Genomic DNA, 106,407 nt, shown 5'->3' with positions numbered 1-106,407 from the left:
CCTCCTGGTGTTGAAGATGGCCACTTTGGTCAGAGTCAGGAGGAGGTTGACAAGGAGATCTCGTGCCTTGGTGGGGCCACGGACAGGGTGTGTAAATATAAACAGGTGTGGGGAAAAGTGCAGCCAGAATAGGGGCTGCAACTTGGTGCATTCGAGATAGGCATGCGCCAGGTTCTCTCTCACGCCGCAAAAGGGGCAGGCGTCGGGGATGGTGGTGAACCATGCCAGGTACACGCCTGTGCTCACAGCTCCATGGAGGAGCCACCAACCGATATCCTGGCGGGCTGTGGGACCAGGGTGGAATAGAGGCTGGCCCACTGGGGTTCCTCACCCTCCACAGGTAGTAGATAGTCTCGCCACAAGGGTGAGGAAGTGAAACGTGTCGAGCACAAACGTGTATAGTTGTTTCCTTGGTGTGGTCCGGAAGCAAACCAGCTGCAGGGCACGCAGACAGCTCGGATTGTGGACGAGAGGAGGCCGAGAGGGCTTGCGGGACAGCGGCCTGGTGAAAAGGTCCGGAAGGCCTGGGGTGAGGGGCGGGCGGGGAGCACCCTCTCGCAGTACCCACTCAAGGAAAACCCAAGAGGTGGGCGATAAGGCTGCCCCCACCTCCTGGAGTACGCGCAGGGGGGTCAGGAGGGTGGATACCCCATGCACCGACCGAGCGCTTGGGGATCCACCCAGTCCCCCCAGTCATAGTCCAGGAGGTCTCCAATTCTGGTGGTTTCTGCAGGACCGACCTCTGGCACACCGAGGGGGACTCCTCCACCTGCACATGAAGGTTGGGATTGTGTAGCAGTGGCTCCACGAGGAGGTCCACCCCCTCAGTGGCCACAACAGACCTTGTCACTGAGAACAGCTTCCAGGTCTGGAGGAGGTCCTGGTAGAAGACCGGCAGCTCGGAGAGTTCTCGTGAAAGACTCTTTGGGTGGAGAAAAAAGAGCTGCTGGTCGTATCGGAGGTGGCAGAGGCAGGCGTGCGCCAACGTGCTCAATGCCGGACTACCTGTACCATAAAGGAGTCTCTGCAGGGCCTTGAGGCAGCAGACATTGACCTGGCTGTGGAGGCAGACCAGGCCCTATCCTCCCTCCTCCAAGGGAAGACTCAGGACTTCTGCAGAGACCCAGTGCAGTCCTGGCCAGAAGAACTCCAGAGCTACCTTCTGGAGCTGGGCTAGGATCCCCGGGGCTGGGTTCAGGGTGTTGAGCCAGTGCCAAAGCATGAACAGGACTAGTTGATTCAGTACCAGTGCCCTCCCCTGCAGAGAGAGGCAGCGAAGGAGTCCTGTCCATCTCTGCAGCTGCTCACCCACCCTGGCCTCCAAATCCTGCCAGTTCTCCTGTGGAGAAGGATGCGTGGCGGAAAGGTAACCGCCAAGATAGAGCAGTGGACCCACATTCCACTGAATGGCTTGAAGCACAGGTGGGAAGGAGCTCATTTGCCACCCTGCCCCGACCATCAGGCCAGAGCTCTTGACCCAGTTGACCCGAGTGGAGGAGGCCATCGAGTAGATCATCTGGCAGGCCTCCACCTGCACCAGGTCGCCCAGCAGCTGGATCATGAGCACATTGTTGGAGTACGCTAACAGCCGCAACTCCGGCTCCCAGAGCACCAACCCCGTCAACCTCAGACGGAGACAGAGGAAGGGCTTGCTTGCCAGAGTATACAACTGGCCCAACAGTGGACACCCCTGTCAGGGTCCAGTTGAGCCTGATCAAGTTATCAAAGATGGTGTGGATGAGGACGAGGTAGGTCTGGTCGGTATGGACCAAGTCGGCCAGCACAGACCCCAGCCACAGTGAGATGGCCTTCGCTATGACCTTGTAGTCCATGCTGAGGAGCGAGACAGGATGCCAGTTCCGAAGGTCGCAGAGGTCCCCCTTCTTGGGTAACAAGGCGAGCATGGCTCACTTGTACAACAGAGGGAGGACCCGCTCTCCAAGGATGTGGCCCAGACGGTGACGAGGTCCAGGCCAAGGACATCCCAGAACATGCGGTAGAACTCCACAGTCAGCCCATCCATGCCCAGAGATTTATTGGTGAGCATGAGACGGAGGGCTTCCGAGAACTCGGCCAGAGTGAGAGGCAGCTCCAGCCGGTCCTGGTTGTCCACGCTGACCATTGGGAGTTAGTTCCAGAGCACCCTTCAAGTATCGAAGTCCATCAGATCTGGGGAGAAGAGGCTGGCGTAGAAGGCCCTGGCCCTTCCACACATCTCCTCCAGATCCGTGAGGGGAGTGCCATCCTCCGCCAAGAGGCAGGCGACATGCTTTTTTGCCTCCCTCTTTTTCTCCAGGGTATAGAAGCAGCGGGAGCAGCAATCCATTTCCCAAAGGAGACGGATGCGGGATTGAACTAACGCGATGGTCCTCCAGGGCCCGGAGCTCCTCCCACTTCTCCCGGCATGCTCCGCAGAGGGATGGATCCCCGGTGCTGGCGGCCAGATGCCTCTCCAGCTTCAAGACCTCCTGCTCCAACTGCCCTATCACCGCATCCCTCCACCAGTTGGCGTCCCAGGTATAGTCTCAGCAGAAAAGCTGGGCGTGCACCTTCCCCCCATCCCACCACCACTGTGCCAAGGGAAAGGCCAGCTGCCCCCACCAGGCCAGCCAGAATTCCCGGAAGGACACCACGAAGCCCACATCCTCCAGCAAGCTATTATTAGAGTGCCAATAGGCCACCCCCGGCCTCTTCGAGCTGAGAGAGGCAGTCACCATCACCAAGTGGTGATCCGAGAACGAGGCCAGCCGAACGTTGGAGGAGTGGGCCCATGCCAGATGGAAACGTGATAAATAAACGCAGTCCAACTGGGAGTGGCGTGACCAATCACCCTCCAACCGGACGTAGGTGAAGGTGGTATCATCATCCAGGTGGTGATTGTGCCAGACATCCACAAGGGAGTGATGCTCAATGATCTCCCTGAGGATGACTGCGGTGGCCTGGCTGCTCTCTCACCCCGAGTGATCCCAGTCCTCAAGGATGGTATTGAAATCCCCACCCAGAACCAGGCACTAGTGAGGATCCAAGGTGCCGAGGAAGGCGGACGCCTGCTGATAAAAACGCACTCGCTCCAGATCTGTGTTTGGGGCATAGACGTTGACTAGATTCAACGTCAGCCCCTCCATACCGGCACGGATATGGAGCAGGCAACTGGGCATGACCTTGACGACCCCCAACACCTCGGGCCGTAGGTCAGGAGAAAACAGAATGGGCACCCCAGCCAAATGGGTGCTGAGGTGGCTAAAGAACACACCGTCCTCCGACTCCAGCCGCCAGCTAGCCTCGGCAGCTGCAGCCATGTGGGTCTCCTGCAGGAAAATCAGAGTACCCCCCGATCCCAAAGGAAGGAGAGCACCTGACTCCTGTGGAGACCCATCCTACAGCTGCGGGTGTTCAAGGTGGGAAAGATGGTCAGTTTCATAGTGAGGGCTGGGGAGGATCCTCATGGGCAGGGGTGTCGGCAGCCCCCAGTGGGCCTCACAACAATCCGTGCCCGACCCCAAAAGCCAGCAGGAAGTCATGGAAGTTGTGGGCCCACCGGTAGGCCTCAATGTCCCGCCTCTTGGTCAGCCTCCCCTCCTGCAAAATAACCCTCACGGCCTGGAGGATGAGATGGAAGTCCCCCCAGTCCTGGGGAGTGAGCTGCACCTTATCCTTAAAGCCACAGATTTCCACCAGGAAGAGGCGCAGCTTGTCCTGCAGTGCAGCAGGGGATGGGGTCACAGACCCGCTGCCGTCCTCCGGCTGTGTCCCAGTGATAGTTCTGTGGCCCACGGAGACAGGCAAACAGGGGGCAGACCCCCAGTGCGGCGCCTGTAGTGGTGGCACTGTGTGACCGGCCTTCGGTACTGGTGGGGGAGGGAGCAGTGAGGGAACAGAGCAGCCCCTAGAGGGTCAGGAATGGGGGACATGAAAACCGCCCCCCTGAGAGTTGTCCAAGGACAGGGGAAACGAGTCAACCCAGGGGGCAGCAGCAATATGGGGAGTGGAGGGGAAGTAGGCAGGTGACGCTTCACTGGGGTCAGGGGCAGGAACAGGGGCAAAATTGGTAGCAGTATTCCCAGCAGTCATGTCACCGGGGTGCAGCACCTCTCAACCGGGTTCAGGGGCCAAAGGGGCAAGGACGGGAAGGGGGCCCTCACCGACGCCAGGCCCAGGTGTTTCAACAGGCTCAGCACCCTCAACCACGGTGTCGGGCATGGTGGCATCAGTGGCAGGGCCCCCCCGCCATGAGGGAAGGCATCCACCTTGCCTCAGAAAGGGGCGCACCCAAGGGCTCGGGGCCCAGCCACTCAGCACCGGCCGTTGCCACCAGGGACTTGGCAGTCATGGGCAGGGTGCTGTCTGCGGTCAGGCAGATGGATGAACTGAGGGGTGCCCCAAGGTCAAGAGCAGGAGCAGCAGCCTGGTGCAAGGGAGAAAGAGGAGGAGGGGGTGGCGTGACCAAGCCGCCACCCAGGTCAAGGCCTGCTGGCAAAGGGTCGTCCTCCCCCTGTGTGATCGGGGTCAGACCCAGTGGATGGGTCAAAGATGGAGGTAAAGTCTCCCTGCACTGCCCCAGAGTCCTCCCTGTTTGCAACTGAGGCAGCAATTGCCTCGGAGCTGACGGGGGGCACAGGTGACAGGGGGCTCCATCTGAGGCCTCCTCAGGGAGAGACTCCGAGAGAGGCGCGGTCCCACCCTGCTCTGCTACCATGGCATTCCCGGCCGGCTCCACCTGCTGGGCTCTATCAGGGGGCATGGCGGAAGGCTCAGCAGCGGCAGCCTCCCCATGGTCTTGCGGTGGGCCTCTCCCCCATCTGCATCAAGGGGTAGGTTCTGAGCCTGAGCCTTCCTTTTGCTGCACTTCCCCTGCATGAGCACCCAGCCCTCCAAGGTGGACGCAGAGGATCGGCCAGCAGGGGCAGGGCCAGGGGACAAAGGCGATGATGTCATGGGTCGGGGTGGCACAGCAGGAGGAAGGGAAACCTCCCCCTGGGGTGGGCCCTCTCCCCTGCCCGGCAATGGCTCTGCCGCCCTCTCCTTATTGGGCCCTGCCGGCCTGCCCATGATTGAGGTGGGGCCCACCTGCTGATCTGGGCACATTGGGGTGGGGGGCTACCCCCAGGGCCCAAGCAATAGCAGAAGGAAAAGGGGCAACTATGGGAGCTGGGTCACAAGGGTCACCGGTGATGGCATGGCTGGCACCCTCCCGAGTCTCAGGGGTCCCAGGCGCCCCTCTGGACGTGCCCCATCGTCCAGTAGCGGTAACACCAGGCCTCCCTGAAGAAGTAGTGCACCTGGTAGTGGGCCCCCTGGTAGGGCACCAAAAAGGACCCCCTCGCGCACCACCCCATCATGCACCACCGGCGGCAGTTGGAGCTGGACCTGCTGGCGGTGGACAGGTGGGCCTCTCCCCCCTCCACATGGACAGGACATGATGGAAGATGGGGTCCTTGCAGCCACGTGGGAGAGGGCTGATGACAGAAATGGGCTTCCCCTGGGTGGAGAGGAAGGGTAAAAGGGCAGGGTTGGGCAGGAAGGGCGGGACGGAGGTAAAAACCACCCGTATGCCCAGGACCTCAAGAGGCTCAATAGGTACACCAGGCCCTTCTCCACTGCCTCCTGGGTGGCGGCCTCTGATGCTAGGAAGAAGACGACCTTCCTGTACATCTTAGAGGCCGCCACCATGGCCATGGGTCCCACCACCCACACCAACATCCATGTGAGGCAAGGCAGGCACCAGGAAGCCACGGATGCCATGCTTCCTGGTCAGGTGGCAAAGGAACCCCAGATGCCAGGGATGGAGCTGGAGGTGGCGGTCGGGGCAGATGATGTGGCGGCATCCATAGGGGCTGCTGAGTACCCTCTGGGGGCGAAAGGTGGAACGCTCACAGAGCTGGTGGAGGGAACAGGAGGAGCCGTGGCAGATGACGGGGTCATGGAGGGGTGGGCGGCCCCAACCGCAGTGGGTTGTGTCTTCCAGGCAGGGCCCTTGCCCTTTTTATTCCCCTGGCCCTTTTTCCCAGCTGAGGGGGCTCCCCCCTGAAGCGGAGGGGGTAGTGGCAATGGCAGCGGCGGAGTCTGGACCGGTGGTCAAGAGGTTGGCCACTGGGAGAGACGGGGGAGTTGGCGGAGGGGGGGGTCCCAGAGTTGGCGGGAGGGGCTCCACCCAGTTTCCCCCACCATCATAGCAATGGGTGGGAGACAACACCAGAGGGAGAGGGGGAAGGGAGGCAAAGGCCTACCACTCTTCCCCACTAGGCTGCGAGCAGGGGAGGAGGTGTCAATGGAAGCGCCGGGGGGAAAGGAAAAGGCCAACCACTCCTCTCTCTTAGGCTGCAGGAAGAGGAGGAGGGCGCCAATGGGGTGGGGGCATGAGGGGGGCTGAATGAAGAAGGGAAGGGGGGGCGTGAGTACTGGCATGGGGTGGGGATACCGGCTCCTCTGGCAGCACTGGGAAGAGGAGGAACTACAGCATTATCGGGAGGGCTGTGAACAATGTGGGGGCAACTGAAAAGGGGCACAAGTGTTTAGGGAGGGAGCGTGGACACACAAGTGAGATGGGCTGAGCTAGAGAGGGCAAGGCAAGGTAGGGGGAAAAGGGGAGCAGGCTGGGAATGGGCCAGGGGCGGGGCAGGCAAATCACAGGAGAGAACTGCAAGTGTGAGAGTGGGGCAAGCAACCAAACCAAAACCCAGAGTTTGGGGTGGGGCAGGGCAGGCAAACTAATGGAAAGAAACATGCCCAGGAGAACAAGGTGAAAATGGCAGGGGCAGGGACAAATGGCCTGCAAGGGGCAAAGTACCGCAGGGAGGCTAGGAGGCACAGCAAAGTGGGGGACCCCACCAGCCAAATGCAGCTGGGGAGGGGAGGATAAGTCCAAAGTGGTGGGGTCACGTGGGCCAAGTGCGCCTGTGGAAGTCAGTCTATTGTGTTGCTCATGTGCATTCCAATGTAGATGTGCAGGTATCGTGTACACCTTTCCTGGAAGTTTTTCCCCTAGTGGTATCCATTGGATTGACTGCGGTGCCCCCTGGAGTGGTGCCCTCATGGCGCGGTATATAGACACCTGGTGTCCTGCTGCCCCCTCAGTTCCTTCTTGCCAGAAACTCCCATAAAGGGGTAGGCGGGCGGGTTTTGAAACAGACATGAGCAACACATCTCTAAGAACAAGAGTTACTGAAAGTTTAGTAACTGTTTTTTTCTTCAAGTGCTTGCTCACAGGGGTGGCAGGTTTGTATAATTTTTAGTGGTGCCCAGGACGGGTCCAAGTCCCCACCCCCACCCCTGCCTTGTAAGCCTATATATTTTTAAATAATGTAAAAATATGAGGGCTTTGGAGATGAAGGGTTTGGGGGTCTAGGAGGGGCTCGCGCAGAGGGTTGGGGTACGGGGATGAGGCCTGCAGGGTGGGGCTGGGGATGAGGGGTTCATGGTGCAGGAGGGGGCTCGGGTAGAGAGTTGGGGTGTGGGGGGATGAGGGCTCTGAGTAGGGGTGTGAGCTCTGGGGTGAGGCAGGGCCGGGGATGAGGAGTTTGGGGTGCAGGAAGGCTGCCCCCAACTGGGGCCAGAGAGGAGGACTCCTCCCAGCCCTCTCCCTGCTGGCCTCCCCTACTGTCCCCCGGCAGCACACTCACCACGCACCACTGTCAGTGCACATGCTCCTAGGGCCCCTCTCAGGTCCCGGAAGCCCCCTCACCTCCCTATGGTGGGTGCTGGAGGGGGGTCTGCCATCACATGTACACCTCCTCCCCTGTTGCTGCCCCTCACTGTAGCCTCACTTGGGGTGGGGGATGGGGCTGCCCCTTGCCCAGCATGGGGCAGGAGCGGTGACCGTGGGCAGGGGGGCCCCCTGTGCTGGTTGAGGGTCCTGCCAGAAAAGGGAAGGGTCCATCCATCCATCCGAGGCAGGGACAAGGGCAGCGGCAGCCTGGGGCACCATGCCCTGGCACTAGTGGTTGGGGGGTGCTAGGACCCTGCAGCAGCAGTTGATGCCAGAAGCCAGCAGAGTGGAGCGCAGCACAGAGCTGCAGGGGGCAGCCGCCTGCTGCCCAGGACGCAGGTAGGGATGCTCGAGGGAGGAATGCAGGGGTGGTAGGCAGGGCCGGGGGAGAGACCAGGCCCCGAACATTGGTGGAGCCGGGCCCCCGGGCCCTGAATATTGGTGGCACATGGGTACCATGGGCCCATGTAACTCGCTGCCCCTGCTTGCTCATGTCCATTCCAATCAGCCAGGTGGTGGGATCGGAATTTCGCTGAGACATAGACTGGAGAACCACTCTACCGAAGGTTGCATCACTTCTGGCTCATTGTGTGATGGCATAGTGTGTGGTGACTGTGTGGATAAATGACCAGGTCACCACCCTGCAGATGTCCAGGATTGGGACTTGAGCCATGAACTCCACTGATGAAGCTTGTCTCGTGGAGTGCACCGTCAAGCAAGGAGCTGAGACCTTTGCCAGGTCATAGCGGATGCAGGATGTGATCCAAGAAGAGATCCTCTGGGCCAAGACAGGGTTTCCTTTCCTCCTGTCCGTGATAGCGACAAAGAGTTGAGTGGTCTTCTGAAATGGCTTGGTCCTTTTGATATAGAAAGCCAATGCCTGTCTAATGTCCAGAGAGTGGAGTCTCTGCTCCTGCTTATTAGCATGAGGCTTTGGATAGAAGAAAATGTGAGACCACCTTAAGAAAGAAGGATGAATGTGGTCAAAGTCGTACCTTGTCCTTGAAGAAGGCCATATATGGCAGTTCAGAGGTGAGGGTCTGGATCTCTTTTGGCTGAAGTAACAGCTACCAGGAAGACTGTCTTCCAGGACAGACAGAGCAAGGGACACATTACCATTGGTTTGAACGGGGGCCCTGTCAACTTGGTTTTGTCAAGGCTAAAGTCCCACGGAGATAGAGGTTGATGCACCTATGGGTAGAGATGCTCTAAGCCCTTCAAGGACTGGGCGCAAATTGGGCTTGAGAATGCCAACCAGCCATTCACCCGTGGGTGGAAAGCAGAGATTGCGGCTATGTGAACTCTAATGGATGATACCGCAAAACCTTTCTTCTTCAAGTAAAGCAGATAATCTAGGATAAGGGGGCAGTGGAGATTCCAAAGGTGAGACCCCTTTCTATATTGACCATCGTGCAAACCTTTTCCACTTCGCCAAATAGGCAGTGCTAGTTGACAGCTTTCTGCTGTCCATAAGGACAGCTTGCACCGGTGCAGAGCAGTCCCATTCCACCTTGCTCAGCCACAGAGTTTCCAAGCCATCAAGTGGAGGAACTTGAGGTTTGGGTACAGCATGCGGCCGTGTTCCTGGGAGATAAAGTCCAGTACCAGAGGAAGGCTGATTGACATATCTATTGAAAGGTCCATCAAGGTTGTGAACCAATATTGGTGCGGCCACGCCGGAGCTATAAGGATCATCCGTGCCTTGTCCCTCCTGATCTTGAGCAATACCTTGTGTATAAGAGGCATGGGAGGAAAGGCATAAAGAAGTCTTCTTCCCCAGGGAAGGAGGAAGGCGTCCGAGAGTGAACCCTGGCTGTACCCCAGGTACAAGCAAAACAGGGGCATTTCCTGTTCAGCCTGGTTGCAAACAGGTCCCCACTTCCAGAAAACAGCATTCAAGATGTCCAGTTGAATGGACCACTTGTGGTGATTTGTGAAGGATCTGCTTAGGTGATCTGCCAGCTTGTTCTGAGAGCTTGGTAGATGGAAGGCCTCCAAGTGAATGGAGTGGGCTATACAGTAATCCCATAATCTCAACACTTCCTGGCACAAGGGAGGAATGAGCTCCCCTTATTGTTGTACTGTCCGTAAGTAGTGATACGCACTTGCCCTGTAGGGTGGATTGAAATTCTTGGCAGGCTAGATGCACCGCTCTGTGTTCTCGGATATCGATATGTAGGGTTAACTCCTCTGGTGTTAACTCTGGTGCCCATGGTCCCTGCATTCTGATGGGTCCCACGTGAGCTCCCCATCCCATGTCCAAAGTGTCGGTGACCAGCATCATCGAAGAGGCTGCCTTGCAAAGGGAACGCCATTGCACATTTTGTCTTGGTCCAGCCACCACTGGAGAACAAAAATCACTACTGGTGGAAGTGTTACCACCTTGTCCAGTGGGTGACGTCCTGGAATATATACCGACACCACCCAGGACTGGAAAGGCCGCAGTCTGCACTGCGCATGCTGCACCACATAGGTACAAGTGGTCACGTGCCCCAGGAGCTTCAAGCAGCTCCTTGCTGTGGTGATGGGGAATTCTCTCAGGTCATTTATGATCACTTCAATGGCCCTGAAATGGCTTTCTGGAAGGGAGGCCCTGGCATGGTTTGAGTCGGGGACCGCTGCTATGAATTTTATCCTCTGAATTGGTGATAAAGTTGACTTTTGTTCATTTATCAGGAGCCCCAAGCTCCTGAAAGTGGACTGTACAAGATTCATGTGCCCCTCCACCACGTCTCTGGACTGAACCTTGATCAGCCAGTCATCCAGGTACAGGTAAATCTGCACTCTTCGCCTCCTAAGGAAGGCCACCACCACTGCCATGCATTTTGTGAAGACTCATGGAGCTGCCGACAGGCTTAAGGGTAGCACCATGAACTGATAATGTTCATGGCCTACTACGAACCAAAGGTATTTCCTGTGCTCTCGGAAAATGGCTATATGAAAGTACACGTCCTTCAAGTTGAGGGCGGCATACCGGCCCCTGGATCTAGGGAAGGGATAAGTGAGGCTAGGGAGACCACGCAGAACTTCAGCTTCGTCATGACCTTGTTGAGGTTCCACAGGTCTAGGATTGGTCTGAGAGGCCTGTTGGCCTTTGGGATCAGGAAGTAGCGTGAGTAAAACCCTTTGCCTCAACTCCATAGGAACCTCCTCCACAGCTCCCACCTTTAGGAGCAACTGCACCTCCTAGGCCAGAAGTCTCTTGTGAGAAGGGTCCCTGAAGAGGGACTGGGAAGGGGAGTGGGGAGGAGGGAAAGAAATTAACTGTAGGGTATATCCCACTTCTACCATGTGGAGCACCCAGCGATTCAAAGTGGTGTTGATCCAGGCCCAGTAAAACTGGGACAAATGGTCCACAAACGTAGGGGCAAGATCCAGGTTCTCATCTGGTGTGCTGTCGTTGGTCCTACTCACAAAATGTCTGTTTAGAACCCATTGGATGTTTTACGGGCACAGACGTAGAGGTCGATGAGGTGTATGCTGCCTCCTAAAGCCCTTGTTCCTTCGTCGGCCAAAGTCCTATCTTTGCTGGTGTTGCAATGAGTAAAACTAGCTCATAGGCTGTGGCTTTTAATGGTTGTGTGCCGGAGTGTGAAAGCCCAATGACGTTAGAGTGCTCCTGGAATCTTTTAGGCTATGAAGCCAGGTATCCATCAGGTCCAAGAGGAGGGAATTTCCCTCAAATGGCACGTCCTGTATTGTTTGCTGGACCTCATGGGACAGACTGGAGGCAAAACCTCCATCTCATCACTACAGCTGTGGCCATGGCATGGGCTGCTGTATCTGCAGCATCCAAGGCCCCCTGGAGAGATGCCTTGGCTACAGCCTCGCCCTCTTCTGCTAGGGCCGCAAACTCGTATCTGGTCTCTGATAGCAAGAATTCCATGAATTTTAGCATGGTGGACCAGGAATTAAAGTCGTACCACCTTAGAAGTGCCTCCTCAACTGGAGGCTTCCCCTGGAGTATACTTTCCTCCCCAACATGTCCAGTTTCCCAGCCTCTTTCACCTTATGTAAGGGTCCTTGCTGCCCTTGTCTTTCCCGGTCGTTCACAGCGGCCATGACCAGGAATCCTGGCAGGGGGTGGGTGTACAAATACTCATACCCCTTCAGGGGCACAAAGTACTTCCTCTCCACCTGCTTTGCTGTAGGGTGGAGGGATGCAGGGGTTTGGCACAAGGTCCTAATGGACTGTAAGATGGCCTCATTCAATGGCAAGGCCACCCTTGCCAGTCCTGAGGGTCTCAATATGTCCGCCAGGGCTGACTCCACTATCTCTTCCACTTGGCTACCAATTGAAACTTATTAAATATTTTCACTTCTCTGCTCCTCACCTTCTCCTCCCATGCTGTGTCTGTTGAGACTGTAAGCACTGCAAGGTAGGTACTTTCCCTTCCTATGTGTTTGTACAGTGCCTTATACAATAGGGCCTCTTATTGCTACTGAAATAAACTAGACAATGTAGCTGTAAAAACACCTGCACCTTGCCTACCCTATAGTTTCCAGCACTAATGCATTACAGCTATGAAGTTCACTAGTATAGAAAAGGTAGAAACTCTTCACTATTTTACTGAACATTTTTCCATTCCCTTTTCTATATAAACCAATGCATTTAATCAGGTTACAAATAAATACTTCAGACTTAGTACAGATTATCTCTGGTTGAGTTCTGCTGTACTAGATGTTTTAACACCAGTCCCATTACCAGCTACAGTGCTGTCTCAATTTGGAGCCATTGGAATTATGAAAGATTTTGAGGAATTAGCAAAAATGAGGGCGGTCTATTAATCGCAGTTAACTCACCTCATTTACTAAACAAAGTTAATCATAATTAATCAGTTTTAATCAGACTATTAAACAATGGAATACCAATTGAAACTTATTAAATATTTTGAATGTTTTTCTACATTTTTATATATTGTATAGTGTTGTAACTGAAACCAAAGTGTATAGTACTTTTGACGACAAATATTTGCACTGCAAAAACGATAAACAAAAGAAATAGTATTTTTCAATTCACCTCATACAAGTACTGTAGTGCAATCGGTTTGTCGTGAAAGTGTAATTTACAAATGGAGATTTTTTTTGTTACATAACTGCACTCAAAAACAAAAATTTAAAACTTTAGAGCCTACAAGTCCACTCAGTCCTACTTCTTGTTCAGCCAACCGCTAAGAAACAAGTGTGTGTACATTTACAGGCGATAAGAAGAGGGCAGCATTATCTACAATGTCACCAGAAAGTTAGAACTGGCATTTGCATGGCACATTTGTAGCCAGAACTGCAAAGTATTTATGTACCAGATATGCTAAACATTTGTATGCCCCTTCATGCTTTTATTTCATGTTATAGCAGTCTTGGATGATGACTAGCACATGTTCCTTTTAAGAACAGTTTCACTGCAGATTTCATAAAACGCAAAGAAAAGTACCAATGTGAGATTTTTAAAGACAGCTACAGTACTCAACCTCACGTTTAAGAATCTGAAGTGCATTCCAAAATCTGAGAGGGACGAGGTGTGGAGCATGCTTTCAGAACTCTTAAAAGAGCAACACTCCAATGCAGAAACTACAGAACCCAAACCACCAAAAAAAGAAAATCAACCTTCTGCTGGTGGCATCTGACTCAGATGATGAAAATGAACATGCGTCGGTCTGTAGGGCTTTGGATTGTTATCGAGCAGAACCCGTCATCAGCATGGACGCATGTCCCCTGGCATGGTGATTGAAGCACAAAGGGACATATGAATCTTTAGTGCTACTGGCACGTAAATATTTTGCGAAGCCGGCTACAACAGTGCTACGAGAATGCCTGTTCTCACTTTCAGGTGACCTTGTAAACAAGAAGTAGGACTGAGTGGACTTGCAGACTCTAAAATTCCACATTGTTTAAGTTTTTAATGCAGTTCTTTTGTACATAATTCTGTATTTGAAAGTTCAACTTTCATGATAAAGTGAGTACTGTACACTTTTTACTGTGTTGTAATTGAAATCAAAATATTTGAAAATGTAGAAAACATCCAAAACATTTAAGTAAATGTTATGATTTTTTTTAAATCGTGCGACTAGGTTATTTTTAATCACGAGACAGCCCTAGCAAAAAAATATATTATAAACTCAAGTTAGGTAATAGGTTTAAGGTTTATACTTTGATTTAAATCAAGTAGTCAGATGGCATGCAATTATTTTATTTGAGGACTGGTGAACATACCTCACCATAGCGTCTGATGATTCAGTCTCTGCCTCAAAAAAAAAAGCTTAAAATTTAATCTTGCAGGCAGGTAATCCTCTCTGAGTCTACTGCTCTAAGTTTTTAAACTGTTTTAAAATAGCCAAGATATTTAATCATTATTTGGAACTTTAATGATACAAACTTCACTCAGGTAATTAAAAAAAAAATCATGAGGGAGTAATTTCTTAAAAGATAACATCCTATTTTTTTTTAAAGTAAATGCTGGACTATAGCCACTCAACTGGAAAATATTTGCATTGAAAGCATGAAATAGTGACTGTATTTGCTGTTTTCTAAATGCAAGTACATGAAGCATTTCAGAACTGTCCCAAAACACTAGAACAGTGCTCTTAACACAAAAACAATCTCTTGCAAACTTGTAGTACTTTTAAAGCACAAAACCAGTCTCTTGCAACATACCATTATGTTAAGTGCACATCTGTCAAGACCTGACATGGCCAGTTTTAGATTTCTGTGATTTCAATTAACTATAAACACACTTATATGTAAGGCAGGACTTGTATTGTATACCCCTAACTAAATCTTGGGTACTTTGGGGCAGGAGGCGGCCTGGGGCACTGCGGGTGCTCTGGGAGGGGGCCTGCCCAGAGGCACCGCGGATGTCTGGGGGGACGGCGACACAGCCCAGGCGCCCCATGCTGCTGGGGGCTGCACATGGTCTGGGACTCCCACTGCTGCTGGGGAGAGGGGGTGTGGTGGCAGCCCGAGACTGCCGCTGCTGTTGCGGAGGGCAGGAGGGCATGGCCACCCAAGACTTCTGCTGCTCCGGGGTGGGACACGGTGGCCAGAGACTGCCCCAGGAGCAGCTGGTACAGGGGTTGCCCAAGCTGCTGGGGCGGTCCCTGAGCCAGCTGCACTGACCACTGCAGAAGTCACGGAGGTCCCAGAAAGTCACAGAAGCAGTGTCTTCTATGACAAACTCGCAGCCTTACTTGTATGTAATACACTGTGTAATGCATATTAGGAGGCTCTGAGGACACTATGAATCACAATCCATTCAGATCAGGCAATATCCTAAATCTGAATAAGTACAGTATATCACACAATAGAACATTTAGTACTGATGGAACCAAAAACATTTTCTATTGGTACTAAATGAGTATTAGGGAAGAAGGATTTTTTTAAAAGCCTATCTTAAACTATAAAGTGCTCCCAGGACTTATCTTACTGATTGTAAATTGATAGTCTGGCAGTAGATTTTATTTAACTTTGAATAGTTGGGAACTGCATTCACCTTTTCTGAACATTAATAATGGCTCGAAAACAGTGGTCCCCAAACTGTGGGGCACGCCACCCAGCCCCACTCTGCCCCTAGCTCCACCTCCAGCCTGGGCCTGGCCTCAGCCCCCACTTCCCACCGTGGCTGTGCTCCCGGCGCTAGCCCTGCTCCTGACCGCTGTTCTTGGGGGTGGGGTGGGACAGGACAGATTCCATTACAGTTAAGGGGCGTGCGATGGGACCACTGCTCTGAAATAAATTAACATGAAAACTATTTCTGTTCCCTAATAATTTCTTTCCCAATACTATGCACAGACTGACTGTGCTTTATGTTCGCCCAATAATTTTCCAGAAGTATACCAGGATTTTAAACCCTCTGCTGCAAGTCTGTTTCAAAGACGGAGATTTCCTTCAACCATGTATTAGCATAGCACTGTGGAAATACAAGTTAGACAGTTATTTTACTTTTTGAAGTCCGCTGTTTGAGATGTTCAAATGGTGAGTGAGGGCTGGTAAATACGGCTGCATGTGTTAGTATAGTTCGGATCTTTTATTCTGTGCAGCTATCTCCACTGGTTACCCACAGCTTCTCAATCCCAAATTCAATCAATACTTGGCTTTGTCTCCATGTAGTCACCAGAAGCAGTACACAGTACATTTCAAAACATCGAGACAACTGCTAGCATTTCCTGCTTTATTGTAATCAATTCTCAAACACAGTACTCCTTGCTCTGCTTTATGGCTCTATTACACCTCCCAGAACTTTACATCTGGCTTACATAACCTCTTTATCATATCAAATCCCAGCCCTGGACCTGGTCCTTGGAATACCACTCCCCAGAACGTTTTTGCTATTCTTATATTGTGGAGCCTAGCTCACTCATGACTCTGTTGCCAGTTTATGGCAGTCTGGGAATCATGTAGAATATTTTCCTGAAAATATGCAAGGCTTGAGTGCTCAAAATTTGCCTGCCCATCTTAAAAAATTTCTTCAGAAGGTTATTTTCCTTCTTAGAGTTTGTCTGCACTGAAGCTTAAGTGCTACAATCTCATTCATAGTTCCATTCTACTATCTAGTTATTCCTTTGTGCAATACTCAGACCACTCCTGGTTTTGATTGTATGCTTAGCATTTAATTCACTCAACCAAATTCCTTTGTCAGGCTGCATATTAATAGAGTTGGAGGCAGCCCGATAGAATAAAGACAATAGTTTTCTTAAGAGGCAGCGTCAGGGCTTCCTATAATCAAAGTCCAGACATCACCTGGTAAGTGGGGAGACTTGTATCTTAGCTTTGCCATGATTTTAAGGGTTTGAGGGAATGGGATATATGATGCAGCTCTATTGCTTCTCAGAAAAACATCTTCCAGAACATAACTAACCAGGTAACCATACCATTTCAGCTTGTATAATGGAGTGTTACTGCATACAAACCTAAAATTTATGGAGCAGAGATGATCCAAACCCCCAATCTCATATCTCAACACTGCCACAGCTTGAGATGTTCAAAATACAGAGCTGATTTTTGCAGCTTAGGCTCATTACTAATGAAATATAACTGCTGTGTAAGCTCCTACTTGAACAGTATCAGCAATGGAATGGATTTCTTTCCAAAAAAGTAAAAAAATCATGCACCAAAATTATTACCTCCCTCAACTCCTTGCTTTATGAAAATGAACAGACTGAAGACTCCTTTCCAACAGAATAGGAGTCAAAACGTCATTGAAATCTTGTCAGAAGGAGATGATTTTTTTAAAGACACTTCATCTCTCCCCAGCTCTTCTTGCAGTTAAATGTTCACCAGCATGAATACACACATTAAATACACCCCAACCCCTTATCCCTTCCCCACACCATGGGATGAGCTTGTAGCATATCTGGCAGGATAATAAATCCAAGCTCTGACAGATTGACAGGAGCAGCGTTCCAATGTTAAGGAACCGTGGTAGAAAGATCATGCCAGCAGCTCCCTCCTATTGAGAGAGAGGCAATTTCAGTCCAAGCACCTCAAGAGACAGCTAATACACTATGGCACAGAAGGCTGGCTCTCAGGTAACTAGGTCCCAAACCACTGGAAGACAGCAAAGATCCTGGATAGATAAAAGACTTACCTTTTGTAACTGTTGTTCTTTGAGATGTGTTGCTCATTTCCATTCCATTGTAGGCAGGGGTGAAAGTAACTTAAAGGACTTACTGGTACGCTGGAGTCCTAAGCGGGGGCATGGCCTCAATTGGAAGAGCTGTGGCTGGGAGCCCCAGGGCCTTTAAAATCACCCCAGAGCTACCAGCTGCAGAGGATCAGGGGCGAATTAAAGGGCCTGGGGCTCCAGCCACCGCAGAGCTCTGGGCCCTTTAAATCACCACGGAAGCCCTGCCACCACTACCCTGGGGCAGCAAGGCTCGGGCGGGGATTTAAAGGGCCTGGGGCTCCAGCCCCTGCAGGGAGCCCCGAGCCCTTTAAAGTGCTGCCCGAGCCCCACTGCCAGAGCTCCAGCGGTGTTTTAAAGGGCCCAGGGCTCCCCGCAGCGGCTGGAGCCCTGGGCCCTTTAAACCACCACCACCAGATAAGCCGGTCCAGTCCGGCACAGCATACCGGCTTACTTTCACTACTGATTATAGGTGTGTGTGTGTGTGTGTGTGTTCACCACATGCACTGGTGCCAGAAACTTTTCCCTCAGTGGTATCCGTAGGGAACCAGCTTTGGTGCCCTCTGGAGTGGTGTGCATATGTGCCGGCTCCCCCCTCTCTCAGTTCCTTCTTGCCAGAACTCCGACAGAGGGGAAGGAGGGTGGGTCATGGAATGGACATGAGCAACACATCTTGAAGAACAATTAGTTATGAAAGGTAACCATCTTTTCTTCTTCTTCTTCTTCTTCAAGTGCTTGCTCATGTCCATTCCATTGTAGATGTCTCCCAAGCAGTACCACTGGAGGCGGGTGAGAGTTCATTGACGTGTCGATTGCAACACAGCTCTGCCAAAGCCAGCATCGTCTCTGGCTTGCTGGGTGATGGCATAATGCGTCAAGAAAGTGTGTACTGGAGACCACGTTGCAGCCCTGCAGATGTCCTGGATAGGGACATGCTCCAGGAAGGCAGCCAAAGATGCCTGAGCCCTAGTCGAGTGGGCCTTCGCTATAGGCGGAGGCACATCATGTGCAAACTCATAACAAGTACGGATGCAGGTGGTTATCCAATTCGAAATCCTCTGAGAGGACAACGGAAGGCCCTTCATCCTGTCAGCTATTGTTACAAAGAGCTGGGCCGATCTGCAAAAGGGCTTGGTGCGCTCCAGGTAGAAAGCCAGGGCACACTTGACATCTAGAGTGTGCAGCCACCTCTCTTCATTGGTCATGTGAGGCTTTGGACAGAACACTGTGAGGAAGATATCCTAGCTGTCATGGAAGGGTGACACCACCTTTGACAGGAAGGCCTGATGGGGCCGCCGCTGGACCTTGTCCTTGTAGAATACTGTGTACGAGGGCTCTGAAGTGAGGGCTTTAATCTCAGAGAAGTGTCTTGTGAGGTAATAGCTACAAGGAATGCAACCTTCCATGACAGGTGGGAAATGGAACAAGAAGCCATAGGCTCAAAGGGCAGACCTGTGAGCCTGGAGCGGACCAGGTTGAGCTCCCATTGGGGAACTGGGTCCCGGATCACTGGAAAGAGGCTTTCAAGGACTTTCAGGAACCTGATCATCATCTCATGCAAGGATACCGATCTACCCTGGATGCGAGGATAGAAGGCCGATATGGCTGCCAGGTGCACCTTGATCGAAGAGAAGGCGAGGCCCTGGAGCTTTAAGTGAAGCAGGTAATCCAGGATGGACTGCAGAGACAACTGGGTCAGGGAGATACTCCACTCTGACGCCCAGCTGGGAAGTGACCACAGTGCTGCTATGGCCAGGTCCATGAGCATGCCAAACCAATGCTGGCGAGGCCATGCTGGGGTGATCATAATGAGCTGTGCCTTGTCCCTCTTGATTTTTGAGAGGACTTTGCTGATGAGTGGAATTGGCAGGAAGGCATACATCAGGTCTCTTGACCATGATAGGAGAAAGGCACTGGAAAGTGAGCCTCTGTTGAGGTCTTGCAGAGAGCAGAACTGAGGACACTTCCTGTTGTGTCTGGTGGAGAACAGATCCACTCAGAGAGCACCCCACTTTTGGGAGAGCATTCTGACAACCTCCAAGTGAAGGGACCACACGTGGTGAGAGAAGAAGGACCTGCTCAGGCGATCTGCCAGTGTGTTCCAGACACTGGGGAGGTGTGAGGCTTCCAGGTGGATTGCATGCTGAATGCAGAAGCCCCATAGACTGAAGGCCTCCTTGCACAGAGCCAACTAAAGAGCTACTCCCGCCTGTTGAACATGGAGGCAGTGTTGTCCGTCAACACCTGCACCACCAAACTGGACAGTTGGGGAAGGAAGACACCGCAAGTCAAATAGATGACTCTGAGCTCCCTGATGTTTATATGTAACGTGAGCTCCTCTCAAGACCATAACCCCTGAGTCCACAGCGTATCGAGATGCACTCCCCAACTGAGGTCGGACCACATCTGAAATCAGGGAGGTCGCGGGCTCGCAAACGGCACACCTTCCAACACCAGAATCGGGTTGGGGGACCACCACTGTAAAGAAGCAAGTACCCGCGGTGGGATCATGATGACCTTGCCTAGGTGATGTCTGGCCGGGGAGTAGACTGACGCCAGCTACATCTGGAGGGGACGCAGCCTGAGTCTCACATGTCAGACAACATATGTGCATGCTGCCATGTGCCCCAGTAGTCTGAGAAAGATCTGGGCAGTGGTGAGCGGATGGGCAGTGATGCTGGCAATCAGATCTGACATTGCCCTGAACCTGGCGTCTGGCAGGAATGCTCTGTCTCAGGTAGAGTCGAGTACCACTCTGATTATCCCGGTCCAAAGGATAGAGTTTAACATTGATTTTTGTTCATTTATCAACAGGCCCAGAACTTGACAAGTGGCATGCAAGACGCTGCGCTGGACCTGGAGCAGCCTTTGGTGAGCCAGTCGTTGAGGTACGGGTAGATCTGGATACCCCGCCACCAGCGACATGCACTTCGTAAACACCCTTGGCACCATCGCTAGGCCAAAAGGAAGCACTGTGAATTGGTAGTGGACAGTCCCAACTACGAAACGTAGGAAATGTCTGTGTCCATGAAATATTGATATGTAAAAGTAAGCATCTTTCAGGTTGCAGGCAGTGTACGAGCCTCCCGGATCCAGGGAAGGAATGATGGGGGCCAGAAAAACAATGTGGAACTTCGATTTCTAGAGATACTTATTGAGACTCAGCAGGTCGAGGATGGGGCATAGATAAAAAAAATAGCGGGAGTAAAACCCTTTCCCCTTCAAGTGCAGAGGAACTTCCTCCACGGCTCCCATCCACAGAAGGCCCTGCACCTCCTGAGCGAGCAGATGCTCATGAGAAGGGTCCCTGAAAAGAGATGGGGAGGGAGAGGGGACAGAAATAAACTGGAGGGTATACCCCTCTGTTACTGTGCTGAGGACCCACTGGTCCGATGTTATAGAGGCCCAGGCAGGGAGGGAAGAAGGGAGACAAGCAATTGGAAAAAAGCAGGGGTGCTTGATCCAAGACATAGGTTGGAAGGTCACCCTCAGGCACACCCTCAAAATGCCTGCTTATTACCCGGTTGGTTGTGGGTAGAGCTCGAGTGAGCTGGGGGACCAGCTGTTGGCCTTATCGGTGCTTGAGCCCTTGCCCTTTCTGTGGAAGGGCTCTGTTCGGGAATGGCCCCCAAACCTGTGGGACTGCTGCGGCTTGAACCGCTTTCTCATGGGCGCTGGCGTGTAAAGGCCCAGCAAGCGCAAGGTAGCCCTAGAGTCTTTCAGGCCTGTAACTTGCTTTCTGTCAACAGTGCCAGGCCCTGGATAGACTGCTGAACCTCCACTGACAGGCCAGACAACTGCAACCAGGTGCCTCATAGAAATGGCCGAGGCTATGGTCCAGGCTATGGAGTCTGCCACATCTGCTCCTTGGAGGGCTGCCCTGGCCATAGCTCTGCCCTCATCCAGAATAGCCAGGAACTCCTTCCTGGGCTCCTCTGGTAGTGAGTCTGCAATCTTGACCATGGACTGTCAAATGTTAAAGTCATAACAGCCAAGAAGGGCCTGATGGTTGGCCACTCTTAACTGGAGGTTTGCCATAGAATACATTTTTCTGACAAAGAGAGCGAGCCTCTTCGCCTCCTTATTCTTAGGGGTCAATCCCTGCTGGCCCTGTCTATTGTGCAAATTGGCCGCTGATACCACCAATGAGCTTGGAGCAGGGGTGTATATAGGTATTCAAATCCGTTAGCAGGGACAAAATACTTCCTCTCCGCCCACTTGGAGATGGGGGGGAGGGAGTTTGCCACAAGGCATTGATCAGCTTTACACTCCCTCATGGACTGGCAATGCCACCTTGGAGGGGGCTTTCTGCTTAAAACATCAACCATGGAGTGTGAGGGTTCTGCTAACTCCTCAGCCACCAACTGCAGGTTAGATGCCACCCTCTTTAGAAGCTCCTGGTGAGCCTTTACATTGTCCTGGGGAACTGTGTGGGATGGTCCCGCTATTGCCTCATCAGGCGAAGAGGATGAGGAAGCGAGAAACGGCGCATCTGCCAACTTCATAGCCTCCACCAGGGGAGCCTCAGCTGAGGCTGGCTGACCCTAGGGGCCTTGCTCTGACTCTGCTTCCGAGACTGGGGGCAGGAGGGAGACTATTGCCGACTGTTTCTCAGATGCCCCTGAGAGTGATCGGTGCCCCTGCGACAGTTGGGGAAACCCCCGGGACTCCATAGCTGCCAGAGACGCAACCATTGGCCCTGGTACCATGCAACCACTGGTAGTCCTGATGGGAATGTCAATGCCTCTGGTGGATGGCCTTGGCCTGCAGGCAGATCTTCCTCCTCACTCTCTGAGCCGGAGGAGGGAGAGACTCGTCTGGGGGACCAGGCTGGTACCAAAGCTGCCTATCTACCCCATTCCCATCACCCCTTTTTCTCCAGGGGTCTCCACCTGTGACCTGTACACCTGTGACAGAAGACTGCTCTCAGTGCCGCACCTCCCGGGACCAACAGCAGTGTTCAGTGGATCGGCGGCGGTATCCTAGCAATCGACGCCATATGGTTTGAGAGTGGTGCCGCTCTGTGGACCAGGAGCGAGAGAATCGAAGTCTTAGCTCAGGAGAACATCAACATGCCCATGGGGATCCATAGGGGCAAACTGGAAACCGGCATCTTTACCCTCTAGAGTGGTACCCCAAATTTGGAGATAGACTCGAACGCTCCGGGGACTGGTGATGCGCCTCCACAGGTCTGCACCAGACAGCTGGCAATCGGCACTGGGATTCTGGGGAACGCTGCCTAGAATGTGGAGAACAACGCCAGACACTCTGATAGGTAAGCCAACCTGTATCTGGGATCTGGCGGCACTGCTCAGGCGAGTGGTGGTAGGACATCCCCTGCGTCGGGGAGTGGTGCCTCACCGATGGAGGCTGCTGGAAAGGTCCCAGGGCAGGATTGCCCCTCGAATGGGGCACCTCGCTAGCCAGCATGGGGGACAACACAAGGGACAATATGTCCTTAGCAGCCTGAAAGGCCTCTGGTGTGGATTGCACCGCTAGGTGCCACGTGCCTCTGCTGCTTCCTGGGCGGATGTTGAAGGGGGCTCGACAGCTCAACGGGTGCTGGAGCCTGGCCTCTATCCGGAGGGGAGGAGCTGCCCCATGTGGGTCTTTGCTCTCCTCTGGCTCTCTCCTTCTCTTTACGGGACATAGGATAATGCCCTCTTCCGGCCTTTCTTTGGTTTTTAGCCAGTACCAGGGATGGGCCAGTCAGAGGCCAGTGCCGGCAGCGTGCAGAGCACTGATGTCTCGGTGCTTGGAGCAGAGTCTGATCTGGCCAGCTCTGAGGCCAGCATGAGGGTCAACTCCACAAGGAACGCTCTAAGTTGAATGCCCCGCTCCTTTATGGTTTGTGGCTTGAAACTTTTACAAATGTGAGACTTATTGGTCACATGGGTCTCCCTCAAACACTTCAGACAGCTTTGATAGGGATCACTGACTGGCATACGTTTTTTGCAGCATCACAAGGCTTGAAGCCCAGGGATTGGGGCATGCCCCATCCCTAGGCTAAGTCCCATAGGGGACTAAGTATTTCTAACTTATGCACTAAGGGAACTAATAAACTATACAAAACTTTCTAAGAACAACATACAGAGAATCACAACTAGACAGTTGAGAAGGAAAGGTTGCCAAGGCAAGGAGACATTCCAGCACCATCACTGGCAGTAAGAAGGAACTAAGGGAGGGAAGAGCCGGCGGAAAAATTTCCAGCACCGATGCACGTGGCAAGCACACACATCTATAATGCAATGGACACGAGCAAGCACTCAAAGAAGAATGGACATGCTCCTGGCATGAAACTCTGCTTATTGCACTGGCTGTCACCTCCAGCATTAACTTCAGTTTCAAAGTTGTCACCCCAGAGAGTGTATTACAGCAATTAAATAGAGGTGACAAAAATATGCCTTTGTCACTCAGATTATTTGATCACAAATAAAAAGTTTGGGTGGCTTTTAGGCAGTTTTTTATTAACCTTAATCTTCAATGCACCTTTTGATTAAACTTTCCAAAAACATCACCTTCTGGCAGAGATTAAGCTTAGGAAAGTTCAAAGGATCTTTTCACAAAGTTTTAAGAAAGTAGAAAGGATGTTTGAGTGCGACTACATGTGCAACCTCCGTTAAACACGTAAGTGATAGTAAACACTATAAAACGTAAATTTAATAATTTGATTTGGAGATGCAAAACAGGGGAACTAAGGTGTGTCTCACTGCAAGACAGAAGCCTCCTGCACAGGTCACTTCAAGGGAGGAGAAGAGAAGCATAAGTTGACTCACAGTTCTACTCTGTTTACAACATAAAAGGAGGAACAATTCAGAGCCAAGACAACATTGTATTTTTAGAAGTAATCTTGGTGAAACATAGCTCTTCCTATGTGCTTGTCCCTGAGGACTTTGCTATACTTAAAACAGCTGCTGGTAAGAGGCAGTACACAGTCTAGACAGGTACACTCAAAAAAGGCACCTCAGCAATATTAAATTTGTGACTTGGATTTCTTTTATTATGGACTCAATACACATTGACTTGGCTAACATTACAGAGTAAATCTTGCATTTAGGACAGATAAATGCCATATTATCCATTATGGAATAGAAGTTCAATGTAAAACATTTAGCAACACTGATTTTTGTCAGACACTATGCTGTGGAAACCTATGGTTAGAGCTGGTCGGGAATTTGACAATGTTTTTTCACTGGGAAATGCCAATTCATCAAAACAGTTCATTGCTATTCTGGGTTTAGAAGGTCTCAATCTTTCCTGTTCCACTTGGCATAAATAAATATTCATTAGAGCAGGTACTTGAACCTGATTCTCCCACTTGCCAAGTGGGAGCCATAATCACTGAGCTAGAGAGTCAGTGTCACTTTCTCTGGCCCAATGTTTATTCAAAGTGGAAAAGCTCCAACAGGAGAGAGTTCAACCACATTCTAAAATAGCCAACTGCATGGTGGGTTGGGAACTCATCTGGGATGTGGGAGACCCAGGTCCAAATCCTTGCTGTGCCTGATTTGGAGCAGAAACTTGAACCCAGGTCTTCCCCTGCTCACATGAATGCACTAACAACCGGGTTGTTCTAGGGTGTGGCTGGCCTCTCATTTATCAAAAGATCTCAGCTTCGTCTCAATGCTAACTCATGAAAACAGTTAAGGGATGGGAAAATCGTTTCATGCCCACCTCTATCTGTGGTATTAGACTGTGCTGAAAATCTTATGAGAGAGAGATTTACAGGCTTCCTAAATAAATTATAATTACGAGTAAACAATAAACAGATTTTTTTTAAAAGTCAGTCCATTAGGGAAACTTCATAATACCATAAAATGTTTTAACTGCTTTACAAATTCAGTGTTTAAGTCATCTATGAATTCATAACTTCTAGAGAGTAGTAGATCAGCCTACCCTGTGTGCTGTTACACTTCTGAGACACAGGACTTTACAAAAAATATCTTTGTTCCTTTTCAACATTTTATGCTCACTTTTTGCTCTAGATTTTATGAGCAAATTTTTATACCAGCACATTTTAAAATACAAACAAAATTCCCCAACAAGTCTTTAATGCAATTTCATGAGCATTTCTTGATTGAGCTACTTGTCCTCTTGAGTTCAAAACCGAAGCCCCTACGTACGAGAAACTGACGTTTCCAATATTGAATATACCCCAAACAAGACTGAGCCAGTTCACTTTAAGTTTGAATTTATTGACATCAGGTTCCCTAAACAACCATCCCAACTAATTCAGAAGATCTGAGAGCAGGAGGAAACAATAAATGTACACAAAAATGCACAGCTTGCATGGCCAAAAACGTTACATTTTCAAATGAATCTGGAGACACTTTTTTTTTTTTTTTTTTTTTTAAAAAGAACAGCAAAGAATGGAATGTATGAATGTTGACAGTTTAAACATTTTATCCAGAAACACACTATCGCACGGATACCAAGTTTAACCCATACTTGAATTTGAAAATATACATAATCTTAATTAGATTACATTAAAATCTAATTTCAAAAAGTGTACAGTAAAAACAACCTAAGGGAATTCCGATGCAAGTTAACCATGAGTGAAAATTGTTTGTTTTAACTGCCAACATTAAATTCTGTCTGTTTTACTGATTACAAGTTTTAAATGTGTCAAATTCATATACAGCACCAAATGACTTATTACTAGGCCAAACCCACCTCTGTTTCCTTTTAAGAACTAGCCAAGAGGGTGACATTGAATTTTCAGCATCTGCAATTCTGTGTAGCAGTAGCAACATCTGAAAGACAGTTGATTGGCCGTAAACTATCGACTTTTGTTCTTTCTGGAATTTCCCTGTAGTGAAAAATAAACAATGCACGGAAGAACATAATTCATATGAAAATAACTTGTACGAACCACAAACAGGAACAAATCTGATGTCTATACAGAGAAAACATTACAAAAGAAAATGCAGCGTAGGAGAAAAAAGTCATTAAATTTCCAAGTAAGAAAGAAGAAAAGAAAGCTTCTGTATTTAAAATCTTGTGTCTACTCTATAAATTCCCATTACACTTGTTATAACTGAGGGAAGAAAGGATTACAGCTTTCATAGTCATCAAAACCACAAATATTTTATTCTAATTAAAATCTAGAAGAAAGGCACTGGAATTCTGTCCACGTTCTCAGGATTACACCATCATTCAAATGCTGTGAAGGCAAGTGAGATTTTATCAGTAAATGGTACTTGTTTCTAATAAAACCCTTACAGGATAATTGCCCAAAGGAATAAATACTGGGAATTATTTTGCATCATTTTTTCTTAAGAAAACAGTGACTGTATCATATTTTAGCTTGTTTTAAACAGGATAATAACAGCACAGTCTGGAGAAGAGTTCTAAATTTATCATTTTCCATTAATAGGATGTCAGTAATTCAAAAATGCACGTCTATTTGCAGGAGTTCATCGTTTAATTGTTTTAAGCAGAACTGGTTAAATGTTGGCAGTGTTTGATACTTTGTTATTTCTTGCTGTTTTGACTTGGAAACAAAACCCTCCCCAAATTTGAAACTTTCACTTTGTCATGCTTCCATATTTAAAAGGGCCTCATTTTAAGTGAAATTGTGAAGTTACTGCTTGAGTACCTAAGGTTATGGGGGGAGAGGGAGGGTTTTCTTTACTTTTCACATGTTTCAGACATTGTTATTTTGATAAGCAACTTACACCATTTGTGCAGTGATTATTTTCCAGAGGGATTTTTTAACATTATAATATGGCACAAATAGTCTCCACCCCAGAGAGACAACCAAAAGGGCATCCTTGCGATTCGGTATTATGATTTCAGATCCTGATAAAGTAACATTGTTAAAGGGACACTATTGTTACAATCAGGGCCGGCTCCAGGGTTTTTGCCACCCTAAGCAGCGCCAAAAAAAAAAAAAAAGCTACAATTGCGATCAGTTCTACTGCTGCCGCTTCAGTCTTCGGCGGCAATTCGGCGGCAGGTCCTTCGCTCTGAGAGGGACCCACCACCGAATTGCCACCGAAGAGCCGGACATGCCGCCTCTCTCCGTTGGCCGCCCCAAGCACCTGCTTGCTGGGCTGGTACCTAGAGCCGGCCCTGGTTACAATTTATATTTATAACAGATTTACCTGTATTAATAGTGAGATCTTGGATAAATTAAAATAGCTTAAGTCCATTTTAGATCTGTTTTGTACTTTTTGCTCAGCAGACTAGTTAATTTTATGAAACTAATTACATTTCACTTTCTGGTATTTAGACTACAGACCGGTCAGCCTCACCTCAGTCCCTGGAAAAATCATGGAGCAGGTCCCCAAGGAATCCATTTTGAAGCACTTGGCGGAGAGGAAGGTAATCAGAAACAGTCTACATGGATTCACCAAGGGCAAGTCATGCCTGACCAACCTGATTTTCTCCTATGATAACTGGCTCTGTGAATATGGGGAAAGCAGTGGACATGCTATACCTTGACTTTAGCAAAGCTTTTGATAAGTCTCCCACAGTATTCTTGCCAGCAAGTTAAAGTAGTATGGATTGGATGAATGGACTATAAGCTGGATCGAAAGTTGGCTAGCTCATCGGGCTCTATGGGCAGTGATCAATGGCTCGATGTCTACTTGCCAGCCAGTATCATGAGGAGTACCCCAGGGGTCGGTCCTAGGGCCAGTTTTGTTCAACATCATCATTAATGACACTGGTCTACAATTTTTGAGAAGTTGTCTGCTTCAGAGATAAAATGTGCTATTTATTATGTATTTTGATGTGCTGAATTCAAATATGACAAAACAACTGATAGACATAAAATGTAACTTAAATATCTTAGAAACAGTAGTCAATGTATATTGTGTAGAGAGAGTTTTAATCATAAATTGTAAACCTAGGTCTTTCCATGTGTTTATGGTTGCTTTACATGATAATATTTCATCTGTCCTGTTTATGTAACACTTTAAAAATCAGCAAAAGGGTTATATAAATAAAATTTATTATGAAACAAAAGGTAAAAAACTATTATGTACATAGTTTAGTCCTATTCAGTGTCTACTCAGCGCTTCTTGGCTTGTCTCTTGTTTTCATTAAATGGAGCATCTCTTGTCACTGTCCAGCAATAGTCTACAAGTATTGATGGGCTCCATTTGCCCTGATAGTGTTTCTCCATTGTTGCAATGTCCTGGTGAAATCGCTCGCCGTGCTCGTCGCTCACTGCTCCGCAGTTCGGTGGAAAAAAATCTAGATGAGAGTGCAAAAAATGTATCTTTAGTGACATGTTGCAACCAAGGCTTTTGTATGCCTTGAGGAGGTTTTCCACCAACAACCTGTAGTTGTCTGCCTTGTTGTTTCCAAGAAAACGTATTGCCACTAACTAGAAGGCTTTCCATGCCGTCTTTTCCTTGCCACGCAGTGCATGGTCAAATGCATCACCTTGAAGAAGTTCACGAATCTGAGGACCAACAAAGACACCTTCCTTTATCTTAGCTTGACTTAACCTTGGAAATTTTCCACGGAGGTACTTGAAAGCTGCTTGTGTTTTGTCAATGGCCTTGACAAAGTTCTTCATCAGACCCAGCTTGATGTGTAAGGGTGGTAACAAAATCTTCCTTGATTCAACAAGTGGTGGATGCTGAATACTTTTCCTCCCAGGCTCCAATGGCTGTCGGAGTGGCCAGTCTTTCTTGATGTAGTGGGAATCTCTTGCACGACTATCCCATTCGCAGAGAAAACAGCAGTACTTTGTGTATCCAGTCTGCAGACCAAGCAAGAGAGCAGCAACCTTCAAATCGCCACAAAGCTGCCACTGATGTAAAGTTGTTTCATGTTGTCATAGGTTTCCTTCATATGGACTGCATGACCAACTGGAATTGATGGCAAAACATTGCCATTATGCAGTAAAACAGCTTTAAGACTCGTCTTCGATGAATCAATGAACAGTCTCCACTCATCTGGATTGTGAATGATGTTGAGGGCTGCCATTACACCATCGATGTTGTTGCAGGCTACAAGATCACCTTCCAGGAAGAAGAATGGGACAAGATCCTTTTGACGGTCACGGAACATAGAAACCCTAACATCACCTGCCAGGAGATTCCACTGCTGTAGTCTGGAGCCCAACAGCTCTGCCTTAATCTTGGGTAGTTCCAAATCCCTGACAAGGTCATTCAGTTCACCTTGTGTTATGAGATCTGGTTCAGAGGAGGAGGATGGGAGAAAATGTGAGAGTCCTGTGACATTGATGGTTCAGGACCAGAAGTTTCATCCTCTTCCTGGTCTGACTCAAGTGAGAATGATTCTGGTGCATCAGGAACCGGCAGTCCTTCTCTGTGGGGTACTGGGCATATAGCTGATGGAATGTTTGGATAATGCACAGTCCATTTTTTCTTCTTTGACACACACCTTTCCCAACTGGAGGCACCATGCAGAAGTAACAATTGCTGGTATGATCTGTTGGCTCTCTCCAAATCATTGGCACTGCAAAAAGCATAGATTTCCTTTTCCTGTTCAACCACTGGGGAAGATTTGTTGCACAAGTGTTGTAGCATATGTGTGGGGCCCACCTCTTGTCCTGATCTCCAATTTTGCAGCCAAAATAAAGGTGATAGGCTTTCTTAACCATAGTGGTTATACTGCGCTTTTGTGATGCAAAAGTCACTTCACCACAAACATAGCAGAAGTTATCTGCATTGTTCACACAAGTACGAGGCATCTCTGCTCACTTTGGCTAAACAGAAATGTGTCCCTTTGCAAAATCAAACACTGACAAATAAGAGAGCATGACACTGTATGATTTCTAGAGCTGATATAGGACAATTTGTTCAGCAGAGTGATGTAAGCTTCGTTATGATTGCATCATCCATGACTTCTAGGAATAACATGATGCAATTCATATCATGCAAAACGCAATACCAGCTTCAGATTGCATCATTCATTGTTTTGCCTAAAAAGCAAGTACTGTCCAAACCCGTCATAGATTTATTCATAGATCCAGTCAAAGATGTATTTTAGTCATTTCTAGTTTAAATTGAGATCCCTTCCCTTTATAACTCACTTATCCTCCGCCATTCCCAAGTCAAGGGTCGTATATACTGACCCAATAGCATATCTTGAAAACTAGAGCCAACCAACAATTTTAAGCATCATTTTCGTTCAGTGACCCAGAATTAGTAAAGTTTGATCACATTTATTTCAGAAGCATTTTGGCTGTAGAGCAGTGTGATCTGGATGATAGGATGAATTGCACCCTCAGCAAGTTCGCAGATGACATTAAGATGGAGGGGAAAGGTAGATATGGACAAATTGGAGAGAGTCCAGCGGAGGGCAACAAAAATTATTAGGGGGCTGAAGCACATGACTTACTAGGAGAGGCTGAGGGAACTGGGTTTACTTAGTCTGCAGAAGAGAAAAGTGAGGGGGTATTTGATAGCAGCCTTCAACTACTTGAAGGGGGGTTCCAAGGAGGATGGAGCTAGGCTGTTCTCAGTGGTGGCAGATGACAGAACAAGAAGCAATGGTCTCAAGTTGCACTGGGAGATGTCTAAGATGGATATTAGGGAAAACTATTTCACTAGGGGGGTGGTGAAGCACTGGAATGGGTTACCTAGGGAGGTGGTGGAATCTCCATCCTTAGAGGTTTTTAAGGCCCAGCTTGATAAAGCCCTGGCTGGGATGATTTAGTTGGGGTTGGTCCTGCTTTGAGCAGGGGGTTGGACTAGATGACCTCCTGAGGTCTCTTCCAACCCTAATCTTCTATGATTCTATGTGTGAAAACGAGAAATAAGAGCAGCTAACTTTTCAACTGGATCATTGGGATGACAGAAAGAACAGCAGCTTTGAACACAATATATTGTAACTATGAAGGAGTGACCATAAAGAATATCCATGAATGAATGCTTACAGTATGACTCTATCTCCTCCACCTTCCTGATCATCCTTCCATGTGCATTTTTAACAGTATGTTTTATTTTAAGGTATCTGAAAAATGGTACTTATAAGAGTAAGAAGTCCCCCTTTAAAGCCTAATCTGGTGTGGGGAGGATGTAATAAGCTCTCTACAGTTAAGAGTGCAGGGAAAGACATAGTTTATGACCACCAGTCATTTTCAGATTCCAAGTTAGATCCTAAAACTCTCATTCACTTGGATCAGTAGGGATAGGGCTTCAGATTTTCATGCCAAGTGGCTGAGAATTAAAACAAGCTAGTAACTTCACACTCTACTTGCTAACCCAGGCTACAGACCATGCGCAAAGTAAATACAACACTTGGTAACCTACCTTACTCATTTTCAGTGTATCGATTTCTTCCCTTTGTTTAGATAAGGTTTCATTCATGCTGCACAGATGGTCACTCATCATACTTAGCTGATCTTCATAGCTTCTTTTGGTGGTTGTCAACTCATCCTAAGGAGTGAATGAACAGTAGCTTTCAGCTTTGCCTAATATTACAGTAGCACATTGTTCATGCAGACATTCAAGTTGTCCAACAAAGCTGCTAGGTTGACCAAACGTGTGCACTTAAGCAATTTCATTATGGAGAAAAGCAACTATGCAAAAATTTAACTGAAAGAAAGTCTTGGTAGTTTTCTTATTTATCTTTAAAACTTCATCCCCCCCTTTCCCTCACTATCACCTCCCAAAACTTATTTTATTACACTATTTTATAAATCATCATCTAACTAAGGGTTTAACAACATGCAACAAAAATCACTGAGGCTAAAACCCAGTTTTCAGCCCAGATTGTTGCAATTGTTTTTATTTATTAAGTTCTGTTTAACATTCAGGATTATGTGTTTAAAAATAAGTGTTCCAGCCAGTATGCTTTTTTTTAAAAAAAGGAAAGAAAACAATTTGTTATATAATTTTAGATGAATCGTTTGAGAGAGGTTTTTTGGGGAGATATATGGATCTTTACAGATATATAAAGAGGGTGCACTGTTTTAGAAGGAATTCAATTTTATAATTATGCCTATTTGCCACCAGAGAAATTGTCAAATTTCATCATACAAGCACTTCACAATTAAAAGAGTTCAGAAAAACACTACATAAATCCTGGTCTTAAACTCAAATAGGTGATCCAAAACCTCCATTAAGAACATGGGTAGGCAGAACTGGGCCCAAAAAGACAGTACTATTAAATATCTGTACATACAAAGTCTTCAGTGTGGTATCTGAATACTTAAGAAAAGTAACAGCTAAAGATTAAGGGCTGCAGGATCAGATCCTTTCTCATGCTTAGTATGCTCACTGACTTCAAGGGAACTATTTGTATGGGAGTCTGGGCTGCACAATCATGTCACATCATTAATACCTTGAAATCATACAGGGATTCATTAAGTCACTGGAGAATTTGTGGATAATTTCGATCATGCTGGTCTTGTTTATGAAGGTTAGGCATAGTACTAGCAATTTAAAAAAAATTTGCATCAGAAGTCAAGTACTTTAAGAGCTACTAATAAAAGTCTACCATTGTAATCATTACTCCAAGGGATGGCAAAATGGCAGTCCACTAGCCATAAGTCAAAGAACACTAAATGGGCAGCTAGTTGACAATATCACCATATTGTTCTCCTTTTATGTGTGATGTGATCTTCAAGCAGTAGTGACTGCACTAAGTCAAACAGAATTTTATTTAAAAATCTTATCTTGTTGCAGTGAATGCCAAAGATCAATGTAAGGCCGTTTCAGATGTACATCATCAGTTTGACATCAATCTGAAATACACGAAAGATATTTTTATATTTCAGATGTGATAGCAAAGGCATATAAAGTGACATTATTCAAAAAGCTAAAGGAAGGTATTTTTTCATGGGCGTCACTATCATAAAACTTGTGCAAAGTCACCTTTGCAAGTTTGAGAAAATAAAATGTGCATTACCTATAGAACAAGGTGCATTAAAAAAAAAAATTTAGGCCATAGCAATATGACTTTAGGAATGTCAATATTAGGACTAGGAACAAGGTGGCAAGAAGTATTTCCCAGGGTAACCACAAATGTCTGAGTAGAAGAATAGACTCTCTAACTCAGCAATTTCCAGTACTGTCATCATTAACTGAAAGCCTCATAAATAGCCACATTGTGCTTATTAGTATTTTAAATCAGTTGCTCTCAATCTTTCCAAACTACTGAACCCCTTTCAGGAGTCTGAGTTGTCTTGTGGATCCCCAAGTTACACCCCACTTAAAAACTACTTGCTTACAAAAAATCAGACAAAAATACAAAAAAGCGTCACAGAACACATTGAAAAATTGCTTACTTTCTCATTTTTTAATAATGTAATTACAAAATAAATAAATTGGAATATAAATAGTGTACTTACAGTTCAGTGTATAGCACACAGAGCAGTATAAACAAGTCATTGTCTGTATGAAATGTTAGTTTGTACTGACTTTGCTAGTGATTTTTATGTAGCACGTTGTAAAACTAGGCAAATATCTAGATGAGATGATATAGTTCTTGGAAGACCTCTGCATACCCTCAGGAGTACGCATACTCCTGGTTGAGAACCACTGTTTTAAGTGATGGCTATTTACTGTGCCCTCAGTACAAATTCAATGGATGTAAAGAATTAAAATGTTTCATAGATAATTAATCTTTAATCCTTGTATTGAAAAGCAGGCCACGTGGTTACATTGTTCAATGCAAAGGCCTCACATTGCACTCCTGAATAGGTCCCGTCCATCTCTGAGTCATGAGTATGTGCTTTCTGTGTCTGGCAACCCTGACAAACTGTCACCCCCTTTCATGGTTCTGTATTACTACATGGACTCAATCTCAAAGCTGCTTTTTAGTAAGGTTGTGAGTTTACTGATGAAGAATCTAAAAAGGAAATTACGGGATTCATTTTACATTCCACTTCTCAATTAAGAAGCCTCCCACCTTACCCAATGATAAAGAGGACTATGATGATGTGAAGGAGAGATTACATGAGATGGTTCAAAACCAGAAGGAATACTATACTCTGGCAACTATAACTCATATGGAAAAATAGCTTCCTTCCTCTAAAACTTTTCCAAGCCAAAAATGTTAGTTTGTTTAAAAAGTGAAGAATCATCTGCTCATTAGAATTAGCACTGGTTTGAACTAACTGAATATAGAGGGGGGTCAGAAAGTTAAGCCTCTCTAAGTTCCTGAGTACTTATGTATTTACAATTTTCTCTTTTCTCATTCTCTTAATTATCTTGGAGCATAAGCTTTTGTGGGTGAATACCCACTTCATTAAGCGCATGACGAAGTGGGTATTCACCGATGAAAGCTTATGCTCCAATACATCTGTTAGTCTTAAAGGTGCCACAGGACTCTCTGTTGCTTTTTACAGATCCAGACTAACACGGCTACCCCTCTGATACTTAATTATCTTGGCTCAGTTCTCTGGATTTTAAGTGCAAATGGTGTGCTGTGCATTTTTGCAGAGCAGTTTTTCAAGGAACTAAAACTGACATGTCCACAGTTTGATAACTACAGTTAAAAATTACTTATTTTATTAAGTTGCCATGTGGTTTTTATAATAAAGCACCATCAGCCTTCCGGGGGGGGGAAAAAAGCAGAGGCTGAAATAGTCTTTAAAATCCCAGCGGCCAGGGAGGATGCCACAATGTACATTTATGATTCTGGGTTTTACTGGGAAAGTGAATATGTAAGTGCGTCTCAGTCTCTCTGCTTGCTAAGTTCTTGTATGAAGTGAAGTTGACTTTTCTATTTGAAAGTGCTCATTGAGCAAGAACCTTGTCAAATTCTCCTCTTCAGTCAGCCTATTAAAATGAAGTGTGGCAAGAGGAGAGAAGGGACATTAGATGCATATACATTATAATGTTTTGCACGCAGCTAAGCAGCTGGGATTTAATCATAGCTTTGGAAGCAAAAAACAAACAGGGATAATAAAGGGTAAAAGGGACAATATTTTCACAAGATATATGTTTACATCAAAATGGTATCTCCGTTACTGTAAGTATTTTCTCAATTTTTTAAAATAATACATATCCCATTCAATACTCAATCTTCGATAATTTTAAACATGTGCATTAGTGGGTTTGGTCTGAAATTCTACTCACATGCCATGACAGTTTTCAGACTTAGCATGGGACGTACACTGGGTTTTATGTTTTTCCACCCACAACTATCCCATGGAGTGTGTCCATCAAATTGCTTAGCTAACATTTCACTTGCCTGTAATCTACTGATGCTTTGACTAGCTAATTTCATCTCCTCCACTAGTGATTCCTTAGACTTCTCAGCTAATGATAATCTTTTGGCAAGCGCTCGACACTATCAACAAACAAACAAACAAAAAATCAGTTAGTGCTAGCAGAGTATTGTACATAGCAAATTATTTGAGGCAGAGGGTTTTTTTTTTTTTTTTTTAAATCAATGTTTGGGCCTTTCAAAATGCAAAGTTTTTGGTTTACAGAAAGTGTGTTACAGAAATAAAGCTTTTATACAGAACTTCACAAGCTAAACAGTGATTTAACATTATAAAACACTAAACTTTCAGGATTTATTTTATAGAAGAGCACCTTACATTTTAGACACTATTGCTAGAAAATAATATCTGGGATCAGAAGGATCTATTAATTTTGTTTAAAGAAAACATAAAAAGAAAAACAAATGAGATCTTAAGATGCCAGGCACATGCACATATTGCTTAAATGTCAGTGCGGAAGGATGGTTCTTTCACATTATCTCATTATCTGCCATACCAATAACAGTTGTGTACATTAAAGCTTACAAAGCAAATCTAACCAAATATGGCGCATGTTCTGCATGTGTTTCTGGCAAAATTGCTCATCCTACTGAGGAGCATTTATCGGATTCTAAAATTTAACACAACAAATTCTTGAAAACAGTTCTCAGCTTGCAAAGAAGTCAAGCAAGCCAAATTGTACAACATTCTCCAATTTCTAGGTGAGAGGTAAGTTCTAGTTCTTCATTATCAAATTGCTAAATTCTTTGAAATTACTGTAGTTTGTCACATTAAGCCAGGGCAGTGGATCAGCATGGAGGCTAGCACCCCTGCAATAGAAATATTGTGTTAACTCAGATATGCCAAGGAGGAGGGTGTGTCAAAGCAGGAACCAGAGGGACTAAAACTGTGAGGCCCAGGATTGGACTGGGGAGCAGCTGCTGCAGTGCAGGGATTGGGTTGGGGAGTGGGACACAGGGGGGCGGGATGAGGCCCAGGTAGGAAGCTCCTTTCCAGCCTGGAGCCAGCTTCTCTCCCCTCCTGCCCAAGTCTCAGTATCTCCCCCTGCCCCACCCTGCATTAAGCCAAGGACCTACATTCAATTCTATATAGTTTGGTAGCTAAAGCCAGCAATAAAATAGGTGTATAAGAATAACCTATATCTAGGCCACTTAAAACCAATGCAACTGGCTTTCTTATTACCAAATGCAACTGATTGATGAGGGAGGTTGAATATGCAATTATTCAAAATTAAGAAATTGATGCAACACACAGCAAGTACAGCCTTTTATGAATACTACCCCAAAACCAAGGAATAAACTGCAGGAACAAATTATCAGATAGATTGTCCATGGTGTTTTGGTAGGAGCCTGTTGTTCATAACATTGATCTATAGAAAGTTCAGAAAGGAGTTACTGTTTTCAGTACAGGAGATTGACTGGATGCTCACCTCAGCATGAAAATGTACTGACTTGCTGTCAGCCAGCTGTAGAAGAGACGTAAGTTCTACTATCCTTGCCATATAGTGATTTTTTATCAAGTCTTCACGGGACTTAGCCTCTGGAGCCTGAAGAGTGAGAGCTCATGTGATTAAACAATTAAAAAGACTATCTTTACGAGAACTAAAGCCATAACCTAGGTCTTTATAAAGGAAAAAGTTTTTTTTTTTTTTTTTTTAAAGTGGCAAGTTGTCCAAATGGGATGGACTATTTATATAGCATGTAAAATTTGATTGAGCTGGGCACTTCTTAGAGCAGACACATTTATAAAATAAAAGCAATCTTATCAGATATTATGCAACACTACTAACGTGAGTCTTCTGAAAAACAATGATAAAACTCAAGGTTATATTTTATGTAGAGACTTGAGTAAGTAGTAGTAGAATATAAAAACAGTCACAATTTACATTAAAGGATTTCTGGTGAGGATACAAATCCTTGAGAACGACCTACTGTCCCCTTCTCACAACACAATTGTTACCTTGGATTCTCCAGCAAAGACGGAATTCTCAAAGATGGCCAGAACATTAGGAGCCACACTTCAAAACTGCATGTGCATTTTCAGAAGATTGATTAAAGAAATCTGACTTTACATTTTTGCAGAAATGCCACACACTTTTCTGTAGACGACAATGAATTACCAACTTGGGGCAACTTTCATAATACATTTGCACCCTCTTAAATTTAAGTTTTGAGGTTCACACAAGACAGACTTTTATTTTAAAGAATTCTTATACAGCTAAGTCACATGGCTTAACATGTCTTTTATAAAGAAGCACTCAGTGCACTTAAACCCCATCTCATCTTCCAACAGCTTTTAGAATAACCTTACCATTCATGTCAACAGAACTGCTCTCTGCAGGATCACAGAGAGAGGAAAACATTGAATCTTAGCCCAATGTTCATGCTGTGATAAGAAATGCTAACTTTACTTCTTTAGTATCACTAAAACATAACATTTGGTGTGACTGCCAGCCATGTTTTATTTATTCTAATCACCTGTTTAAATAAAGAATAGTATATTTTTAGGGCACTTAAAATGCATACTAGAATAGTAAGGAAGAGGTTATCCAAGCAAATTCCCCATAAGTTGGAACTGAAAGACAAAGGAGATAGGAAAGGCCTATAAATATGTGTTTTTTGATGCTTCAGCCCTCCTTTGATTATTAATCAATCTGAGGTTTGGAATCCAGCTCATGTCACTGAAGTACAAATATAGAGCTACACTTTCTAAAGCTACAGAGAACTTGATAATTTAAGAGCGCGCAGCTCTTAAATCTTGTTAAATTCCTTAACTGAACACGTCTGTTGAAAAAAATATGCGAACCAGTACTATAAGCTATTGTCAGAGTTAGATTAAATTGGAGAATGAAGTATGGATTACCACCAATAGGTAAGGCTGTGAGACTGTCACAAAGGTCACGGATTCCGTGACTTTCTGGGAACTCCATGACTTCTGCAGCTTGCTGCTGTGCCTGACCGCAGGGCCGCCTGAGCAGCTTGGGGCCCCCCCAGTAACAGCAGTGGTCCTGGGCTGCCATCCCCCACCACCAGCGTGAATTTTTGTTTATTGTCCATGACTTTTTAGTAAAAATACCCATCACTAAATCTTAGCCTTACCAATAGGAAATGATGAGTTTCAGATATTCTTAGGGAAAAGTTATTGCGCAAGAATTCATTCTTATCACATTGTACTAAATTACTCCAGGGGTCTCCAAGTAACTGACAGAGTAACTTAGTCATGCACAAGTTTTAGCACTTTCTGAATTATACCTAGTATAAATCTTTATTACATATAACGATATGTATCAAATAGTCATAAAGTACCTCTTCGTTGTCAGTGGTCATGGTCAACATTCCAATCTAGAACAAGGGAGAAAAACTCAGAACTGTAAAACAAGACTCCACTCCAACAGGTCACTTTGACACCTACTTATAACGAAAAGCAATAAGGTGATTAAATTTTTTAAATTAAAAATCTCAGACAGTTACAAGTTATGAGGCTTTGCTCATACATGAGCTATTAGTGAGGGTGCAACACTAAACTAACTTTTTAATAAGTAAAATTTTCTAATTAAATTAGATCAGAGTACTAGAGGCACAGTGTTTACTAATATTTCACAGTGAGATTTTACAAATAGTTACAGTATCCAGGATACTTAAGGATTTTTCCCTTTCAGTATAGATAAAGGCTAAACCAAATACTTATGGAAACCTTGTGCAAAGTTATGAAGCTAGCTGCTGACTAGCCAAGGAACTAATGATTTTTTTTAAATTTTCCTTTACACAGACCAAGGGATCATGCAAAGAATGATCCCACCTAACATTAGCCAATACTTACTAGTCAGACTGATTATAGTATCTCTCTCAATTTATTGCAAGAAATAGACAAATTAAGTTCCACTATACTAAGATACTTCCTTAGCACCTTCTTTTGGTGCCAATGAAGTCCATCTTGAATTTCTTAGAACTCCTATTAAAATCTTTTTCTCTGTGATCTCTCTCATTCAAACAAACTGCCAATGCAATTTGTTGTATGCGGTGTAGCTGAAACTGTGTCGGAACCAGGATATTAGAGAGACAAGGTGGGTGAAGTAACATCTTTTATTGGACCAACATCTCGTTTCATAATTACTTCACCTTGGAAGTAGTTTCTCTTCTTCCTAGTCACTAAGTACTCCATCTACAACTATTTTTAAACAAACATTAAACCAGGTTTTCCTCTGCAGCGCCCAAAGTTCTAGGTTTCCTTTTTCACTTCAGTCTGCTTCTGTGTTGTATCCATGACTGAGTCTGTCCACAGACAAATTTCCGAAGTGGAAATTTGTTAAACATACTGTCACAGTTTGGACAAATGTATTTTGCTGTTAACAAGGCTGACACGCTGGATGAGACTGCTGTGGTAGGGTAGGTGGTAAAAATGAAATAAAGTACATTGATGAATATTTTCCAACCAACTATCCATTATCAATTATTTCAATTATCAGCTACTGTTTCCTAGTGATCAGAGTTAAACATTACAAATTATATTTCTAAACTGTTCCCCTTTGCTCACTGAGGGTATGTCTACACTACGAAATTAGGACGAATTTATAGAAGCCGGTTTTATAGAAATCGGTTTTATACAGTTGATTGTGTGTGTCCCCACATAAAATGCTCTAAGTGCATTAGGTCGGCGGACCGTGTCCACAGTACCAAGGCTAGCGTCGACTTCCGGAGCGTTGCACAGTGGGTAGCTATCCCACAGTTCCTGCAGTCTCCGCCACCCATTGGAATTCTGGGTTGAGATCCCAATGCCTGATGATGCAAAAACAGTGTCGCGGGCGGTTCTGGGTAAATGTCGTCAGGCCCCTCCACCTCCGTCGGAGCAAGGGCAGACAATCGATTCGTGCCTTTTTACCTGGGTTACCTGTGCAGACAGCACACCACGGCAAGCATGGAGCCCGCTCAGCTCAGCTCACCGTCACCATATGTCATCTGGGTGTCGGCAGATGTGGTACTGCATTGCTACACAGCAACAGCTAATTGCCTTTTGGCAGTAGACGGTGCAGTATGACTGGTAGTCGTCATCAGCTATCTGGGTACTGGCAGACGTGGGGCTGCATTGCTATACAGCAGCAGCTCCTTGTCTTTTGGCAGTAGATGGTGTATTACGATTGATATCCGTCATCGTCATATTCCTCAGTGAGTTCGATCAGAGGCACCTGGGCAGACATGTTTTGTCTCCTGGAGACTCAGTCCTGTCGGCAGTCCTACTGAACCGTCTTGACGATGATGGCTAGCAGTTGTAGTACAGCATCTTCTGCCAAGCACCCAGAAGATGCCGAGGGCTATCAGTCATGCTGCACCATCTGCTGCCAGCTTAAGATGTAAAAAATAGATGGACCAGATTTGTTCTGTATTCATTTGCTTCCCTCTCACTCCGTGAAATCAACTGCCTGCTAAACCCAGGGTTTTGAGTTCAATCTTTGCGGGGGGGCCCACTCTGTGTGACAGTTGGTTGTGTTTCTCCCTGATGCACAGCCACCTTTGTTGATTTTAATTCCCTGTAAGCCATGTCGTCACTCGCCCCTCCCTCCGTCAGACAATAGTTTTGCGCCTTTTTTCAGCCCAGACGCCATAGCATAGGGATCATGGAGCCCGTTCAGATCACCGCGGCAATTATGAGCACTATGAACACCACGCGCATTGTCCTGGAGAATATGCAGAGCCAGAACATGCCAAAGCAAAACCAGGCGAGGAGGCGACTGCAGTGCGGCGACGAGAGTGATGAGGAAATTGACATGGACATAGACCTCTCAGAAAGTACAGGCCCCAGCAATGTGCAAATCATGGTGTTACTGGGGCAGGTTCATGCCGTGGAACGCCGATTCTGGGCCTGGGAAACAAGCACAGACTGGTGGGACCACATCGTGTTGCAGATGTGGGACGATTCCCAGTGGCTGCGAAACTTTCGCATGCGTAAGGGCACTTTCATGGAACTTTGTGACTTGCTTTCCCCTGCCCTGAAGCGCCAGAATACCAGGATGAGAGCAGCCCTCACAGTTGAGAAGCGAGTGGCGATAGCCCTGTGGAAGCTTGCAACGCCAGACAGCTACCGGTCAGTCGGGAATCAATTTGGAGTGGGCAAATCTACTGTGGGGGCTGCTGTGATCCAAGTAGCCAACGCAATCAAAGACCTGCTGGTATCAAGGGTAGTGACTCTGGGAAACGTGCAGGTCATAGTGGATGGCTTTGCTGCAATGGGATTCCCAAACTGTGGTGGGGCGATAGATGGAATCCATATCCCTATCTTGGCACCGGAGCACCAAGCCACCGAGTACATAAACCACAAAGGGTACTTTTCAATGCTGCTGCAAGCCCTGGTGGATCACTAGGGACGTTTCACTAACATCAACGTGGGATGGCCGGGAAAGGTACATGATGCTCACGTCTTCAGGAACTCTGGTCTGTTTCAAAAGATGGAGGAAAGGACTTTCTTCCCAGACCAGAAAATAACCGTTGGGAATGTTGAAATGCCTATCGTTATCCTTGGGGACCCAGCCTAACCCTTAATGCCATGGCTCATGAAGCCGTACACAGGCAGCCTGGACAGGAGTCAGGACCTGTTCAACTATAGACTGAGCAAGTGACCAATGGTGGTGGAATGTGCATTTTGACGTTTAAAAGCGCGCTGGCGCAGTTTACTGACTCAGATAGACCTCAGCGAAGCCAATATTCCAATTGTTATTGCTGCTTGCTGTGTGCTCCACAATATCTGTGAGAGTAAGGGGGAAACATTTATGGCAGGTGGGAGGTTGAGGCAAATCGCCTGGCCGCTGATTACGCGCAGCCAGACACCAGGGCGGTTAGAAGAGTACAGCAGGGTGCAGTGCGCATCAAAGAAGCTTTGAAAACGAGTTTTGTGACTGGCCAGGCTACGGTGTGAAACTTCTGTTTGTTTCTCCTTGATGAACCCTCTCCCCCCGCCCGTTCACTCTACTTCCCTGTAAACTAACCACCCTCCCCTCCCCCCTTCGAGCACTGCTTGCAGAGGTAATAAAGTCATTGTTACTTCACATTCATGCATTCTTTATTAATTCATCACACAACTAGGGGGATAACTGCCAAGGTAGCCCAGGAGGGGTGGGGGGAGGAGGGAAGGAAAAGGACACACTGCAGTTTAAAACTTTAAAAAACTTTAACACTTACTGAAGGCCAGCCTTCTGATGCTCAGGCAATCATCTGGGGTGGAGTGACTGGGTGGCCGGAGGCCCCCCCACCGCATTCTTGGGCGTCTGGGTGAGGAGGCTATGTAATTTGGGGAGGAGGGCTGTTGGTTACACAGGGGCTGTAGCGGCGGTCTCTGCTCCTGCTGCTTTTCCTGCAGCTCAACCATACGCTGGACCATATCAGTTTGATGCTCCAGCAGCCGGACCATATCAGTTTGATGCTCCAGCAGCCGGACCATATCAGTTTGATGCTCCAGCAGCCGGAGCATCGACTCTTTCCTTCTGACAGCAAGCTGACACCACCTATCCTCTTCAGCCCGCCACTTGCTCTCTTCAGCCCACCACCTCTCCTCTCGTTCATATTGTGCTTTTTTGCACTCTGACATTGACTGCCTCCACGCATTCTGCTGTGCTCTGTCAGTGTGGGAGGACATTTGGAGCTCTGAGAACATATTCTGAGTCCACCGTTTTCTCCTTCTAATCTTCACTAGCCTCTGTGAAGGAGAAACATTTGCAGCTGGTGGAGGAGAAGGGAGAGGTGGTTAAAAAAGACACAATTTAGAGAACAATGGGTACCACTCTTTCACGTTAAATTTTGCTGTTCACGTTACACAGCACATGTGCTTTCGTTACAAGGTCGCATTTTTCCTCTTATATTGAGGGCCTGCCGGTTTGGTGTGAGAGATCACTCACGCAGTGCCAGGCAACAGATTTCGGCTTGCAGGCAGCCATGGTAAGCCACAGTCTTTTGGCTTTTTTAACCTTCTTAACATGTGGGAATGGTTTCAAACAGTAGCACCCTCATGTCCCATACCAAGCACCCGTTGGGTTGGCCATTTAAAATGGGTTTGCAATGTAAAAGGAGGGGCTGCGGTTTCCGGGCTAACATGCAACACAAACCCAATTATGCTCCCCCCCCCCCCCACACCCAATTCTCTGGGATGATCACTTCACCCCTCCCCCCTACCGCGTGGCTAACAGCAGGGAGCATTTCTGTTCAGCTGAGCAGGAACGGGCACCTCTAAATGTCCCCTTAATAAAATCACCCCATTTCAACCAGGTGACCGTGAATGATATCACTCTCCTGCGGATAACAAAGGGAGATAAGGAATGGATGTTGTCTGCATGCCAGCAAACACCGGGACCATACGCTGTCATGCTTTGTTATGCAATGATTCCAGACTACGTGCTACTGGCCTGGCGTGGTAAAGTGTCCCACCATGGCGGACAGGATAAGGCAGCCCTCCCCAGAAACCTTTTGCAAAGGCTTTGGGAGTACATGAAGGAGAGCTTTCTGGAGAAATCCCTGGAAGATTTTCACTCCATCCCCATACACGTTAACAGACTTTTCCAGTGGCTGTACTGGCCGCGATTGCCAGGGCAAATTAATCAATAAACACGCTTGCTTTTAAACCATGTGTAATATTTACAAAGGTACACTCACCAGAGGTCCCTTGTGTGCCCTCAGGGTCTGGGAGCACGCCTTGGGTGAGTTCAGGGGTTACCGGTTCCAGGTCCAGGGTGATAAACATATCCTGGCTGTTGGGGAAACCGGTTTCTCCACTTCCTTGTTGTGAGCTATCTTCACTGTCTTCATCATCATCTTCCTCGTACCCCGAACCCGCTTCCCTGTTGCGTGATTCTCCATTGATGGAGTCAAAGCACACGGTTGGGGTAGTGGTGGCTGCATCCCCTAGAATGGCATGCAGCTCTGCGTAGAAGCGGCATGTTTGTGGCTCTGCCCCGGACCTTCCGTTTGCCTCTCTGGCTTTGTGGTAGGCTTGCCTTAGCTCCTTAATTTTCATGCGGCACTGCTGTGCGTCCCTGTTATGGCCTCTGTCCTTCATGGCCTTTGAGACTTTCCAATATTTTGCCATTTCGTTTACTGCTACGGAGTTCAGCTAGCACTGATTCATCTCCCCATATGGCGAGCAGATCCCGTACCTCCCGTTCTGTCCACGCTGGAGCTCTTTTGCGATCCTGGGACTCCATCATGGTTACCTGTGCTGATGAGCTCTGCGTGGTCACCTGTGCGCTCCACGCTGGGCAAACAGGAAATGAAATTCAAAAGTTCGCGGGGCTTTTCCTGTCTACCTGGTCAGTGCATCTGAGTTGAGAGTGCTGTCCAGAGCGTTCACAATGAAGCACTGTGGCATAGCTCCCGAAGGCCAATAACGTTGAATTCCATCCACACTACCCCAAATCCGACCCACAAATGCCGATTTTAGCGCTAATCCCCTCGTCGGAGATGGAGTAAAGAAACCGGTTTAAAGGGTCCTTTAAGTCGAAAAAAAGGGCTTCGTCATGTGGACATGCCCAGGCTTAATTCGATTTAACGCTGCTAAATTCGACCTAAACTCGTAGTGTAGACCAGGCCTGAGCTAAGTGTTCAAAAGCTGGCATGAGCACAAATCTTTATAAGCTTATTCTAGGGTGCAAATGCAATTTAGGAACATACTTTACACAGATGAGGCTGAAGGACACGGAAAATCAGTGAAATTTGGAGTCAGCTATGGAAACGTAATGCAGAGCTTTTTCCCATTTGGGCACAACACAGAGCATGCATCTGCCTAACTTTTTTTAGAGTAACTTTTAAGCCTACTTGTTTGTCCTCTTCTATTTTGCAGAGCCCTAGCATCTTGGAGATTGTGCCCTTTTGGCTTTCCCCATAGTTCTGTCCCAACAAAGATGCACCAGGCCTCCATGTCAGATTCCAGAGGATGTTCCTAATTGTTACTTTCTGCTTTTAAACATCTTCTTTAACCCAGGCTAGCCCAGCTATGTAGGAAAGGTTCTTTCTGGCAAAGATAAAGATGGGACTTCTAGTTTCTTTAAAGGTGTGTAATTGGCTCTAGAAGGCTAACAGAAATGTTCCCAGAAGCTACAGGCCAAACAAAACTGTGCCTGGAATATATACACGTTTACTTATTTTGACATGTGATGTTGACAATGTGTGTTTTAAAGGTCATCAAGTTTTAACTTTGAACCTCAAACTCTGTTTTTAAATAATTATTTTCCATCCCATCATGGCACCCCTCAATTTCCCACTGTGAAAATTTAAATTGATTAAAAAGTTAAAAAAACAAAACAAAACTGATTTTATAAATATTAAAAAAAAACCCTGAATTCTGCCAAACCTACTTATCACACATGCTTTATGGGTCTTCATCTTCAAGTAATTTATCAGTAAAATGGTAGGGCGTCCCCCGGAAGCAGCATGCAGCCACTTTGCCCAACAGCTGTGGAAAATGGTAAACGGCTACTGCATTCTGGGCTCCTGCAGCTAAAGAAGCGAGTCCAAGATTTATATATGGCTTCTTTGGATGAGGGAAGAAGGAGCTGTGAAATCAAGAGAAGAAGCTGAGACACTGAAAAGAAGGAGAGTGCACATTGCTTGTATCCAAAAGACAAAATGGAGAGGGTCGAAAGGAAGAGTGACCAGCTAATAAAAGTTAGAATAAATATTTAATGTTATACTTGGATATGCGCCACAGGTTGGTTTTACGATTGAGGAGAAGGAGGAATTCCAGATCAAGCTGGACCAAATAAGTGAAATACCACAAGCTGAGTACTTGATTATCGGAGCAGATCTCAGACATGGAGGAGAACATAGAGAAGGGTATGACAACTGTCACAGAGGACAAGGCTTTGGAACCACAAACAAAGCTGGTGAGGATACCTTAGATTTAGCCAGAATCCATGGCCTGATTGTCAAGAGAGGGGGAGACTTAATTACATACAAAAGCGGTGCCAACAAATATCAGATCAATCACTTCCTGACCAGAGGAAGAAATCTAAAATAAAATAAAAAAAAGATTAAGTGATCAAGCTTTACAAGCTGGTAAAGAAAACATCAAAAACAGTGGATGCAGAAGTTAAAGGTCAGGCATCAAAAGCCTTATACACAGGACTACTAACAAAGGAAGTGGAAAAAGGATTAGCCAAGATTAAGCAAAGGTCTTAAACATAGGACTTGGGAGCCATGAAGCAAGTCAAAAATAAAATCAGAGTACTGGTGGAAGATGGTGAAATCATTAGGAGGTGACAGCGGTTTTATGTGAAATTACTCAATGAAAAGAATACAAAAAACCTGTAGAGGGAAGTATGAGCAAGCCACAACCTCTCAAGACCTATTACCATGGTGGAGACTCAGATATCGCGACAATGAAATATGGGAAGGCAGTGGGACTGGATAGTGTATCCACTGAAGCACTTAAAGCATTTGGTTGTGAGGGAGTTGTGGTGATGAACTTTTTCAACTTAATTCTCCATACTGGAAAAATACCTGATCAGTAGAGGAAGAGCACATTGTTCCCTATCTTCAAGCCTAAGGGAGATATGCAAGAATGTAGTAATTACTGACCCACCAAGATAATGAGTCACATGATTAAATGGCTGGAAAGAATTATTGGGAGGGACTGGAGCATAAAGTGACAACCAATTTGGGTTTATGCCAGGAAGGTAAATGATGGATGCAGTGTTTGCAGCCCAAATATTGCAGGAGATACAGAGGAAGAAAAGCAAGGAATTGCACTTAATGCTTGTGGATTTAGAGCAGGGGTAGGCAACCTATGGCACGCGTGCCGAAGGCGGCACGTGAGCTGATTTTCAGTGGCACTCACACTACCTGGGTCCTGGCCACTGGTCCGGGGACCTCTGCATTTTAATTTAATTTTAAATGAAGCTTCTTAAACATTTTAAAAACCTTATTTACTTTACATACAACAACAGTTTAGTTATATATTATAGACTTATAGAAAGAGACCATCTAAAAATGTTAAAATGTATTACTGGCACGCAAAACCTTAAATTAGAGTGAATAAATGAAGACTTGGCACACCATCTCTGAAAGGTTGCCGACCCCTGATTTAGAGACTGCTTATGACAGAGTTCCTATATAACTGTTATGGCGTTGCCTGCAATTGCATATTCTGCCAGAGATACATGTTCAGACTATCATAGACATATACTAGGATAGCACAATAGTAGCAAGAAGCTGCTGTGGCTACAGCAAGTCATTCACTGGGACGGTAGGTCTAAATCAAGTATCAGCCTTAAACCCATTCCTATGGCCTGGTCCACACTAACCCCCCACTTCGAACTAAGGTACGCAAATTCAGCTACGTTAATAACGTAGCTGAATTCGAAGTACCCTAATTCGAACTTACCGCGGGTCCAGACGCGGCAGGCAGGCTCCCCCGTTGATGCCGCGTACTCCTCTCGCCAAGCTGGAGTACCGACGTCGATGGCGAGCACTTCCAGGATCGATCCGGGATCTATTTATCGCGTCTAGACAAGACGCGATAAATCGATCCCAGAAGATCGATTGCTTACCGCCGGACCTGGAGGTAAGTGTAGACCTACCCTATGTGTGATTGTAATGGACACCTTAACGCAGGAGATTAGGGGAGAGGCTCCATGCAGTGTACTTTTCGCTGATGACATTATGTCACGGTCTGAAGATAAATATTAACTGAAAAGAGACCTAGAACTATTGAAGGTCACATTAAAAGAAAATGTCTTACAAATCAGCCGATACAAAATGGAACTCGTGCAATGCTTCCTTGAGAGGGACAACGAGAAGCCAGTAAAACTCGATGGTGTAGAGTTAAAGTCTGTGCAACAATTTAAATACCGCAGTTCAGTGTTGGGCCATGATGGGAATGTGGATGGAGATGTTGGAAACCACACGAAGAGTGCTCGGTATAAATGGACCAAGTTGACAGGAATTCTCTGCAGTAGGAATTGTGTAAGTAAATTAAAGACCAAAGTGTATAAGATTATGATTAGGCCAGCCCTGAAGTCAAGGTCAGAATGCTGGCCAATGAAGAAGAGAAAAACTACTTTACACTGCAAAAATGAGAATACTCAGATGGACGAAGAGTAAGACAAGAGCTGATAGGGTACGCAATAAAATGGTACAAGCAGTGATTCCTCCATTGTGGAAAAGGTGAGGGAGTATTGACTGAGATAGCTGCATCATGTGAGATGTTTGCCAGAGAGTACAAGAGCTAGTAGTCATGGGACAAAGACCACAAGGAAGAGACTTAGAAAAAGGTGGCTTAAGACACTGAAGAACAACACAAGGAAGGTTTCAGAGTGGTAGCCATGTTAGTCTGTATCAGCAAAAAGAATGAGGAGTACCTGTGGCACCTTAGAGACCAACAAATTTATTTGGGCATAAGCTTTCGTGGGTTAAAATCCACTTCATCGGATGCATGTAGTGGAAAATACAGTAGGAAGATATACACACACACACACACACACACACACAGAACATGAAAAAATGGGTGTTGCCATACCAACTATAACGAGACTAATCAATTAAGGTAGGCTATTATCAGGAGAAAAAAAACAGTAACAGTAGGGGGGAAAAAATTAGCAACCACACAACAAAACACTAACTAAGGAACCTGTCCTTGCAACAAAACCTGTTGCCAACTCTGTCCACATACCTATTCAAGGGACAACATCATAAGACCTAATCACATCAGCCACACAATCAGAGACTCATTCACCTGCACATCTACCAATGTGATATATGCCATCATGTGCCAGCAATGCCCCTCGGTTTGGCCAATGTACATGGCAGGACAGTCTCTATGCAAAAGAATAAATGGACACAAATCAGATGTCAAGAATTATAACATTCAAAACCAGTCGGAGAACACTTCAATCTCCCTGGACACTCAATTACAGACCTAAACGTCTCAATACTCCAACAAAAAACACTTCAAAAACAGACTCCAACGAGAAACTGTTGAATTGGAATTAATTTGCAAACTGGACACCATTAAATTAGGCTTGAATAAAGACTGGGAGTGGATGGGTCATTACACAAAGTAAAACTATTTCCCCATGTTTATTTTTCCCCCTACTGTTACTCACACCTTCTTGTCAACTTTTGGAAATGGGCCATCTTGATTATCACTACAAAAGTTTGTTTTCCTCCTTCTGATAATAGCCCACCTTAATTGATTACTCTCGTTATAGTTGGTATGGCAACACCCATTTTTTCCACATTGTGTGTGTGTGCGTGTGTGTGAGATATTATATATCTTCCTACTGTATTTTCCACTGCATACATCCGATGAAGTGGGTTTTAGCCCACGAAAGCTTATGCCCAAATAAATTTGTTAGTCTCAAAGGTGCTACAAGTACTCCTCATTCTTTTAACCTGAGGAAGCTTAGTTTCAGCTTGGAAGACACACTTGACAAGAATGCTTGGAGACAAAGAACATGAGTCACCAACACCGAACAACAGGACATGACAAAGGCAAAGAAGGTTAATTCTGTTATAAGCTATAACTGTTATAAGTAATCACAGGTCCACATTATTTTTTATAACAAATATACACTATCAGTTCAAGGAAGCTATCCTAGTTACAATTTATTAGCAGATCATGAATTTGATACATTACAGGTAAGCAGCATTTGTATCTTCCAACGATGCTTAAGTAGTCTAAAAATATTGTCTATAAGAGAAATGTAAATATTTTAGGCCAACTCTAAGTAAGTTACTTCTTGCAGGATACCAGCTCTCTGTATACTTTTGATTCTGATTTTTAAAGTCAGTTCTTTACATCTCCTACCAATGTGACTTTTGTGGACCTATAAGTAATATTAATGAAGTTGCAGAACAAGACAGGTGTCTCTAAAAAAACCAAAAATACAAAAAACAATCACTAAGGCCTGCATTCTGCAGGAGACATCAGCTGTCAACTTGATTTAGACTCAAAACTGCTTTAAATTTAATGTGGATGATGTCATAATTAAAACCTCAAATGATATTGTTCCATTGATCAAACAATATTACCGAAAAGTTGCTGTTTCCAAGTGTAAAAGATCTTTCCTCCAGCACACTGAGAAATAAAAGGATCTGAGGAAAAAAATCACTTACCAGACTCATTCTTTTAACAGGCTCCCTTGAAGTCTTTTTTATGGCTTCTTCTTTCTCTCGTTCGGCTGCATTCAGCAGAACAGAATTTTCTGGCATAGGCTCAATCAACTGTCCACTAAGTGAGCTCTTTAGCTTCTGGTTTTCTTTCTCTAACTTAATTTTGGCTAGCTGGGCCTCAAGCATCCAATGTTCCTTTTCCTGCTCCAGTTTTGCAATCTTCTCCAAACTTTGCTGGACCTTAAGAAGAAAAAGTTAACTGTGTTTGAATTGTAGAAAGAATGTGAAGTGTTGGGAATTAAATTAAGAATTACCCGAAGACATATGGTCTAAGTAAGTGAATGAGATTAGATGGTACAACAGGTTAATGCCTAAAGGCCCAAAGTTCTAGGTTTAATATGCTTAGGTCACAAGTAGAATGTGTTTAATGGTTTCAATTGGTCCCTACTGCATATCTGCACATCACAACAGTCAGCACAATTGGCAATCTTCCATTAAGGGGGATACAGGGCTAGAATATCAGAGTAGTTGTAGGTCAGGATTAGAAGAACTGTATGTGGAAATTTGAACTGCAGTATGCCTGGCTCCAGCCAGCCACTTCACAGCTTTAAGATTTGCGAGCTGATAACAAACATGTTGCAAAAATAAAGGAATAAACACAATACAAATTAAATTTATGGGCTGCAATTCCTCAAGAGCCATAGAAAAATATTTAATCTTGGAAAATTCCACATACATTTCATTTAAACTCCTCTTCCTTAGTACACTCTAAACAAGATATTTTCCATTTATTAAAAGCTCATTAACAACCCACTGATTTCTTTGCACTGATCAGGTAGTTAATATCCAGAACAAGTGTTCTCAAACTTCACTGCACTGCGACCCGCTTCGGACAACAAAAATTACTACAAGACCCCAGGAGGGGGACTGAAGCCGGAGCCCCGCCGAACCAGGCGGGGGGGAGAGGGGGGGGGAAGCTGAACCCCATGGGGTTCAGTCTTGGGGAAGGGGGACTGTAACCTGAGCCCTGCCCCCCAGGGCTGAAACCAAAGCCTGAGCCCTGCCCCCTGGCAGTGGGGCTCAGTCTTAGGCTTCAGCCCTGGCCCCAGCAAGTGTAACACCAGCCGTGGCGACCCCATTAAAATTGGGTTGCGACCCACTTTGGGGTCCCAACCCACAGTTTGAGAACCGCTGATCTAGAGCGGTTAGCCTCTGCTTTAGCTTGGCCCCAGTCTATCCAAACTAGCTACTACCTAATCCCTAAAGTTTGACATATACTCAGCATATGGATTCTCAAGAGAACAAATTAAACTTTATTTAGCTTCCTCTTGCCCCAAAGCTTCCAGAGAGCAACTCCAAAGCTTACAGATCCTCTATGACACTTCGTAATTCATTTTTTTCTGCCAGTGACCATTTAAGATTAATAGAATGCATATTTTAAATTCCAAGTAATCAAATAGATACATTTTAAATTAAAAATCCCTTCAGATAAATATACTTTTACATAATCTTACCTCCTGAGTGCAGGAATACAATAAGAATGGTAATGCCAGATCAAATATACCATATATCTGAGAATAAGATCTAAACACACATTTGTGAACTGAAGGAGGACACAGTTGACTGGAAAGTAAAGTTATGAGACATAGTACAAAGTCCAAGAGATCATTTCTTTAAAAAAACAGAGCAAGAAATGACCAAATCGAACAGGAAATGCTAAATAATGGATACTAGACTAAACTGCATATATTTTCCATTTCTTGCCAAATTAAGTATTCTGTAAAAAATAATCTGATCTCATGTTTTCAGTGGAAAATTAGCATAATGCTGCTGTTGAGGTGACCTATTCTAAAGTATTGTGTTATGGGAAAGCAAAACTCCACTGTTTCTGGATACTATTGTTTGGCCATAATACAGAAAGCTACTGTTCACTGTAAACTGAACAAATGGGAAATCTACAATCTAATCTGAAGTCTCAAATTGAGGAGGGCCATTTGTTTTATAAAGTTTTATAAAGTAACAACCCCTACACTTCTTGTGTAACAGTGCAACATATCTTTATGAGGAATAAGATACTCATCAGGAATCAAAGTATTGTACAGCCCTTTATTTGCTTTGTCAAACGGGTTTCAGTTTTTGGTGGTGCAATGATAACATTCTAATTAAAAATGTAACTTCAGATGGGTGATAATTAGGTTGTTATATCAGTTCTTCCTTCTCAAAAGTGCACGCAAACATCAGTTTTGTGACTGGACAGAAATTTCCATCTTTGTAGTTTGTGCTAGGCTCAAACCAAATCAAATTCCCTTCTCCATCCTACATCTATAATTCCAGAATTCTTTTTACTAAAAGGTTATGACTCTCTTCCTATTACAGAAATGTGAACTAGACATTCAAATGAAGAAGGCTCAAGACAAGTTCTCCCTAATCAGAACAGACTAACAGACATTATAGATCAGCTTGCAACTAATTATAGAAATTGTAAAGCAAGTATAATGTCAGAGTTTACAGATATAAATACATCTGTAATTTCAATTTTGTAACAGACTAACTCAAATTAATACGTGACCTTTAGACATAGCAAACTGTTTTTATTAGAAAAAAGTGTTAACACACATTTGTCAAAATATATACAAGAATACCTGTTGTGCAAGACCTTCTCTACTTTCTGTGGAACTCAGAAGAACTCTGCGATTGGCCAAAGCCTCTTCATAAGGCACTGAATCTGAATAGGGCTATAACCAAAGAAACAGCAAAGGCTTTCACAGTAAATCAAATTATATATTTTCCATGTTCTTTTCTTGATCTCCTCCTCCCCACTGTCCTTGCTAAAGCAATGTGAAGAGTTCTGCTTTGCATGTTTAAAATTTCTTTCATTTCGTTTCCCTATCTAGTAATACAAGCCAGTTGGGTCTCCAAGCAAGGCAAAATGATTAGTACAGTATACATGCCACTTAGGACATGTTTGAAGTCTGCTTAACTGGGACATCCCCCAAGGAATCAATGTAAGCTTTTTGGGGAGATTTAGTGGTGCTTGAATCTTTCGGTTTAGCAGGGTTCATTATTTGCAAAGTACTTTTTATATACAAATTTTGTGTTTCCACTTTATGCTGTTTTTGTCAATTTGCCTCGCTAACCGTTGCCAGTCCCTTCAAAAAAATACAGTAAATTTAACATTCCACATGTATGTTCCTGGCTATTCATATGGAAAGAACAAACTACATATACAGGTGGGGTACCTTTCTAGCAGCCTTGCAGCTGATCCTACTGGCGAAACTGGGGAAACAGTAAGATCAGAGCTTGCTCTCAACCCAGGGTGCTCTGCCACCCCCACCCCTCAGACAACAGCCTTACAGTAGAACCTCAGAGTTACGAACACCTTGGGAATGGAGGTTGTTCGTAACTCTGAAATGTTCGTAACTCTGAACAAAACACTATGGTGGTTCTTTCAAAAGTTTACAACCGAATATTGACTTAATACAGCTTTGACACTCTACTATGCAGAAGAAAAATGCTTTCCCTTTATTTTATTTTTTTTTAGCAGTTTACGTTTAACACGTACACTGTATACAGTATACTGTATTTGCTTTTTTATTATTTTTGGTCTCTGATGCTGCTCGATTGTGTACTTCCGGTTCCAAATGAGGTGTGTGGTTGGTCAGTCCGTAACACTGGAGTTTACAACTCTGAGGTTCTACTGTACTATTAAAATGGTTCTGATAACCAATAATTCTTGTTTCATGGGGGAGGAAAGTCCATTCAATATGGCATCCTGATTAAGAGGATTCTATTGTCTAAGGTAACTGAATTAGATACATTCAAGTAGAGAAGGCAAAGGATTGTAAATGTTAGCTGAACACACACCTTCTTTAAAGATTTCATGTAGGCAACTGCTTTCTTCTTGTACTGGAGCATACATTCAGCTGATAGAGGGCTGATGAACTCTGTCCCTCCCTTAGGCCCACAGCTCAATGAAGCCGTGAAGTGGTCTAAGTTGTTGCTAAAGAATGAGGCAATCTAGACAGGTCAAGAAAGATTTTTACTTTTTTCTATTTAAAGTGTCAGAAATAACAAAAGAGAAAGAATAGTCATGGAACTGAAGTTCATAGCAAAATTGCAAGTACAAATTTATTAGGGGCTTTACAAAACTCACATATTGCACAGGCATGAACTAAACAAAGATCATTCGCAATCATGCCTGCTCCCCTATTAAGCATGTATCTTTCGCAGTACTGCGATGTATCACAACAGTAGCAAACTAATTTGCAAATAGCTTTTTAAAAATGGATCTGGAAATCTTAGAATATAACAGATCTTTACTAGGGCTGTCAAGCAATTAAAAAAATTAATCGCGATTAATCGCACCATTAAATAGAATACGATTTATTTAAATATTTTTGGATGTTTTCTACATTTTCAAATATATTGATTTCAAATTACAACACAGAATACAAAGTGTACAGCACTCACTTTATATTTATTTTTGATTACAAGTATTTGCACCTTAAAAAACAAAAAGAAATAGTATTTTTCAATTCACCTAATACAAGTACTGTAATGCAATCTCTACCATGAAAGTTGAACTTACAAATGTAGAATTATGTACAAAAAACTGCATTCAAAAATAAAACAATGTAAAATTTTAGAGCCTGCAAGTTCACTCAGTCCTACTTATTGTTCAGCCAACTGCTCAGACAAACAAGTTTGTTTACATTTGCCGGAGATAATGTTGCCCGCTTCTTGTTTACAATGTCATCTGAAGGTGAGAACAGGCGTTCTTATGGCACTGTTGTAGCCGGCGTCGCAAGATATTTATGTGTCTCTTCATCTTCAACCACCAGTCCACAGGACATGCTGATGATGGATTCTACTTGATAACAATCCAAAGTTGTCATAACTATAAACAGCCCTCCTGTGTACAGTACTATAAAAAGCCCTCCTATGTACAGTACTATAAAAAGCCCTCCTGGCCAGAGACTCCAAAATCCTTTTACCTGTAAAAGGGTTAAGAAGCTCAGGTAACCTGGCTGACATCTGACCCAAAGGACCAATAAGAGGACAAGATACTTTCAAATCTTGGTTGGGGGGGGGGGGGGGGGAAGGCTTTTGTTTGTGCTCTTTGTTTTGGGGGTTGTTCGCTCTTGGGACTGAGAGGGACCAGACATCAATCCAGACTCGCCAAATCTTTCTGAACAAGTCTCTCATATTTCCAACTTGTAAACAAACAGCCAGGCAAGGTGTGTTAGTTTTTCATCTTTATTTTTTTAACTTGTAAATGTACCTTTTTGCTAGAGTGTTTATCTCTGTTTGCTGTAACTTTGAACCTAAGGCTAGAGGGGGTTCCTCTGGGCTCTTTAAGTTTGATTACCCTGTAAAGTTAGTTTCCATCCTGATTTTACAGAGATGATTTTTACCTTTTTCTTTAATTAAAAGCCTTCTTTTTAAGAACCTGAATGATTTTTCCTTGTTTTTAGATCCAAGGGGGTTGGATCTGTATTCACCAGGGAATTGGTGAAGAGTCCCTCAAGGCTACCTAGGGAAGGGAATTAGCACATTTGGGAGTGATGGCAGCAGACCATGGTAGTTAAGCTTAGAAGTTTTCATGCAGGCCCCCACATTTGTACCCTAAAGTTCAGAGTTGGGAAGCAGCCTTGACAAAAGTAATGTGGACCGACGTGTTCATTTTCATTATTTGAGTCAGATGCCACCAGCAGAAGGTTGATTTGCTTTTTTGGTGGTTCAGGTTCTGTAGTTTCTGCATCGGAATTTTTCTCTTTTAAGACTTCTGAAAGCATGCTCCACACCTCGTCCCTCTCAGATTTTGGAAGGCATTTCAGATTCTTAAACTTTAAGTCAAGTGCTGTAGCTATCTTTCGAAATCTCACATTGGTACCTTCTTTGCGTTTTGTCAAATTTGTAGTGAAAGTGTTCTTAAAATGAACAACACGTATTGGATCATCATCCAAGACTGCTATAACATGAAATATATGGCAGAATGCGGGTAAAACAGAGCAGGGGACATACAATTCTGCCCCAAGGAGTTCAGCCACCAATTCAATTAATGCTTTTTTTTTTTTTTTTTTTTTTAAAGCATTGAAGCATGTCCTCTGGAATGGTGGCCAGAACATGAAGGGGCATACAAATGTTTAGCATATCTGGCACGTAAATACCTTGCAATGCCAGATACAAAAGTGCTAAGCAAATGCCTGTTCTCACTTTCTGGTGACATTGTAAATAAGAAGAGGGCAGCATTATCTCTTGTAAATGTAAACAAAGTTGCTTGTCTTAGTGATTGGCTGAACAAGAAGTAGGACTGAGTGGAAGTAGGCTCTGAAGTTTTACAATCTTTTATTTTTGAGTGCAGTTATGTAACTGCAACAAAAATCTACACTTGTAAGTTGCACTTTCACAACAAAGATTGCACTACAGTACTTGTATGAGGTGAATTGAAAAATACCATCTCTTTTGTCGTTTTGCAGTGAAAATATTTGTAATCAAAAACAGACTTTGATTTCAATTACAGTACAGAATATAATATCTATGAAAATGCAGAAAAACATCCAAAATATTTAATAAATTTCTATAGTCTATTGTTTTAATAGTGCGATTAAAACTGCGATTAATTTTTTTAACTGCGATTAATCGACAGCCTTAATCTTTACATACTTTGTGGTATCCTGAGATCTTTATACATGAGTTAAATCTTTCAGAAAAGTGAGAGATTTTAAACTCTAAATCTAGGCTGACACCATTAGATTTTGGCTAGGAAACAAATTACCTTGCCTGCTCCATTTGTTAAAGCCACTACCGAGGACAAGATGCAGTCATTTGTTGTTATAAGTTTCTGTGTGGCTGTTGGAAGCTCGTGTTCTAAGGCAGCTTTCTGACTGTAGTGCTTGGAAATTTCTAAATGAAAACAATTACATTGTGTTAATTGTCTACATACTACATTGTATTCTTTCCTATACCCCACCCTTAATTGCTGTCAATTAAGAGCTAGTGGATGCTGGGCACTTCTGAAAATATGACCCTAAATGAATTGCTCAAGGTTGCAGCAGCTCACGAGCACTAGAAAGAGGGATTGTTGTGACAAGTCTGTGCTATGAAAAAAAATACATGCTAGAAAAGACTCTTCCGACTTAGACACCTGGCTACTATGAACATATTATGAACTATGATATGGAAAGTAGAAGAAACCCAAAACTTCTCAGCAGCTTTTCACCATCCTAATGGTGCAACAATTTCTCCTCCTCTTTCTGGTTATTTTTGTTCAGCAAGGAATCTTCGTTAGTCTCTTTCAACAACATATCCTCTGGTTCCCAGTAAACCTATTGTGTCTGTTATTGCTTTAATGATAATTTGTCCATTTTGTAAGGGTGTATTGAAAACAAAAATAAAATTAAGATTGAACCAATGATCTCCAGTACAACCACCTTTTAAAAACATGAACCGTAGTATGTAGTAATAAACTGCAGTAATATTGCTAACAGACTGAACAATGGAAATATCTCATTGACAATTACAGAATGTTAATATTTATGCAGCTGACGAGTTACAGTATAAAAATAAGTCAACTAAATTTACCCTTCTTTCCTTTAGGGCCAAAAACCTCAATAGTCTTGGTTCTAGAAAGAGTTCCAACAACATTTAGCATTTTGTAAAGGCATTTTAAAATAATTTGAATTAATCCTCCTGCCAAAATTAGTAACCAACTAGCACTAATAAAAAAAGTCAAATACAATACAGTTTGTTTGCACAATATAGCGATGTCTTCTATACATCATTAAATTATACCTTCTGTGAAAAAGTCAGCAGAGCTGAGCAGCTCTCAAGTTTCTCATTTAGTATACATATTCTAGTTCAGAGAAAATCCTCAGCCCTATCCCCTCCATGGAGAAAACTGTTAGGAAAATTCCAGTATCAGATGGTGGAGACTCTCCATCAGCTGTGATGTTTATGATAGTGGTCATGCACATACATTTCATAGGCGGGTAGATGGGGGTAGGGGGAGCTGTAGACGTGGCATATCTTGACTTTAGTAAAGCTTTTCATACGGTCACGCATGACTCTCTCATAAACAAACTAGGGAAATGCAACCTAGATGGAGCTACTATAAGGTGGATGCAAAACTGGGTGGAAAACTGTTCACAGAGAGTAGTTATCAGTGGTTCAGTGTCATGCTGGATGGGCATAATGAGTGGGGTCCCACAGGGATCAGTTGTGGGTCCGGTTCTGTTCAATATCTTCATCAATGATTTAGATAATGGCATAGAGAGTACACTTATAAAGTTTGTGGACGATACCAAGCTGGGAGGGGTTGCAAGTGCTTTGGAGGATAGGATTAAAATTCAAAATGATCTGGACAAACTGGAGAAATGGTCTGAAGTAAATAGGATGCAATTAAATAAGGACAAATGCAAAGTACTCCATTTAGGAAGGAACAATCAATTGCACACATACAAAATGGGAAATGATTGCCTAGGAAGGAGTACTGCGGAAAGGGATCTGGGGGTCATAGCGGACCACAAACTAAATATGAGTCAACAGTGTAACACTGTTGCAAAAAAAAGCGATCATCATTCTGGGAAGCAGGACCGGCTCCAGGGTTTTGGCCGCCCCAAGCAGCCAAAACAAAACAAAAAAGCCGCGATCGCGATCTGCGGCGGCAATTCGGCAGGAGGTCCTTCACTCCCAGGCGGAGTGAGGGACCGTCCACCGAATCGCCACCGAATACCTGGACCTGCCGCCCCTCTCCGGAGCTGCCGCCCCAAGCACCTGCTTGAGAAGCTGGTGCCTGGAGCCGGCCCTGCTGGGAGGTAGTAGAAGAGCAACAAAAGTGATTAAAGGTCTAGAAAACATGACCTATGAGGGAAGACTGAAAAAAATGGGTTTCTTTAGTCTGGAACAGAGAAGACCAAGAAAGGACAGGTTCAAGTGCATAAAATGTTGTTACAAGGAGGAGGGAGAAGAATTGTTCTTAACCTCTGAGGATAGGACAAGAAGCAATGGGCTTAAATTACAGCAGAGGAGGTTTAAGTTGGACATTAGGAAAACTTCCTGTCAGGGCGGTTAAGCACTGGAATACATTGCCTAGGGAGGTTGTGGAATCTCCATCATTGGAGATTTTTAAGAGCAGGTTAGACAAACACCTGTCAGGGATGGTCTAGATAAGTCCTGGCATGAATGCAGGGGACTAGATGACCTCTCAGGGTCCTTTCCAGTCCTATGATTATAGAATGTACATTTCATTGTCCTTCCACTCTACATGTCAGTTTCATTAGAGTGAGCAGAGCACTGAAACCAGAAGAATCCTGCTCTCTGAAGCACCCAGAGCAGTATTATTGTCTATTTTAATACCCAGCCTACTCACAAGAATGAATGCAACAGCCAGAACAGTGGAGGCACCACAATACACATACACAAACCTGCAAACTAAAATTATGTTCGGTGGTCTAATTTTACGTCTTTCAACCTTTAACATAAACCTTTACAAGCTAAATTACTGGATGTAGATATACTTAGCCTAACTTTCAAAACCAGGCATTCAATAATTAAGATATAGCCCATTTTAAATTGCTTACCCCTCGTTTATTCTCACCTTTCATAACATTATGAAATCCATGAAGACCTGCAGCAATGTGTATGAATACTGAACTGTAATTTGTCCGAAGCAGCCCTTCTGGTTTTATACCTAAAAACCATGCAAGAAAGTTGACAAGTCTATATTCAATGATCAATTTAAAAAATATATCAAACCCTGAAAGTTATCTGGTTTCCGAATGGTGGAAATATTTGCAGGTTATATCTTTAGCACTGAGGAAGCAAGACTTGTTAACTGAACTTGACCCATAATTATTAATGAATTTTTTTTTTTTTTTTTTAAATTGAATTTTGCTAACATAAGCAAGTCAGTCTTCTAAACTTTAGATTTTGCTCAGACATTGCAATTACACCAGAGTATTTTGGTTTGGAAAATCAATTCACTATGTAGTATGAAATCTACACAGTTGTTGCAATATCTTTTACTATCCAAGATAATGGTTATTTTTACCAGGAGCCCATTTTTCCCCCTCTATAAAGGGTCAATTAGGGTCAATCCAGTGATCAGTTACACCTCATTTGCTGCTTCTTTTACTTTGCCACTATATATTTCAATGTTTATTTTACAGCATTAAACTGATGTTTACGTGATTTTTTTTGTGTTTCACTTACATACTACTATAGTTAGAAAGATACCTTACACATTTGTTTGGGTTGTATTTTGTTTGTGTGAGGGGCGGGGGGAAGCTGGCGGTTTTGGTGGTGATGAGGAAGTGCTAGAAGGTTCTGACCTAATAATTGAAGATTGAATGCTCTCCTGTAGGCTTTTTAAGCCAGTATAAGATATAAAGGAACAAGTGATTATACTACAAAAGCTAATGGCCCATTTCATCTTTTTCCTACAAAACAGCATTTAACGTGTAACCCCTATAGCTTAGCGAGTGCATTATTATGTCCCGTGAAGACCTATTTTTTTGTTTCATATTTGCATATGGTTGGTTCAAAACCAGGAAGCATTAGCATCCTTCATATTCGAACAGATTGGAGCCATAATGGACACTTACTTGGTAAGACAATAAGACTAATGTATACGTGTAACTTCTCAAAGATTGCAGTAATCTTCTTCATATCATTGTGGAGCTCCAGATTCCTGGCTCTTAAAGCAGCTGTGCAAAGAGAAGATTCACACTCTTCTTCCAAACTAGGAATATATGAATTTATTTTTTAAAGTGAATATCTTGCCAAACAAACGCAAAATTTTCATAATCAACAGGATAAACGTCTCTGCTGCTGTTTAAATTCTGAGTCAGAGAAGTAACAAGAAAGAAAGGGGCTGAGAATTTTATTTCTTTATAAGAACATAAGAAGGGCCATAGTGGGTCAGACCAATGGTCCATCCAGCCTAGTACCCTGTCTTCCAACAGTGGTCAATGCCATTTGCTTCTGTTCATTTCCTCTGAATAGGGCACTTAAGTGATCCATCCCCTCTCATCCAGCCCCAGCTTCTGGCAGTCAGAGGTTTAGGGACACCCAGAGCCTGGGATTGCATCCCTGACCACCTTGGCTAACAAAGGCCTTGGCTACACTTGCAGCTGTACAGAGCTCTGAGGTAAACCTGTCTTCGTACAGCTGAGTGGGGAAAAGCGCTGCAGTCTGTCCACACTGCCAGCTGCCAGCGCAGTGGTGTGGCCACACTTGCCACATTTGCAGCTGTGTTGGGAGCGGTGCATTATGGGCAGCTATCCCAGCATTCATGTGGCTGCAACGTACTTGTCAAAACGGGGAGGTGGGGTGGATTGTGACAGGGAGTGCAGCGGGAGCGAGAGTGCTTTTTGGAGCACGTCAGCTCTCTATTTTGCAAGTTCCGAACTCCCAGCCCCCTGCTCATTCATTTACTCACTCAAAGCAAGCTGCAAACTGTTTGCTTTTCTCTGTGGTACGAGCTTTGAAACCGGCACTTCCGCATTCCTGCAGCCGGTCACAACAATGGAGAGGATTGGCCACTTGACAAGGTGATTAGTACAGCGCTGCAAGCCTTTACACTCACACCCGTGAGTCGTAGCCACTCCGCTGCAGCTGTTATTCCTCTCGGAGATGTGAAGTACCTGCAGCGGTGTACCCAGGGAGATACAGCGCTGTAAGTGCCCTGCCAGTGTGGATGAGGAGTGAGTTACAGCGCTAGGGGAGGCTTTACAGCGCTGTAACTTGCAAGTGTAGCCAAGGCCAAACATTGATGGATCTATCCTCCACGAACTTATCCAATTCTTTTTTTGAATCCAGTTATACTTTTGGCCTTCACAACATTCTCTGGCAACGAGTTCCACAGTTGACTGTGTTGTGTGAAGAAGTACTTCCTTGTGTTTTAATCCTGCTGCCTATTAATTTCATTGGGTGACCCCCCTAGTTCTTGTGTTACATAAAGAGGTAAACAACACTTGCCTGTTCACTTTCTCCACACCATTCATGATTTTATAAAAGCTTCCATCATATTCCCTTCTTAGTTGTTTCTTTTCTAAACTAACCATTCCAAGTCTTTTTAAACCTCTCTTCATATGGAATCTGTTCCATACCGTAATCATTTTTGTTCCCCTTCTCTAAATCTTCTCCAATTCTAATATATCTTTTTGTGATGGGTTGACCAGAACTGTATGCAGTATTCAAGGCGAGGGCAAACAGGGATTTATATAGTGTCATTATATTTTCTTATTATTGATAGCGTTCCTAATGGTTCCTAACATTGTTAGTTGTTTTTTTTTTGGGGGGGGTGTAAGGGGGGTTGATTGCTGCTGCATATTGAGCAGATGTCTTCATGATGACTCCAAGATCTCTTTCTTGATGGGGTCTAAATTAGTTGTTACCACTTATTTTGTATGCATCATTGGGATTAATGTTTTCCAACGTGCATTACTTTGATTTATCAACACTGAATTTCATCTGCCAGTTTGTCAAATCCCTTTGTAACTCTTCACAGTTAGCTTTGGACTTAACTATTATCTTCAAATTTTGCCACCTCTCTGTTTACCCCTTTATCCAGGTATCTTTATGAATATGTTGAATATCACAGGTCCCAGTACAAATCCTTGGGGAGGCCCGCTATTTACCTCTCTCCATTGCGAAAACTGACCATTTATTTCTACCCCTTGTTTCTTATGTTTTAACAGTCACTGATCATTGAGAGGACCTTTCCTCTTATCTCATGACTGCGTACTTTGCTCAAGAGCCTTTGGTATGGGACCTTATCAAAGCTTTCTGAAAGTCCAAGTACACCATATCAACTGGATCATTCCTGTCCACATTCTTGTTGACACCCTCAAAGAATCCTGATAGATTGATGAGGCATGATTTCACTTTACAAGGGCAGTGTTGATCTTCCGCAGCATATGGATCAACTAGGAGTACTTTAGATAATTTTAGATTATTCATAACCTATGAATAATGGAAAAAAAGATGTTTTTCCACTTCTAGTACCCACCATACTGGTGCTTCATTTTCTTTCCTGTTAATGACTTATTTATTATTTGTAGTATCTTAGCATCTAGTAAGCTCAGGCATGGAACAGGACCCCATTGAGCTAGGCAATGTACAAACAAAATAGAGACAGGGGAGGGGATGGGGGTAGGACAAGACCTTTCTCTCCTTCCACACCTCCTAGCCCATACCCCAATTTTGAGTATTATTTTGAAGGCACAATCCACCTCCCTTCCAACCCACCCAATGGGGCAGGAAATAAGATCTGCACAGGAATAAGGAGAGAAAGAAGACAACCTGCAAAGGGGACAGGCATGTGGCTTTGTTTTACAGGTGCAAATTCGAAGATGCCATAAGTATTCCATGACAAATATCCAAGCCTGGGGCAGACCCAGGAACTCAATGATTTCATTAAACAACCTCACTTAAAGTGATTCCACAGTTGTCAAATCTCATGGATTTATCACAAGATTCACAATATTTGTTATTTTTCCTCAAACTCATAGCGACTGCAACCATGAGAACTTCAGCTTTCTTTTTTCAAATGTAAGTCTCTAGGCCTCATGGTTGCAGGCAAAACCTGGCAAGTGTGTCCCAAATGCTGCTTACTGCCTCAAAAGCCAGAAAGCCAGAAAACCCTAAAATATTTTTTTTTAAATCTCGTGTTTTTTAAGCCAATCGAATGGTGTTTTGGGGGTGGGCTGATGACTTTTGAGGAGTTGGGGTTGGTAATACAAGCTAGAACTCAACAGATTTCAAGAGGAAAATACCTTTTTAACTGATAAGGAAGAATCTTCCTGAGAAAACATGTGTAGGAAGTTAAATGTTCAGAAAAGACCTTCAATTTCACAGTTGTTTCCTAAGGAAAAGATAACCAGATTTAAGAGCTATTTGCACAGTAAAGATTTATTTTTCATCAGGAAAAAATAAGATCAAAAATATTACCAGCACAGTCACTGTATCTTCTGTAATACTCTCAAACAAGTGAAGCATTCCTTCCTCCAGAGGACGAACATAGGATGCATTCTCATGAAGATACTGTGAGAACTGAATACAAAGAGGTTTAAGTGGCACTTGCTAGTAAAGATTACAGACTGCTCAAAGCTGACAGATGAATATTTCACATTAATATAGCACTTTTCATTGTGAAGGATCCCAAAGTGCTTCACAAAAGGTATACACCCCTACTGATGGGCAGCCATACCCTGCACTATTTTGGGAAGGAAAAGACACTGAAAGCAAATTCTGGTCAGGGATACTGGAGCAAATACCTCAGAAAAGGAAGATGGAATTTTTTTATGGCTATGCACAGTAGTCAGAACCTCTATCTCCCTAAAGCTCACTTACAGAAAACTAATGAGCTGCCTTAAAAGTAAAGCTTCATTAAGAACCCTTTAAAAAAAAAAGTGTTATGACAACTTTCTCTTCCAAAGAGGTCTACTTTAGAACAATAGTGCTTTTAAGATGTGCATTCTTATTAGGTTATGAACCCATGAAGATGCATAAGAAGAACACTGGCTTTCAACTGTACTGACACCACAGAATTTTTAAGCAATTTATTCTACAAATCCTGACTGAAGCCATAATAATTCAAAGTAAACTTTTTTTTATTTTATTTCCCCCATAAAAGGATTTGGCTTCATTTACCCACAGGTATTATTTATATTGCAGTAGCATCTAGAAGCCCCTATCAGATATACTGTAAGGACCCTACAAAAATAAAAAAAAGTGTGATGCAATGTAGTCTAATAGTATCAGGGGGTAGCCGTGTTAGTCTTTTCACTCTATGCATCCGAAGAAGTGAGGTTTTTACTCACGAAAGCTTATGCCCAAATAAATCTGTTAGTCTTTAAGGTGCCACCAGACTCTTTGTTGTTAATGTAGTCTAATGTTAACAAGAGGAAAGTGGTGCTTAGAGCTCTTGACATTCAGACATGCACAAAGAAGGATTAAACAAAGGGCAACTGGTAAATCTAAGGATGTTGAAGTACCACAAGCAGAATGTTCTCAAGTTGTATTGACAGGACTCGGAGCTATCTTGTCTGATGCTGAATACACAAAGAAAAAAGTAATACTTGAACCTAGAACTATCCACATCTTCTCTGAAAGTTTAGGAATAGCTTGAAAGAGTCAGACAAAACCTGGAGTTGGGGGAAAATACATCAGTAAGTGTGTGCTAACCCACAATTCCATAGCACAGAGAGGGGACATTTTTGGACAACTCAGTGGAGAAACTGAGATCACACTTGTCAAGCAGATAGATAATAAAAGAAAGCTTCAGGAGAAGCTTTGACATGAGATACTCAACTGTTGGAGAGCCACAGAGGAAGCACTGGAAACAAGAATGTATTGCAACAATTAGACCACGAAAGGGTGAGAATAAGACCAGGTCACAGAAAAGGCTCAGAGGACAGAAGAAGCAAAAAAAATACCTAAACTACTGAATCAGAGACTATTAGAAGCTGAAGGATCAAATAGCAGCAGTGATTTGAGTCTCAGGAAGTTTGAGTCGGAAGACTGAGGTCCCGGTTATGCTGGTACGCCTGAATATGAGATTTGGACATTGGACTATAACCGATTAACTGAATTCTAAAGGAACTCTTTGCAACTATGAAGCTCACCATCTCGGCTATGAATCTGAACCTCAATAGATTGAGCTCATGTCTATGTATATTGATCTTTTAACCATACTCTCTCTCTCTCGTTTTTTAATAAATTTTAGTTTAGTTAATAAGAATTGGCTGTAGTGTGTATTTGGATAAGATCTGAAACATTCATTAACCTCGGAGGTAATGTGTCCGATCCTTTGGGATTGGTAGAACCTGTTATTTTATATGATGAAATAAGATTTACAGAAATTTTCACCATATTTGATGTGGGTACCTGGATGGGAGCCTGAGGCTGGATCACTTTAAGGGAACTGTGTTGTTTGGACTTCTGAGTAACAAGTAAAGTAATAAAGAAGCTGTTTGTGCTGGTTTGGTGAATCTAAGTCAGGGGTCGGCAACCTACGGCACACGTGCCAAACATGACACGCAAGCCGATTCTGAGTGGCACGCTGCTGCCCACTGAGAGGAGGAGGAGGGGCCGGAATGCACCATACTGTGGGAAGAAGGGGGAGGGGGAAGCTTGGCTGCCGCAGGATCAAGCTTCTGCCTCCTGCCCCCGCAGGGGAGAGCGGTGGGGAGAGGGTCCCGGCCCCCCGCCCCACTCCCCGCCCACTGTTCTCCCCTGCGGGGGCAGGAGCCAGAAGCTTGGTCCTGCGGCAGCCACGCTCCCCTCCCCCCTCCCCGTTTCTTCCCACAATGTGGTGCATTCCGGCCCCTCCTCCTCCCAGAGGAGCAGAGCCGAGCACAGCATGCTCGCTGCTCCGCGAGAGAGAGGTAGGGACGGGCCTGGGGGAAGGGGGTGGAACAGGTCATATCCCTCCCAGCCCCCTGCCATGAGCCACTCAGTGCAGAGGGCTAGGAGCACCCCCACGAGCCGAGCACCCCAGCCTTCTGCCCTGCACCTCCCCACCCCAACACACACCCATCCCTCTGCCCTGCACCCCCCACATCCCCCACCCCCCCAGCCTTCTGCCCTGCACCTCCACACACAACCCAGCCCTCTGCCCTGAACCCCCCCCCCCACACCCAGTCTTGTGCCCTGCACGTCCACACACCCCAGCCCTCTGCCCTGACCTCGAGTCCCCCCCCAACATCCAACCGTCTGCCCTGAACCCCCCACCCAGCGGGCTGAGCAGGCTGGCGGCATAAGATCAGCATTTTAATTTAATTTTAAATTAAGCTTCTTAAACATTTTGAAAACCCTGTTTACTTTACATACAATAGTTTAGTTATATAATATACAATTAGAGAGAGACCCCTTCTAAAAAAACGTTAAAATGTATTACCGGCACGCGAAACCTTAAATTAAAGTAATAAATGAAGACTCGGCACACCACTTCTGAAAGGCTGTCTACCCCTGATCTAAGTATTGGAATATCCACCAGCTTTTTGGGGATTGTCTGCCTCATTCTTTGCAGTTCACCCTACATCTGTTAGTCTTAAAGGTGCCACAGGACTCTCTGTTGCTTTTTACAGATCCAGACTAACATGGCTACCCCTCTGATACTTGACACCCTAATTGAGTGACCACAGCTGGCTCCCCACTAGGACCCCAGTCACAGCATTGCAGTAGTACCCAGAGGTGCCAATTGTGAACAGTTTGAGATAGTTTACATTGCCATTGCCCACACCATGTCTGTTCTGTGGATAAAATATAATATCAGGCTTCATAACTGTCCAGCTGGATACTTACACAACTACTAAATTCACTTAAATTGAATTATGCAGACCTGCTCTGCACAGCAATTTTAGACAAGGGGCTATTGTGAATTGCTATTTTGTGTTTCAATGATTTTCAAATCAAATGTGTTCAATTCACAAGTAAAAATGAGATTTTCCAATAGCCAGCTCTGCAAATTCACCATGGACTCAGAGTCAAGCTGGGTCGGATCTGCCATCATGCCACCACCACAGAAAGTTCTGCGGGGCACTAAGCCCCCAAAGATACCAGTATAGCGGCCTGGTCTTCAATGTGTTTGCATAGGTGTAAATGACTGGAATGTCAACAATTCTTGGGATGTAGAAGACCAAGTACGAACAGCTTATACACTCAGCTGTGTTGCCTTTGCAGTGCTATAAGGATTTGTAAAAAGGAAGAATTTGTTATTTAAGTCAGTTGATATGGCACTGAACATACAAAGGGACCAGATCAATGTAAGATTGTGCTGTTACTGCACAGTCACTTTTCAGAGTACAACTGCACTTTGGAAGTTAAATTAACACTGCACTATACATAGAGGAATGCAAGTAAATTGGATGTTAAAAGTGTCTGACTTTTTAATCTATTTTCTGTTCTGCTCCTGAAAGCTACCACAGAACCAAATTACTAAAAAGCTAATTCTTGTAGCTCGAAGTGCAGAGCTATTTAATTAATAGTACTAGCAACAGTATTAGCGACCTTGAGAATGGAGAAGTTGATAACTTTTAGCTTAGTACCCAAGCTAAATAATTTGGAATATATTAGAAGTCCAAACTATTAGATAAGAAGGCTAAAGAATGGAAAAGTCTTCCACAGTTACAGTTGCCAAAAGTAAACTGGGTTGTCCAACCATTTAAGTGCTATTCTGGGCACTGAAAGTCTAGGTCCAACATCTCAGAGCAATGACAGCTCTGGGTTACAGCAAAGTGTGGGTAGACAAAGTTATTTTCTGAGCTTTGTCCCATAGAAAGAAACAGACAATCACATGGAATATGATCAACAACTCTGAACAATATATTATGCTGTAGGAAAAGATTTCATTGCAGGTAGTATTAATGTTTTCTATACAACCCCTTCCACAGCCACTTCCATGTAAGGGCTAGTCTGCCGTGGCAGCGCTTTAACGTGGCTTGTGTGGTCGTGGTTCAGCGCTGCTCTCCCAGCGCTCTTAAAAAAAAAAAAAAAAAAAAAAACAAGCAAAAAACCCCCCAAAAAACAACAAAAAAAACCCCACCTCCACGAGGGGCACTGTCTACACTGGCACTTTACAGCGCTGAAATTTGCTGCACTCAGTGGGGTGTTTTTTCACACTCCTGTGCGAGAAAGTTGCAGTGCTGTAAATTGCCAGTGTAGACAAGCCCTAAGAATAGCTCAAAGCACTGTACGGACTCAAAGCTTTATAATCCCTCTAGAACAAAAGCATGGTTAAACAGACAGGTAGCCCAAGATCAGACAGTAAGACGATGAATAACTTGGGAACAGAGTTCAAAAGTTAATTGTATGCGAACCATAACACTTCCACCTCTAATATTCCCTTTTAGTTTCCTATTACAGAGATGTAAATGTATACAGTTAGCTAGGCCTTTCTCTGTTCCTCACATTCTTCTCATCCTCATGTTCCTCCATCTCAAAATATTCTTATAGCAGCTATTAAAAAGAAAGGACAGCTCTCAGGTAATGTAATACTTAGATATTTGAAGGTAATCTGCTGACTCATTTCATAAATGCAATTTAGTTTGGCTTCTATGCTTCTAGAAGAGCCTTGTTTTGACCATTGTACTGCTCATGTAGTGAAGGCACAGGGAGGGGGGGAAAATAGGATTCTCTACAACCATCCCCTCTCCTGCACCCAAAGGATTCCTGTCACAGCAGTGACCCTCAAGAAGAAAGACTGCTCCTTCAGAAATTATTAATGTTGCTCCAATAAGGGAAGGATAAGGTGTTTCCCATGAGAGTGATCAGAGGAGATCAGGAACAGGCCAAAGTATAAGGTAATCAAGTTTCTATACAATATTAACTGAAAAAAATAAGTTTACCTTCTGATTTAATGGTGATATAGTATCAGTGGCAGAGTCAATGGGAAAAATCTGGACTCTCTGTTCCATGTAAGTGTGAAAGTTCAGAAGTGCTGTCACAAGATCCTGAACGAAAGCCAAAGCCTGACCAGCAATGTCCCGCAACTTCAGCTTTAACAAACAGTTACAGTTGGTATATTTCAGTTACAACAAATACACTTTATTTAAATGGAGACCTTAAAACAACACTGCTTATAATTAGATGGGACAAGAACAGTTTTTATTATCTATAACTCCTATCAAGTTTGACTCCCTATTGCGATTTAGATCTTTCTGCCTGAAGGACAGGACTGTGTTCAGAGATCAGCGTATATGGTTTTAATGTTTACCATGTTTTAAAATGTGGGTCTTAATATGTTGTGCGGTGGGACAACAAAGGCATCTGGAATTGCAGAATGCCACTCTATGAAAGATACAGAATGCTTTTATATCATGCAGCATTGCACCAGCATTTTGCTGTACCAATTTTCTAAACTACTTTCATTTTATAATTTAAGTATTTCAATACTTAGAAACTCAATAACAAGGAGCCAAATTTACAAAGGTATTTAGGTGCCTAGCTGTATTTAAAAAAGCTTCAATGGGAGTTCAACACCTAAAGATGTAGATAGGCACTGAGTGGGATTTAATAAGTCACCTATGCACGTTAGGCACTTGACTCCCATTGAAACTTGCTTAGGTGCTTTACTAAAAGCCACTAGGCACCTATCTAAATCTTTAGATGCCAAAATACCTTTGTGAATCTGTTCCAAAGTAACTTTTTAAACCAAACCATCATGCCTATTACTACAAAATTGCATACAATATCCCAAGAATAGCTTAAGAAAGTCTTTAACTTAAGACAGTATATTCCTTTTCATGTAACCTAGTTTTCTGGTGGTGCTTTACTGTAGACGTATCCTGTAACCCTACCTTCACAACTTATTACCATCGCCCCATGTTTTTTTTTCCTTATTCTGTCCTGTCTAGACAAAATCTATGTTATAAAATTTCACTGTCTGTTGAGTCTCCCCAGATATAGTACCTCACACATTTCTTTATATTGTCTATTTCCCTAACCTACCCCAAACACAACACTCTCCTCCTCCTATTTTGGTGTCCCCTGTGTATTTCAATCGGTGCAATTACAGTAGAACCTCATTAATGCAATAAAACTACAGGTGCAAAAATCTGCCCTGAAAACAGATTTTCAAGACTGTAGATTAGTGACCAACCAGTATGGATCTGCTTCTGTATCAGAGGCAGGGTAAGAGATTGACTGACACCATATTCCCACAGCCCAAGAAGGGAGGTCACTTCAAGTATTGGTTCAGCCAGACCCTACCACTCAGCAATTGCCTGGAGCTAGACTATCTCCATCACAAAACAGGCCAGTGGCAGCCATCCCAGCTTGGCTACGGCCACTGAGACAGTGAGCCCATTCTCTTCAGAGAGGCTCCTGAAGAGCAGAGGGCAGTCATAGCAATCTTTCTGAAGGAATCCCTGCATGCTGTAATCAGGAACCTTCATACTACATCCAGTGGTTCCTCTTCCCTTCCATGACCCTAGCAGAGCCATGGAAGCAGCATCAGCCCACATCATCAGCAAAAGCACCAGCAAAACACAATAGTAGTATAACCACCAGTCAACTGCAAGTGGACTTGCTCTGATCCGGAACTTTATGATACATGAAGGTGGGGCCTCTGGGAAACATAGCACTCCTCCACTGAGCCTGCCCAGAGCACAGCAGTGGAACTTGAATGATCTGTGCTTTTGTAAAATAAAGAGGATTCGAGGAGGGAATTGCACTGAAGTGTAATTATAAAAGCAGTGCAGCCGAAATAGCCTGCTGGCTTATTGCTCAGTGTCAAGCTCAATAGGATATTTACATTTTTGTCTTAAACATTCATATTTCATTTATGTAAAAAAACAATAGACTTTTACAGGTTAAGCCATGTAAGGTTATTACTTACCTGACATCTTCTATTGTGTAATGGTACATTAAGAGCATTATATTGACTAGATCCTACAAGCCAAAAATTGACAGTTACACATACAAATAATGGAGTCCTGTTTTTACATTAAATTCTTGTGACAGTCTAACAATGAAATCTGATAAATTTAATGTTTAGTCTGCATTACCACAACGTCACTGAGTTTAAAATAAATTTTACAGATTTGGCAAAGAAAAATTGTAGCTGATACTAAACAGTATATACCTGAACAAAAAAATCATTTGATTTTCAAAATAATCACAATGAATATCCCCACATTAGCATCATTACTGTGAGCAAGTTGTGGCTGAAATGGCACTTCCATTCTAAATCTGGATTTTTATGGTTTTTAATAGGGCTGTCTATTAATCGCAGTTAACTCATATGATTAACTCAAAAAAATTAAACAATAGAATCCCAGCTGAAATGTATTAAATATTTTGGATGCTTTTACATTTTTTTATATATATATTGTATTCTGTGTTGAAATTCAAACCAAAGTATATACTCGATCATAAGCCAGTTCGTTTATAAGCGGACCCCTCCCCCCAAGATGGATAAGTAAAAATGGAAATTTTTTGACTTGTTCATAAGCCGACCCTATAATTCAGGGATCAGCAAACTTTGGCTCCCAGGCCATCAGGATAAGCCACTGGTGGGCTGAGATGGTTTGTTTACCTCGAGCCTCCGCAGGCACAGAGGTAAACCTAAGTAAACAAAGTGTCCCAGCGCACCAGCTGCTTACCCTGACGGGCCAGAAGAGCAACTGGTGGGAAAATGTTGGGGGGAGGGGGGGGGGAAGCTGGGGGTCAGGGGAGTAACCTGTGACCACCCCCCACCCCTAGCCCAGGACCCCCACACTCTCCCCATCTCATCCCTTCCCACCTTATCTGGGGAGGATGTCTCTGGCCTGGCCGCAGCCTGCTCCAGCAGGCCAGACCGGGCAGCTCGGCCGCAGCATGTTCCAGCGGGTTGGGCCGGGTGGCATGGCCGCACTGTGCTCCAGGGGGCCGGTGTGACACAAAAAGCTCCCTCTCCCAATTCCCTACTTTGGGTGCACTGAGCATGCTCACCCAAACTGAGCATGCCCAGTAACCTTCACTTGTGTGTCAGAAAATGCAGCTAGTTGCAAAAGTGGAGGGTTGCTGTTTGTGCTGCTACACTGTGAAAGAAACAAAAAAATTGTATTTTTCAATTCACCTCATACAATTACTGTGGTGCAATCTCTGTGTTGTGAAAGTGCAACTTACAAATGTAGACTTTTTTGTTACACAACTGCACTCAAAACCAAAAGAATGTAAAACTTCAGAGCCTACAAGTCCACTCAGTCCTATTTCTTGTTCAGCCAATCGCTAAGACAAACAAGTTTGTTTACATTTACAGGAGATAATGCTGCCCTCTTCTTATCTACGTCACCAGAAAGTGAGGCATTTGCATGGCACTTTTGTAGCCGGCATTGCAAGGAATTTATGTGCCAAATATGCTAAACATTCATATGCTCCTTCATGCTTCGGCTACCATTCCAGAGGACATGCTTCCATGCTGATGACACTCATTAAAAGAATAATGCGTTAATTAAATTTGTGATTGAACTCCTTGGGGCAGAATTGTACGTCCCCTGCTCTGTTTTACCCACATTCTGCCATGTATTTCATGTTATAGCAGTCTCGGATGATGACCCAGCACATTTTAAGAACACTTTCACTACAGATTTGACAAAATGCAAAGAAGGTACCAATGTGAGATTTCGAAAGATAGCGACAGTACTCGACCCAAGGTTTAAGAATCTGAAGTGCCTATAGAACCTGAACCACCAAAAGAGAAAATCAACCTTCTGCTGGTGGCAACTGACTCAGATAATGAAAATGAACATGTATCAGTCCGCACTGCTTTGGACTGTTATCAATCAGAACCCATCATCAGCATGGACGTATGTCCGCTGGAATGGTGGTTGAAGCATGAAGGGACATATGAATCTTTAGCGCATCTGGCACATAAATATCTTGTGACGCCAACTACAACAGTGCTATGAGAATGCCTGTTCTCATTTTCAGGTGACATTGTAAACAAGAAGTGGGCAGCATTATCTCCTGCAAATATAAACAAACTTGTTTGTCTGAGTGACTGACTGAACAAGAAGTAAGACTGAGTGGACTTGCAGGTTCTAAAGTTTTACATGGTTTTATTTTTGAATGCAGTTATTTTCTGTATATAATTCTACATTTGTAAGTTCAACTTTCATGATAAAGAGACTGCACTACAATACTTGTATTGGGTGAATTGAAAAATACTATTTTTGTTTTTTTACAGTGCAAATACTTGTAATCAAAAATAAATATAAAGTGAGTACTGTATACTTTGTATTGTGTTGTAATTGAAATCAATATATATGAAAATGTAGAATATCCAAAAATATTTCAATAATGGTATTCTATTATTAACAGTGCGATTAATCGCACAATTACCATATATACTCGTTCATAAGCCGAATATTTTTGGTAAAAAAATGACACATCGAAGGGCGGGAATCGGCTTATAAACGGGTCTACACCAAAATTTGATGATTTTAAACTCTATGGAAGAATTGAATTGAATATCTAATACATTGCCATTTTGTTTACCTGGAGAGTCTGAAGGCATGGAGCCCCTCGGCTCCCTGTGGCCGCGGTTCGCTGTTCCCAGCCAATGGGAGCTGCAGGAAGTGGTGCGCCACTTCCCGCAGGTCCCATTGGCTGGGAGCAGCAAACCGCGGACACTGGGAGCCGAGGGGCTCCATGCCTGTGAATGCTCCAGGTAAACAAAACGTCCAGGTCCACTAGCAGCTTACTCTAACTGGCCAGGAGCCAAAGTTTGCCAATCCCTGAAATATAGGATCAGCTTATGAAAGGGTCATACAGTTTTTGCTATTTTTACCTAACCATCTCGGGGGGTCAGCTTATAAACGAACGGGCTAATGAACGAGTATATACGGTAATCATGATTAATTTTTTTAATCACTTGATAGCCCTAGTTTTTAACAGTCTAAAAACCCAAATGTAAAGGCCAAAACTTACAAGAGACAGTAAAAAACATTTATCCAGTGACTGGTGGAGTCAGAGTAAGTGGGGTAGAAAGAATACTTTTCTACCATTAAGGAGTTTTCAGACTTTTAAAAAACATTTTCTCATAACTCAAGATGACCTTTTATTAAAACGTCAGATTTAGCACATAAGGCAATGTATTCCTTAAGATTACATATTTCACCATTTTTTTTGTTAGTTTGTAATTTGTTCTTGTGCTTCAAGAGAAAAAATAAAAGGGCATAAACCAGTTAAAGTTATTTTGAGATTTTCAATTTTTCATTATAGTACACGCTATTCTAGACATAAAACTATCACTAAATTAAAAGTGCTCATCAATTTGGCATGGGTCCACTTCTTCAGGAATTTAGAGCTAGAAAACATGTTAAGTTTTACAGAGACTTATTTGGCCAATTGTTAGCATTTGAAATCCACATTCATATTTTTGTTTAATTGAAGAGATCCATATTTTAAGTCAATTTGCACAGGAAGAGGAAACAAAGTATTTCAAAGCAACTTATGCACTGTCCTTTTTATATTATTTATATTTGACAAACTTGTTTATTTTTTGCTGGTGATAAACGTGAGGAACTGTCATGAACAGTATTGTAGGTCACAGCTGTTTGTTCTGAAGAGCAAGAATTGTATCCAAGATTACTGAATCCTAATCTCACAAGAAAAGAGAAATTATGAGGGAAAACTCTAAGCTCCCCTTGTAGGCAGCCCAACCAGCAAAGATCTCTCAGACCTCAGAAAGAAGAACATGTAGGTGTTGAAGAGAAACATGGCAAACATATCTTGTGTCCAAGTTTTAAAGAGAGCAACAACTGATTTCAGCTTAGGCAACACTGACGTGGGACAGCAAGACCAGAACTGTTTTCGAAGAGCAGTGAGATGGTGAGTAAGCAACAGACTGGGCAGGAAAGTGAATTTCTCCTCTGAAAAAAATCTAAGATTTTTGGGAAAAAATGGGTCCCCCAAATCAGGATAAAAGGCCAAAACCCTTGAAAATGTTTGCAGGAAATGAATTTCATTACAGAAACACCAAAATGTCCCCATGGAGTGAATGTTTTGGTGTTTCCAAAACAAAATATGTTCCCTGGGAACTCTGGCTTCATGGCAACACACCAGACAAGCTGCTGGGGATCCTGGAAGCAAGGGCTCCCATCTCCTAACCTGTGGCAGCCCACAAACACAGCTGTTGAGGAGCCAGGTCATCAGTTCCTCAGCAAATTTCCCACAAGGCTGCCAAGGAGCTAGAGAGCCTGGCATCTTGTATAGCCTGACTTCAAGGTTTGGGAAGCTAACTTTGTTAAGCCCATTACTTGTTCCACTGTGGATGATGGCTCAAAGGACAGGTAAAAGCCCTACAATGCAATTCTGTTACTACTGCTGCTGCTTCTTTTCCTCACTCTCTTCAGGCTCTTCTGGCACTAAGTCCTGCTCTATGGGGAACAGAGGGTATCCTGTTGCCTGCCCAAGTAGCCCTCTGTGACCCAGACCATACGTTGCCTAGAATGGGATGAGAATCCTTCAAAACATTCTAGGACAATTCTGCCCTTCTCTGCTTGCCTGGGCTCGGTCCCTTCTGCTGGGGAGCCTGGCAACTCTCCCTTAACATGAAGCTACAGGAGAGATGCAGAAGCTGAGCACTTTCCGACCCTCACCCTGTCCTTTTTCTTTTTGGCCACTTTGCAGCAGATGGGGTGGGGGAAGGGAAGAGAAGGGGCAGGCCGACTCAGGTCAAATTCCATGTCAAAATCCCGAAGTATTTTTTCAGCAAAGAGCGAGTTAGGCTGAATATCTGGACATGGAGGTATAAAAAGTACAGTTGTGAAGCCATATTAAAAAGTAAAAACAGAGGGCTGCTTCCTGCTATATGCTCTACCGGGAGGCAGAGAATGTGGGTAGCGTCAAGAGAGAAATGTAGTCCTAAACCTGCCCAGTCCAGGTTCAATCGTCTTACCTGTCTCCACACTCCTAGGAAAAAGGAAGAAACCCGCTGCTGGATATGCTAAAGAATCTGAGAAATTAGGACCTTCCTTGGGATATGGAGAGTTCAGTTTAGATTTGCCTTTGTTGCTGGGCTTTAACCAAGCATCAAGCTTTTCTGTGGGATCCCCAAGCAAGGCCATTATACATTTGAGAAACTGCCACTTGACATTGAGATTTTTTTCCAGGTAGTACTCTCCTCCCATCTAAGCAATAACCTATGTTAACAACTGTACTCTCCTTGCCTGACAGAACCCTCTTGGATATAACCGCCTAAAGAGCCATCCATGGGAGGGCCTTGGTAAATTAACAGAATTACCCTCTCTTTTTATAATATTCTGTCCAATTTAAGTTGATCAGATGGTAGGTTATAGGAGAGTTTAAGACACCCTCTATAGAGCTTTAAGTTGTATTTACCACACAATTAATGGCTTTAAAGACCAGTAAGTTAGAATAGAAGTGCCAACTAAACATTACATATATCGAGCATCATTAATGCACCATTACAAGTCGCTGTAATGGGAGACAGTTCAGCTTCCTGGGTTTTTTGGGCCTAATACCTGTTTAATTCACAAGGTGGTCACTTTTCCCCACAGGAATGCCCAAATTAAGACTGAATTTGGGGGGGTGGGGGGATAAATCAATGAAATACCTACTTGTGTCATTGAAAGGTACTTTTTCATTGATTATGCATAAAGAGTCATCCAATCGCCGACCCAAATCTGCATGAAGGTTCTTTAACTGCTGCTGACTGGGTAGAAAAACAGGATAACATTACAAACCTTGTTTAAGTAAATCAATAACATTTCAAGTTATACCTTAAGCTGTGGTCCCGGGTTCAAATACTATCCACATTTTTCCAGAGTTTTTAAAAGAGCGAAAGAGATCGCAATATGAGTAAGGAGACACAGGATAGGCACAGCAGGACTGACGTTTATGTGATCAGGATTTTCAAGTTCTTCATTTCTCCCTCCCAATACAATGAGAAGTGCACAGAAAGCCAGACAGCTGAATAACCATGTTGCATTTCAAGAGTCAATTTACTGTTAAAGTAACTTTTACGTTATTTCTAAACTGTATTACACACTATATGAAAACTTAATTCAGTTCCAAAGTATGTCACATTTAGGATCCTTTTACTTCTCCAAGTCAGAAAATAACCTGCATTGTTTCACCCCACAGTGAGTGAGTGGGGAATAATTCAGGTAGCTACAAGTATATTTATTTGTTGCATACTTGTTACAGAAGTGCCACAAGCATTTCAGAGTCCTATATTTAGTGCCGATAACCTAGTAGCCTATGCTGCAAAGCAAAGAGCTCTGTAAAAATAATTATTCATATTTCTATTCACCTGTATTTTGTTCAACTGAAATCTAATAGTTATGAATTTTATAAAGACACAAGTCTATGAGACAAACATTGATCATTGCTCATACTGTAGAATAAAAGATTCTACTCAGACATTGTACACACACACACCATCAATAACTTACTTCTGTAAACTTATTTACAGGTGTTACTTGTAACTACACAAGTTATAACATTTCAGACAAGTGTCTCTTCTACAATGACAACATCCCTCTAAAACAACAATTCCACGATTTTTCACAAGCTTTATAGTTTCACAACTACCTAGCATTCTTGCTGAAGAAAGAACACTGAACTAAAGAGCTCTGCATAACAGGATTTTAACAACATGTGCAAGAGCTGCTGTCTTGTCAGATATCAAGGAGGATGGATAGAGAGATTTCTAGGAGAACACAGTAGCTGATCAACATGTAGAGATGAGATCAATTTATTTCATTTCCTTTTCCTAGATAAAATCAAAGTGGCCTTGATACCCATGTACCACTGTTACTTGTTGACGTGAAACTAACAGAGCACTAAGTAACTCTTTTACCAGAATGAGTGTATATGGCGGTATCCAATTGCTGTAGGAATGTAGAGGAATTACTTCTCTGGTTGGTTTACTTTAAGAAAAATGAAAAAAATTTATTTTTAACATAAGAACTTACCATTCTTCCGCTCGAAATCTACATTCCTTAGCTTCTCTTTCTAGTGTCTGAGACTTGATCTTTATGCAAAAAACAGAACCCCACAATGTAAGTACTAATACATGCAAAAATGTTTTCTTTACAAAACTTTTTAGGCATTTTAGTAAAGTACAATTGTAAAAACTTACTTCTAATTTGGTTTTATCATTCTGCAGTTTTTCTATGGTATCAATGTATTTCCGGGTTAAACTATCCACCACTGCTTGATGCTGGGCAGCATCTGTTTCCAAAACCTCAAGTCTATTTTTCAGCTCAGATTCCAAACGTTTGTGCTGCTCATCTGCTTCAAAGAACTACAAATGAGAAAAGGAATTTACTTATCTGAAATATTCCTTTTAATCCAATACTGTACGTTATGTCAATTCATATGGACACCATAGACTCTTACTAGTGAAGGCAGATTTTTACAAGCTAGAGGTTCTTATGCTGCTTTACTCAGTGTAGTTACTTATGTGGCCGTCAACAACATATCATCAGACTGCCTCATGAGGAGTATAAATCTTGGAACACTAAAGGAGCATTGTCCACAATATTGTAGTGTATCAGAGGGGTAGCCGCGTTAGTCTGAATCTGTAAAAAGCAACAGAGGGTCCTGTTTCACCTTTAAGACTAACAGAAGTATTGGGAGCATAAGCTTTTGTGGGTAAGAACCTCACTTCTTCAGATGCAAGTAATGGAAATTTCCAGAGGCAGGTATAAATCAGTATGGAGATAACTAGGTTAGTTCAATCAGGGAGGGTGAGGTGCTCTGCTAGCAGTTGAGGTGTGAACACCAAGGGAGGAGAAACTGCTTCTGTAGTTGGATAGCCATTCACAGTCTTTGTTTAAACCTGATCTGATGGTGTCAAATTTTCAAATGAACTGGAGCTCAGCAGTTTCTCTTTGGAGTCTGGTCCTGAAGTTTTTTTGCTGTAAGATGGCTACCTTTACATCTGCTATTGTGTGGCCAGGGAGGTTGAAGTGTTCTCCTACAGGTTTTTGTATATTGCCATTCCTGATATCTGACTTGTGTCCATTTATCCTCTTGCGTCATGACTGTCCAGTTTGGCCAATTTAGATATTAAAGAAGTGGAGGCTGCTGTGGGGAAGTGGCCCGGGGAATTGTACATGTCCTACTTCAAAAAGAGTCAGCTACCATAGCTGCTACTATTAAGGTCCCTGGGCTGGAGCCCGGAGTAGAGGGCGAGGCCGGGCTCCCCCTCTCCCCGCCCAGATTAATCACTAAGACTGGGAGACAACAGAGACTGTGCGAGTGAAGGTTGCTTCTCCTCACCTCCCTTACTGGCTTATGATGAAAATGGCTCAGTAGGCTGTGACCCTTGCCTCTAGAGAGTGAAGGGCTACATGGGGGGTCACAATGAGCCTCTGAGGCTAGCGAAATCCACCAGGAAGCGCAGAACCCACTGAGACAAGGACAGAGCTTTGTCACAATATATATAAAAAAATATAGTGTCTTATCTGGTGAAAAAAATTTCCCTGGAACCTACTCCTTCCTCCCCCCCATTTATATTAATTCTTACAGGGAAATTGGATTAATTTAAATTCACATTTTTCAGGAACATAACTACAACATTAAGCGAGGAGTTATTGTATGTCTGTGACAATACAGAGAAACAAAAATTCCCCCAGGAGTAGAAAGTTAAAGAAACCCCTATTGACAACCCAGTTCCTGTTTGTATGCACCCTCCTTCCTGCCGCACAGGATGATGGGGCTGCAGGAAGGGTCCCCCAGTGGCCGGGGAGTCCCTGCCCACGAGGGAAGCCCGAGCTGCTGGCTGGGCCCGGCCTCCCTGTGGTCCTGCGGGCTCAGCTGGGGTGCACAATCCACCCAGCCTCCGGGGGCAGCAGCGGCCCCTTTGCCGCCTTCTGCGGCTGCGCCCACCCTTCCCCTGCCCACGCTCGCTACAATGTAGCTGGGCGGTTGGGCTGCGCTGCGGACCCTGCGGGTCGTGCTGGGGCCGCGTGGACCCTGGTTTATGCTGCCTCCCTATTTCCCTGGACATGTTTGACTTCTTGGCAATTCCCCCTGGACGGGGATTTGAGTACCAAAAAGCCGGACTTGTCCGGGGGAAATCCGGATGTATGGTAACCCTAGTCAGAGTATGTGATGAACTGCAGCTGCTAGGAACCCTCTACTCTTCCCTCTCCTCCCTCCCCCAGCAGTGTCTTCTATGTGTAAGCTTGGCCCTGCCAGGTCCAGCGGCCCCTAGTGGCGGCCAACAGCACTGCAGCCCATTTCGGAGGGGTGGGTGGGAGGTGGAATCTGTGCAAAAAACATTAATTTCTGTAAAATTCTGCATTGCACAGTGGCACAGAATTACCCCAGGAGTAAAATAATCTGACACAGAAATTAGGTTATTCTGACATTTTGCAATTCAAAGTGAATTTAAACACATGCAAAGCAGTGCCAGTTAGTATGGTCTGATGCTTCAAAGGATCATTAAAAACATCAATTTAATCCACTATTCTGACAAGCCACTTCTGAGATCCGAGCTACCACAGAGTGGTTTTTGGATGCTTTACTATTCATTTTCTTCATTGCAGTTCACATATAACCAGCTTTCTAACTTCAGAAGAGAAATTCTTTGAGAATTACTCACTTGTATATGTAATCGTTCATTCTCCTCTATCTTCTTTTGAAGATCTTCATCAAAGACACTCTTCTGCTCTTGACTCAACTGAGATGAAGATTCTCCACTTTTCTGATAAAAATTAAAAAGTATTTCCATGTATTGCATGCAGTTTTACAGGGCACCCATTCCCAATATGTAAGCATACTTTACACAGCTTAAAATTGGGTCTAGTCACATTTCCACAGTAACAGAAGCACAGGCTATGATTAACATCTCTAAAATACAGTTATTCCAAATATTTCTTACAAGTGATATATGTAGGTTGTATTTAAACACAAGTTCAAAGACAGCACCAGATCTCTAAACTTGGACAATGACAACTGCATGCACAAATTGCATTAAATATATTATTTGTACAGGTTAGAAGACACGAAACAAGTTAGTCATTACTCAAAAAATTCAGTCAATATTTGTAAACCTGTATAGGCCTAATCTGGTGAAATGGCATACTTTGTCCGAGTAATAGTTTCTTAACACTAAATGATTGCTTCTTGGAACACCTAGAGTAGACAAGGCGAGGCTACTCTTGACACAGAAGTTAATCCAAATAGTGACAGTAGCTCAGCTATTGAGTAAGAGTGACTACAACACAATTACATGCTATATCCTGGGGCAGGCAGGTTACCAAAAAGTGACAGTGACACTGAACTTTAGAAAGGAAGATTTCAATAAAATGTAGTTAGTCAAAATGGCTTTAAAAGTAAGGGAAGTAAAAACCTTAAGAAGTGGTATGGATGATATTTAACTAAACAATAATGGAGTGTCATAATACATTCCTGTTGTTGAACAAAAAAGGGAACTTGGAACGCAACGTAAACAGTAAGGTCTGAGAGGCTATTAGAACCAAACTGCAATCCTTCAAAATTTGGAAGTCTGAACTGACAGAAGCCATAAATCACACCTGGCAATAAGTAAAAGGGAAATTAGAAGGGCCAAAATGTATTTTGAAGAGCAAATAACAAAAGATGTAAAAACAGATTATTTAAGTAAATCAGAAGCATGAAACTTGTGAAAGAATTGGTGTGTCTGTTGAATCATCGGAGCTAAATGGAGCAATTATGGACGATAAGGACACTAATGAGAAGCTAAGTGATTTCTCTGTATCAGATTTCACCACTGAGAAAACACCTACCCCAGACCTGCTCTTTTCTGATAATGAAGATCAGCTACTCTCAGAAATTCAGGTTTCAGAAGAGGTGGTACTGCAGCAAAATAATAATTTGAAAGGTGATAAGCCAACAGGCAGATTGTATACATCCAAAAGATAAAAAGGTGCTTAAGGATGAAATGGCTACGCTCCTATTAAAAAATAGCCACTGTTCCAGAGGACTGGAGGATAGGAAAGGTTGCACCTATATTTTTAAAAGGCTCTTGGAGAGATCTGAGGAACTAGAGGCCAGTAAAGCCTTACATCTGTACTTGGCCAACTGGTTGAAATGATAATTATAAGCAGAACAGAACATCTGGAAGATTATGGTATGATAGGTCTAAGCAATATGGTTTTAGCAAAGGAAGATCATGTCTCACTAAACTTTTAGACTTCATTGACGGTGTCTATAAAGTAATAGATGAAGGAAAACTAGCTGATGTAGTTCATTTAGACTTTAAAAGGCCTTTGATGAAACTGACAGCATAAATTAAAGCCTAAATTTATTATAATCTATTAAGATTATGTAAATTAAAAAAAATACTAAGCAATGTTTGCTGGGAAGTTTTACAGGAAGTCAAACACTAAACTGGTGGGGTAAGCACCTGGAAACAGAGTTTGTTGATGTGCTAAACCAACTTTTGAAAGCAATAGCCTCTTCTGCAAGTGCACAGAAAATATCTTCATTTGAGTTTATTTAACTAGTTCAGCTCAAATGACTAGTTCAGTCAGCATTAAGAAATCAGTTGAAAAGCAGAAAAGCTTGTTTTCCTCTTTCAATCTATGAATAAAACTACTTGTGAGAAGGCGAGCTCTATGATCTGTAAAATCTTGAAGGACATGTTGACCAGAAACAATCACTTCAATTCATTAGCTACTGATATTTCCTTTGTTTAAAAAGCATGTTTTAAAAAAATTCTTATGTTTTCAGCACTTAAGTTTTATTCAATACAAAAATTAAAATGCTGGTTTTGTGCATTTGTAATTGAATCTGAATTTTCATCCAAACAGGCTTTGACACAAGTCCCGACTCAAACAAGAATCATCTAGTAAATAAGAAATGCATCATTCACCATTTTAAAAAATGCAACTGTTAACACTCTGAATTAATGTAAATTAAGCTATATAAATTGCTTAAATAAATTTGCATAATATAGTGTATCCTGGTTAGTAAAAAGATGCACCAAGTTTAGTGAAAAGGCTATATTCAGGTGCAAATCAACATGTTTTAATGGTTACCAACTAATGAGAATTTTGTTTAGAAAATAAACTAAAAAAAGGACAAATACAAAACAGATGATTTCAGTCAATCCATCCTGGCAGAAGAGGCTACCAAAGAACCTAAATAGTCATGGGGCTAGAGTCAAATTACTGTTTTCAATCAAAAACTGGCTAGGAGATAGAAAGATACAAATAGGAATAAAAGGTCAGTTATGCAAAAGGTTCAGAGTGGGGTGACTCAAGGTTCTGTACTAGGTCCCATGTTGTTTAATATACTTATTAAAGATGTGGAAAGGAAATAAGTAAGTGAAATTTAATGTTGATAAATGTACACTAATGCACACTAGAGGAGAACAAATTAAATATTCATACACCTTACAGAATTCTAAGTAAACTGTATCAACTCAAGATATCAACTTGAATATTCTTGATACCCATACAGAATTATCAATTAATGATAAAAATTTTGGAAAGGATATTTACCTCATGCTTCAGGGATTAAGTAAATCTATTAAAAAAATCAGTCAGAGGGGGCCGATTCCCACGCCATGTATCTATTTCAGGGTTCTTTTACACTTTCTTCTGAAGCATCTGGTATTGGCCACTGTCAAAGACAGGATAGTGGACCAGATGGACTCGAGTTTGATCCAGTATAAATTCCTATATTCCTACTCATCAAATCATGGGAAACCATGGTCCACACAGTTTACAGATTTGCATAGAATCACAGGGTTAGAAGGGACCACAAAGTGTGTGGTACAAGTTGATAGACAAAAGTCTAAGTTTATATAGTTAAACATTAGGTTTGTATTGTATACGCACTAAATGCAGAGCATTCTCTATTGCTTGTTTTAGAACGTATGTTCATTTATTTTAAATTAAATTTCTTTATTATTAGATACTATCAAGTGGTGAAGCAATGTTCTACCAATTTGTTACTGCTAGGAAGTTTGGCACAAAAATATACATGGGGATAGAAAGGTAGAAAAGAAGTGAAGGACTTTGTTTTATGTCTCTTACTGGGATGCTGATAAAAACAAGACCACTGATGGAAAGCCAGGACATTTTTCTTTAAGTAAATTGTTTTAATTTGAAGCTTACCTTGTTCTTCTTGCCCTTGGCTTCACTTAAGGCAAGTTCATCCTGAAGCAGTTCCACCCTCTTTGCAAGCTGTTGATTTCGAAATGTCAAACTGTCCATTTCTTGTTGCAGTTTTCTCAATGATTGGTCCCTCATCTTCAGTTGTTCCTGAATTAGCATAAAAGTTTCATCAATCCACTATGATTTCAGCACAAGCGTTATAAAAAAGTGACTAATATTTAAAAAAAAATCACAAAAGAATAATAGTAATTATACAAAATCTAAAACAATTCAACACACATTGCTTTGTTCGTTTGTAGACAACCTAAAGGCACATATGGATTGTTTTTAGCAAAAGAATTTAGCTTCCTTAAGTCTACACAAAGCATGCTGTGAGTGCATACTTCTTCCTTTTACACAGTCAGATGGACACTTCCTGGTGACGGTTTGTAAATGCCCACCACACCGCATCAGGAACAGAATAGTTGCAGATGGGAAATTCTTACTGAATCAATCCTTGGTTACAATTAGCTACATCCACTTAACCACAAAGCAGATCCGGAAAACTTCACCATCTGATCACAGTTTGACAAGACTGAGTGCAATTAAATAGAAGACTTTTTAACTTGTACCTTCAGAGAAGCAGAATTTGCTTGCTCATCCATGACACCTTTTTTCAGCACCTGATTCTGAGCTCGAAGCTGAAAACGAGGTGCAAATTATTAATCCAGCCAGGAATCAACAAACATACAAAGTGTTCATTAACAATCTGCAAGAGTACACATCTTTGTTTAGGAAAATAGAAAATATGTGCATTTTAAATCAGGCCGTATTAGTTCTGTTACAGATACACTGTTGTAATAATATTGAAAAAAGTATAAAACCAGCATAACCCAATTCCATTGTTTTACATTTTGGAAAACAAGTCATTTTACCTTCTATGAACTTCACTCTCAAACAAATTGTTCTTAAACAAGAAATATACTGTGATGTTGCACTCTATATGATTTTATGAAAGTATGCTGATGAGTATGAATATAACGTAACTGGAATATGCTTCATGCAAAAGGTCTCTTGTAAGGTATCATTACAAAGCTTATAATCTACTGAGTGTGGTCATCCTATTTGTATAAATTATGACTTTTGTATCTGAAACTAGAAATATAAAATATAACTCTGAGAGCCTATTGTAATTTATGCAAAATGTGGGCCATTAACGGTGGTTTGGAATCTTGATGGCTCCCATTAACCAGGACAATGGTCTGTGGATAGCTCTGTTTTACTTGTGAGTCTTCCTGTATACTTGTCTGTGGCCAAGTGGGTAATGACGTCTTACAGTGACATGTGATCATGTCATCTGAACTGGAATCCATCTTTAACCTGGTGCTTTTCCATTGGGGGGGAGGGATGACCCAAAGGGACAAAGGATTCCCGCCTTATGCAAAAGATATAAAAGTGGGTGGAACAGAGAAAAAGGGACAGCCATCATGAGAAATCCCCTAGCTACCACCTCAGCTGGAACAAGGGCTGTACCAGGGGAAAGGATTGTGCCCAGACTAGGAAGGCGTCCGGTCTGTGAAAGAAACTTATTGAAACATCTTGGAGGGTGAGATTTTATCTGTATTCAGTTTTATTACTGTATTAGGCTTAGATTTGCGTGTTTTATTTTAATTTTACTTGGTAATTCACTTTGTTCTGTCTGTTACTACTTGGAACCACTTAAATCCTACTTTCTGTATTTAATAAAATCACTTTTTACTTATTAACCCAGAGTATGTATTAATACCTGGGGGGGGGCAAACAACTGTGCATCTCTCTCCATCAGTGTTATAGAGGGCTAACAATTTATGATATTTATTTGGGGTTTAGACCCCATTGGGACTTGGGCATCTTAGTGTTAAAGACAGGAACACTTCTGTAAGTTGCTTTCAGTTAAGTCTGCACTTTGGGGCACGTGGTTCAGACCCTGGGTCTGTGTTGGAGCAGACAGGCATGTCTGGCTCAACAAGACAGGGTGCTGGACTCCCAGGCTGGCAGGGAAAGCAGGGGCAGTAGTAGTCTTGGCACATCAGATGGCAGTTCCCAAGGGGGTTTCTGTGATCCAGCTCATCATGTACATCTTAGTAACAAGACAATTTTAAAGTGTGGTTATGGTCTGAAAAGCACCTACACAAAAAGGGCACCTATTTACTAAAGAAACCTACCCCCTGTGTATATTTCTCCTTTTCAGACAAAAAGTTTTATTTTGCCTTTTTTTTTAAAATAACCTTTTTATTTTTGACAAAGAGTCCTGTGGCGCCTTATAAACTAACAGACGTATTGGAGCATAAGCTTTTGTGGGTGAATACTCACTTTGTCAGATGCATGTAGTGGAAATTTCCAGAGGTAGGTATAAATATGCAGGCAAGAATCAGTCTAGAGATAATGAGGTTAGTTCAATCAGGGAGGATGAGGCATGAACACCAAGGGAGGAGAAACTGCTTTTGTAGTTGGCTAGCCATTCACAGTCTTTGTTTAATCCTGAGCTGATGGTGTCAAATTTGCAAATGAACTGAAGCTCAGCAGTTTCTCTTTGAAGTCTGATCCTGAAGTTCCTTTGCTCCAGGATGGCTACCTTTAAATCTGCTTAAAATTGTGTGTCCAGGGAGATTGAAGTGTTCTCCTACAGGTTTTTGTATATTGCCATTCCTAATATCTGACTTGTGTCCATTTATCTTTTACATAGGGAAATTTCCACTACATGCATCTGACAAAGTGAGTATTCACCCACGAAAGCTTATGCTCCAATTCGTCGTTAGTCTAGAAGGTGCCACAGGACTCTTTGTTGCTTTTTACAGATCCAGACTAACACGGCTACCCCTCTGATACCTTTTATTTTTGTTCACACTACAGAACCAACACAACTAACAGAGTCAACAGGATTCTATGCCACCTCATGTTTCCACAGAATTGTTAACTACATTCTGATTACAAAACTTATGCTTCATTACCAGTGTCACAAACCAGAGAGAACATAGCCTGACTTAACATCTCAGGATGAGTTTGCAGACTGCCAAAAAAACGCCCATCTTTTTACTATGATTTTGGCTAGTTTGAGCTGGAAATCATTGAGACAAAGATGGAGCTCCTCAATGACATTTTTCTATTCACTTTTCAGAGTATCACCTCTCAAGCATTAATAATAAAGGCATTGATCGTTCCATCTTCCCATTCCTTGATAATGGCTCTGATTCAGGTTTCTTCACCAGTAGTTTGTATTAATTTGACATGGCTGAGTCCAGCAGCTGCAGTCATGAATTAAAATGGTTTGCACTGCACTTGGGAATGCCACTGGCCGAAGCACAAAGGGAGTGAATTCACGTAAAGCAATGCTGATGTCTAAAATTTTGTCTGAGAGCCGAACATTTCAAAAGATCAAGAGACAACAATTAATACTGTGGGCCTATTATGCTCCCTTTGAATTGCTTAGGGGGCCAAAAGGGAGGGGAAGCCACCTGCAAGTTGCTTACTGGGAACTTCCAAGGATAGGGAGTTTCAGCAGGGGTAGGGCCAATATAACAGGTTCCTATGCCTCCCTCCTCACAGCTACTGGCACAGGGAGCATGTCTACTATCCTTAATTGGCGTATGATCCACTAGGGTCTGTTGCCAGCTGATAGAAGTTGTGCTTTAGTTAAATATAAGTTATAGGGCTCAATAGAGGGGTAACCAGGTGAAATTTAAGGGCCTATGATGTACTGGAGACCAGATTAGAGGATCTAGTGAAGCGTTCTGGCCTTACACATTCTGAAGTTATTAGCGCAAAATTGCCCCAGGAGTAATATACAGAAGTGTCAAAATAGACAGACACCAAACTAAGAAGCAAGAATCATATTTCATAGACACCAGAAATCAAGCTCATTTCATCGATTAGCTTTACGCTAATGAGCTTGTGCTTTGTTTAGAAAATACCCAAGTGACAAGAGCTTGTATTTCTCTTCCTAAAGCTTCAAATCAGGATAAGCAACAGACCATTGGTTTCCCAAGCATAAAGTTATTTGAGTAGAATTAATCCAGAAAGCCAAAGCCTATGTCCCCTCACAGTGCTTGGCAAATATTCGGTTTGAGTTGAACCAATTCTAAAAGCTACAAAAAAAATTTAGCGAATTGAAGAAATCCATTTCTGCTTAAATGTTCTACCCAAAATGTTATCTCCAGCATTTTTAATAGGTCACTAGAGTCACAAAATAGCTGTAGACGGTAGTCTCTTTATAATCTTTAGCCCAGTGATTAGGGCACTCACCTGGGATGTGGGAACTGTGCATTCAATTCCCTCCTCTGCCTGATGTGGAGAATGGATTTGAATTTGAGTCTCGGACATTTTCAAGCAATACCCTAGCCACTGGTCTATGGGATATTCTGGAGCTTGTCTTCATTACAGGCTAAATTGGTGCTGCTTCGATCAATGCAGCAGAATCAATTTAGCGAGTCTGGTTAAGACATGCTAAGTCGATAGGAGAGCGCTCTCCCATCAACTTCTGTAATCCACCTCAATGCGAGGCAGAAGCAATGTCAATGGGAGAGCAGTGTTGACACTGCTGTAAGTCGATGTAGATTACGTCAACTTCAGTTACGTAGTTTACTTAACTGAAGCAGCGTAATTTACATCGTCATAGTGAAGACAAGCCCTCAATCACTCCTCTTAATGGTGTTCCACTTTTTATAAATAAGGCCTTGTCTACACTGCAGAGTTTTGTCAACAAAAGTCTGCTTTCATTGACAAAACAGTGGAGGTGTACAAACTACAAAGCTCCTTCCACAGACAAAACACTCTCCTGCTTTGCCCACTAAATAAAACCACCTTGACAAGAGGCGTGGAGCTTTTTGCGGCAAAAGTTGTATTGACAAAGTGTCAGCGTAGACACTGTGCTTAGTTAGGTCACTGTAAATGGCCTCTAGGAGGTGTCCCACAACGCTCATCTTGACCGCTCTGGTCAGTGGTTTGAACTCCACTACCTTGCATCCAGGTACATAGGCATCCACCCTGCCCCCTTAAAAAGCCTGGGAATTTTTGAAATTCCACTTCCTATTTGCTTGGTGTGGACAGCTCATATCACATCTTCCCAGCTGATCACAGTAGCTCCACACAGCAAACACTCTCCTGCTTGGAACACACCTGAGTTGTTGGATCTGCTGGCACTGTGGGGAGAGGAGGTTGTGCAGTTTCAGCTCCGCTCCAGCCATAGGAACTTCAGTATCTATGGTCAGATTTCTCATGGCATGTTGGGTAAGGGCTATGAACAGGACACACACCAGTGCCGTGCAAAGATAAAGGAACTGAAGCAGGTGTACCAGAAGGCAAGCGAGTCAGACCGTCGCTCTGGTGCTACGTCAAAGACCTGCCACTTCTATAAGTAGCTGAATGCCATCCTCCATGGCGACCCCACTTTCACTGCCAAGAGCCCCGTAGATATTTTGGTGGGGCTGGAGACAGTGGTCTCAACACAGAGGACAAAGTGGTGGACGAGGAGATTGAGTTGGAGGACGACGTGGAGCATGCGGCAGGGTCGTCTGGTGGCATGGTGAGTGAAGACATCTTTTCCATTCTGGAGGGTTCTAACCAAATCCGGCAGTCCATCTCTGGCACGCATGATGCAGGAGAGGAGAGCTCTGGTAAATGTTCTTTTTTAGTTCATGCTGCTCGATTATATGAGGTAGAGCTATCTTTTTTGTATATTCTTGCAGACGGAATAGACATGTACAAAGCTAGCTGTGTTTGGGTATGATTCACATTCTCATGTACAGCTACACAGTGGGGGCCCTGTGGAACAGTGTGTTAATGCACACCGAGATTTCACAGGAATCCTCCAGAGAGATCTCTGGGAAACTTTTCTGAAGGTACTCGCCAATCCTATGCTGAAGATTTGTTGGCGAGAGATGCTTTGTTCCTTCCCTCATTGTAGGAAAGTTTCCTGCGCCAATCTGCAATCACTTGTGCAGGGACCAAAGCAGCACACAGGTGAGAAGCATAGGTAACTGGTCTGAAGCCACACGTATGCAGAAGATGCACCCTTGCATCTCTCAGAAGTGAGATATCGGCTTCAATGACCCCAACCTGTGGAAAATGGTGGCAGAATTTACAGTATTCTCCCTAGTCGCCTGCACTGATCCCCTTAAAAAAAAAAAAAAAAACACTTAGACCCTTTGCCTCATCTTGAGTGCCCTTCCCCCTCCCTCAGGCCAAACTCACCATGTTTAGGATGTTCACTGAGCTGTGTGCTTGCCAAGGGACAGTGAGAAACTTATTCATATTTAAAAAGAGGTGCATCTTACTATAATGATTCAATGTTGTACATGCATAACAATCATGCTTCTGTTTATTGTTTATTGTGCTTCCGAAGAAGTGGCCTTGAGGGGAACGCCCTACACACCGGCGGAGCACCTCCATGATATAAGGAAGCAAACAAGGAGGAGAAAGGAGGAGGTGTTCCAATCCCCAGAGACCAAAAAACAAGAGCACAGAGCAGGGAGAGAGACTTTAAAAGAAAATTATAAAATAGACAGAACAGAATGGAAAGCCAGAATTGAATTTTAATGGGCAAGGAGCAGATGATAAAAGTGATAGAGGAGCAAACTGAGATGCTGAAGTTCCTAATCACGCAGCAGGCATAATACATTTGTGTTCGGCCCCCTGTGCAGAACTGCTTTCCATGTCCTCCCCAAACTCCTCCCACACGTTCCTTGAAACTTCTCAGCCCATCTCGGTATCCTGTTCACTCCACCCCTTTGGACAGTTTCCAAAATGATGCACACAGCTATTAGAGCCTACACTGCCCTTCATTATTATCACCCTTCCCATCAAGCCTTTTGTGAGTGGTGTTAATTGGTATTTAATAAAAACACTCTGAAAGAAAACCCCAATCTTTGTCTCCTACACACAGTGGTTGCTGGTGGAATTAATACACAGTGAGAATATGATCATTTGCTGACTACAAATCACGGCCAGGAATCATCAAAATTTTCATGCAAGGCAACAAGTTAACAAAGCATGGCAGAGTGCTGTACAGAACGACACACTGCTAGTGCTCATTTGTCAAAATTGTGTCTCAAAGCCTCCCTGATTCAAATAGCTCCCCATTGTGCCTCTCTAATAGCCCTGGTATCTGGCTGCTCAAAATCAGCCTCCATGCTCCACTCCTGGGGAAACTTATCACCCTTAGCCTCTCAAATATTATGGCACGCACAGCAGGCGACTATGACTATGGGAATATTTTCCTCATTTAGGTCTAACCTGCCATAAAGGCAAAACTAGCATGCTTTTAATCTGCCAAAGGCACATTCTATAGTCATCCTGCACCTGCTCAGCCTATTGTTGAAGCACTCCTTGCTTCTGTCCAGGTTTCCCGTATAAGGCTTCATGAGCCATGGGAGTAAGGGGTACACTAGGTCTCCCAGGATCACTATGGGCTTTTCAACACCCCCCCACCCTCATTAGAATCTTCTGCTCTGGAAAGAGAGTTACTGCTTGCAGCATTCTGTACAGGCCAGTGTTCCTGAAGATGTGTGCATCATGCATCTTTCCGGACCACCCTGCGTTGATATCAGTGAAATGCCCACTGTGATCCATAAGTGCCTGTACTACCAAAGAGAAGCAACCCTTTTTATTGATGTACTCTGTCGAAAGCTGGTCCAGGGCCAAAATTGAGAATTATGTGCCATCTATTGCCCTGCTGCAGTTAGGGACAGCAACTCACCAGTAGCAGTCTGGTGTTGCCAGCTTCCACACACCGATTGCCACATGCTTCTCTACCGAGAGGGCATCTCTCATTTTGGTGTCCTTGGGCTGCAGTGCTGGGGTGAGCACAGTTCCAGGAAAGTGGCTTTCTGCATCCAAAAGTTCTGCAGCCTCTACTCATCATCCCAGACCTGCATAACAATGGGATCCCACCACTCAGTGCTTGCTTCCCAAGCCCAAAAGAGACAGTACACAGTGTGCAGTTGCTCCATGAATGCCAAAAGTAATCTGGTGGTGTTTCTTCCCATGGCACACAGCAGGTCACGCACCTCTAATTCCTGTTGAGAGTGGGTGCTCATGATATACTTCATAACCAGCTGCGTTGCATTCATAACAGTGAAAACAACAGTAGAGAGCAGCACAGGATCCATCCTTTCTGACAGAGTTGTCAGGTACAGAGTAAACTGGGGCTGTTGAAAAATACCATGCAACACAGTTGGAAGCCCGTGGAATGATGGGACACTAAAAACTGCATCATGGGACGTTGAACCCACACCCATGATGCACTGCAATCCATTTTGCCTTCTCACAACTCCTAGGTGCAGAAGGTGGCGAGTAGCACAGTAGGATAGCTACCCACAGTGCATTGTTCTCACTGTTAATGCTAGAGCACCAACTGTGAACGCGCTCCGCCGACAGAAGAAGAGTTGTGTGAACATGCACAAACCATGTGATTATACCGGTTTTTGATCAGTGTAGCTTGCGTCAACAAAACTCTGTATATAGACAAGGTCCAAATAGTCTTTGGACCAGAGACTTGAACTTGGGTCTCCCACATCCTAAGTGAGTGGCCTAACTACTACACTAAAATGACTGTGAATTGCCACTATGAATGACAATGAATAGTCACTAGGCCTGGTAAGGTTATAAAGGAGGGCACCTCCTTCTCCTACTGTCATTTTGTGAATGGCATTTAAGTCTCAAAGAAGAAAAAAAAAAAAAAAGCCAAAACTATTCAGCAAATGTGTCAAATTTCCAAATAGTTTCTGTTGACCCAATACTGCATGTTTTTGCAAATAAACTATTAATCCAAAAAACAAAAAAACTTTCACCCTACTCTAGTCATAACCACTCCAGTGTAGCTGGAATGTTCTGTTCCCCTCCTTTTTTGACATTCAACTCAGCTTCTTTCACAAAACAAACTAGAACCTAAAAAATTGAGGATCAAAGTAGCAAAATTCTCTACAATATCTCCCTGAGCATTTTTTAAATTTCTAAGATACAATAGGACAGCAGAAGGTGATAAAACTAAAATCCCTCTGCAAGGGGTACAATTCTGAAGCTAAATTCAGCTTGCAGCACTTCTGGAATAGAGCTTCATAAGGAAATAGGCCGGAGCTGCCAAGGAGAGGCGCCCCTCCCCCGAGCTGCTGCCGTGAGAGAGGGATGGGGGGAGTCCTCTCTCCCCACCCCAGCCCCAGAACAGCCTACACCTCAAATCCCTCATCCCTGGCCCCACCCCATAGCCTGCACCCCAACCCTCTGACCCCCCCTGCACCCCGAATCCCTCATCCGCAGCCCCACCCCAGAACCTTCACCCCTAGCCAGAGCCCTCACCTCCTGCACCCAACCCTCTGCCCTAGCCCCCTCCCATACCCAAAACTCCTCATCCCCACCCCTGCCACACATCACCTCAATATTGGTGCACATAACAAAACTCATTCTGCATGAGGACATAAAAAATTAGAGGGAACATTGTCTGTGACTGGTTTAGACTCTTTGCAGCTCATGGTTGCTGACAGCAGCCACTAAATTTGTAATTTCAGGAGGACAGTAGCAACAGAATCAGGGACAAACCGCCAAACCTGGTCAGAATATGTTGCCAAATGCTTCTATTGCTAAGAAGCACAATATCTGAGCACTGCCTCTTCCTATATAGATGTTACCAGAACCTGCATGTGATCTGCAGCATTCACTTTCCACCGATTGTCCTTTCTTAAACTAAATGGACACTCAGTGTTGTTAACCCAATATGGGATTTTTCATCTAACTGGAGAATCTGCATGCACTTAGAAAAGGAGTACCATACCCCCCCTAGGATGTCTAAAAGAGCTTCCTAGAGTTCCCTCAGGTTAGCAGCAGCAGTGAGAAGGTGAAAAGAGGTAACAGGGAGTAGCCACTTGGGCAGCTGTAAGGCAGAAGAAAACACTAAGGGCACCCTATATCCACCTTGGAGTAGGGGTGGGATCAAGTAAAGTTACCTCCAAAGTACTGCGAAAAGGTGGGGCAGAACAAACACTAGTGGTGAATGCCCACCACTGCCAGCCTGAGCAGAAAGGAAGCAAACCCTCAGTCCATCCAACCAGGGGTAAGTATGGAGGGTAGGAATTGAAGACAAGCACACCCCCATCAAATAAATACCTATGACAGATGAATTGGTGGGGAACGGAGAAGCAGGGAGTGCTACAACCAGTTGCATTGCCATTGATAACCAGCAGCCTGGGCTTTGCTCTACCATTCCCTTCTGCTGCAGGCAAGTCTCCCTAGCTTCTCTCTCCAGAAAGCAGGTCAGCCCTTTGAGAAATTGAGAGAAAACAGAGACAGTGTCTTCCCAGCCCTCTCAAGCTTTTCCTCTCCTTCAAGGAAGGCAAACTCATAGATGCTAAACGAGAAACATCCATATCACAGCAATAAATTTTTCAATCCCTGACTGCAGTGTTACTTTCCCTCATGCTCCAAGGCATCAGGAAGGGCCAGGAAGATGAGGAGTGCGCCAGTGATGGAGCACAAGCCGCAGTATCAATATTAGAAAATGTGACAATCTAATATGGAGCTCTCGCATAGCACTTTCAGATCAGCACTTTACAACAGCAATGGTGTAGTGTGAGAAATGGCTATCTTTAGGAATTTGCTACTTAGGGTGCACTGAGTATGCTCAGTAACATCTGCTGAAGCCACTGGCCCTTCACCCTACTCTTACTTGGCATAGGATTCTGCAGACTGCTTTTTAAAGGAGTTAAAAAAGGGGCAAATCGGAGGAGAGGGGTAGCCAGGATCTGAGCAGGGGGTGGAAATTGACTGGTTGGGGGGGGGGGGGGGTCAAGCACCTGCAGGCAGGGTTAGGAGAGGGGCTGAAGGGCAAAATCAGGGATGAGGGGAGAGGAGCCAGGGTTAAGCACAGGGGTGAGGCGCTACCAGAGGGCAAAACCATGGCACAGGCGGTAACAGTTACCCTGGTGGACTGAGACATCAGTGTTTGCAAAAAAAATAGGGCGAGGGGGGAAGGGGCGCAGAGGGACTTTTTTATTTCCCCACCCACAGACAGGACCTCTTAGAACCCAGCCCTGGGAAGCCCATGCTTACAGGCACAGGCATCCCAATGGCTTTTCTTAAAGGCACAGGCAATGCCTAGTCACTGCAGCTGCTCCCTGCCTAATGTAACCTACTGAAGTGCTGCAGGAGACTCAATTCAGTGAAACATTTTACATATACCCCCTCAGAAACAAAGAATCCCTTATCAGCGTATCTGATTGCATAAAGTATCATAGCAGTTCACAAATTTGTCTTATCTGCTGCTGGGATTCCCTGAATTACTCTTAGCACTTCATCATTTAGCTTTGTTATTGTGCAGATGCATGTCATTGGGCTATTCAATTTATATTTTAACAATAAATACTTATTGAAAATATGTGTAAGTACTTGCTAGTAGTTTTAGCAATGACATCTGTGTTTCTATTATTGTACTTGCTATGTTTTTTACTGTGATTTCAAATTTTGAATTTTTAAGTCTAACTTTTTCTTCTTATTTTTAGAGATGTTTATTCTGTTGGATCATCTGACTTCCAGTCTGACTGAATTTCTGGCCTGGTCTCAAAACTTTGTTTTCATTTAATCCACCAATGAGGATTTCCTTTCGTAACTGTTATTTTGCCTTTCAATCCAGCCGTTAGCATTTTTCCACATGCCATTGCTTGTGTGTAGAACTTGATTCTCAAATATTCAATAAAGGCAGTATACTATCTCATGTAACATCTTTCTCAAAGGCAAAAATCTATTGTAATTTTTGCTATACATTAGAACTGCCGTAGTGGATCAGACCAATAGTCTGTCTAGTTCAGTATCCTCTCTTCTGACAGCAGCCAGTGCCAGGTGCTTCAGAGGGAATGAACAGAACAGGTACTCACTGAGTGAACTATCCCATTGTCCACTCCCAGCACCTGGCAGTCAGATGTTTAGTGACACCCAGAGCATGGGGATGCATCCCTGATTATCTCAGCTAAGGAACTGATCTAATTCTTTGTTGAACCCATTTATAATTTTGGCCTTCAAAACATAATGAATACACATCTACAACCCCAAGATAGCTTGACAACCACAAGAATTCTAAAAACATGAGTTACATACTCTGACATCAAAATTTTTTAATAAATACATGATATTTTGTTCTTATGTGCCTCTTTGTTCCTGAGCTTTTAGAGTGCAATAAGGCCAGTTCCACAAAAGCTGGAGCCTAAACACCTGAATGAATCTTGGTCTACCCTCATACTTAGGAAATTCCTGTTATCTGTCCCAAACATTTCATATATCTAAGGCCATATCTACACTACAAGGGTATCAAGTATCAGAGGGGTAGCCGTGTTAGTCTGGATCTGTAAAAAGCAACAGAGAGTCCTGTGGCAACTTTAAGAATAACAAACTAAGATATCCTTGAGCTATAATGTATCTCATGATGGAATAGGGATTGTAAATTCTAATTCTATAGTATGAGACAATATATTCATGCAATGTTTAAGAAAAGTTTTGTAAATGAGTTCTAATAGTTCATGGATTAGGGACCCAATTTTATGGGATTCTAGGGGCTTCTGTATAGATTATTTAGGTTAATCTTTCTATCTACCCAATGGGACTCAGTGCTCAGTCTAGAAGATACCATCAGAGATGCTTAGTTTTGCAGTTCTCAAACTGTGGATTTGTGTCTCCAGAGATAACATGCTTGTTAACAGCAACAATGTTTTAAAATAACTAATAAATAGAGGTGAGAAATAACAGACCTCAACCCTATTGACTCTGTGTACACAAATTTGCAGAGGGACAATCCCTTACCTCTCTCTAAAAGGGCAAAGATTCAAAAAGTTCAATAAATAGAAGATTGTTGGGGGCGGAATAGATCTGGACAAGGAGAAGAAGTCTGGAGATAAACGTGAAAAGGTAGGGACAGGGAGTAGAAACAGAAGTGAAACTGTTTGAGCAGCATACTCTGAGTGTAGCCTTCATTGATTTGAGATCTACCATACCATTCTCTCACTAGAAGAGAAAACCTGTAATGGCCGCAGGCCATAAAAGAGACCCAGTTTGGGAATAAGAACCATTCAAGAAATATGCGTTTGCTGATGTTGTTTTAAAGAAAGGCACACCAGTGAACTGGAGGAAGTGACTCAAGCACTTGGATTCAGAGACTATTGAAGTGATAATATCACTTAACAGCAATAACTTCTTCTGCCGGTGTAGAAAAAATATTTTCTTCCTTTGGACTAATTCATTCCAAATTGATAAATCGTTTGGGACCTGAAAAAGCAGGAAAGCTTGTTTTTCTTTTCCAGATTATGAACAAACAGAAAAATGAAGGTAAAGACAACTGAGTTAGCTGCAAAAGCCAATATGTTTCTCATGTTGACCTGACTGACAGTCACTTTAATTTTTTTTTTTTTTAATATTTCATTTAACTCTTAAAAACAATTTTAACAAAAACAAACCTAATTTTAAAAAACTTGAATGTTTAACTAAATTCAAAAATTCATATGCTTGTTTTGTTAAAATATTATGTTTGCTGTTGAAGAAAAAAATCCAGAACATTATTGTTTTAGTTAAATAAAATAATTTAAATGTCTGTCTGGCGATGTTCTCCTCCTAATACAGCATGGCAAGAAAATCCTCCAAATGTTAATGATTAACAACCTGTTGAATTGGAGATATTTATGAAGTCACTAGGAGGTGAACTATCTACTTCATTTACCAAAGGTAAATGAAATGACCAAACAATCATTCATTTCCTGATATAGCTGTAAAACTAATCTGAAAAGTTATCAACATAACTCACTTTAAAAATGTATAGTGTGTACCGTCTAAAAATGAAACCTACATCTATCTCTGAGTTGCGAAGAATATGTATTAAGGTTAATACAACCAACAAGAATTCACTTTTATGTAGTAAAATCCATGATTAAATCGAGTCTTCCTTTAAATCATGATTTAAATCAAATCCACCATGCTGCTTAAAAAAAAATTATTTTTTTTTAAATCACCTTGCAGTAATAAGAGTGATTGAGCTGTTGAGAAGTGACAATGCTATCAAGACAAAACAAGTTAAGTTTTAACAGTGAGGGAAAACGCTCAAGAAAATGTCTCAAAAATTAAATCAGAGAGCAATAAGGTGATGTGAGCACCACAGTTCTGGGTGTAATTTTTGTGGTGGTACCTTGTTGCTTGATATATGTAACCGTGACAAAAGTGGAAGTCTGTATAAAGCACAATGGTAGATTTTCTGCCTATGAGTTTGTTTTCAAAAGGAATTCATAAGTATTTAAAATACTATTTATAATGCTTTGCACTACTCAATGTTGTGTGCGCATTCAATGGTTCTTTACTAGTAGACCGTATGACTTTCTATGCAGTGTAAAGGGACTAATAAAGATGTATTTTTAAATGCTTAGACTTTCATTAAGGGTTTTTCATGTTATAGCCCTAAAATTCAACTTGTAAAATGTTTTTTAAACAGTCCTGTAAAGATAGAAATGTGGGCTTGGTTCTCTCTACTCCCAAAATTTGTTTGGTATCGAGTGTTATCTAATAGGTACTGTGAGGATGTTGCCTAAGCATTTGTCATACAGCTAAAGTGTCATTTATTATTTCTTGAGCGCTGGGGCACCAGGAGCACTGGGGAATGACGGCATCCCTCACTAGTACAGAATAGGTGTAGCAAAATACAATGTAGGGGACAATTTCCTGGTGCTAGGGGACAATTTCCTAGTTTTTTTCTTTTTTTTTATTTATGTACATCTGTTATGTCAGATTTACTCCCGAGCCATAAGTTTTTGCTTCTTCAGCTTCTTTTGAGAGATCTTTTTCTTCTGAGCAACTTCCTCTTCTGGCTTTGGAACAATTTGCTCCTTCTCAGTGAGGATCATCTCAATATGACAGGGGGAGCTCATGTAGGGGTTGATACGACCATGAGCTCTGTAGGTACGCCTGCGCATTTTGGGGGCCTTGTTGACCTGGATGTGCTCAATTACCAGAGAATCCACATCAAGACCCTTGAGTTCAGCATTACTCTCAGCATTTTTGAGCATGTGCAGTAGGAACTCTGCACTCTTTTTAGGCCAACGCCCCTGTGTCCAGCCCCACTGCTTGGCCTGAGCGCACCTGCCAACTCCACCATTGTAACGACGGAAGGGAACACACTGCTTTTTTAGGGTCACATCCTTTAAGTATTTAGTGGCTTTCCGGATATGCATGCCCTTGATAGCTTGAGCTGTCTCACGAGTGTTCTTGAAGTGGACTCGAAGGTTAGAACCCCTTGACTTGCATGATTTGGTGGGGTTCTCTGGATCAAGTGAGTAGCGGACCATTTTCAGAGCTTAAACTCTGGGGCCACCCGCACCGGGGAAGAGAAAAAAAAAAAAAAATGATCTGGAAGATGGTGTGAACTGCACTCTCAGCAAGTTTGCAGATGACACTAAACTGGGAGGAGTGGTAGATACGCTGGAGGGTAAGGATAGGATACAGAGGGACCTAGACAAATTAGAGGATTGGGTCAAAAGAAACCTGATGAGGTTCAACAAGGACAAGTGCAGAGTCCTGTACTTAGGACGGAAGAATCCCAAGCACTGTTACAGACTAGGGACCAAATGGCTAGGAAGCAGTTCTGCAGAAAAGGACCTAGGGGTAACAGTGGACGAGAAGCTGGATATGAGTCGACAGTGTGCCCTTGTTGCCAAGAAGTCTAATGGCATTTTGGGCTGTATAAGTAGAGGCATTGCCAGCAGAACGAGGGACGTGATCATTCCCCTCTATTCGATATTGGTGAGGTCTCATCTGGAGTATTGTGTCCTGTTTTGGGACCCACAAGAAGTATGTGGAAAATTGGAAAGAGTCCAGCGGAGGGCAACAAAAATGATTAGGAGGCTGGAGCACATGACTTCTGAGGAGAGGCTGAGGGAACTGGGATTGTTTAGTCTGCAGAAGAGAAGAATGATCGGGGATTTGATAGCTGCTTTCAACTACCTGAAAGGGGGTTCCAAAGAGGATGGATCTAGACTGTTCTCAATGGTACCTAATGACAGAACAAGGAGTAATGGTCTCAAGTTGCAGTGGGGGAGGTTTAGGTTGGATATTAGGAAAAACTTTTTCACTAGGAGGGTGGTGAAGCACTGGAATGGGTTACCTAGGGAGGTGGTGGAGTCTCCTTCCTTGGAGGTTTTTAAGTTCAGGCTTGACAAAGCCCTGGCTGGGATGATTTAGTTGGGAATTGGTCCTGCTTTGAGCAGGGGGTTGGACTAGATGACCTCCTGAGGTCCCTTCCAACCCTGATATTCTATGAATACACTCCTGTGACATTCCCCTCTGGTGTTATCTAGACCAGTGATCTGCTAGACCTCTCCAACCCTTGGCTCTGGGAGCCAGCCTTACCGTGCTCTGCTGAGAGAACCCCCACTCCTGAGCTGTTCACGCACAGCCTCTGGCATGTAAGCTGCTCCCAGCTACTTGCAAGCAAATGACTGTAGCCAATATCTCCGGTCCCAGACACAACCCTGGGAACCTCCGTCTTGCAGTGCCCAGTTATGCCTGCTGGACGCTGCAAGCTTATATAAGTTTGTCAATTTAACAAAGACATTGATATGTACCAGGCTTGTTCTCCCAAGGGGCATCTCTGACACACACAAACCAAATGCACTGCTTCACGTAGAATAAACAAACAGATTTATTAACTATAAAGATAGATTTATGTGATTATAAGTCAAAGCATAACAAGTCAGATTTGGTCAAATGAAATAAAAGCGAAACGCATTCTAAGCTGATCTTAAAACTTTCAATGTCCTTAAAAACATAGAGGCTTTTTAGTCAGGCTCTCCCCTTTGATCAGCATTTCAGTCCCTTGGTGGTGGTGGTGTCTGTAGATGTAGGTGGGAGAGAGAGAGAGAGAGAGCATGGCAAAATGTCTCTCCCTTTTATCTTGTCCTTTCTTTCCTCTTGGCTTTGCCCCCCTGCCCTCAGAGTCAGGTGAGCATTACCTCATCATAGTCCTGAACTGCCCAAAGGAAAGGGGTGACTCCTTCGAGGGCCTAACAGATTCTTTTGTTGCTGCCTAAGCCAGTGTCCATTGCTCCTGTGAGGCTGTGCTGGGCTTGTCCCATCCATGCCCTGACAAGGTGTGAACTGCCTCCCTGTTCTTGGAGAGTTTTTGCATGGGCTTGCTTTAAGCCATGAGGATACATTTTCAGCCTCACAACTATATACATGAAATTATAACTTATAATATTACTATAACAATCACTGTAACAACCATGCTCAGTGCATCATGAGCCTTCCGAAGACATCCAACATGATAAACTTTGCACTGGATACCATACAATCATTTTATAAAGATGAAAATGGGGGTGTAGGGTGTCCACCTGAGGTACAGAGCATCACAACTCCACACAGTTCATGGCTCCTCTGAGGTGCTCAGTATAGCTGGCAGTGCCTTCTGCCCCCCGACCCATTTGCCATCAGGATATTTAGGCAGCAACAACAGTATGGCTTCCACATACATGGGAGTGTGTGGGGAAGGGAAAGGACTTCTTGTCCCTCTTCTCAACTCCACCACCAGTAATGCCTCTGTGTGATGGCAGCCATATTTTGACCCTATAATAAATAGATAGGAACTGCTTCTGCCAGGAAAAATTTCAGGTGAGTATAGATGGCCCTCAGTAAGGGAAACAGGAAATCCAAAATACTTCTCTCTCCTTTCTACCCAGTCCCCAGAGACTAAATATATCAGAATGGAGACAAACCCATCTGGCTCATCTTTACACTACAAACTCTTATCTCATTTGAACAAGCCCTTTCATCTCCAACGAGATATTACCCCAGGAGCTTCCTGGAATCTACACTCCATTTGATCAGAAACCTCTCTCAGTCAAGGCAACAAGACAAGTGCATTGCTGCCTGTACCTGCCTGCTGAGTTGATTAACTGTAATGGTCAGAGATCACACCAGCATAGAAGTATAATTGACACAAGGAAATTAAGAGTTTAAATTCTCCACCACATGTCCCACATCCCACTAAAATGAATAGAACCCACAGGTCACTTAGGCACAAGTATCAATGTCCGAATGCTACATTATCAGCACAGTAAATGAAGCTGCAAAATAAATGATGTTTAAATGACCTCACTATTTTTTACAATCCTCTATTAAGCGGTAATTGATATGTACACCAGGCAGGGTCATTTGGAAGCCAAAGATTTTATACTTCCATCCCACTCTACTGTCAAGGTTTAGCAAATTAGGATAAGTCAGCAAATAAGAATCACCTTAGGTATCAGTAACTGCTAATGGTAACAATTAGCAGCTACTAGTAGAAAATTACATCAGATAGCAGGGTGGTTTTTTTTGTTTGTTTGTTTACACAATCCCTTACATACGAATAACTGCGACAGGTAGCAAATTCCTACAGGTAACAGTTTCTCGCACTACGGTCCCAGGATCGGGATCGGTGCTAGTAACTGGAAAGTAGCGTGATAGAGGAAGAGTATCGGCATCATGGCGTCTCAGGCCCGGTACCTTCGAATACTCCTGAGCCAGTTTCTGGTACTTCCCCTGCAGCTCCGCGCTAGCCGCCGCCATCGCCCCACGGCTCCTCGGTAGTTACCGCTGTCCACGTCGGAGAACCCACTGCCCAGGGCCGCCGCCGCGGCTCAATCCAACCACGCCCCGTCCCTACCGACACACTTCCGGACGTGAGAACGCGCTAACGTCAACGCAGAATCTCATGCTAGGCTACGGGGTGGGTTGACTTCACTCTTCGGCACCATCATCTTGACGCAAAATCCAAGATGGTAGATCGAAGGCGGGTCACAAGCTACCCTCTCCACCCGCACCTTGGGCGCAACAGACGTGAAAAGCCGGAGTACGGTCACGTGACACGGAAAGGCGCGAGCGAGCTGTTGTTACCATGGCAACAGCCTCACAAGCGCTCCAGGAGCGGCCCTGCGTAACGCGCAACGGGGCTACGGAGCCCGGCCAAGGCCAATAAAGTACGGAGTTGCGGGACCCCAGAGCTCTAGGGGCGCGCATTCCCTCCCAACGTTGAGCTGAAGCGAGCCTGCGAGCATGACTTGAGAGGGTTGGGGGGGAATTCTCACTGGTATCTAGACGACCCGCTCCCATTGATAAAACCGGAGAGGGGCGGGTGCTGGGTGTAGTCGAGCCCCGCCGCCCCCAACCCTTAATGAACGGGCCTGTAGGCAGCGCCTCAGGTGCGTGTGCACAGTCCCCGTGACCTGGGCAGCAGCATTGTCTCAGCCACCGCAGGGAGGGGGGCAAATATACCGGGTTGACGAGGGGGGCAGTTGTACCAGGGCACCAAGTTCAGAAGACCCCAGGTTTGTCACATGGTGAAATTGGAGGCGTGGGACCTGCTAGAGAGAGACTACTTTAAAACCTCCAAAATCAGGGTGGGTAGGCGAGGCTCATTCTCTTACCTGGCATACGGCCACGGTTGGAGCCAAGGGCTCTTGGCTGTCCCCAGGTGGTCCTAGGGTGGGGAGGGAGCATTAAAAGCTGGCTATGCTTCTGGCCTGCAGAGAGCCAGCCTTGCCTTATCTCATCTATACGTGGGGAGAAAGAAGAAAACCTTTTTGACAGGCAGGGTCTTTGAAAAATCAAGCATTTGTTTAAACGATCCTCAGGGATTAGATATGAAAATAAGTCTCAGGTGAGAAGAATCAGTGGGGAGGGTGCATCACAGCCATAACAAATTCGGTTATGATATGGGTGCAGAAATAAGGGAATTTAACCCATGGATATTGTCACCATGTGTGAAATAAATATATATTTATAGGGAACACATCACACCATCATTTGGAAAATATTTGATATGAACAAATTAGATGGGTATTTTTAACACCAAATATGTATGTTTAATTACAAAGAGCTGTGTCTGACGGGTTCGGTCACAGAGCCCCCCTTGGGACTGTCTGTGCTGTGGTGTGCTGAAACTACCTTGAAGCCCATTTTCCCTGTCAGCTTGGGACTCCAGAACCCTGTCTTGCTGACTCCTTCTTAGTCTAGGCCCAATCCTTTCCCTGGTACAGTTCTTGTTAGTTCCAGCTCAGCGAGTAACTAGGGGATTTCTCATGACTGCTGCCCTCTTTGTTCCATTCCACCCCCTTTTATAGCTTTTGCACAAGGCGGGACTTCTTTGTTTCTCTCCGGGTTCCCACCCTTCCTTCTAAATCAGGGGTTCTCAAAGTGGTGGGTGGGACCCCTCAGGGGGTCGTGAGGTTATTACATGGGGGGTCCACCCCAAACCCCGCTTTGCCTCCAGCATTTAAAATGGTGTTAAATATATTAAAAAGTGTTTTTAATTTATAAGGGGGGGTCACACTCAGAGGCTTGCTATGTGAAAGGGGTCAGCAGTAAAAAAGTTTGAGAGCCAGTGTTCTAAATGGAAAAGAACCAGGTTTAAGATGGATTCCAGTATCAGGTGACATAGTCACATATCACTGTAAGACCTTATTCTTCATTACCCACAGGCTGGCCCCCACGTCCATAAGAAGGCTTGCAGGTAAATAAACCATCTACAGCTAATTGTCCTAGTAAATGGGTGCCAGCAAGATTCTAAACCCCCAGTAATTGCCCACACTTTGCATAATTACAATAGGACCACAGAGTTAACTTTTTATTTCTAGTTTTAGATACACCTCTACCCCATTATAATGCGGTCCGATATAACGCGAATTTGGATATAACGCAGTAAAGCAGTGCTCCGGGGGATGGGGCTGCTTTACCGCGTTATATCCAAATTTGTGTTACCGCAAGCGGTTCATCTGCGCCTGCCCGTTACTTGCTGCGGCCCTTCCCGCCCCGCCCCCCTCCGCCCCAGCCCACCTCCGCTCTGCCTCCTCCCATGCGTGCGCCACAGCTGTGCTTCTCCTCCCTCCCAGACTTGCTGCGCCAAATCAGCAGTTTGAGATAGGGGAGAAGCGGAGCTGCGGCGCACTCGTGGAAGGAGGCGGAGTGGAGGTGAACAGGGGCGGGGAGGGCCGCAGCAAGTAACGGGTGGGCGTAGAGGAACCACTCCCCACTCCAGCTCATCTCCACCTCCTCCCCTGAGTGCGCCACCGCCGTTCCACTTCTCCCCCCACCCCGTCCAGGCTTGCCGGGCCAAACAGCTGATTGGCGTGGCAAGCCTGGAAGGGAGGGAGAAGCGGAGCAGCGGTGGCATGCTCAGGGAGGAGGCGGAGGCAGAGCGGAGGTGAGCTGGGGCGGGGAGCGGTTCCTCTCCCTACCCAGTTATAGCACAGTCTCACCTATAA

General features: G+C 43.8%; 2 protein-coding genes across 6 annotated transcripts; both read right to left on the bottom strand.

Annotated features, from left to right (window-relative positions):
• Positions 1 to 25,495: 25,495 nt before the first annotated feature.
• Positions 25,496 to 103,980, bottom strand: PPP1R21 (protein phosphatase 1 regulatory subunit 21). 5 transcript variants are annotated; one of them, XM_054024584.1, is made up of 22 exons: positions 103,652 to 103,971; positions 85,750 to 85,818; positions 85,139 to 85,285; positions 81,637 to 81,738; positions 79,165 to 79,329; positions 78,998 to 79,056; positions 77,639 to 77,733; positions 71,911 to 71,963; positions 69,920 to 70,069; positions 64,521 to 64,622; positions 64,346 to 64,434; positions 61,172 to 61,308; positions 60,166 to 60,258; positions 57,346 to 57,473; positions 54,432 to 54,584; positions 53,210 to 53,302; positions 50,571 to 50,807; positions 38,787 to 38,822; positions 36,911 to 37,027; positions 35,448 to 35,546; positions 31,559 to 31,684; positions 25,496 to 26,130 (listed from the first exon to the last, which is right to left on the bottom strand). In XM_054024584.1, exons 1-22 carry the CDS (start codon positions 103,712 to 103,714, stop codon positions 26,101 to 26,103), a joined length of 2,343 nt encoding a protein of 780 aa, XP_053880559.1. In that variant the 5' UTR covers positions 103,715 to 103,971; the 3' UTR covers positions 25,496 to 26,100. The 5 variants fall into 5 exon arrangements, 4 of the variants coding, with proteins under 4 accessions (XP_053880559.1, XP_053880560.1, XP_053880561.1 ...); XR_008444585.1 differs by lacking the exon at positions 25,496 to 26,130 and adding an exon at positions 32,592 to 32,994 and having other exon boundaries at positions 31,597 to 31,684; positions 103,652 to 103,978; XM_054024585.1 differs by lacking the exon at positions 25,496 to 26,130 and having other exon boundaries at positions 31,588 to 32,994; positions 103,652 to 103,978.
• Positions 99,900 to 100,499, bottom strand: LOC128835157 (60S ribosomal protein L17). The gene has a single exon (XM_054024588.1). The coding sequence runs from the start codon at positions 100,453 to 100,455 to the stop codon at positions 99,901 to 99,903; it is 555 nt and encodes a 184-aa protein (XP_053880563.1). The 5' UTR covers positions 100,456 to 100,499; the 3' UTR covers position 99,900.
• Positions 103,981 to 106,407: the final 2,427 nt, after the last annotated feature.

This window comes from Malaclemys terrapin, chromosome 3 (assembly GCF_027887155.1).
Source record: "Malaclemys terrapin pileata isolate rMalTer1 chromosome 3, rMalTer1.hap1, whole genome shotgun sequence".
In the NCBI taxonomy this organism is placed as follows: domain Eukaryota; kingdom Metazoa; phylum Chordata; order Testudines; family Emydidae; genus Malaclemys; species Malaclemys terrapin.
The sequence above is the reverse complement of the archived record's forward strand: the minus strand, read 5'-3'. Positions and strand labels throughout refer to the sequence as shown.

Coding starts and splice junctions, on each gene's coding strand:
- LOC128835157 (XM_054024588.1), bottom strand. CDS start 100,455: ATGGTCCGCTACTCACTTGATCCAGAGAACCCCACCAAATCATGCAAG.
- PPP1R21 (XM_054024584.1), bottom strand. CDS start 103,714: ATGGCGGCGGCTAGCGCGGAGCTGCAGGGGAAGTACCAGAAACTGGCT. Junction 64,435..64,520: donor AAGATACAGTGACTGTGCTG/GTAATATTTTTG, acceptor TCTTTTCCTTAG/GAAACAACTGTGAAATTGAA. Junction 37,028..38,786: donor TGACCACTGACAACGAAGAG/GTACTTTATGAC, acceptor CTCACTCTTCAG/GCTCCAGAGGCTAAGTCCCG.